This window comes from Telopea speciosissima, chromosome 11 (genome assembly GCF_018873765.1).
Source record: "Telopea speciosissima isolate NSW1024214 ecotype Mountain lineage chromosome 11, Tspe_v1, whole genome shotgun sequence".
Lineage (NCBI taxonomy): Eukaryota > Viridiplantae > Streptophyta > Magnoliopsida > Proteales > Proteaceae > Telopea > Telopea speciosissima.
The window spans coordinates 34,861,225-35,005,403 of NC_057926.1; the positions used below are offsets into that span (position 1 = coordinate 34,861,225).

At 38.7% G+C, this 144,179-nt stretch overlaps 7 protein-coding genes and 2 long non-coding RNA genes across 17 annotated transcripts; 4 read left to right on the top strand and 5 right to left on the bottom strand.

Annotated features, from left to right (window-relative positions):
- The first annotated feature begins 5,824 nt into the window (after positions 1-5,824).
- LOC122646807 (pentatricopeptide repeat-containing protein At1g31920) lies at positions 5,825-7,928 on the top strand. Its single transcript, XM_043840409.1, has one exon. It carries the CDS (start codon positions 6,061-6,063, stop codon positions 7,873-7,875), a length of 1,815 nt encoding a protein of 604 aa, XP_043696344.1. The 5' UTR covers positions 5,825-6,060; the 3' UTR covers positions 7,876-7,928.
- A 973-nt stretch (positions 7,929-8,901) lies between these two features.
- Positions 8,902-35,278, bottom strand: LOC122646109 (phosphomevalonate kinase, peroxisomal-like). Of its 4 annotated transcripts, XM_043839590.1 has the most exons (11): positions 35,256-35,278; positions 34,944-35,094; positions 29,557-29,654; positions 29,205-29,317; positions 29,061-29,113; positions 19,809-20,195; positions 17,678-17,782; positions 17,315-17,542; positions 10,369-10,491; positions 8,975-9,280; positions 8,902-8,936 (listed from the first exon to the last, which is right to left on the bottom strand). In XM_043839590.1, exons 1-10 carry the CDS (start codon positions 35,261-35,263, stop codon positions 9,014-9,016), a joined length of 1,533 nt encoding a protein of 510 aa, XP_043695525.1. In that variant the 5' UTR covers positions 35,264-35,278; the 3' UTR covers positions 8,902-8,936; positions 8,975-9,013. The 4 variants fall into 4 exon arrangements, with proteins under 4 accessions (XP_043695525.1, XP_043695524.1, XP_043695526.1 ...); XM_043839589.1 differs by lacking the exon at positions 8,902-8,936 and having other exon boundaries at positions 8,937-9,280; XM_043839591.1 differs by lacking the exons at positions 8,902-8,936; positions 10,369-10,491 and having other exon boundaries at positions 8,937-9,280.
- On the top strand, positions 26,151-61,601 carry LOC122646112. The gene is made up of 4 exons (XR_006330563.1): positions 26,151-26,160; positions 28,132-28,138; positions 42,315-42,558; positions 61,484-61,601. It is a non-coding gene; the product is annotated as an uncharacterized LOC122646112 (long non-coding RNA).
- On the bottom strand, positions 46,947-72,518 carry LOC122646113. Its single transcript, XR_006330564.1, has 3 exons — positions 72,428-72,518; positions 61,200-61,204; positions 46,947-46,958 (listed from the first exon to the last, which is right to left on the bottom strand). It is a non-coding gene; the product is annotated as an uncharacterized LOC122646113 (long non-coding RNA).
- Positions 61,473-66,385, bottom strand: LOC122646110 (zinc finger-containing ubiquitin peptidase 1). 6 transcript variants are annotated; one of them, XM_043839594.1, is made up of 8 exons: positions 66,256-66,385; positions 66,048-66,147; positions 65,905-65,946; positions 65,657-65,713; positions 63,488-64,407; positions 63,265-63,382; positions 61,677-61,772; positions 61,473-61,604 (listed from the first exon to the last, which is right to left on the bottom strand). In XM_043839594.1, the coding sequence occupies exons 1-8, from the start codon at positions 66,309-66,311 to the stop codon at positions 61,521-61,523; spliced, it is 1,473 nt and encodes a 490-aa protein (XP_043695529.1). In that variant the 5' UTR covers positions 66,312-66,385; the 3' UTR covers positions 61,473-61,520. The 6 variants fall into 6 exon arrangements, with proteins under 6 accessions (XP_043695529.1, XP_043695531.1, XP_043695532.1 ...); XM_043839596.1 differs by having other exon boundaries at positions 65,678-65,713; positions 66,256-66,384; XM_043839597.1 differs by lacking the exon at positions 65,657-65,713 and having other exon boundaries at positions 65,848-65,922.
- Positions 72,519-77,692: 5,174 nt separating the features above from the next.
- LOC122645007 (protein FAR1-RELATED SEQUENCE 5-like) lies at positions 77,693-79,809 on the top strand. The gene is made up of 3 exons (XM_043838362.1): positions 77,693-79,471; positions 79,608-79,682; positions 79,792-79,809. The coding sequence occupies exons 1-3, from the start codon at positions 77,693-77,695 to the stop codon at positions 79,807-79,809; spliced, it is 1,872 nt and encodes a 623-aa protein (XP_043694297.1).
- Positions 79,810-96,660: 16,851 nt separating this feature from the next.
- LOC122645008 lies at positions 96,661-99,013 on the bottom strand. The gene is made up of 2 exons (XM_043838363.1): positions 98,851-99,013; positions 96,661-97,409 (listed from the first exon to the last, which is right to left on the bottom strand). The coding sequence occupies exons 1-2, from the start codon at positions 99,011-99,013 to the stop codon at positions 96,661-96,663; spliced, it is 912 nt and encodes a 303-aa protein (XP_043694298.1).
- A 3,323-nt stretch (positions 99,014-102,336) lies between these two features.
- On the top strand, positions 102,337-102,852 carry LOC122645010. The gene has a single exon (XM_043838364.1). The coding sequence runs from the start codon at positions 102,337-102,339 to the stop codon at positions 102,850-102,852; it is 516 nt and encodes a 171-aa protein (XP_043694299.1).
- A 3,338-nt stretch (positions 102,853-106,190) lies between these two features.
- On the bottom strand, positions 106,191-135,474 carry LOC122644589 (protein AE7). Its single transcript, XM_043837969.1, has 6 exons — positions 135,350-135,474; positions 133,877-134,014; positions 128,144-128,249; positions 127,932-128,031; positions 106,873-106,918; positions 106,191-106,515 (listed from the first exon to the last, which is right to left on the bottom strand). Exons 2-6 carry the CDS (start codon positions 133,998-134,000, stop codon positions 106,415-106,417), a joined length of 477 nt encoding a protein of 158 aa, XP_043693904.1. The 5' UTR covers positions 134,001-134,014; positions 135,350-135,474; the 3' UTR covers positions 106,191-106,414.
- Positions 135,475-144,179: the final 8,705 nt, after the last annotated feature.

A 144,179-nucleotide genomic window follows, 5' to 3' on the forward strand; every position in this document is an offset into this window, starting at 1 on the left:
AGAGTCCTAGGCCGGAACCACACCGGTTCTCCTTTGTCACCCCAAGGCCTTTTGCAGGTTACAGCACTTGAAGGACCACTGAGCGATTTCTCGATGCAACAATTCTCATTGCCAACGTCACCATCACCATCATCGAGCACCGCCATCGCCATTCCCCTTGGACTCCGACATGGCTAGTCTCCCTCTGCGGGTTTGAACAACTCACCTACTTGAATCGACATGGCTAATATTCCTCAACTCTCCTAAAGTTGTAAAGTTATGTTGCTACCAATTGGGATTGAAGGTAAGCTTTTTGCCATTGATTTCATTTGCTATTTGACATCAATTTGAATTCTAGGGTTGTTTAACTGATTTTTTATTTTCGTTCCCTAACTGAGACATCAATTTGAGTTCTAGGGTTGTCTAAAATCAGTTTTTCCCCTTTCCTTGCTTGGAGAACCACCGGCCCTTTTCAACTATATATGTAGAGCAATAATGCAATAAGGAAACTACCAAAAGCTTCAAGCTTTCACTCCTAACCTTGACCAACAAGGTTGGCCTGCAACACGGGGATTATGCGCATAAGCATGTTGTTGCAAGAAAACCCTTGTGATACCTTATTCTTCTTTCTGATCATCTATATAAATAAGCCACTGCCCAAATTTTTTTCATGTGCGGTTCCCTGACCGGTGCGGTTCCCTAGTGCCTCTCACAAGAGGAGGGTGGGCCCCACCCGGGCAGACTGTTGGGTTAGGTGTCCTGGGTGGGTCCCACCCCCTCTTGTGAGTGGCACTAGGGAACCGCACCGGTGGTCAGGGAACCGTAGACGATGTGAACTCCCAATGCACCCTTCCTCCATACATGTTGTTATCTATTATATTATTACTGCTTTTCATCTCTCTCTCTCTCTCTCTCTCTCTCTCATGATTTTTCTTCTTGACATTAATGTTTCTCTAATCAAGTAATATTTAATGTGAGTAGTTTACCATACATTAGATCAACATTAACTTGATTGCATCTCCCTTTTGTATTGTCATATATGAAGCACCATGAAATTAATATGCAAAATCAAGTTTAATAGGCAAGGTAAATCTACACAGAAGATGATAGATCCAGACATGTATAGTTACCTGGACATGGTCTGTGACATCTACAACACAGTGTTAAGAGAAGAATCGGTTTGTAATACACTCAATTTTAAAGTAAAGTATATCTTCCCAACTGGAACAATGCAAGAGTTGAATGATTTTGGTTCGATTTCAATTTCCACATGAATGCCGAAAAACTGAAGTAGAACCAAATGACCAATCGGCCAAAAAACTGGGTTTTCTTTTGAGATAGGTAAAATTAATATTTTGTTGAGAGTGGGATTTGAAGTTTTGAACCGACGCCCTTTCGGACCAAAACCTTAATCTGGCGCATTAGACCAACTCGGCCATCTCAACCATAATATTTTTTTAAGATCAATCTTGATCTTGATTAAATTTTTTAATGGAAAGTAAAGAAAGAAAATTTCACCAATAGTGAAAGCAATATAGAAGAATAGAGGATTCTCCTTCTTAACTAAATTGTTTGAAGAAAAGATTTCCCTTGCTTTCAGTTCCTTTGCATCAACCTAACATTGTATCAGCCTATATTAGGAATTTATGCCTTCATAACTGAGACTTGGCAAATCATCTGGGGACCAAGTTTTACCCGCACGTATGCCAAGCCTCCCTAACTAAGGTGTCAAAATTCAATACAAATGGAGTTCTCTATGTTTTATGGTAAAAATTGGAAATTTTGTTGAAGACAAGACCAAATTTTTATATTGGAAATGCAAACCAAAGAATCCAATAGAAGGTGAGCCATATAATATATTGGAGCCCTAAAATTTGTGAAGTGGTCAATCGATCCCTTCATTACATTCAATGGTTGAGATTGACCACATCAGCCCTTCTTATGGTCAAAATGAAGCCTGATACAAAGACTGAGTAATATGGAGTATCCTAAAGCTCCTGATCATGATGGTGTATCGGCCATATAATATTCAAATGCTCTACTTTTTGGTACAACTCATACTCAAATAAGCATACTCTTATCTATGATTCTTCAAAAAACGACAGCAAACTGTATTGTGGATTTCATTTCCCCTTTTAAAGGTTGCCAAATTGTAGATAATATAAGGGCTGATGTTCTCTGAGCTGCAGCGCAGCCTGTGCCCAGATACATAGGCCTGTCATTCAAGGGGGCAGGATGGTTATTTTGCCCACCCCCATGTGTCTGGGCGCAGCCTGTGCCCCCGGCATAGAAAACATTCTCCCATAATATAATTATTAATTATTAATATTTAATTTAATATATATATATATATATATATATATATATATATAGGTTAAAGAGGATGGGTGGCATTTAAATGTAACCTGATATATCTAAAGCATATGATCGTTTCACCAAAAACCGTCTAGAATGGGATTTTTTCAACGCATCTTTGAGTTTTTTATTTTTTTGCTAAAGATCAACAAAGAAGTTTTATTAATAAAAACGAATGAAATAATTACATAACGAAAAATCAGGTTAACATAGTCAAACAAAAAAATATATAAAATTTAGATCACAGCCTCCATCTTCGGCATTTCCATCAGCAGAAGAAGACGCAGTCCAAATCAAGAGAAACTCTATAAATTGAGAAAAGGTTCAACTAAATTGGTAGCCAAGTCTTTCTTAAGCATCCCAAGAAACATCATATGTAATAAAACGAGGAGCCATGTCCCAAACGAAAGAGTCTCTAGTGGCAGCTGCATGCATGCTTTGCTAAAGAGTCCACAACAAAATTTATCTATTTGAAACAATGAGTGACTCACCAAGAGATCCTGTCTATAAACCTCTTCAAGGCCGGCTAACCGAACCTAACTAAAAGACCTAGGGATTGTTCCCTTTGTAATATTATTCACAACCGAGTTTGAATCACATTCAATCCAAACCAGATTAATATGAAGAGCTTTGGCAATTTTAATCCCTTCAACAAAAGCTGCAAATTCTATTTCAAAGTTTGATGTATGTGGATATACCCACATAGGTAGACAAAACATCTTATAGGACTTTGTTTCATGGTATGAAGTTGAATAAGTTCTAGCCTAAAATTACTCAATTTATTATTTGTTGATGACACATTTGTTTTGTGTAGAGCTAATGGATATGATATCTCAACTTTAAAAGTGATTCTTGCTTTATTTCAAGATCTATCTGGCCGGCTCTCTAATTGTGAAGTTTTATTTGGGGGCTTCTAATTAACCTCGTCCAACTCCCTCTAGGCTAAAGAGCTTCGGGTTAGTGGGGGGGATCTTTCAACAAATAACCTTTTGGAATCAACATCTTATGGATCCTGGTTTTTTAAACCCAATGGCTCTTGGGTTTGGAATGGTATTATGAAAATGATAACTATTTCACATAAGATTATTTGTTAGAAGATTGGGGGTGAAAAATTAATCTCTATTTGGAAAGACCCATGGATACCTTCTTTGAATGTGTTAATTATGAATGAGTCTATTGTTCCACATCCATTGTATAACAAGTTTCATGGTCTTATTATGGGTGGGGATATGGAACCATAGTTTAGTTCATTCTTTATATGCTATTCTGATCTTTCTAACATGTCTTCATATGATTGCCTTTTCTCTCCTATCTAAGAAAGGGTTTCTCACTACTAAAATGGCTGTGAATTTCTTAGCTGAGTCTCATTATCATACTGTGAATCATAGTCATTTCAATAAAGTTTGGAAGACTCTTTGGCAATTGAAAGTTCATCCAAAATTTAAAATTTTCTAATGGAAGGTTTTAGTTTTGGGTATTTTGACTCGAAAGAAATTAGCTTCTTTTGTTAATATCAATGTAACTTGTGTTCTTTGTAATAGAAGCCGTTGTCTGAGTGGGACGCAAGGGTCACGCCAACCAATGAGAGAGCGTGCAACAGCACAATGGTTGGCATATCTTACTTTCTTATAGATTTTCTAAGCATGTGTAGTTTGCATGGCCATTGGGTGTGAGGACTGAAACTTTTCATGCACATTCTATCTTGCATCTTTTTCACTCTTATGTTTCTAATAACATATTTCTTATCAGACTTCATTAGCTAGTTATTGATGTTTTAAGTTATTCATTCTCATCCTCTAAAAAACACACGGCAAGAGTTTTTGTATACGGTCGTGTATGGTACACGACTGTATCATCAACTGTGTACTATACACGGTCATGCCCATTCAATGGTTAAAAGTACAACTATGTATCATACACGACCATGTATAAAAATTCCCCCAAAAATTAATTAAAAAAGAACTTTGAACTATGATTCTATTTGAATTTATTCGAAGAAATATTTTGAGCCACAAAAAAGAACCGGGAACTGGATTGGAATTAACCCACTGAAAATTGGAATTGATCCACCCATTCAGTTATTGGAGCAGTTCTGGGTCTGAATTTTGGAATCGAGCAGTAAATGGGAAGGATCAGTTCTAGGACGGGCCTCTCAACGGTTCCAGAACTGAAAGACTAATTTAGAACTGACTAGAATCGGAATGGCCAAGACCCATTTAAAACTTGTATTTAATAATATGTTTGGTGTTGGTGATGTGGATGTTTTAATTTTTTAGATTTATTGGTTTGCTATAATGGAGATTTCTTTTCAAATATTTTATTTTTGAATTTTTATCACTTGCGGGTCTCCTGCTCGGTACGGTTCCTTAGTGCCTCTAATAAAAGGGGGGTAGACTCCACTCGGGCAATGTGTTTGGTCAGGGGGTGGAATGGCCATTTCAACCCCTCTATGATCGAGAGGAACCGCACAACTATACCGGTCAGTGAACCTCAGGGGGAATCCTCTCTTTGTTTTCTATTTTTATTTGTATGTTTAAGAATGGATACTTGGTTATTTGATGTTTAGAAATAAATATTTAATTATTTGTATGCTTAGGAATGCATATTTGGTTATATATGCTTAAATTAAAACATTTTGAAATTTTTGACACTGATAGAGCATAGAACCGATTAGGAACCAAAACCGACTCACCTATTAATAAACAATTCTAGGTCTTAAGATTGGAACCAATTAGATAAACGGATCCATTCTGGCTCTGATCCCTTAGGATCGGAACTAGACCGATTTACACCCTTGGATAAATTGATAATTCTCAATGCTTGGAACGAGGGACGAGTTCAAAGCATGGTTTGAGGTATGGGTATTGGATTGCCTGATATGGCCGATACTATATGATTTTGAAGGTGACCGATATCGATACCTGGCTGATACCATATCGGTGGAACGGTATGGACAAGGGGTAAAATAGTCAAGAAAATTTACACCCAAAAAAATAGTCAAGAAAACACATTTTTAAGGAAATTGATGGTAAACTTGTCCGATACTGCCGATCTATGCCAATACTGTATTGATATCGTATTGATTTTAAAGATGACCGATACCCATTCCAATACCGTGCACTAAAACCATGGTTGAGAGAGAGAGAATAATGGTCCAATCGTGGCTTTATGAAGGAGTAGGACCAACTAATTAGTGTAACCTATGATCAAACTTGGCTGGGCCAAACCATTCATCGGTTAATATCTGCCGTCAGATTGGTATTAACCCCATCTCCATGGATGTTTTTGTGCACCTTTATTAGACATCTGGTGTCAATTCTCCATTGGCCATTTAATTTGGTGTCATCACAAAGCAATCTTTGAAGATAGAATGCTCGATTCCCACTTTGTTGTCTTCTTCTTACATTTCTTATCCAATCTTTCACAAAATCTGAAGAGATTTTTTCTGGCTGGGTTTGTTTTTCCATCACATGGATGAGATTCAAAATTCTTTTGCAACTCACTCTTTCAAACTGTTTCTGACCTCACAATTGAACTTCCTCTTCCTCTACCTGATTCCAATCTTTACTAATTCAGATCAAACAATTTTCTGCAATCCCACTATACTCTTCACTCTTCTACCCACTTGAATCATTCCCATCTTCTCTAACTCATCAAAACCTGGGTGAATGATGAGCAGTATCAGTTGTCATCAACAAGATTTTCAATCATGGTGCTGATGACAGGATGATTAGAACACCAATCCTGCAACAGACCCATTTCTTGATAGCACAAGAGGATCCTTTGCAGAGCCCAGATTTATTGAGGTTAAAGGAGAAAGAATGCCTTTCTATGTTGCAGAGATGCAAGAGTAGTGAAGAATTCAAGCAGGCTCACGCTCAATTCCTCAAGTTGGGTTTAGATGGTGACCCTCGCCGGTCAGGCAGCCTTGTCGCCGCCTGTGCTTTATCAGATTGGGGCAACATGGACTATGCCTGTTCAATCTTCCGGCGAATTGAAGAACCGGGTATATTCGAATACAACACCATTATTAGAGGTCATGTAAAGGATATGGATTCTCAAGCAGCCCTTCTCTTGTATAGGAAAATGCTTGAAAGAGGTATAGAACCAGACAATTTCACATATCCATCTCTTCTCAAGGCCTGTTCTTATTTATCAGCACAAGAAGAAGGAATTCAGATCCATGGGCATGTTTTTAAGTTTGGATTTGAATCTGATTTGTTTGTGCAGAACAGCTTAATCAATATGTATGGGAAGTGTGGAGAGGTGAAGCATTCTATTAGAGTTTTTAAGAAGATGGATGGAAGAAGTGAGGCTTCTTGGAGTTCTCTTATTGCTTCTCATTCTAGATTGGGGTTGTGGAGTGAGTGCTTAAGGCTGTTTGGAGACATGAGCAGTGAGGGTTGTTGGAGGGCTAATGAGAGCACATTAGTCAGTGTACTATCTTCATGTACTCATTTAGGTGCTTTAGATCTAGGGAGGTGCACACATGTGTCTCTGTTGAGGAACATAAGTAGACTTAATGTTATACTAGAAACATCCTTGATAGACATGTATGTTAAATGTGGATCTCTGGAGAAGGGTTTCTCTATCTTCCACAAGATGCACAACAAGAATCAGTTGTCTTATAGTGTTATGATCTCAGGGCTTGCCATACACGGGCGCGGTAAGGAGGCTCTCAGTGTCTTCTCGGATATGCTCGAAGAAGGATTAGAACCAGATGCTGTCATCTATGTGAGTTTGCTTAGTGCATGCAGTCATGCTGGTCTTGTGTCCGAAGGTCGCGAATGTTTCACAAGGATGAGACTCGAGCATCACATTGAACCAACAATTCAGCATTATGGATGCATGATCGACCTTTTGGGTCGCGCAGGGCTGCTCAATGAAGCATATGAACTGATCAAGAGCATGCCAATGGAGCCAAATGATGTTGTGTGGCGTTGCTTGCTTAGTGCCTGTAGAGTTCATCAGAACCTTGAATTAGCAGAAATTGCAGGTGAGAAGCTTTTCCAGTTAGACCCACATAATGCTAGTGATTATGTGCTTCTATCAAACATCTATGCAAAGGCTCACCAGTGGGAAGACATGGCAAGGATGAGGAAAGACCTGGCTCAGAAGGCCTTGGCGCAGACGCCAGGGTTTAGCACTGTCGAGGTGAAGAGAAAGGTGCACAAGTTTGTGTCACAGGACAAGTCGCACCCAGACTGTGATGCCGTGTATGAGATGATTCACCAGATGCAGTGGCAGCTACGGTTTGAAGGTTACATCCCAGACACTTCACAAGTTCTTTTAGATGTTAATGAAGAAGAGAAGCAGCAACGACTAAGTGTTCACAGTCAAAAGCTGGCTATTGCCTTTGCTCTTATACATAAAAGCCAAGGATCCACAATTAGAATTGTTAAAAACCTCCGGATGTGTAGTGATTGTCACACATATACTAAATTGATTTCCAAGATCTTTGAGAGAAAGATTATTGTTAGAGATAGAAATCGCTTCCACCATTTTCAAGATGGAAATTGTTCTTGTAGAGACTACTGGTAAATGATCTGTTATAACCTCCATTTCAGAGGAGCAAATGATTTTTTGCTTATACTCGATGGGTGATTTTCACATATCCTTGCTTCCATAGTAAACAACTTTTATTAAGGGAAATAGTTTTCTGTCAAGGAGTGTGGCCTACAGTAGCACTCCCATGAGTCTATCTCTCTCATCCTCAAAACAAGGGGCAAAGCTATCTTTTCATATGAGAAGAGAGAGATAGACTCATGGGAGTGCTGGCATAGGCCACACTCTCGGACGGAGTTCTTCCCTATTAGTTCTTATCCTAAAAAAGATACTGGTTCAAATGGATTCTCAAGGCCCACATGATAGCCAAACTAATGGTGTAAGAAGTCCACAACCACATCTTTCTTGATCTACAATATCATATAAAGGGAATCTAGTTTTACAGTTCATATGTAGACCAAAGAGAATCACCCTATAGAAGGTGGATATTGAGGGCCAAATGCAGCTCTCTTAAAACCCCAAATCTGAAGCCCCTCTATGAAAGCCAAAAAAATCACTTTGATATCCCCAAATCTGAAGCCCTTCTAAAAAAAAAAAAACAGATAAAAACCGTCCTTCATGAATCCTAAAAGAAAACTACCAGCAAAACACCAACCCAGATGTGAAGTTCAAACAGGGAGTTGAGTTCACACTATTCAACCAAGATAACAAGATTTCAATCCAGACTGTTACAGAGATCTACAACCTCACAAGTATTACAATTTGCAAGAGATAACTATGACCTTTCATGTAGCAAATCACTACTGTATTGAGCCAACAAGGGAAACAAAAACAAAATATAATTTTACACAAGGTCTTGGGCTGGAGCATTGGCTGGAGAGAATAGCAGGATCCGTGGTATGAAGTTGACAGGTAAAAACCAAGCCAATCGATGTTGTGAGCACTCAGATATGATCAACTTAGGAGAGAGAATATCGAACGGAAAGAATCGCTTTGTATTGCGCAATAGTTAAAAAGAACACATCAACTAAACAGCCCATTTGTCTTGTTGTTCGGTGTCGCCTTAATTTCACCCATTGAATCATTTCTTTATTTTGATCTTGCCTAAGAAAAAAATAATCACTTCTGTTTTAATATCAGGACCTATCTGATACATGCAAGAGGCAAAAATATATTATGCAATATGAATGGAAGAAATGCCTGATGAGATTTCCTTGGCTCGTGGATCTCCACTTTCTAAAGAGACACCACGGGGATCTTCTTTCACTAGCAGTGATAGCACACCAAGTGAAGTCCACAATTTGGAGACACAGCTGCTGGATTCACCTAAAGTTACAGCAAAAATTGCATCAAATCCACCTGCTCCAGGAACTCCAGCCAACAGAACCCCTTCCATATTCATGGTGGTATCCAGAAGCTGAGTTTGTGATTTGGGCTCTATCTGTAAATTTAGAAGAACATAACAAATTAATAACAATGAAGAACCACTGGATGTGCACATACATTTACATATTCAAACAAATTAGAATCTGTAACATGGAACATAGAGAAATTTCTATCTTATACACTGAAAATCACAATTTGGAAATCATTTATGCCAGGCTAAGAATAGACCATCCAAACAATGATCCAACACTACAATTGCACCAATATGATTAAATTCAGAATAATAGGACCTCAGGTTTCTCCTTCTAGATGGTTGACCATTTTTTTAATTTATTCTTTTTTATAAGAAGATGATTTAGATCTATTGACACGGTGGGGGTTGTTTACATATATGTGAAACAGATAAAGCATCATGCTGGGATGTCTCCAAGGACCCACATCCATATCCCCAGGCATTTTGTAGGTTAACATAAATTACTGTACCATTTGCATGGAAAATTTAAGCCTTTCCTGAACCAAGCAACACTAGAACCTAATTCAAAGTATTCTTCATGCCTGAAATTACAGTCTTCACTCTGAAACTTAGTTTGATGCTTTTAGATTGCATTCATGCTCTTAGTAGAGTTCTCTTTCTAATTTCAAGGAACCGGATTGTACTGATAAAACATATAACCTTTTTTTCTTGACATTTTAATTTCATTTATTTATTTTGGATAAGAAAGGAACACCTATTCAAAATTCAAACTGCTACTGGATACAGCCTAGAACTTGGTATTAGAACAACACAGTATACAAACTACTGACAGAAAATCATCAACAAATATTATCAGGACATGAGGACGTGAAGTAGAAATATTCCCGCCTGCTATACAAATAGCATGTGTGGAAAGGATTGGATCCATATGATGATGTCTCAAAACAAGAAGATGCCATGGCAACCAGATACAATGAGTAAGATACTAAGATCATTTGATCAGATAGCTTTTTACATAGACGATCTACTAGTCCAAAACTTAAAATATTTTTATGTGGCCCGAAAGATGTGCCACATGTTTAGCAGATGCATGGAAAAATTTGTTTTCTTTGTTTTTATTCCCAATCTTTCAATCTTGATACTCATTATTTCAAAGAGGAAATACCTACCGGAACACCTGCAGCCTCGCCCATATGACGCATATGCAATCTGATATCAAGAACAGCATCTCTTGCTCCTAACAAAGCGTTAACAATTGCTTGTCCACATGGATCAGTGGCTTGCTCCATCCACTGTTCAGGTGATGCAGTTTGTCAGATCTTAAAGAGCATAAAACTACAAAAATAGAAGAGAAGAGATAGTGAAGGGAGAAAATCAGCCTTAAACCACCCAAAAAAAAAAAAGGGGGGAATGATCATCTTCCTAATAGGGTGTACTAATGAGCTGAGAGTTCACCCTCGACATGCCATGAGCAGGAACTGACCCAAGCTTAGAAGCAAGTAAAACCAAGACAGAGTCTCAAAGCATACACAAAATAAAATCTTTGCCCAACTCTGAGGATGCCTGGTTTTCCATTTGACATCGGCATCATAGTATAACCAGCCACATCATGCATATGTTATAGGTTGGACACAAGCTGACTCACCAATCCCACCATAGACTTCACAAGCCTATGCAATGGTGAGACCAAGGTTTAATATTTCGCGATATCTCGGTATCTCAGGCCTACCGAGATATCCGAGATACCCGAAATATCGCGAAATATGACCGAAATATTGCATTTTTTCTGCAATATTTCGGGGGTCCATCTCGGAGGGTATTTGGCCATATCTAGGCCTGAAACTTCATGGACAGCCTTATTTAAGCTTAATAAACACATTTAAACCATAAAATTTGCAAAAATATGAATTCAAATTGGTGTTTTGGGCTTGCACCCTTGATTGACATACGGTCGCCGACCCTAATGTATAAATAGTTAAATACACATAGAGTCATAGATTAGGCAGTTAATATTTAATAATAGTATTTAACTTCATCACATATCAAGTTAAAGCCAATACACATTGATGAGTACCATGATTCTCATAAACTTCATAATATTCAATAACTCAAAACTCAATAGCTCAAATGCTTAAAGCCTTAAAGGTAATACACTAAGTGTCAAAGTCACAAGACTCGCAAGTCACAACTCACAAGTTCATAGATCAATGAAATCACAACTTAAGTTACAAATTACAAGTGCTAAACTACTAATAGTAGTTGCTGTGCCTCCCTGGATCAATCCCACTCATGCCTCGCTAGAGTCGACGTCCATTGCTCTCTGTTTGAAGGACATATGTGGACCACGGTATAGAATCGGAGAAGAAACGAGTGTAGTCATCCACAAGTGTCACGTAAATGGAATCATCAATATATCGTAGGTAACCTATCCTAGGATATAAGCTAGGGTTACCAATCGATCCAATCGTGAAGAAGATGATCCACTGTGATATGATGTTGGCGCCGGCGCAAGAGGCGATGGCATTGGCTGCATGTATGGCTGGTGAGGTTGGTAGCTAGGTCTGCTAGGGTATGCAAAGATGTTAGCTACAAAAGATGATCCAGTATGTCCCTGGGACTGGGACTGGGACTGGTAGTCATAGTCCCCTACCCCACTAAACTGCCCATATGATGATGATCCATATCCATATCCACCGTAAGGTTGTGATGCACTATAATCCGATGCCAATGGAGTGGTATGTGCGTCAAAAGATGGGGCACGCCAATGTCCAGTCGGTCCTCCCTCCCTATCACCCATACTCAAACCACCAACAGAGCTAGATAGGTTATCAATGTCCATGTGATCAGGTTGCAACTGTGTTTGTCGACCCCCACGCTTCCTGTTGTATGTATGTAGAGGGCCCCTTGAGGGTGGGGGTGCGGGGGCACGTGCTCCGTGGTCCGTATCTTATGTGGCATGATCAAACTATGTCTCTCCAGTGAATCGGAGTGGCTCTACAGGTGCCATATCCTGGGCCTCCTGGCCTACCACATAACGCTCTCGCATGCCGTCAAATTCTTCACCAGCATCACCACCACCAACATCACCACCACCAGCATTACCACCACCAGCATCACCATCACCACCACCAGCATCACCATCATCACCATCATCATCATTTGAGGACTTAGACCAGTCTTCATCATCAGCAACATTGCCACCAATGGGCTGGAATGGTATGGGTGAGGCTTCCCTTGCATGTATTTGACCCTCGTCAGCCATATACTCGTCCACATCAGCACCAATCTTAGAAGCTATCATGGGGTCGGGCCTACCTCCCTCCTCATCCAACACTGGCTCACCTCTATCCCTCACCCAATCCACAATAGGGTCCTCATCGTCTGAGTCAACTTGAAAGATGTCAACTAAATCAATGGTGTCCCTCATGTCCCATGCGTATGTGTTGCAGTTTCAGCCTCAAGTTGCAGTGCGCATACACCACGTCAGATAAACGTTGACACCCCAATCTGTTGCGCCTCTTGGAGTGGATGAGTGCAAAGGTACTCCAGTTCCTCTCACAACCAGATGCAGAACATGTTTGGGCAAGGACTTTAATTGCTATTCTTCTTAAGTTTTCAGCCGATTCCCCATACAACATCGTTGCTTGTGCTTCCCTCCCATTTGCAGTCTTGGAACCCTTCCATTCAAACCACTCCTCAGAAGCAAACATGCTTCTCAGCCCGGCCTTCTTTGTCTCAATGCTTTTGAGGGCAATGTAGTTGGTGGCAAATCTTGTGATGCCAGGCCTAACCAAGTCACCCCCACATTTTTCCCTCAATAGATTGAGTGCATAGGAGTGGTTGTATAAAAAGTTGGTGACTTGTCTTGCACTTTCAACCACAGTCTTCACCAACTTTAACTTTCCCATATCTTTTAGCATTAAGTCAATGCAATGGGTTGCACAAGGAGTCCAAAAGAGCCGGTACTTACTATTGTTCATCATCTTCTCACCGCCACTTAAGTTACTTCCATTGTCCGTTACAATCTGGACAACATTCTCAATACCCACATCTTTTTCCACTACTTCCTTTAACAATCTGTAAATATATTTTGCATCCTTTGTCTCTTTGGATGCATCCACAGATTTGAGGAACATTGTCCTCCCATCACAATAAACCATGAAATTGATGATGGACTTTCTTGTAGGCCAAGTCCATCCATCTGCCATTATAGTCACCCCATATGTCTCCCACATATTCCTCATCTCACTAATGTACTCATCAATCTCACTCTTTTGTTGAGGTAGATAAACATTCATTACCTCATATGGGGTGGGGCCCTTGAATCCTAGGCCAGCCTCTGCAATGGTATCTATCATGGTATCATAATGGGGGCCTTGTGCAGTGTTTGCTGGGATGGTATGGTATAGCATCCACTTAGCTATTGATTCTTTAACCAATCATTTCATCCCCTTCCATGCTCCTTTGATTCTAGGTTGACTGCTTCCTTTCTTCTTATGCAATTTAGGATCAGATGTTTATGGTGGTACTGGTACTGGTAGAGGTGTTGGGGCTGCCCTCACACTTTGTGATCTTTTAAAAGGATTCAAAGTTCTAGGACCTCCAGAATCGCCGCTCCTCCACTACCTCCTACTCTTTGTCTCTGTGAGCATCTTGAAAACTTACTCTACTCCTGAAACAGTCCGCCTAAAATCCCTAGCCTCCTCTGCTCTTTGTATGTCATCAGGTACTGCAATGTCATCATCAGAGGAGGAGGAGGAGGAATCATCATCATCATTGTATCGTCTTCCTCCTCCCATCGAACTCCTCACTGTATCCTCAAGTTGTTCTCTTATCCTTTGCTTGTCAGCCTTCCTCTTCTTCTTTCCCCTCAAACTATCACCAATCTCCCTGGCTACTTCAGTAGGGACTATATGACAACCTACAACATCTTTAGATCCTCCAGTCGGATGTTGTTTAAGTCTACTGGACCCACCTCCCATAAATTGCATGGACAATAGTTACATATAGATTTTCTCTTATCCCCATCAATGGGAGTACCAAGTAACCATGCAATGTCACCCCTATGCTGGCTGGCTGGTCTCTTTTGTTCCCTCTGTTCTCTTTGTTCCCTCCGTCCCCTTTGTTGACTACTTCCCCCCACCTTTTGCTTGCCCTTCGCACGTTGTCTATCACGATCCGCCATAATGATACTTGTTTACTGCAATGTAAGTAACACAAATAATTAAAAAACTTAATGTAGTCATGTAGATGCACTTCAATTGACACTTTTAGATTACTAATACACTTGTATAGTTATTTAGTATTTTTCCCCTAACCCTTATATTTTTCACATAATTAAAACCAATTTTTTATATATAATGTTAATATAAGTATTGACCTAACACAACAAAACCAAAAATTAGTAAACATAATATACATATAATGCATTTCAAAACATATAGAAATATCTTTCATATTTTTTCATTATTTTTTAAACTTAAAACTCATATTTTTCCTTATTTATTTCTGTTTTTTTAATTTTTTATATATTTTTCTTAATTTTCAAAAATTAAAATAATTATTTAAGAGCAGAAAAATAAATCCGACACTGTGAAGCCGTAGATCGGCCATTGGTATCTAACATATATTTAATTCATTACCATCTAAGTCATATTACCCCTAATTATTTCCTATTTTAGTTGTAGGAAAATGAATTTTAAAACCAAAAAATAAAAAAAAAAAAATACATATGGGAAAAAAATTTCGACACCGTGAGGCTGTAGATCGGCCTCCGGTGTCTAACATATATTAATATCATCAACATCCAACAATATTTGTACAAAATATTTTAAAAAAAAATAGTTTTAGAGAAATAGAATTTACCTTAAATAATGAAAATAGGCTGGGATGATGAGCTTAGATGACCCTCCGACGTCTTCCCAGCGACAAGGAGCTTCAACAATGCTTGGATGAGGCTTGGAAGGGAGGAAGAAGAGAGAAAAATAGAGTTTCAGCAGCTCTCGGTCGAAATATCGACCAAGAGCTGCGAAATATGGTATAAAATGGCCCCTCACGTGACACTATTTGTCACTTTTTCAATATCTCGCGATATATCGTGAGATCCACGATATATCGTCGATATCTCACGATATATCGACGAAATATTGTATTTTTTGGTTTCGGATTGGTTTCGTATCTCGGACATGTCGAGATATACGAAATTTGGCGATACATCGCCGAAATTTCGCGAGCTTTTAAACCATGGGTGAGACAGAGGCCAACATCTAACATTTGTCGCAAGTGAAAAGCCTGAGAAAAGACAACTTAATTAGCTCCCAATAGATCAAAATAATTCCCTGCTCAATTTCCTCGTGGTACTTTCAATGGACTATATCCATAATTTAAGCCAATAAAATGAACCCGATTGGTGCTCCCTAACTGATCTATCGCAATCTTGTATTTGATTTATATATGTACTATCTTCATAGCCAGGAGGAAATGGTAAAGTCTGAAAGATCCAATGACAATCAGATCAATCATTCAAATATTCTATAAGAGCCTTTCAGAGGACCCAATCCCATCATGAGTGTCATATTTATAACATAGTTGGGGACAATGGTTATCAAACTAGACTATCATGAAGTTTACATTCAAAAATTCACTGAGAAGAACTACTGGAGCTTCAATGCTTCCATAGCTCCATGTGCTATATTTTGAGCCATTTCTTCGTTCAGAATCCTTAGGAACCATATCTTTGGTGAACAACAAAGAAAGAAGGCTATGATGGTAGCAAATGGATTAACATAGTCTGTATCCAAGGTATGAAACAACTGTAGTCCACACCACATGGATAATTTGTTATCCAAAATGAACCCCCCACAGATATATGCCCATCCAATCATTCATTTTTCCCCAGAAAGATTTTTATTTATATAGGCGAAGGTTTTCAGAACAACCCAAATATCTGTGCCATATGGCAGATTGGATGGGGTCCAAATTTTATAGTGAGGTAGATCTCAAGGTCCCCTACTTACATGTCAAGTTTCAGCCCAAACAAAGATCACCAAGTGGCAAAACAAAGCTTTAAAATCTAGGGACTATGGGAGTGTGCATGGGCATACACAGGCACCTGAAATATACAAGGATGCATACCAATACACAGGAGGGTCTTTGATTGAATTAGGTCCTAAAATTTGACATGTAGCTAATCCAAACCTAGACCTATCCATTCAAAGGTCAGAATCGACACAGCATCCTGCCAAGTGGTTCAAATAGTGGACCATTAAGAGAAGTTTATCTCAATGGGACCATGTACAAAATTATACCAGTCTTTTTAAATTGTCCAAGTACAATTAACTAACTAGACTTGATACTCCAATATAGTCAACCCTCAAGTTGGGTAATCTCATAGGACCAATGGAGGCTAACATGACCTTTCGTGTGCCCAAGGTTCGAAATTTTGGTGTCGACCACGAAATATTTTGCAAAACGACCAAAACCTGGCTAAAATCCTGCATGTTTCAGCTGATGGTTTCGATAGAGTATTTTATTAGTCAAAAACGGCCATAAATACCAAATCTGGGGTCTGTTAGGAGTTTTCTCCCTCTAACAAGTTAAGCCACTCGAAAGTCGAAACTCATGAAGTGGGTAGAAATTTCAGTGAAAACAGCACTTTTATCTGCACTGTTATTGTACCGAAACTGAGTTGAAACCGAAATTTCAGCTGAAATGCCGAAATTTCGGTCAAAACCTTGCATTCCTACTGAGTCACACCCAGTTTTGTTTCGACCTTTGTCAAAACCGAAATATTTCGCGAAATCTTGGTGGTTTTGACCAAGATGCGTGTCACACATTTAACAGTAGCCATAGTCAATCATTCCTCTGATCTACCATACAGCCTCTTGCTAGTTGCTACCTATGACCATGAAATTAAGCCAATTTTAGGAAGAAGTGTATAAGTGAGAAACTAATAAATCAAAAAAAGGAGAAAAAATTATTGCTTTCACTCCTACAAAATGCTAAAATATTCATAGGCATCAGCTTTAGAGTTCCCAATTCAAAGAAAATATACTCTATTTCTAGATTAAATACCACTTCTTTTGGGAGCAAGAGTACTATGATCTCAAGAATTACCTGCCCACACTTATGCTTACTGCACTTGTTGGTGACATATTTGTAGGTGTCCCACTGCTCTTCTGCCAATTTACTCAACATACTGAGTTGTAGTTCAAGTTCTAAGTTCCCTTCTGCTAACCTTCTCCATGTATCTTGGGCCTTTTGAGGTTCAGATATTTGCCACTTTTTAACAGCACCTACCATTGATGGTGTTGATGATCCTCCTGTTCCTGGCTCACCTAAGAGCTGCAAAAACGTCCCCATCAATAAGTGCAACTTAAACAAAACATATACCACTAGTAAGGAAAAAAAGAACTCTTTAACAAGGACAAGAGTGAAAACCAAGCACAGATATGAAATGGAAAATTATGATATACTCACAAGATTCATCAATGGTGGTAAGGAGAACTTAGTCTTCTGGTGATCCCAATTTCCTTTTATTACATCAGTGATGACCTCTTGCAATGGCTTTCCTTTGACAGCATCCTGTAACTCTAAAAGTGAGTGTTTAACATAATTTGCAATGTTAAATTCAAGGAGAAAATTACAAAATAAATGGAATCTTATCATTTATTCAGATTAAAGTGTTCTGTCTTTACATTATCGTTCATAGAGGAACATCATCAATTGATATTCTTTGGATAAAAATTTCATAAATGTGGTCTACTAGTAGAGACTGATTGCAGACACACACACACACAAAGAGTATTGAGCCAAAAGCATGGTTGAATGCAATCCTTTTTCAGGGACCAAAAGAAGGCTTAAAGGCCTATAGCAGTGAAGATGAATCTGTTATTAATTTCCTTAAGAGTTTTAGTTGTTAGCAAGCAGTTTTGTTAAATATTGTGTTATTTGCAATTGTTAGTTTGTGTTACACCGAGAAACTTGCATCTGAAGTCATATATCCTTTTTTTTTTTTCAATAGTAAGAGGATTCAGAGCTACTCTCCTTAGAGAGAGTAGAGTAAAACATATATATACAGCATGGGGATGATATTAATTGCTACTTCAAGTTTATAGTGACCACCTTGTCAAATTTAATTGGTTAACTAGCAAACAACACCCACAACCCAACCATCGACTACATCAATAGCTATATAAAAATGACTAGTCTTTTCCAGGTTATATGAAAATTCCTAGTTAATCCACACAAAGTTCTTAACTACGCTGTCAAGCCTACCCTCTATTCTTAGGTGGTTCATCAAATAATATGGTCACACTGTCCCGCCGAACACATTTTTTATTATATGTTCCCGTATGCAGTTGTCAAGGCGGCGGAGGGGTGTCTAAGCGCTTAGGCGACCAAGGTGCCCAAGTGTTATTTTTTATTTCCCCTCTTTTCTAACATTATTTAGAATGCTACAATATATATCTTATATCATAAAAAATCAACCTTAAGCCACATCAAGTCATCAAAAATCAACGTTAAGTCACATCAAGTCATCCTAAATCAATATTAAGCCACATCAAGTCATCAAAAATCAACATAAAAATAGAAGACAGTAGAAATGAAGAAGCAAGCTATTAGAAGTTTGAAACAATCAAAACACACATTTGGTTTATATGTTCTAGGAATTGGTCAATTTCGGGTATACCTAGTCTCACATTCGGTTTATGTTGTTCTTAGAAAATATGATCTTATCAATAAGTAATTACCTTGCTCTCGATTTACAGGTAATGTTCTTGTTCTCTAAGAAATTTGATTGATCAATTGATTTTATTTTTACATGAGACTTTTTCTTTTAGGAAGAGCACAAAATCAGTTTTCCAACAAATCTAAGATTGCTTAAATCTGATTTATATTGAAGGAGTTATGTTTCGGTCAAACTTATTTGGTGTGCACGAATGCTGTCAAAATCGCTTTGAATGAAAATATTTTTTTAAATATCAAAACAAATGAATATTTTACCATATTTTGGTTTTTAGCAATGTTCTACTATATTAAGCTTTATGGAATTTTTAGATTTGAGAAAAACCTCAGCATTAGAAAGTTGAAATTTTCACCTACCGCCAAAAATCCAATTTTTGTTCTTGAACTGGGGGGTTGACTTTTTATCCTTTTGGAATTTTATTTTTTAACTATTTTTATTGGACTGAGATAGGGGGTGTTTGCTTATTTATGACTAATATCTTAACTAATGAAATAACCATTTACTTAAATGATATTTGGCACAGATAAGTGCCAGAACTAGACTCGAGACCAATTAAACCAGTGCAAGGCAGCCTACAATAAGGCGGCAGCCGCCTAGGCACCTACAAATCTGCCTGGAGGCGACGCCTTGACAACTATGGTTGTCATACTGGACACTCTAGAAATATGGTACCTTCAATCTCCAACATAAACTCCATTTGAATCTTCCACACACAAACATGCATATACACGTGCGCACACACACACTCACACACACCCACAAAAAAAAAAAAAAAAAAAAAAAAAAAAACAGTGATAAAAATACCATTACAGCCACCAACATATATGCAGCATACATCTAAGAGAGAGAGAGAGAGAGAACCTGAGCAGAAGAAAGCACTGCTGGTGAAAAACGAACATAGCGCTGACTGCCATAGACTGCAGCACTGACATCAAACCCACTGCCAACCTTCCCTTGTGCAATACAATGAGCACTCTGGGCTACAACATGCACCAAATCAAGATCCTCGCTTTCAATGTTTCCTTGGTGTAGAGTATTAGTTTGAAGTGGAAGATTAACAACTCCGAGGTATTGAAGCAAAGCTGCAACCACTGCAGTTGTCATTGCTGCAGATGATCCCAACCCTGTTTTAGCAACTTCAGGCTTAAACTTCTCCCCATTTAAACCCTCTACATTAGAAGTAATTGCTGAAAAGGGTGGAAGGGAGGCCAATGATTCAGGTGTCAAAGGGAGTCCGTGTGCCTCAATCTAACAAGAAAAAGTGAATGATATTAAAGTATTTAATTTTTCAACATGCAGTGACAACAGATGTGTAACTGAAAACTCAATTAACAGGGTGAAAAATGCAATACTAAAACAACTATTGCAAAACAAATTTCTCCTTGTGAAAAAATGAAGAGATCATCATCATACTTTCTTTTGGTTCAAACACACAGTAAATTGTATTCAAGAAAGTAAATACCATCAGATAAAGCTCATGAAATCAATGAACTAACATAAGTAACAACAACAACTCAACCTTATCCCAACTAAATGGGGTCGGCTACATGGATCCTTACAAACAAAGATTTGATCTGAAGTAATAGGCTCACAAACATCAGCAACTGAAAACATCTTCCAATAAACACAATCAATTCTAATACCACCCCTATAACACATAGAATGGGAAAACATATAATATCAATAAAATAAATAAAGGGTAATAAAAAATACTACACACTAACATGCACAGGTGGTGCACAAAAGTCCCAAACAAGTGGAGTAAGCATTCTTTAATGCAGCTAAATCCCTAAATGGGCTTATTTGATTAGATATAAGCATTGGGTTGGGTTATGTATGCGTTGAGGCTTTGATCCCATGTGTTTTCATTGTATTGGGCCACTTTAATGGGCCTATAACATAGTTGTCACGGCGTCTAGGCAACCCAAGGCGTTGAAGAGGGTCCAAAAATCAAGGTGACACCAACTAGGCGACCAAGGTGCCCAAGTCGACCAAGGCGCCTGGGACGCCTAGGCGACGCCTTGACAACTATGCCCTATAATATGGGTAGAGGCTAGGAATACTATGGATTAGTTAAGTAAGTGTTTTTATTCTTTATTTTAATTGTTATTAAGTGTTTTAGTTAGGCTAGATTAGGAGTTTATAAGTTCAGTCCTTTTTTTAGTCAGTTTCTTTTATTATGTCAGTTTATGTTACCTACTTAGTTAAAGATTGGGTTAGGCCTTTCCTTTTTAGTTTTTAGTTTGTTTTTGAGTCTTCTATAAAAGTTTGTCAGGAGGTACAGCGTTGGACACGAACTTCGATTGATGAGAAGCTTTGTCTTTGCTGCCCACCGTGGTATGCTCTTCCTTGTGTGAATCAAGGTGTGATTGGTGTGAATCCAGTCAAAGCATTGCGGTAGAAACCCGGGTGCCATTGCTCTTGCTCTTGCTCTTGCTCTTGCTCTTGCTCTATTCTACTTTAAGGAATTGTTCTGCAATTCTATTGTCTGGTATTCTGTTCAGATTTGGTTCCTGTGATATAGAAATCCTACCCTCACTAGGATTGTTAATTTGCTGGTGTTCTGATGTGCCAATTTCCATTCTGATTTCATAAACCTTCTATCGGTATTGCACTTTTTTCAAAATATGTTTTCAGTTTTCAGTTCTGCTGGTTATTTCACACAGTTCTACTCCAAGTAGGAATGATCCTTGTGATCTTTAAAGGCTGAAATCGACATAGACAATTTACCCTTCTGTTAGTTCTGAAAGTAATAACCCATATAGATACTCTGCTAGCTCATTATGATCTGCAATCTCATCTTTGATCCGACTTTAAGTTTGAAAGTTCTACGCGTCCTAGTGGTACTAGCTGAACTTTTCAGCAAAGTTAATACCCCTTTAAAGAGGAACTCAACCAGGTTTTCAGCCTGATCCTAGTTAGTGTTTAAGCATGGATCGATACAAGTATTATGGCAGATTTACAGCAAGGGAAGAAGAGAAGGGTTGGAAGAGAATCATGAGTCAGAGAGGAAACTCTCGTAACTCCTATATTTACTTCACTAATAACTTCTTAGGAATTACATAGGACTCCCTAAGGAGTTAAAAGACAAAAAGAGAATAAAATGTAAAATTACAACTCTATGGCTTATAATAGAAATAGAGACAAATATACCCCTAACACACAAACTCTAACACTCCCCCTCAAGCTGGAGAATAAATGTCATACATTCCCAGCTTGCATAGAAGAGTACTGAACTGGTTAGGGATAAGGCCTTTAGTGAAGATGTCTGCCAGTTGATCACAGTTTGCACAAATAGAGTACAGATGCAACCTAAATCCAACTTCTCTTTGATGAAGCCTATCAACGTCAATGTGCTTTTGGTTCGATCATGTTGAGCAGGGTTATGAGCAATACTTATAGCAGCCTTGTTATCACAGTAGAGCTGCGTAGGTCCCTCACAATCAAATCCCAATTCTTGAACCAATCGCCCCAACCATATAAGTTCACACACCCCATGAGCCATGGCTCTAAATTCAGCCTCTGCACTAGATCTAACTACAACTAGTTCTTTCTTACTCCTCCATGTAACAAGGTTACCACCCACAAGGGTACAGTAACCGGAAGTAGATCGTCTATCAGAAATAGAACCAGCCTAATCTGCATTAGTGTGGCCCTCTATCCTCAAGTGACTATGTCTAGCATATAGAAGGCCTTTTCCTGGAGAAGATTTTAGGTACCTAATGATGCGCTAGGCAGCATCAAGGTGTTCACTTTTGGGAGCATGCATGAACTGACTCACTACTTCAACTGCATAACTAGTGTCTAGCCGAGTCAAGGAGAGGTAGATCAATTTCCCATCCCAATCTACAAGAGGAGAACCACAATCTTCACTAAGTTTGTGATTCTGATCAATGGGGGAGTTGGCTGGTTTACATCCCAACATTCCTATCTCTTTCAATAGGTCCAGAACAAACTTCCGCTGGCAAATATTGATGCCCTTCCTTGATCTTGATACTTCAATCCCCAAGAAATATTTCAAAAGTCCAAGATCCTTGATTTCAAACTGTTTAGCCAGGTAAGATTTTAACCTCTTCATCTCATCTTCGTCATTCCCAGTGACAACAATATCATCAACGTAACCAATAAGAGCAGTGACTGTACCATTACCTCTCCGGATAAACAAGTGTGGTCAGCCTGACTCTAGGAATATCCATTCCTTAGAATGGCCTGTCGAAACTTCTCAAACCAAGCTTTAGGTGACTGTTTGAGACCATAAAGTGCCTTCTTGAGGCGACCACTTTCCCTTCTGCTGAAGGAGACTTGAAACCAGGTGGAGGTCGCATATACACCTCCTCTTCTAAATCACCATGAAGAAAAACATTCTTCACATCTAACTGATACAATGGCCATTCTTTGTTAGTTGCCACTAATAGAAGGACTCTGATTGAGTTGTGCTTGGCTACAAGAGCAAAAGTCTCTTGGTAATCGATACCATAAACTTGACTGTACCCCTTGGCTACCAACCAAGCCTTGTATCTGTCCACTGTACCATCTGATCAGTACTTAATTGTATAGACCCACCTGCATCCAACTAGAACTCTCCCTCTGGGGAGATCAACAAGAGTCCATATACCATTCTTCTCAAGAGCACTCATTTCCTCAGACATAGCCTTCTTCCATTTTGGGTCAGATATGGCCTCAGTGAGATTTTTGGGAATAGTTGCAGAGGAGAGAGCAGTGGTAAAAGCAAGACTTGTGGGGGAGATAGCATCATAGGAAACAAACTGGGCAATAGGATTAGTGCAAGCTCTTTTGCCCTTTCTAGTGGCAATTGGGAGATCTAAATCAAAGGGAGGATCACCTGACTGAGGAGGATGAAGCTCAGGATCTAGACCCAAAGAGGGATCTTGGCAGGTCTTCTTTCCTTTACTCTTCAAGCATTCACCTTTTTAGTAGTAAAGGTGGTAATCCTTCTCATGACCAGAACCACTTACAACAACAGCCCCTTCTGTAGATTTACCAATGTCAAACAGAAATGGGGAAGTAGACATAGGTGGGAAGAAGGGATATCAACATCCTCTTCATTCCCTCTATTCTCCCCCTTAAGAGGATGCTGATGAGAAGGAGTGAAGAAGTGTATAGACTCAAAGAAAGTGACATCTTTGGAGAGGAAGCGCTTTCGGGAAGCAGAACGATAGCATTTATACCCCTTGGTAGAAGAGAAATAACCAAGGAAGAGGCACTTGAGAGCCTTGGGATCAAGCTTTGTCCTAGCCGATTTATTGACATGGGCATAGCAGACACACTCAAATACCTTAGGAGGAAGAGGAAAGGCAGATGTCTGAGGAAGCAGAGTTCCCAGAGGGGATTTGGAGCCAAGTAGCAAAGTTGGCATCCAATTGATGAGAAAGGCAGCAACAAGGAGTGCATCAGCCCAAAAAGTCTTGGGAACATGCATACTAAAAAGAAGACTTCTAGTGAAAGAAGACTTCTAGTGACCTCCATCAGATGGCGGTTTTTCCTTTCAGCCACTCCATTCTGTTGAGGTGTATCAACAAAAGCAATTTGGTGAATAATATCATGATCAATAAAGTACTGTTGGAGCCCCCCCATACATGTACTCCCCCCCCCCTTTATCAGAGCGTACTATCTGGATGCGGGTACCAAATTGAGTATAAATTAACTGATAGAAATTCTTGAAAGCATAAAAAACATCACTCTTTTGTTTCATTAAAAGGTCCAAGTGGTTCGAGAGTAGTCATCAACAAATGAAACAAAATAACAGTATCCAGACAAAGAGGTAGTGGGAGCAGGTCCCCAAACATCAAAATGCACAATATGAAAAGGAACAGTGGATCTATTAGGGATAAAAAGTACAGCAGTGTTTAGCAAAAATACATGGTTCACACTGAAAAACATGAGAAGAAGAAAAAGAAGTAAACAAGGCAACTGTTTCCTCATAACAACAAAAGATGGGTGGCCTAAACATTGATTCCAAACCACCATATAATCCACAATATTCCTATCAGTTTGGCCACAAACATAGGACTGAGCAGCAGGTAAAACAGATGGTTGGAGCTTAACAAGGAAGAGTCATTTCTCCTCACGTCCACTGCCAATAACCCTCTTCGTCACCAAATCCTGAAAGACACAATGAGAAGGAAAGAAAGTGACACAACAGTTCAAAGACTTGGTTAAATGACTGACAGACAACAGGTTAGTGGCAAAACTGGGCACATGAAGTACAGAATCAAGAGAAAGGGAAGAAGTAACTCGAACATTGCCCTTACCAGAGATAGAGGAAAGAGAACCATCGGCAACTCTAACCTTATCTTTACCGGAGCAAATAGAATAAGAGTCATAACACTGAGACATACCAGTCATAACATCTGAGGCACCAGAGTCAACTACCCAAGTGAGGGCAGTGGAGGGGGCAGATGTAGAGGCTTACAAAGCTGAGGTTGAGTCTGACGTTGTAGGAGCAATAGAAGAATGGCCGAATCAGGACATCATCCGACGTAGAGCTACAATATCCTCTCTGGAAAGAGAATCAGGATCAGTCTATGGTCCAGGTAACTCAGTATCAGCTGTCACAGAGTGGGCTCTAGCTCCCCCAGTCCTACCTCCTCGGTACCAGGTGATCCACCACGTCTACTAGGGGGATGCCCATGAAGAGCCCAACACCTGTCCTAAGTGTGCCCCAACTTTCCACAATGATCGCATTTAAATCTGTCTCGACCTCTCCCTCCATCTTTCTGATCGCAGTGGGAACTAGAAACGAGAGCAGCTCTCTCCAGTGAGGGTGCAATGTCCATGGATCCTCTTCTAGTCTCCTTACTCTGCAAGTAGCTACACACTTCATCCAATGATGGAAGAGGAGACCTCTATAACATCCGCAAACGAAGTGGCTCAAACTCTAGGTTAAGACCACCAAGTAGAATAAGAATCCTTTCCTGTTCTTCTTTCCTGTGAACCTTGGCCTCATCCTCAGAATTGGATAGTCGGAGATTACCGTTGTGATCATATTCCTCCCACAAGCTAATAACAGTGTTATAGTAGTCAGATATGCTCCGATCACCCTTTTTCATATGGATGATTTTTTGCAGGATTTGATACACCTTGGCTGAATCACCAACTCTATCATAAACTCTGGAAGCACCGTCCCAAATATCCTTCGCAATTTCCTTACTCATAAACCTCCTGCCGATCTCAGGTTTCATGGAGAATATCAGTCAAGTCATAACAGTGGAGTTCTCAGTCTCCCACTTTAGATAATCTGCATCAGTAGGAGCAGACGCCTTGATGGAGCCAGTAATATACCCCAACTTTCCCTTACTGCGCAGGGACAACTTCACCGAACAAGACCAATCCAAGTAATTGGTACTGTCAAGTTTTACAATAGAAAGTTGGGTGTTTGGGTTATCAAAGACAGCCATGGTGCGGAGAGTTCCACTTGAGCTGCCACTAGTAGCTCCCAACGGCCCACTAACTTCGTAGTCATTTCCGGTCATGGTGGAAGAAAATGCAGAAAAACAAACTCAATATAGTCTTACACAAGTGGGGAGCAACCTCAACCCAACCTCAAGAAAACAATCCAGCAAACAAATAATGGGGAATAAAAAACTCTACCCAATCACAAGGAAGCAGTCAAGTAAACAGTCCAGCCAACAACCGAAAGTGAATCCTTGAAGAAAAAACTCATAATCAACACTCACAAAGCATTTCGGTTCCACTCCATATTAGTCAAGTGCATTTAAATAGGTGATACTACCAAGCAATAGGAACCATTCCTCCCATTGCAGTCAAGCAAAGACTCAATAAGCATAAAAAACAGATTCTGCCGATACCTGGGAAGCACCAAAGGACCGAGCTATGTTCCTCAATCGAAGAGATTCATCAATAAGGCTGTTGGGGGTCTGAAGTAGGACTCTTAGGCGATCCAAATGGCTCAGGTCTCATTCCAAGTGGTGGAGAGATGACAGAGAGATGGGCAGAATGCTCTACAGGTAGCGAAATGCTCTGTTCTGCTGCTAGGGCTTCAAATACACTCCACGGGCTAGATATCTCCCTCCATTGCTGTTGGGTTGAAGGAAATCACTTCAAAGAATGTAGTATATTTGCTGTTTCACATAATACAGCCTCTAATGGAACCCTCTACCTTACTAGGGTTCCAAAAAGAGGTGAAGAAGAACAATCTAGCCTTAGTCGACTCTCAAACCAGTGAAGAATAGGCTCTGATACCAAGTTAGTGTTTAAGCATGGATCGATACAAGTATTATGGCAGATTTACAGCAAGGGAAGAAGAAGAGAAGGGTTTGGAGAGAATCGTGAGTTAGAGAGGAAACTCTCCTAACTCCTATATTTACTTCACTAATAACTTCTTAGGAATTACATAGGACTCCCTAAGGACTAAGGAGTTAAAAGATAAAAAGAGAATAAAATGTAAAATTACAACTCTATGGCTTATTATAGAAATAGAGACAAACATACCCCTAACACATAAACTCTAACAGATCCGACCATCTGATTTGAATCTATTGATTTTCTCCCTAATCTGGAATTTGATATCTCTGTTTTCGATTCTGTTTTAGTACTGTTTTAACTCTTTAAATAAGTATTACATCACTCTCCCCCTCCCACTTCTTGCTCTCTTTCCCTTTGACACACAAAAAACCACAAATAAGACATCTCAAATCATAGTAAACCAGATTAGCAACAATCAATCAAACACTAAAAGGTGTAAATTGTATGAGCAAGCTCATATTCACAACCAAGTTTCGAAGTTTCAGTTTCAAGCCAGGTTTCAACCTAGCTCAAAAACAAAATATTTTGCAAACCAATGAAGACCGAACCTAGTAAGTTTCCGCTGCAGGTTTTGACTGTTGGTTTTAAGGCCCAAATGGTTTTAAGTTCCAAAACTTCTTGTAAACCTTATTTTTAGACCCTCTAAACATAATTGAACCCTTCGACTGTAAAAAACACACTCAAAACGGTAGTTTGACTTCGGAGTTTGGACCCTAAGTTCGTAGTATACGCTGTATTTTGTCATATACTTTCTCTAAAATAACCGATTTTACACAAAATCTAGTACTAGAACACACATAATTTAATTAGAACAACAAAAATATACATTAACAATGAATAAAATAAAATTAGAAACCATTTCATAATTATCAATTGTTGTACATGGTTCATTACAAAGATTGGGAGTAGTCAAAAATACGAAAAGTGAGGCTTTCTAGGAAGTTTCCTCTTTGGAATCAAAGCTTCCAAAACTAGAGAAACGCTACTCAAACCTGAAACAGGGTTTAAATGTCACCGAAACTATGACATTTCGATCGAAAACATGCATTTTATACAAGGGGTTTGACCAAAACCCGAAATATTGTCAAAATTTCTCCGAAACTGCAAAACTTCAACCAAAATTTGGCAAGAAGAAGGTATCGCACATGCTTTCATTTCGACCTTTGTCAAAACAGAGAATTTCACAAATTTTTTTGTTATTTCAACCGAAATTTCAAACATTGTTTACAACACAATTCATCAACTAATGATTTATTGATTCAAGTAATTAGCATGACTTGGGTGCACATGCATTCTAACTCCTGAGGTAAAATTTTCCATTGCATCTTGACCAAAATTGACATTTTCATTGCACTTCCTTCTGGTTGCAAGAATGCAAGTAAGGGAAATGAAAGGAAGTGAAATTAAATTTAAAAAAAATAAAATAAAAACTAAGTTAAAATCTTATCAAATATGGTAATTAACTTTTAAGTGGATTCTTTACTTTCCTATTCAAATCCAAGAAAATTTCATTGAAAAGTATAAACTTCAAATATGAGATACGAAAGTTTTCGAGTTATTTAAAACATCATTGTTGGTAATAATAGAAAAGTTCCCATTATATTTTTTGTCTTAATTCATTTCCTTTCCCTTCCCTTCACTTAATTTCACTTTTAACCAGTCTCAAGCTCAAGGATTTTAGTAATTTGTAAAATAAAGTAGAGTGAACAAAAGAATACATCTGCCTCCATATTTTAATTTCAAGGTTATTTCTATTAGGGGGGGAAAAAAAAAAAAAAAAAAAAAAAAAGATCTTAACAAACAACCTCATCACTATGAGAAGAATACCTGATTACGGTATGAATAGAAATCATTGCAACCTAAGATTGTAATATCAAGACCTGCATCGCTAATCCAATTAAGAATTTAGATTCATGGAGTTCTATTTCTATATAAATTAAGCAAGATGAGTGCATAAAATACAAACTTTACCTCGCAAGAGTAGATTACATAGCACTTCCTTCTTACTCTTGTCAGCAAATATTGCATGTGCAGTTGCCACAGTGTATTGTACTGCTTGTTCCACAAAAGGGTTGCTCAACTCCCTGAGATCTTAAACCAATTAAGTGTTATTCCTATGAACAATGGTCTGTTTCCATTTCAACCTAGAAACCCTCACAACTAGACAGTTTGCATCCAAGCATGAAGGATACAGTAACTTCAAATCCATAGGTTGTGCGTGATTGATCCCGCACTCTGTTTTAAGCCATGCGTTCAATTATATTCCATACATACAGGCACATATAACAGTCCATAGTACAAACCAAAACAGGTATGAACTTGCCTCGAAGAGGGACACTGAAGGGTCAAGTGCTTTAGAGATATTTTGTACATGCTTTCTGTACAGAGTTGAGGAGATGTCAATTTCACATCTATCCATGCCTGAAAGATGCCAAAGAACCAACAAAATCAGGAAGAATTAAAATAAAGCTACTCAGTCTTAATAATGTTATGATTGCTTTCATATTTAAAATTAGCTAGTAGAACTAACACAACCAAATATTCCAATTCATTCACAAACCAGCCCCCCCCCCCCCACCCTTTGATGTAGATCAAAGGAGGAAGAAGGGGAAAAGGGTCCAGTCCCTAGGCCGCAAAGTGCCAGCCAAGAAACCCCATCGAGCCAACAGGTTCAGTCACGTATGATTTATTACTAGACCCAATTAATGGGCCAGGTTTGGGCCCATTAAGGACCCCTCTTTATAACCAATTAACCATAGTTTGAGGTTTCGCCAAGACCTCAATATTTTTCTTGGTTTTTCAAGCCACCGAAACAAAAAACGAAATTTCGGCTGAAATGGTACATTCCATACATCATATATACCCTGTTTCGACGAGCTGGGTCGAAATTTCGACCAATATCGCATGTTTCGTCTTGTTTTGCCCTGGATTCTCAAAATTTCCAAAAATAGCCCTAATTTATGCCAAATACCATTTAAGTAAATGATTACTTAAGATATTATTCATAAATAAGCAAATATCCCCTTATTTGAGTCCAATAAAAATAGCTAAAATCAAATTCCAACAGGATAAAAAGTAAACCGCCCAGTTCAAGAACAAGAACTGAACTTTCGATTGTAGGGGCGGTTTTCAATTTTCAAATGTTGGGGTTTTCTAAAATCTAAAAATTCCATAAATCTTATCATGATAGAACATCACTGAAAATCAAAAGAACGGCAAAATAATCTTTTGTTTTGATATCTAAAAATTTATTCATTCAAAACGACTTTAATAGCATCTGCTCACCAAATAGGGTTTGACCAAAACATAATTCTGTTAATATAAATCATACTTAAGCTGTCTTAGACTTGTTGGAAAGTTGGTTTTGTGCTCTACATAATACAAAATGTCTCATTCCTACTGCTTATTTAAGTTGATTTATTTGAATTATATGTGTTTTAATACTAACGATTGTGTGAAATAGGTCATATCAGTGTATATATACAGCATAGTGTACCAACGTAGGGTCCGAAGTCAAACTACTAGTTTGGGTGTGATTTTTAAAAATCTAAGGGTTCCACTAAGTTTATAGGACCTAAATTAGGCTGTCCTTCAAGTTTCATGACCAAATTAGGTCATATGGCCCCTGACACCCAAGTTCAAAATGTTAAAAAAAAAAAAAAACAAGTTTAGGCAGAAATCTTGGTTTTGGTCAAGCCAGAAACCATTCTCGAAACCAAAACCTTGAACATTGTTTATGACTGGCATAGGAGACTATTAGAAGATGTTTAGTTATCTGTTTCTATTGCTCTTTTCAGTAGTTTAATGTAAACAAGATCCACTACATGTGTGGACCTTTTATTTCGAAGTCTCTATTTTCTTTCTTTCCTTTTAGAAGTAGGATACTGCTCTATATACTTGTAAGAGAGCCTTAGGATCTGTATGGTAACCTTCCAAAAAATAGATTCTGGTATTTTTCTGATTCTAAGGGCAGAATTGAAACAGATTATGTATGGGTTGTCCGGTCCATTTCTGTGATTTTTTGAAACGGACCGTATGATATAATAGATTCTGGCAAGCTTTTGAGAAACACCAAAATAGTGTTTCTCACATTTTAGAATTGATTCTACCAATTTTTCGGTGAAAAAACGTGGACTTAAGTGAATCAGGGGCATTGATGGAATTTACCATTAAATCATAGCATTGCATCAAACGTCTAACCCAAACCCAATTTTCGCCGGTGCTTCACCCTTCGTTACCAGTCCGTCCAGCAATTTCTCTGGTTCTTCTTCTGCAGGTACCCACCCCTACTACACTTTTCTGTATCCCTCTCCCTCTCTATTTCTCTGTCTTTGTGTAAAGTTTTAGTGATCGTGATTTTGAGAATTTAAGAATGACTCAATTTTGGAATTGCTGGAGAAATTTAAGATGGTTGGTCAATGGAGCAAAGTGCTAATGACCCATTAACAGGAATCAACAAACTTTTCGAGTGCATTAATCGGTTTGCTTCTTTTTCTCATTTTCTTCTCTTTTCTTTCATGTATCAACTGTTTCTTTAGCATTTAGGTTTTCTTTCTTTTGGTTTTGGGTTGTTTTGTAGGTGTATAACTCTGTTGTTCTTAGTATGATTCAGAGATGATTCTGCTTTGAAAGATGGGGAATTAGAACAGCATGACGGAAATGAGATGAAATATGATAATCTTGATGATTTGGATCGTTCACCTTGCTCGATTTGTTTCGATGATTCTATCCGTCGGAGGAGTCCTACTCCTATGTGTCTTCTTGTATTTTCCCCTTTTCTTCTTGTATTTTTATTCTATTTCAGATTTGAAAAGCTTACCCCTTTTCAAGCTCCATCGATCTCTGCAACTCATCCCCCAACTCAGAATTTTTAAATGGAAAGCTTATCCCTTTGAAGAACTACCCCCTTTTGCTTTGATTCCTTCAAACCTCAGCCCAAACCCTTTACTCTGTAATAGCGGAATCAATTTTTTACTAGGTTTACCATACAGTATTTGTTGGTACAGAATTACTCCAAAAATCCAGAAACAGAAAAAATCGATTCTGACTCAGAACCAATTTTTGAAACAGAATGGTTGCCATGCATACCCTTAGTGTTCACACATGATTTGGATGAATGAAAAGAATTTGATTCTAAACCCATGGTTCTGAGATGCAGTGAAGTGAGGTGAGAGACCACAAGCAGTGAGAGGCTCACCAAGGCCATAGGAGAGAGGCCTTGGTCATATCCTCCCTCCCCATTTTCTTCCTCATCTTCTTCCCATCAATTTCCCTTGTTTCCAATTTCATCATCCTGCAATAAATCCATGTCTGAGAAGAAATCGTAGGACTTTTTTCCCTCCATTGAAGTTGTTAAATCAGAAGAGGGTTGCTCTTGTTTCTCCATTGAATTCTGGTTGAAGTTGGTGATTGGTCAGATATTTACAGTGTTGTTTTCTTCAGTGGCTATCTACCATCCCAGGGTTCTGTTGAGTATGGTTGAGACTTTAAGGGGTTACATCACCCTGCTGTTCACCTACAGTTAGGTGCTTTCTTTTATTTTCTACTGCTGGAAGCCTGGAACTGGAGACCCATTGTACTGTTGATAATGTTGGAAGATCCTATTGTAGGTAAGGTTAATATGCCTAACTAAGACCTAGCCTTTACATTACCCTTCAGTAAGAATGAAATTGAATTCAAGAAGAAAGCAAATTTAAGTTTCTAGTTACAGGAACAATAAACATTATAAAATTCCTATATATTCTTTTAGGATATGATACTAGATTACTAGTTTATGGTAACAAAATAAGAGTCCATTAGTACAAGCTTGTGCAAAAATCAATGGGTGCTTTAAAATCCTCTCCCTCCCAGTAGTTAGGATTAGAAGTATTACCAGCAAAATTAGCAGTAAAAAGAGTCAAGGTAGTAACAATGACAAAACTTACGAAACTATTATAGTAAAGTACCAAAACTTATAAAAACTATGTATCGTGAAGGTGAGCACCAGAACCCAAGAAGCATAATTTCTGGTCTAAATATGAAATATTTGCATTGCTGTGCTTGTGAAAGCCGCTTTGGGATTCTCAAAACCAATTCTACCCTGTTTTCAAGATTCTACCATTGGATAAAAATCAGCAGTGAACTTGATGTAGATAAGTCACTTGGGGCTTATTTTAGTGGAAATAAGCTTTGGGTTGGGTCATATATGTATTGGGACTTTAATCCCATTGGTTTATTTTGTAATTGGCCAATTTAATGGACCTAAAATATGGGTAGAAATAGGAAAATGGGATTTACTTCCTTAGTTTAGTTAGAGTCCTATTTTGAGTTTGTTTTCTTTATTATTTCATTTTCTTAATCAATTTAGGTTACCTTATTAGTTAAAGATAGGGTTAGGCCTTTCCTTTTTAGTATCTAAATCTATTTTTGTATCTTCTATATAAGTTTGTAAGAGAGGCCAGCATTGAACACGAATTTGATTAATGACATATTGGCTTTAGCCTTTTTAAAATCCTGGGATAGGTTGGGTGAGATGCCCATTCCCTTCCCCATCCCCTTGCATCGGTTATTGAATCCAAACCCTAATTTTGTTCAAATCGAGTTCAAGAGTGCTACAAGCTGATGGGATTTCTTTCAACTGATTGTCACATTGATTTCTTGAAGATCATTACATCAAGATCATTGTTGCTTCAACAAGTTACAAATTTGTGGTTTTTTTATTTGTTACTTCAACCAAGGAAATTGTTTCCTCATTTGAGTTTCCATTGTTCTCTTGTTTCCCTTATTCTTACTTCCCATTGTTCTCTTGGTTCCCTCATATGATTTTTGTTTCCATTGCTCTCTTTCTTGTTCTTTGGAGATTTACTTTTTGATCCTGCCTGGGATTAGACCTATTCTGGTCTAGTCTTACATTAGAACTAGTAATAATATTTTCAAACATTAGAAACACTGTAGGATAATACTTTTCATATAGATGTTTTCCCTTGGTAAACCAAAAAAAAAATCAACAGTTATTAGTTATAGTGAGAATGCTGGGGCACTTCCATGCAAACAATTTCTTCTCAACTTTTCCTATCTGAAAACCTAGGAATTTTTTTTTTCCTTAACTAGTGCAGAGGGTTTAGATTCACTCTCGGCTTTCACTACAACCATTAATGTGCTTCAAGAAGCCCAAGAGAAAGACTTCTTTCAAGATCATCACCCATAGCAATAGTAGTTCAGGTATGTGAAAGAGCACGAGGTAGAAAAGTAAAGAAGAGATATTGGTACAGGGCCTAATAGCTGAGTTGGATGAAGTATTACCACATCTACATAAAAAACCATTTCCCCTCACAAAAAGATAAAGATATAATTCCGCAATGGTCATTTCTTGCATTGGGTAACTTCTAATTATTGTATTAGACTAAGGTATATTCAGCTATCATTCCACACTTCAGTTTCCTGACTTGTAAACCCTGATTGTCACTACAGTGACCACATTACAGAACCCATGAATGAAAAATAAGCAAGCAGATTGGAGAGGACAAAGTGGTGATCCCCATGCATTTCGGATTCCAAACTGAAGACATCCAACTCGAGTTTCGGACTGTATAACCTATGGGGTACCAAATCTAACTTCACTTGTTTTGGTAAACATTCCTCAGAGGCTTCAAAATATAGATGAACTCAAAACACCAAATATGAAACTCAGGTAAATATTCAAAATAGGTACAAATCATACGAAACACGCACCCACGACCAGCTGTTAGGACTAACAGATTCATAAATTGGCTTCACGATTGCATAGAAACGAGCGTTAGTACTGAGGACAAGGCCAGCATTTGGTCTCTCCAAGATAAGGTAGCCCCCAGTCATCAAAACCTTCCCAGGAGCGGATGCAACTCTGGAAGAACAGCAACAATAACACCAATACAAACAACCCAATTCAGATGATACTGTCTTCTATTTAAAAACCCAAACAGAAACAAACCAAAGAAACCAAAAATCGTTAGATACAGCAAAGCAAGAGAAAACAAAATGTTCGCAAGCTGAAATTGAGCTTACACTGCCATTTGCTCCACTCTGTATGATCACTGCTCAATCAATCTGACTCCGAACCACTTCAGTACTCCCCAGGGGCACCTAAAACTCAATAAATTACTGCAAATAATTCGAAGACGGAAGCAGAAAACCAATTAGATCCGTGAGATCACAAAAAGGTGAAATTTTTGTAATATTTCGTTTTAATTGTTGGTTGCAGATTTTACTGAAGTATTCTTCACTAGTTCAATCTGCTTATATGTTCGGAAAAAACAATGTAATAGAGAAGCAAATCAACTTAAAGTTGAATAGAATTTACTTAGTCTCTCTTTGTTTGGATTTAGATTTCGATTCTAGATTGATTTCTTAAAATAATTCAACGAATTTTTTTTTTTCAAGAAATTGCAATTGTTTGGTTGCATTTTTCTCAAATTTGATAGAACATTGCAGAAAAAGGGGTGGGGTTGGGGCGAGGTTGCAAAAACCAAAATGGTCATCCTCCATTTTCAGACCTTCAAAGCTCTGTACGTCATTTTTTTTCCCAGTAAGCAGGACCACCATAGACAGAGCATCAAAGCTCTGCAAATCATGGTTCCTAAAGGCAGCGGGGAAGAAAATGAAAAAATAACCACTTTCCAAGTTCAAGTTTAGCTGCATCATGGGACAGCTTTGCTGTTCAAGACTCAAAAGAGGCAGCGTGGAAGAAAATGCAAAATGGCCACTTTCCAAGTTCGAGTTTTAGCTGCATCATGGGGAGCTTTGCTGTTCAAGACTCAAAAGGGCCAATGTCGAATTAAACCATAAAATGACCACTCAGGAGTGAGAACGACATGCCTGTAATGGAACCGTTCAAGACTCAAAAGAAGGTTAGAAAATGGAAAATTGTGATCTGATAAGAGGGGAATTTTTACCTTTGCTCGCAAGTGTCGTCGAAATACTTCTCAGAGAAATCTGGAAGAAAATATTGGCAAATGTGATCCCACCTTTGTTTGTTGGAACTCTAACGGCAACGAGAAGAGGGAGGAAAAAAACAAGAAAGTTTTGTTCGATTTCGGCAAGAACCTTCAGGGGAAAAAGAAAAAACAAACAAAAAAAATGGTGATCAGAAATGAAATACGGAATCCTTTTCAACTTCGAGTGCAAACGAGACTAGCTTTCGATCTTCAAGAGAGAAATCGGGAAGAAATACAGGGAAGAAGACTAAGAGGCAGAGAGAAAAGACAGAGTACCTTGAATAGAGGAGAGAATACAGGAGTGTACAGAAGGGGGTCGGGCGGGGCAGCACAAAGAAATGGAGAAGGAGAGATTCGTGAGAGGAGAGAGTCAAGTGGGGAGGTAGACAGATCGGATTCGGATCGGATGTGATCGGATCCCGATATTCTCTGGTCGAATATGGATATTTCTAAACGGATTTGGATGTGGATCGGATTTAGACTTTTGATCATCCGTTTATATCTGTGCCTTATGTAATCTGGGCCTTCCTCCTTTTAGTGGATACAATTCACTCTCAGTCCATATCTTTTAGATCGTGGTTCTCTTTTCATCATATTCTAGAACCTATTGAATCTTCAAAAAGACTCAAAATTATTATTTACTTAATTTTTTATTATTAAATATTCGGATTTTTTTTCGGACGGATTTTTATCAGAGTATTTGAATTTTTTTCCTGATATCTCTAAACAAATACGAATGTCCCTAACCGGATGCAGATTCGGATTCGGATTTTGGTTATCCATTTATATCCCTAGTCCCAAAATTAGTGAGCGGACTAGTATCATGGTTCGAGAATTTCTGTATCGGATAGCTATCGAGATCTATCTCGATATAATATTTTTTTAGAATCCTGATATCATTTAGAATCAAGTAGATTTCGATGTATTTATCTTTGTTTTTAAATAAACAAAAAAAGGTCGGGCGAAATAACCACCCTGCCCCCCTGAATAGCAGGCTCATGTGTCTAGGCGCAAGTTGCGCTACGGCACAATCAATTTTTAGTACTTTTTTTTTTTGGAATTGGAGGTGGCCAAAGGCTAATTCCCCCAGGGCTCGTACACAACTCCACAACACACTCTCTCAGGTGGATGGTCCCAAGGGGAGAGACGGAGTCGAACTCAGGACCTTCAACTTCCTTAGGCCTCGTCCCTTGCCAACTATGCTGCCCCTTGGGGTTAATTTTTAGTACTTTTTAACTATTGACTATTCAAATGGATCGGTAATAGATCCGATCCGTTATGGCTGATATCGATCCAATTGGGCCAATTCGATATCGTCAAATGACTAAAAAGGGTAGGATATTTTTTACTTTGTCAATAGAGGTGGAAGTCAGTCCCATGGGTTAAGAAGGATTCTTCTTCATCACCATTGAAGCAAAACCTTTGCTTGGCGAATCAGAAATCTCGAAATAGTTGGATCCAAATGTTTTCTATTTCTAATAAATATAATATAAATTATCAAATATTCTTATAAGTTTAAAATTTTCGTATGGATGGTGCTTGTAATATTTTTCCAATATACTATTTTATCATCCGCAAATTCGAATTGGACTGGAACTTGATAGGTGTATAAGAGGTGAGGATCAAACTCTAAACAAAATTTCATCCCACCTTAACTAGCAATTAAGGAAATGACCGTGAACTATTACATATTTTTCGCCACTTGGGAGCTTAATTGGCTCAACTTAGTGGATATCTCATTCAAGTTGTAGGTAGTAGGTTAGAGCATAAATACAAAATGCTATGTTGTGAAATAAAACTTCGGATACTAGAGATAAGTAAAAATACATGGTGGATCATATTATTGAGATTCAAGTTAAATCGTTAAAATTGAAATGAATTTAACCAAAAAAAGGAAAGAGCTCCAAGGCCACATTGATCCGTCTCCAGTAGTTCAAAAACTTCATCACCTCACTAGAATTAGTTCTTATCTCAAGATTCTGGATTACCAAAGCCATCACTCTATGCAGGCCTTGAAGTAGGCCCTAAACTATTGCTTTCATATTGTCGCCTACACCAATAAAATTAAGAAGAAGATTTCGAGTGAAGGGAAGGACAACAAAATGCTCCTAGTAGGAAACAGATAATAAAGATAAAGACAAACCTGCTTAAAGAAGATCTTTTGAGTTGTTCTTTGCTTGCAATTATGTGACACATTGTACTTGTGATTATAGTCAGAAAGACTCCCCCATCCTTGGGATTGATTTTTATTTAGCTCAACAGTTGTTTGAGGAATTGCCTTCTCCACCTATTGTAGATGGAAAATAATCCTCTCTAATTCCTAGTGATATCATGAACTTTGAAGAGAAGGTAAGCTCTTTATCAGCCTAAGTTAAGGACTAGGGGGGGGGGGGGGGGGATTCCCTACACATTTGACCTTGGCTCATTATTGACGAGATAATGGCCTACTTCACATCCATAGCAATGCATTCAGTTACTGATAGAAAAAAAGCACCTCTCACCCCCTCCCCCTTCCCCCCCTCCCCCTTCCCCCCCTAGTTGTAGATTGTGGGCTTGTCTTAGCCTTTCCCTTAGCTTGTAGTTGGCCTAAGGGCCCTTGAGTAGGATAGTCCCAAAAAAAAAAAAAAAAAAAAGGTTATTGATAGAGAGATGAATCATGGTATACACTATTGTGGACTAGTTAAAGCGTTACGTATGCGCAATGAAGATTGTATACACTTCGGTCTTTTTCAATAAAATCATCACATAGTAAATCTCACTTGATATAGGAAAGCCACACTTTCAAACCCTATTCATTTTTTCCCCTTTTCTAATTTTATTTTTGTTAATAATAGAGATAATTTAAGTTGTTGAAGCACATCCCGGGCAGTTAGCACCCTTAAGAAAACATTTTTTCGGGCTCAAAACCATGCTTAACTGAATGATTCACACATAACCCCTCCTACAGATTTGGGAGAGGATCAATTAAATCAATTAAAGGAGGATTAAGGATGTGATTGTAAGTCTGGCTCAAACTATACTCAATTCCATCCTATAGCAGCTGCCCACGTCCTTAGTGGTATAATTTTTTTTAGAGTCCTTCTAGGTATCACTATGCCTAGTAAAGTATAACGTTTCACTATTAGCCACTTGACAGTACATAGGTTAGTGCATAGGTTAGTCCATGTGATAGGACCGCACATAAATCTCAATGATCAAATTTTAGTCCAAAGTAAGCAACGAAAACCATTCAAACTCTGATTCAAAGTTTTAGTAAATTACTAAAATAACATCGAATGGAGATAAATATAAAATACAAAATTGCATCTTGTGTAATTTTACCTACTTCCTCTACTCGTTTTAAGCTGAAATTGTACCAATAAGATGCTTGCCTGATCCTCTATCACATGGACTAACCCATGTATTGTCATATGGAAAATAGTGAAGCTTTACACTTCACTAAGCATAGTGACAAGGAAGGAAAAAACAACACAGCCTTATCCCAACAGAAAATTTTCTCCTCCAGTTCCCTGCTCGGCCAAGTTCCCCAGTGCCTCTAATAAGGGAGTGGTGGACCCTACCCGGGCAGGGGTAGGGTGGTCATTGCCCCCCCCCTAGTTAAAAAGGCACTGGGGAACTGGGCTAGGCTGGAAACTGGATGCAATAAAGATCCTTATCCCAACTAAATAGGGTTGCTTACATGGATACTCGTAAGACAGACTTAAAAAATAATAATTATAAAGAGAAAGAACACACTAACATCCGTAGAAAACACAAAAAGCAACCTAAAAGGGGTCGACAACACGTATCTTGATCCTCCATACATATTTATTCGATGCCATGCTAGAGAGGAGGCCCAAACTACGCAAGTCTTTCCTCACTACTCCTAGGATCACTTTAGGTCTGTCCCTAGCTCTTTTAAATCCTTCAATTTGAATCAAGCCATTCCTCCGAACTGGAGCATTCAGAGGCCTCTATAGAACATGACCGTGCCACCTCAAACCACTCTCTCATAGCTTCTCATGACAAGAAAGAAAACCCTAACAATAATCAGAAGTCTGAACCATTCAGTTGACCAGCAGCTACATACATCCTCCTACAATGAGGCTAAAGGTTGGTAGACCACTGATGAAACCAGATGATTTTATGTTATATTACTTAACAAACCAAATCTGCTGTGAGACTAAAACATTTGAAGATTAATTACAAAAAATACAAGTACATCATTGACATTATTCAATAAATCCCAGTCACCTAGAATATTTTGTTCTCAAATCAAATTGCCATTGTAATAATCTGTTCTCTTGCTTTCTTTATTAACAATCTATAGCATGCTTAGAAGTAAAAATTGTACAACAAGCTTAATCTGTTAACAAATACAAACAGAGGGCATTGGAAAATCACAAAATAAAATGAAGCACCTGAGATAGAATTACTGCTCTAGTTACAGGGAGGATACGAGAAATGAGAACTCAAGAAAATTCTCTCCCCCCCCCCCCCCAAAGTAAATACTGTTCATTAGAAGTATCACTTGTAGACTTGTAGTGGCAAGCTGAGATTGCAAACAAAGTCACAAAGATGGCATGGTCAATTATTATGCTGAAAACATCTGAAATAAAATAAAAAATAAATTACCTGCCAATTGTAATGACATTATCTCTTCAGGGGGAAAAACAATAAATTGAACTTTGCACACACAGATGTATTCATTTGAAAAGCTAGTTGACTGCGCCTCTTTATCATTTGAGGATGAACTGAAAGATTTATAATTGGTTTTCGTTTTAGAAGGCATTTTGAAATAATTATGTTGAGAAAATGTTCTTCATTACTTGCACTTTGCAAGGCTATTGTCTTTATTTTAAATTTGTATTGTAGAAAGAATCTAACCTGTCCAAAGAAAACAACAAATCAGGACAGTCTTGATGGTTAAAAGGGGTCTGAATTTTTCACATTTGCACAAGGGTCCTTATTCCTTAATTGATTTCCCACTTCCAACTGCTGTCAAAAATTCAGAAGCAAGAAGAGCAATAGAAACTTTAAAAGGCAGCTCATAGTTTTGGGTCACCTAGAAATTGTCAAATTACTCAAACTGAAAAGCACATAAATTGATAGCATAAAAAAAGAGATGAAATTCACGAAAACAATTCCCCTATGGCTGATACAAATGCCATAATAATAATACAATAAAGAAATGCACTCGGTATGGAATATTTATTTATTACAAGAGTGAATTAGAAAGAGGGGGGGTTGAATTCTTGTATATTTCACACATTGTTTAAACTTACTATGTCAACAATTTATTTTCTATGCCAATTGAAAATTTTGGAGAAAGTTTGCAAAAAAATACAAAAATATTAGTAGCTTATTCACCAAAAAGTAGATTGTCACACTCACACCTCACAGCTACACCAAGTAGATAAGCAAACCTTAAAATAAGAGTAAGATACTATATCAGAGAAATTCTGGGGAAACAGTGAAGAAGACAAAGGCATCACAGATGCATTCTCTAAGATTTTTACCAATAAACCCCAGGAGGTTAAAAAAATTATGGATTAAATAAGCAAAAAAACAAATTGTTTCCCATCTTTTAGAAGTCTTTTACACAGTACTAAGAAAGGCCTAGCAACACATCTATTAGCTGTAAAATTCTTTTCATGACCAATTGAGAATGGGAAAAGGCCAGCAATTCCATGGACTTTTTTTTTTTGACAATTTGTTTATCTCATGAACTTCTTGCAAAGAAGAAACAACAATGAGGGACACCAATGTGATGGCAACAGTTTGTATCTCATCATGTTTGCAAATCACTCTGGTGAACAGCTCAGCAGAGGGGTTTGGGAGGGATTCTTCGTTCAAAGCAAATATATCACCATTCAATGAATCACCCTCTCGAAGACAGGCATTGGCAGGATAATGGCAGCTTCCTGCTCACACCAACCATCTCTGACACAAGCCACTCTAAACCCAGTGCAGGCTGCAAAGACAGCATTCAGGATCTTCAGGCACCAGACTCCATGGCATGGTAACTCGTAAGGTAAAGCACTATTGTTAAAGCCCTCAATTAGTTAGCCTTCTTATAGCCACTTACTGGTAACAGTCAGAGGACTCAAAGAGGACAAGATTTTTTTTGAGTGGATCAATAGAAAGCAAGCTGTGACTTACATTACATGTCCTTTGCATACCGATCTATATTGACAAGTTGATTCTTCAAGAATTTCCCCCTCCAATCACAGCAGGAAAGGTGCCTTAATGGGGGTGGAAGTGGGTGCCGAAAGAGTGCTGCCATTTCCTTCATTGCAACATAGTATGATGCATCAAAAGGATTGCTGCTCGATCCTTTCCTTTTAAGTGCTCTTTTTTCCTTTTCATTTCAACAGGTGAGGACTGTACCAGCTGTATCAATGATGAAAAAGAATAAGGGGTGATCCTGGGAACAAATATTATGGTTTAGAAAAAAAGAATATGCTAATTAGACAACACCTATATGTGAATAAGGTAGCCAATAAAATGAAGCATAGCATCCCATATGCAAATCAATGATGCCTAAGTACATCTCCGCACACACACATTTGTGAGCTACACTAGTACATAATTATATGCTTTAGTGTGTTTGTATTCCTTCCAGCCCTGTTTGGTTGCAAGGGAATTTATTTTCCTGGGAAATAAAATATATTTTACAGGAAAAGTCATTTTTTGTTTGGTTGCAAGGGAAATGCAAATATTTCCCTAGGAAGTGAAATCTATTTTACAGGAAATGCAAATATTCCCTTCACTTCCCCGTTACCCTACTTCCCTTACAACCAAATTATCACACCCCAAAACCTAGGCAGGAACCAAAGCTATAAACTATAACAGAAAGCATGAAACTTGATTAAATCATCCACAACCACCCAAGATCAAACAAACCCACCTAGGGCTAGTTTAAGTCATACAATTATCCACTGTTGTAATATGGGTACAAGGGTAGAACTGTCATAGGGGTATTTTGGTCTTGTACTCTATTCTATTATAAATAAAGCTGGCCTGTGTCACTTTGACACAAGTCATTCCCTCCCAATTTCCGAGATTTCATCATGGTATCCAGAGCCAAGAAAAATTCTAGGGATTCGCACCATGTTTGAAACAGCCGCCTCTCATATCGCCGCAGCAGCACCACCACCACTGTAGCTCCACCACCACTTCTGCCCTCTCCCTTCCATCTCGCCTCTCTCCTTTTTTCCGCGAGACTACAGCCCCTCTTTCTCGCCTCCCTCTTCTCGTTTTTGCCCCCTTCTTTTTTTCCGCCTCACTTCTCTCTTCCCGCCACACCAAACCAGCAGCCGCAGGTTTTTTTTTCCTGCTCTCCTTTTTCCACCTCCCTTGGTGGTGAGTTTATCCCACCAAGGGCTTGCTACTTCATCTGAATGAGATAAATCCCCTTCTTTCGTGGGATTTTTTTATGAGTTGCTTCATTGAGTGAAGCCTCGGAATTAATTTTTTTTCTTTGTGGCAATGTCGGACGAAGAAAATTCTGCTATTTCTTCTGGACAAGGGGGAACCTCTGTGCATCGTGAGAAGGATTTCCCTAGTTTCCAGATGAACTCTGTCAAACTGGACGGCAATAATTACCTCATGTGGTCGAGGTCTGTTTCGCTTGCCGTTGGTTCCCGTGGTTTGAAAGGCCATCTGACGGGTACCGCTATTCGTCCAATTGCTGCAGGGAAGGCCCAGGATAAATGAGGTCTTGATGAGTGCCTGGTGATGTCGTTTCTACTTAGCTCTATTGATCCTGCGATTTCTCAGAGTTATCTTTTGTTGGAGACTACTGCCGATGTCTAGAGTGTTGCCAAAGAAACCCATTCTAAGGTTGGTAATGCTGCCCAGTACTACGAACTCCATCGGAAGATACATAAGATGGAACAGAAGGATCTTACTCTTAGCCAGTACTACAATGCCGTGAGAGGTATCTGGTAAACCTTGGAATTCTACGGGAAGTTTACTGCTACGTGCCAGGCTGACACTGTTGCTTACTGTCAATGGGAAGAAAAGCTTTGGGTGTATGATTTTTTGGCCGGCTTGAACATGGAATATGATCCCATTCGTGCCCATGTCTTGAATAGGGATCCTTTTCCAACCCTTGCCCAGGCATATGCTATTGTTGCCTCTGAAGAAAGTCGACGTGAGGCTATGGTCCACCATCCTACCGTAGAGCATGCTGCTCTCTATACAACTCTCTCTAAAGGAGCTTTGCCTCTCGCTACAGCTTCTTCTATTGTTCAGAACCGTGGTCCCGCTGCCCCATCTGGGCGACCTTCTATCAAGTGTGACTACTGTGGGAAAGAGCATCACACTAAGGATCGTTGTTGGAAGCTTCTTAGCCGTCTACCTGAGTCTCGTGTGCATGGTCAGCCAAAATCTGGAGGAAGTACTGCCCATCAATCCGTCTCTGGGGATGATTATTCCAGTACCACCAATACACCTCTCTCTACCGATGAGATGACCCACCTGCGGAGTTTGATGTCAAGGCTGGAATCTACTACTTCAGCACCTTCGACCAATGCTAGTGTTGCCTCTGCCACTATTGCTCCTTCCTCTGCCAGTCCTTCTACAGGTATTTCGTTTTGTGGTCAGAGCTCCTCTGTCAAATCCACTTCTTGGATTATTGACTCTGGCGCTACCGATCACATGACAAGTTCTCCAAAGCATTTTTCCCAGTATTATCCATTAGCTGGTAATAATAAAGTTCGAGTTGCTAATGGATCCTTTTCTCCTATATCTGGCAAGGGAGTTATAAATTGTTCACCTTCCCTTTCTTTATCTTTTGTTCTTCATGTCCCACATTTTTCATTATAAAGTGACTTTCTTTCCTTCTCACTGTGTATTTCAGGACTTGGAAACGGGCAGTACGATTGCATGTGGTAAGATGGAAGGTGGCCTATACCTGTTAGAGCAGCCCCCTACTGCACTATCTATCGTGGCTTCTCTCCCAGGATCTGGATCTAAAGCAGTTGCTGATTTACATACGTGGCATCGTCGATTAGGACACCCACCGCTAAGAACTCTTACTAGCTTATTTCCTAGTTTTTCTAAAGATTGTAATTTGAACAATTTTCATTGTGATGCTTGCATTTTTACAAAGCAAACCAGATCTACCTACCCAGTGTCGGATAATCGGAGTTTAATTCCTTTTAGTTTAATTCATTCTGATGTCTGGGCCCTGCTCATGTGGTTTCTTCTTCTGGTTTTCGATGGTTTGTGACTTTTATTGATTGTTTTAGTCGTACAACTTAGGTTTATTTATTGCACCAGAAAAGTGATGTTTTTTTCTATTTTCCAGCACTTTCATAACATGGTTTCAACATAGTTTGATGCTAAAATCAAAATCTTACGGTCTGATACTGGCACTGAATATTCGGTTAGGGCATTTCAGTCTTATTTTTCTGCCCATGGGATTATTCACCAGACTTCCTGTGTTGATACTCCACCTCAAAATGGAGCGGCAGAGAGGAAGAACTGACATCTCCTTGAAGTTGCTTGGTCTTTAATGTTTGTAATGAATGTCCCTGTTTGGTTTTGGGGAGATGCTGTCACCACGGGAGCCTTTCTCATTAATAGGATGCCATCTCATGTGCTAAATAATAAGAGCCCCATTGAGACTCTTCTAGGTAGTGTCACTTTCCTTGTTTCACCTAAGGTTTTTGGCTGTGTTGCTTTTGTTCGGAATCATCATGTGCATGGAAAATTAGACCCTAGGGGTATTCGGTGTATTTTTTTGGGATACTCAGCTACCCAAAAAGGGCATAAATGTTACCATCCTTCTCGAAAAATTTTTGTTTCCATGGATGTTATTTTTCAGGAACATGTTCCCTTTTACCATGTCCCTCTTCAGGAGGAGTCTGTTCACCATGAAGAGGTCCTTCAAATTCCCATAGATCTGCCTTGGGAAGAAGAGGATGTTCTTGAGGAGGGGTTACTAGTCAGGAACAGCAAGGTGAGATTTCTGTTCAGGGGGAGTCTCCTACTGTACCTCAGCCAAATAATCAGCCAGGTAATGGGAAAAAGGTTCAGGGAGATAAGTCACTACTGACATATGGCAGGAAGGAAAATCTCGACCAGAATAGGCCTACTACCATCTTTCCACTAAAATTGACTGCAGAGGTTCCAAGTTCTACTAACTCTGAACTCTCTGGTAAGCTTCCATCTGTTCCTCCTAATTATGATCCTACTCTTGACCTTCCTATTGCTACTAGGAAAGGTAAACATAGTTGTACTCAGCATCTAATTTCAAATTTTGTTTCTTATGACTCATTATCTCCCACTTTTCAAACCTTTCTTGCTTCCATGTCTTCTATGTCTCTTCCTAACTCTTGGCAGGAGGCTGTGGCACACTTGGATTGGAAAGAAGCTATGAAGGAAGAGATGAGAGCCCTTGATAAAAATAACACGTGGGATTTGGTTCAACTTCCACCGAGAAAGAGAGCTGTAGGGTGTAAATAGGTATTTGCAGTTAAACATAAGGCTGATGGGAGCATTGAACGATATAAAGCCAGGCTGGTTGCTAGAGCTTTCACCCAGACATATGGAATTGACTATCAGGAGACGTTTGCTCCAGTGGCCAAGATGAACACTGTGAGGGTTTTCCTGTCTTATGCAGTAAATCAAGGATGGAACTTATTTCAACTTGATGTAAAAGATGCATTTTTGCATGGTGAGTTGACTGAGGAGGTCTACATGGATATTTCACCAGGATTTGATTCTCCAAAGACATAGGGAAAGGTGTGTAAGCTCAATCGAGCTCTTTATGGGTTGAAGCAGTCTCCCCGGGCATGGTTTGGTATGTTTCATAAAGCAATGATCTCCATTGGTTTCAAGCAGAGCAATGCAGATCACACGCTATTTATTAGGAGGACTACCAAACATGTGACTATGTTGATTGTGTATGTTGATGTTATAGTCATCACTGGAAGCTGCCAGGAGGAGATTGATTCTTTGAAAAAATTTCTGGGCACTGAGTTTGTAATTAAAGACCTGGGGATGCTTAGGTATTTCTTGGGTATTGAGGTTGCCTACTCTAACAAAGAAATCTCATTATCTCAAAGAAAGTACACATTGGATCTATTGTCTGAGATAGGTATGTTGGGATGTACGCCAGCAGACACCCCTATTGAACCTAATTATCACCTTCGGTTAAAGGGAGGAGAACCTGTGAATAAGGAGTAGTACCAGCGACTGGTAGGACGTTTGATTTACTTGTCTCACACTCGTCCAGACATTGCCTTTACAGTAAGTCTGGTTAGCCAGTACATGCATGACCCTTATTCTACACACTTGGATGCTGTTTACAGAATTTTGAGGTATTTGAAAGCTGCTCCAGGAAAAGGAATTTCTATTTCTCCCTATGGTCACATGAAAATTGAAACATATACAGATGCAGACTGGGCTGGATCACCTGATGATAGGCATTCTACTTTTGGCTACTACAGTTATGTTGGGGGGGAATCTTATCACCTAGAGAAGCAAGAAGCAAATTGTTGTGGCTCATTCTAGTGCCAAGGCCGAGTTTCGGGCTATGGCCCAAGGTATATGTGAGGTCCTTTGGCTCCAAGGTTTATTGCAAGATCTTGGAATTGAGGTTGAGATGCCTATGCGGTTGTACTTTGATAGCAAATCCGCAATCAACATAACTCATAATCCTGTTCATCATGATTGAACAAAACATGTGGAGAAAGATCATCACTTTATCAAGGAGAAACTTGATAGTGGTCAGATGTGCATTACATTCACTCCTTTAGATGATCAGCTTACAGATGTTCTTACCAAAGGATTGAGTCCTAGGTTATTTGTTTCTACTGTGAGCAAGTTGGGCATGATAGATATATATGCTCCAACTTGAGGGGGAGTGTTGTAATATGGGTAGAAGGGTAGAACTGTCATAGGGGTATTTTGGTCTTGTACTCTATTCTGGAATGTTCCTCTATTCTATTATAAATAAAGCCGGCCTGTGTCACTTTGACACAAGTCATTCTCTCCCAATTTCCGAGATTTCATCATCCACCAAGCATATAAAAGTACAATACCTTCAAAATATATACCAAATATTTCCTTCCAAATATTGAACTTCTTTTACGCCTCTCTCCAAAATATCACCCCCCAAAAGAAATCTCAACAATGCTTCAATCTGAAAAATGGGAGGTGAGCAATACTAGCAAAGTAAATAGCTAATCACGTACCATAGAATAACATAATCATCAATATATTACAAAATCATAAGAGGGAGGTTTTATCCAAAGTTCAAAGATTCAATTCCAATGGATGATTCTGAACTTAAGAGTTTTAAAGAGGGGACAAATCTAAAACCTGTTCTCATATACGCATATTTCCAAAGATTCATTCCATATACAAATACTCATTTTGCACGAGAAAGATGATTCAAAGCAAGCTACATAAATCCAAAAGTTCACATCATTAACAAATACCTAATCACCATTCATTTACAAATACCCAACAAGGAAAAATGTTCAATTATTAATTATATATTTTCAAAGGGTCCACATCATTTCTAAAAACCAATTCCAGTGAGGGAAAAAGTTCAATATAAAAAATACATTTCCCATGGATCCACATCATTTCCAAATACCAATTCCAAGAAGGGAAAAGGTACATGTCATATACATATTTATTTCTTTCCATAGATTCAATCCATTCGGAAACACTCAATGAGGTTCAAATAATCCCTACTGACGAATCAAATGAGGGCCAGGACTCCTCTAGAGGCTCATCCCACTGCAGAAGGGGGCCCGAGTCCCACACCCCAGAGACAAGTTAGACAGGACCAAATATAACATCTGCCAAGATGCACAAATATATACCCACAACCGACGTCTCAAATTAAGTTCAAAATCAATATGTACATCTATATACACATAACCGACCTCTCGGATGGGGCTCAGTGTATAATCATAATCGACGTCTCAGAAGGTGCTCAACATATACCCACAACCGGAGTCTTGGATGGGGCTCTATACATACCCATAAACGACATCTCAACAAGATCCAATTCCACATTGAGCTTTTCCAAATTCAAAGTACACAGGTTCATGATTCCAAAGCCATTAGAATATACAGAGTTATGATTCTAGTAGTCACAATGTACCAATTCATGCAAAACATACAAACCATTAAAATATTTACTTATTCAGTATTATGATTCCAGCGACTATCAAGTACAGATTCATGAAGGGAAAATCATATCTTTCCAGAGAGAGCAAGTATGTTTTTCTAATGGTTTTTGTCAAATGCCCCCCTCAAAATGCCCATTTGTCCAAATACACCCTTACAACTTTACAATTTGCACATGCCCCCCTACTTTCAAAACATTGAAACACTTTAGTCCAGTCCGTTAGACGTTAGTTTCAGGGAATCTAATGACCAAAATGCCCTTGTGACAAAAACCCACCAAAATTAAAGAGTAAAGTGACCAAATTGCCATCATCTTCCCCAAATGCTTTAGGGTTTGATTTTCAGTTTCAAACCCTAAACGATTTGGGGAAGATGAACCCTAAAATCAATGAATCTATCCTGGCTCTTGCCATGTTGATCTCCTGGAGGTCACATCAAAGAGTCAAGGGGTTCTATACTGGAGATGAAATGTTAAGAAAGGTGCATTCTCTCCGTTGTTAACTCCAGGAGAATTTGTTTCAGACTAATTGCTATCTTTTTTTTGATCTGATGATATTCGATTCAATATTTTGCAACTGCTTAGAATGCACAAATATGTATTGAGTTTCCACTGTTTTAGCTAATACCCTTATGGCAAATAAGTTCCTTCCATAAAATTTATATTTACCCAACAAATACTTAACTAGAATCAATATACTATCCAGATGACAGGGTAAAGCAGAGGACCAAAGATTCAGACACACGGTACTCAAGTTTGATATCAGTGATAAGAATTGAGAAGGTACATCAACAAAATCTGAAATGCCACCTGAGATCCGAGCTCTCGTCACCAACACCAACAACAAATTCTACTTCTTCTATGGCCACCGCAAACCATCTCAGAATCGACCAACTGTCCGTGGTGGGATCTTCTCCAATCACAAAACCTCAAACCCTAATAGTTTTGATCATTCTAAAACCCTTAACCCTAAACACGAATCAAATTCCTCTTCTACCTCATTCGAACTACAAAAATGGGACACCAATTCTCCTCATTGATTTTCGGGTTCATCTTCCTCAAATAATTTAGGGTTTGATTTTCAGTTTCAAACCCTAAACAATTTGGGGAAATGAGGGCAATTTGGTCATTTTACTGTTTAATTTTGGTGGGTTTGTCACAAGGGCATTTTGGTCATTAGATTCCCTGAAACTAACGTCTAACGTCCCAGACTAACGGACTGGACTAAAGTGTTACAATGTTTTGAAAGTAGGGGGGCACGTGTAAATTGTAAAGTTGTAAGGGTGCATTTGGACAAATGGGCATTTTGAGGGGGGCATTTGACAAAAACCCTTTTCTAATTTAAGTGCAGTTTAATTTTCAAAAGGCAAAGTCATATTTTTCCAGAGCAATATAGATCGATTATGAGGCTCAGTATTCCAGAACAAAGATTCTTTATTACACAAATTTTCTAATATGAAGTGGGTCATAAATGTTGGGTCCTTACACAAATGGAACCTACAGTACTTCTGTACTCACTACAGCACATTGAAAAAAATTGCATTTGGGGATCTGTTGGATTTGAATAGCTAAGAAGATGAGTAGCACTTTTCTTATGGACAACAACAAAAGTAAACAAATATCCAACCTATCTACTCAAATGTACACATAGTTCGAGAACTCGCGAGATCTCGCCGAGTTTCTTGGTTTTTCGAAATCCCGAGATGAGATGGGGTTCGAGTCTCAAAAGTACAATATCTCTCCGAGATCTTGTTTTGACATAGGAAAATGCCCATCTAGGTCCTTTATATGAGTGCCAGATCTCGAGATCTTGCTGGAAAATCTTGGTATACAGACACCTATCTATGCCAGGAACCAAGGCAGACACTTATTTATGCCTAATATCATTTAAGTAAATGTTCATTTACTTAAGATATTATTCATAAATAAGCAAATACCCCCCTATTTGAATCCAATAAAAATAGTTAAAAAATCAAATTCCAAAAGGAAAAAAAGTCAACCCCCCAGTTCAAGAACAAAAACTGGATTTTCGACGGTAGGTGCAATTTTCAACTTTCTAATGTTGGGGTTGTTCTCAAATCTAAAAATTCCATAAATCTTATTATGGTAAAACATTGCTAAAAATCAAAAGTGCGGTAAAATATTCATTTGTTTTGATGTCCAAAAACTATTTTCATTGAGCGATTTTGTGACATTTAGCACGAATTAAGTTTGCCGGTACATAACTCTTTGATATAAATCAGATTTTAGCAATCTTGGACTTGTTGGAAAGCTTTGTGTTGAAAGCTTTCCAACAAGTCCAAGATTTCTTAAATCTGATTTATATTGAAGGAGTTATGTATCGGTCAAACTTAATTCGAAAGCGCTAATGTCACAAAATCACTCAATGAAAATAGTTTTTTGACATCAAAACAAATGAATATTTTACCGCACTTTTGGTTTTTAGCAATGTTTTACCATAATAAGATTTACGGAATTTTTAGATTTGAGAAAACCCCAAAGATTAGAAAGTTGAAAATTGCACCTACCGCCGAATATCCAGTTTTTGTTCTTGAATCGCAGTGATTTTTTCCTTTTGGAATTTGATTTTTTAACTATTTTTATTGGATTCAAATAGAGGAGTATTTGCTTATTTATGAATAATATCTTAAGTAAATGAAATACAAATACAAAAGCATTTACTTAAATGATATTAGGCATAAATAAGAGTGTTTGTCCTGTGTTTGTCCTGGTTTCTAGCATAAGTGTCTGTCCTGCTTTCCCACTAAGTGAAACTCCTATTTGGACTTTGTTTTTGCAAAATCTGATAGTGCCATTGTGTTTAAATGGCCTAAAATAGGCCAAATACCAAGTTTCAGACCCAAACTAGGTCTAAAACCCACCGAGATGAGGCTTTGAGTCGAGAAAAAAAAAAGTGCACCAACTCGGCGAGATCTCGACTCGACTCGGTTTTTCAAGGATCCGAGTTAGCACCGAGACCCGAGTTTTCACACCTTGGATGTATATATCTCCATTAGATGCCATACACTGAGGTATTATGGCTAGCCACTACATTTGTGGCTTAACTCGAGCCAAGTCTGCAAAGGGATCATTTCACTATACTGCTGCCCATCATGAGCTTGTAACTCTTCCTTCAGATTCCCCAGCCAAAATTAAAAGCATCACTTCATTTTCTCACGACTATTACAAAAGCGAGAAAGCCAAGCTAGCTCTTAGAAAAAAGAAGAATTTTGAGGAGAGGAGGGTTGAGAGAATGTATTGGCTTGTCAAAGTGACAGAGACTACCTCTTTATTTATAGATATGAAAAAGTAATTACAAATAAGGCATGCTAGCTAGGGCTGACTCATAGGCCTTATCTAGCATGCAAATACATTGAATCTAGACATTACATAGAAATGGACCAACCACATAGAACTAGTTATGATTCGAACCAATTTCAACACTCCCCCTCAAGTTGGTGCATAGATATCTCACGTGCCCAACTTGGAAATAATCGTATGAAAGGACATAGCAGATAGGCCCTGGGTAAAAACATCAGCCAGCTAGTTCTCTGTGCTGACAGGAGGTGTATAGATCAGGCCATCTTTGATCTTTTCTTTTATGAAGTCCCGATCAATTTCAACTAAACATGATTATAGGTTATACTGATTGCAGCCTTGTTGTAGCAGTAGAGCCTCATAGGTCCCTCACGAGTCAACTTTAGATCACTGAGAAGTTTTTTCAGCCAAATGAGCTCACATACTCCTTGTGCCATTGATCTGTATTCGGCCTCGGCACTAAATCTGGAGACTACAGGTTGTTTCTTGCTTCTCCAGGTAATAAGATTCCCCCCCCCCCCCAAGGACAGTGCAGTAACCAGAGGTGGAACATCTATCATCAATGGAACCGGCCCAGTCAAACTTCTGTAAAGGATTCTAACTTCAAGCTTCCATTGTTTGATAACAACATACCCTTTCCTGGTGCTGATTGTAAGTATCATAGAATTCTCTACACTGCTTCAAGGTGAACAGTCCTTAGGTCATGAAGGAAACAACTGATATATGAGTCTTCCTACAAGATGTTGATATCGTTCCTTCTCTATAGAATCACCTGCTGTTGAGTTAGTGACTAAAATGGGAGATTCAACGGGTTTGCAACTAAGCATCCCAGTCTCTTCAAGAAGGTCTAGGGCATACTTTCTTTGAGAGATAAAGATCCCTTTGTTGGATCAGGCTACTTCAATTCCCAAGAAGCATTTTAGATGTCCTATATCCTTAGTCTCAAGCTCACTTGCCAGTTGAATACTTGAATATTTAGGAGAGAGATTTCTGCCTCATCATCACCGATGATCATTATATTATCCACATCGACAATAAGGATTGTGATCTTGCCTTCCATATGTTTGACAAATAGAGTGTGATCCATTTTACTATGTTTGAACCCAAACTTCAGCATAACTCTCCGAAACCTACCAAACCACGCACGAGGAGATTGTTTCAAACCATAAAGAGATTTCTGGAGCCTGCACACCTTGCCAGCTGTAGTAGATGTGTCAAAGTCAGGAGGAATATCCATGTAGACTTCTTCCTCAAGATCACCATTCCGAAAGGCATTCTTCACGTTCAACTGCAGATTCCACCCAAGGTTGGTTGCACATGATAACAGAGCTTGAATAGAATTCATTTTAGCAATTGGGGCTTGAAAGTACTATTGAAGGAACAGATCAAGGATGGCATTACGCCCTCAAAATCTGAGATGGAACTACTGGACAGATCTGGAGCTTTGTGGACTCGAAGTTATTGCAGTATGGAGACAAAACAGTAGTGTCGCAGGATTGGAATGTGGCTTCAATGTCAGATTCTGCTGGTGGATCGATGGTGTACTTCTTCAATCAATAGAACAGCAGCACAAGGATAGATTTCAGGCTCGATTCCTCACTATGGGACTTAGTTGTAGACGTGATAAAATAGTAATCTAAAAGAAAAAGGATAGAAGAGAAGGGGGGAAGGAGAAGGGGGCCACGACCAAGGCCTCTCACCTATGGCCTTGGTCAGTCTCTCACTAACCTCATAGGCATTTCACCTTTCAGTCATTCACTGCATCTCACAACATCCATGGCTAAACAACCAAGCTTTTTTTCATTCCTCTAAATCGTGGGTGAGCACTAAAGACTCTTACAAATATATAGAGTGCTTGAAGTACTAACACACTAGGAAAGGCTAAAAGAAAGTGTCCCACACATAATGGAACCTTGTACCACACATAAAGGGAAGTAAAATAATTAAATCTAAGTAATATCTAATAACAACTCACAGTGGCAACTAAATATATTATAAGATAGAAGCTAGTTGTTCCCCCACGCAAGAACCTATTAGGTGATAATTTAATGGGGTAGAACTTAGGCCCATGACTGGACTAAACTCCACCCAAAGGACCGGCTCGATACTGAATCACCTGGTTGGGCTTGATGGGCCTTCTTCCTTCTCTCCTCCTTCGAGCTATACATCAACTCACCCTGAATTGAAAGAAACTCAACCTCGAGTTTTAGAAAGTTGAGGGACCACTTTTGTATGATGGTTGTCTTGTTTCAAACCATAGCAATATCCTGGTAGCTCACGGACGTTTGGAATATAATCTTGCCAAAGTGGAGTTCGCTCTTCAAAGTACTTGGGTGAAGTAACGAACTCAATGTGCTCAATGCCACTATCATCATCAAGAGTAAAAGATGTTCCCAAAGGGTCTTTTGCCACCATATCAACTTCTTCATTGGTGTTCTCATTAATCTCCGTCAATGGGTCAGGCATAAAACATGAACACCAAGAGTGTCCCCACCGCCATCACTTCCAACATCTCCAATGTCAACACCATAGGGCTCTCTATCAATAGCTGCATTGTCAATTGTGTTGTATTCTTGGGATGCACAAAACTGTGTCTTTACTAGCCTCAATAGCTGCCATGATAAAATTACCTTTCTAACGTTGCAGACAGAATCTAGCCAAGAGCCCATAACCATTGCAACGGTAGCACTTGATCTCTCCTCCATTAGAAATAGGTCTTTTAACCTTATCCACGACTGTAGGAGTAGTACAGTTTGTGAAACCAACAGGTTTGGTAGTAGAAAGTTTTGTCTACCCTCCTTGAGTTGAGAATTGAATCTCCGGGCTGACATCTTCACTAATTCTTCTGCTAGAACTTCTCACAACAGTCTTGCAAACTTGTGATTCTTGTCACCACAATCTTATTACGAATATCAGGCCTCAATCGCAATCTAAAACAAGAGATTAGCTGGTCATCTCTTCATCCAAACCAGTGCGAGAGACTAGAGTATCAAATCGGTGTATGTACTTTCATCGAAAGAGAGATTTGACGTAGAGTGTTTAACTTGTCATGCAAACTTCGTTGGAAAGTTTGAGGAAGATATTTTACTTTGAGCTCTTCCTTCATCTCCACCCATGTAGTAGGTTCTCTTCCACGATGAGTCAACTTTATCTGATGATTGCGCCACCACTCACGTGCTGTTCCGACAAGGTTAGAGCATGCAAACTTTAGTTTTCGGGTCTTCAACAAATTGTACCAGTCAAAATAGTTATCAAGGGAACACATCCAATCATGGAATAGCTGTAGGTTGTGTCGACCATAAAATTCTTAAAGTTCCACCTTCATCTTGTGAGTATCATCATGCTGCCTTGATGGTACACCTCAATCAAAATAAGATTGAAAATGATGATCTTCAAAAGTAGCTTGTGGAGGAGGTGATCTTTGTGATGGCCTGTTGGATTTGGACTGTTGTTGCTGTCCAACAGTTTGAGGTGATATGGAATCACCATTGCTCCATCGTGGTCATACAGTAGGTCAACTGTTTTAGCAACTCAACAATTTGCACATTAATGTCAAAGGACTGGTTTGGGGTGCTAGAATTCCCCTCTTCCATGGCTCTGATACCAAATATGATGGGACTAAGTCCACTAGCAAGTAAGACTCCCAACCCCATGGTAGGGTCGAACGTTCTGTAGTACAAGTTAACCCTTCTAAAACAAGCCTAAAACTTATGCCAATAGTAGGGATCGACACTGGTATTAAGGTCACAGAATATAGTCATAACCCCAGGGGCAAGATTGGAACCCACAGTAGACTTACTATGTGTGGCAGCTTGCTGCCAGAAATAGACACTAAGCAAAACCTGTGAACCCTAGATTAGAACACCTTTAAATTATCACCAACAGTAGATAAGGTTTACAATAAGAAGCCCTGAAATATCTCACAACTAATTTTTACAACTGAAGTTACAGCACAGTTCCCAAATTAGAAACTAAACAACAACCAGCAATAGCAGCCGATGGCCTCCTCAGATGGGACTCAAAGTACTGTTGAAAGTAGAGTGTAAGGTCTCCTCTTAATCACTTCAAAAGATCAGCCTCAGATAATGGTTGGATAGGTTAATGGATCAAGCACAAAATCAGTAACTCTCGGGAGAAAAATGAAAACTAATAGCCATAGGTTTAACCAAGGTTTAGTATCGGTATCGCATATCATATCGGTTGAGTGATTTTAAGAGACGTATTGTATTATAGATACATATCGAACGCTACAAATATGCATGGAAATGGTCAAGATATACATGGAATGATGGAAATTCACTTAAAATTCTAGATGCGAAAATATGCGGAATTCACCAATGAAAGGGTATAAGATATAACTATATAAGAATAGGTGGAAATCAATATGCTTATGCTAAAAAAAGAAACAGGGGCCAATGAGATAGAAATAATGAATCATAAATAGAGATCAAGTTCGAATTCCATAGATAATATAGATGGGATTCTCTATAATGATAGAGAAATGAAAGACTTCCTTATGATTCTTATTTTATGTACTTGATACTACTTGAATCTTATTTTACCTACTTGATTGGAACAAAAAAAAAAAAGGGAAAATTACGCATACACACCCTGTACTTTGCCTAAAGTAATAATAAACCCAAAGTTTCAAAAAACGCACTTGTATACCCCCTCTATTTTTCAAAAAATACAAAATTAACAGTCCGTTAGCCAGTAAATGTTAAGTGATGACGTGGGCTTTAAACAGGACATGAAATGACTGTTGTACCCTTTCAAAACAAAACCCTTACCAAACCATTTCTGCGAAGAAGAGGCGAATCAGTGATTTAGGGTTCTCTGTCTTCCCATAAACACAAAATCAAACTGGTTCATCAGTGTTCTCTGTACGTAAGCAACAGTGCAATATTATATGATTAATGTTGGTTAGTTTAATACTTTGCAGTGAATTTATCTATATATATATATATATATATATAATGCTGTTTAAGTTTCATTTTCTTTTAGAAATTACTGGAATGGCTCTCTTCAAAAACCCTGTATCGAGACTTTTCTGATCTATTGGGGAAAGGTTAGGTGAATGTGTTCATCTGGAGGAGACAAATGTTTAGGGTTTGGGTTAGAAATAGGGTTAGGATAGAACAGAGAATAGCTTTGGGGAAGACATGGGTATAAGAGTCATTTAAAGTCCAAGTTATATCCCACGTCAACACTTAACAGCCAATTCCTAACGGACTGTTAATTTTGTGTTTTTTTCTAAATCGAGGGGGTGTACAAGGTGGTTATTGGAAACCTCGGGTTAATTAATGTTGGGTTAAATACACTTACCCCCCTAAAATGTACCCAATATTCCTCATGCACCCCTAAGGTTCTAATAATTCCACACGCACCCCTTGAAAATTCCACGTACACCCCCTACTTTTCAACTTAAAGCCATTTAAGTCCACACTGTTAATTTCAGGCGTTAAATGCTAACGGGTCTGAAATTGAAGAATGTAATGTGCATTTATACCCCTATTATGGCATAATTACCAAAATGCCCTCATCTTCCCCAAATCGTTAGTCGAACTAAAAGATTGCTCTGGTTGTCGTTCTTTTCGATGTTCCTACAACAGAAAAGAATGACAAGAAAAGAAAAAAATAACGAAATGTTTCGCATTTCCTTCTCTATTCTTTCGTTTTAGATCCTGCAAATCGTTAGTCGAACTAAAAGCTTGCTCTATAGTTTCTTCATCCTTGGTGATCTATACATCAATCTCTGTGATTTTGATCAAATCTTTCTTTCCATCTTTTTTTTTTTTTTTTGGTTGAATGCTTCTCTCTCTCTCTCTCTCTTTTCTGTTATAGAGGAAAGTAGAAAGACGGTTTCTTTTCATTCCACTCACAAATTTCTTTCTTTTTCTTCTGGTGTTTCCCATCTGAAATCTGCAAATCGAGAACTTAACATTTTTCTCTTTCATGGACAAGGTAGAAAACCTAGAACTGTTTTCTAATCCTCTTCAGAGTCCTCTCTGTTCGTGATTTTGAACCAGAGAAAGAAAGTACAGTGAAGAGTGTTTTTCTGCAGCAGTTAATTAGTACATTTAATGATTTTCAGAAAAAAATTAGTTGTGAACATTTACTACAACCGCCACCGACTCTTAAAACCTTTATTTCATTCATCGACTCCTCAGTTGCTTCTTCAACAATCCCATTTGAATTCTGTAGAGCATAAACAGCTCGATCAACTAGCCCTAATTCTTTGCACATATGGAAACCCTTATAGAAAGCGTAGATATTCCCTAGATTTCCTCCGGGAACAATAACCCAATCGGGTACTTCCCACTCGAATTGTTGCAGTATCTCAATTGCAACGGTCTTCTGGCCTTCAAGCCTCAGACTGTTCAAATAGTTTGCAAGATAGATGGGTAGCTCCGCAGTTACCTCTCGAATCATCCTGATTCCCATCTCGAACAGTGTAAGAGAAGATCCATTAATGGATTGGAGTGGATTTGCAGGTTTGGGGAAGATGAGTGTTGGGCAAAAAGGTCTTTTCAAATTACAGGGGTGGTTAGAAGAAAGGGTAGTTTGGCAAATAAAAAAAATTTAACATCTAACACCAGAAATTAACGGCGTGGACTTAAATGGCTTTAGGTTGAAAAGTAGGGGGTGTACATGGAATTTTTAAGGGCTGCATGTGGAATTGTCAGAACCTTAGGGGTGCATGAGGAATATTGGGTACATTTTAGGGGGGTATTTGTATTTAACCCATTAATGTTTTAGGCAAAGTACAGGGCATGACACGTAATTTTCGCAAAAAAAAATATATAAATAAGCAATATATAACAAGTACCATGTATATGATGGAGAATAATGTATAACCAGACAAGTGCATTAAGTTGAAATTGTTATAAAAGATGAGGTTTCTTACATGTTGTAATAGTCTATAGCCATGAAGAGTGTTGGATGATGTTGTAGCACTCTGCACTCCATGATTTGTTTTTTAGTCTAAATGTGTGAAAAATCAAGAGTAAATGCAAGGTTTTAGACTCTCAGTTCAGAGTTTTCCTTCATTTTTCTGCCAAAACAAACAGTTGCATCCAGTCTATGAATGATAAGGGCTTTTTTATGGAATGTATTGATGGTATCGGTATGTATCGAGCCGTATCGGCCGATACATATCAATACGTATTGATACGTATTAATGCACCAACAAATCCATTTATCAATCGTATCGATTGTATCATATCGGCCCATATCGGCTGATAAAATCCAATACGGTTCGATACAGTATGTTTTTTTCTTAAAAAAGAAAAAGAAAAGAGAGACGTATCAAACTGTATCGTATCAGTACCAACTGATACCGATATGTATCGGCCAATACGATGCAATACAGACCGATACTTTAAACCCTGGGTTTAACCAGCCAATGGATGGGCTTGAAAGTACTATTGAACAGATCAAAGATGGAATTACCCCGTCAAAATCTGAGATGAAACTACAGGACAGATCTGGAGTTTTGTGGACATGAAGTTATTGGAGTAACGAGACCAAACAGAGTGATTACTGGCTCGATTCCTTAGATTCTGCTGGTGGATCGATGGTGTATTTCTTCAATCAATAAAACAGCAGCACAACAAGGAGAGATTGTTGGCTCGATTCCTTACTGTAGATGTAACAAAACAGTAATCTAGAATAAAAAGGATAGAAGAGAAGGGGGATATGACGAAGGCCCTTCACCTATGCCTTGGTCTGTCTCTCACTAACTTAATAGGCATCTCACAGAATCCATGGCTAAACAACTTGTTTCACTCATCTAAATCATGGGTGAGCATTAAAGGCCCTTACAAATAGAATGCTTGTAGCACTAACACAAAATAGGCAAAATGAAAAGAAAGAGTTCCACCTATAGTGGAACCTTGTACAGCAAGCTACTTACTTTAAGAGTAAAGAAAATAATTTAATCTAAGCATTGTCTAATAACAACTCAAAATAGCAACTAAATAAGATAGAAGCTTACTGTACCCCCACACAAGAACTTATTAGGTGATAACATAATAGGCTGGAAGTTAGGCATATGACTGGACTAAACTCCACCCAAAGGGCTGGCTCAATACTGTATGGTCTGGCTGTGCTTGATGAGCCTTTCTTCTTTCTCTCCTCCTTCGAGCTACATCACCTTCAGCAACTTAATTAGAGGCAGTATCTGCTGAGGAGAATGACGGAGCTTCTGAAACTAATATCATTAAGGTGTCAATGGAATACATGCCTTACTAAGCAATTATTCTTATGAATATGATGCATCTGTAGGGGAAAGGATATGCCAGCTTTCAGGAGGACAAAAAACAGAGAATAGCTAGCTAGCTCATTAAGGAGACCTAAATTTTTGCTGCTACATGAAGCAACATGCACACCAAATGCAAAGAATGAGACTATGAGAAGCAAGAATAAGTGATTTGGGATTAATGAACCTGAAACAACTCCATCGGTTTTTTTATCCAGAACCACAGAGAACAAAGTTGCACATAGACCTCGTATAGTAAGGACTGCAGTGGTAAAGGATGAGGAGTGGAATTGGGTTTTCACTCAGGCTTGGTACAAAGGTTTTTCATCTTCAAATATTTAATATTTTACTGAACTTGTTCTTTCATGAAGACTATGAGTTTGACCAAGCAATCTTAAAGTCCAGATATCCACACATGTACACATCGAAGAATACTAAAATCAGAAAGCCAGAGAGTGTGACAGCTTTTCCTGATCAACAATTAAGGGAAATAGGTAAATGACCACTTTCTAATATGATCAAAGAAGATTATAGCAATCTCAGCCCTCAAATAAAATATTGAACCGAAGTCTGATAAATACCTCAGAGAATTGTAGAATTCGCAGTGTTGACAGAATAATCTTCTAAGATTCAAAATATATACTATCTATGGTCTTGAGCTGCTCCATCTCCTCCACTTGTGCAATCCCAGGATCAACAAAACATAGCTAAAACAAAAAACAATGAATAAGACCTAAAAAAGGAAATAAAATTAAAAGCTAAGTCTTCATGAGTGTAACCTGGTACTGGGGCTTCTTCAGTGTGTGTACCCCTCTTTTTATAAATCTTTGCCAGCCAACATTTTTCTTAAGTGAACTTTCTAACTCCACTGTTCTCTGCAAGTCCCAACACAATGTTGTGAAGAGATTTGTGATTAGTGAATCAGATGATAAAAGCGCTAGAATGTTGTACCAGGCCAACTGAGAAGAATTACAGAATTGATAATTAAAATTCAAAATAAAATTAATTAGATTTATTAACAATTCCTACCAGGAGATTGAAAGCACTGGATAAAGCACGACTTCGGCCAAGTCCTAACCGGATTCGCAAACCTAATCAAAATTTTAATTGACCTTGGGTTGAAAACACAGGGAACCCAACCAAAGTGAGTTATATATGGTGTACATGATAGCGTAATGGTATTTTTCCCCCAAGCACTATATTCCTAAGTAGCTCATAGTAACATCATAACCCAAGAATTATTATCTGATCCAACCTGAAGGATAAGTAAAACACTTGCAGGTCATGCATGGGGATGATCATCCCTCATTATTATTGTTTGTGCCTAGGTTAGCTCCAACCTGCCAGAATTGCACTCTTGGCAATTACTAGTGATGGAAGGTTGGACCAACAGAAAATGAATCCAACAATCATAAAATATACTTGTGAAATAAGATATGTGCTAGAAAAGGCAACTAGCAACATCTGATATTCCTCATATTATTTTGGGGATAATCAGAACAATCCATCTGCATCAGAAACAAGGTCATAGACATGCTTACTAGGCAGATCATTTTGATTCACATGTATCCAGTGAATCTGGCAAGCAGACAGACAAAGGATGACCCAAATATGGAATCCTTCACATGTCCATATGAGCATATAATTATGCATTACATTATCAAGAAAAATAACTGTTAAGAAGACAAGAAAAGGCCATACATTTTAAAATTGATCCTATCCAACTTTTGTACAAAGGATAAAAAATTAATTTTTGCAAACTCATAACTCAGAAATCTGACCAAAGTTAAGCAATGTGCAACATTCAAGCATCGGTTTAGCTAGAAGTACCTGAGGTTAAAAACTGGCATCCTAAGAAACTAGGAAGAACAGGGGATTACAAGTGTTAGTGTGTTACACCTAGTCTAAAATTCAAAGGTGTTGAGCTTATCTTTGCCTCCCTTTCCGTCCGCCCTTTCTGCTTCTAATGATGATTCAAAAGTCGTGAGCTTTACAGTGTGAAGAAATATGATCATATTCTATGTCCAAGTAGACACGAATAAGAAAAACGAAATATGAATATCCCAACACCCACCCACCCCCCCACCCCCAAAAAAAAGAGTAGACAACAGTATACAGTAAGCAAAATAATAATCATCCACATGTTTCAAGTTTCTCTTATGTGTTCTGTTATCCTATAGCGCAAATAAATCATACAGGTGGATTCAGTTTATGTCGTAAACTGCGATCATGATAACTGCATCTGTTTGCTACTGAATCAATGAGGTTTAGTCATGAAAATAGAAGGAAGAAAGAAAAGGGTAGGGGAAAAGGGAGGATGAGCTGTTAATGTGGCATTAATGAAGTTACAGGAACAAAGTTACTTACATGACCAGGATCTAAAACTATGAGGAAGTATCGTTCTGGAATCCCAGGACGCTGTCTTTGGACTTGAATCCCAACAACTGTTCTTGAATGGCCAAAATGCTGGAAGTACAATGGCCTGCTCATTGGTGTTCTCAACAAAGTAGAGCACTATCAAAAAAACATATTCTGAAAAATATAAAAGAACAGATGTGAGGAGTATAGATAAGATACAATCATCACTCACGTTTTATCACTGATAATAACACGTTGAGGAATTCCCATCTTGTTGGACTTCTCAGAAAAATATTTCCATACCCAATCAACAAGAACTTGATGACCTTTAGTCATGCCCATCAGATGGGTACCAAGCTCATCATGATCTGGCACGTTATCATTGATTACCATGAGGGAAGCGTCCAATTCATTCTCACTCCCATTCTGAACACTAGAAGTTTTACCGTCCTCATGCTTGATGATTCTTGCTTTTGGACCATCATGGTGTCTGTTAAGTAGAAACTTGTCCATTGGTCCATAAACAAGTTCTACTTTCCTCTTATCTCTACCATTGGTTTGCACAAACTCTGTCCTTGGAATTTCCTTCCTACCGAAATCTACTATGCGTGCCCGAAGCCCAAAAGAACGGAAGAGGGTAGCACATTCAGTGGTTCCAATCCATTTTCTTGTGCCATAAATTTTTTGGTTAAATGTATTTGAGCCAACTGCATCAAAACCTTTTTTCCAAGCAATCTCAAGCCATCTCTGAAGTGATGGGATATCCGGAACAAATCCTGAACCGCCAAAAATTATTTTCCTTACTTCCTGCCTTTGTGTTATCAAATGAGAGCTCAGCATTTGAATATTACGCCATCCACAACCCCAGCCAGAATCCTCTGATTTAATGCTCTGAAAATGATCAACATGCCCAGATAAAATAGTGGTGGAACGTCCATTTTCCAGTTCCAAACACTTCTTCAACAAGTCCATGAGACCACCTTCAACTTTGTGAAAAGTGCTTCTAATCTGCAGTTTTACCAAGCAAGACACATGTTCTTCAATACAGCTTTCACCAGGATCAGTTGTGTTGCCACTAGAAGTCGAGGTAGTAGCTTCCAGAGTCTCTCCAGAAACAGAAGATAATGGTTTTTCTCCATTCATATGTTCATCCTATAAATAAGTTATTGGGGACGAGAGAAACAAATTTTAACAGATGCATTTGAAAAGCAATATAAATTAATGCAAAGAACTAAACGACCATCTAATCATTGGGTAAAAGTTTCTATAGGTCAGATAACAATACAGTCTACCTCTAGTTACAAGTAAAATGAAGGAAAGTGAGATAATTTAAGAAGAAACGGAAGCTTTTGTAATTATGATTGTGAAACTAACTTAAAATTTACAAAATATGATAATTAAACTTTTAAAATATATTCTTTAACCCGTTAATCTCATCATATTTCCCAATTCAAATCCAGGTAATATTGTTAGAACTGTAATGAAAATTTCAAATATATTCCTTAACCCCTTAATCCCATCATATGTCCCTATTCAATCCAAGTAATTTTGTTAGAAGTGAAGTAAAATTTAACTACAATATCTAATAAGTTTTCTAGTTAGTCACACCATCATTGTTGATAATGATTAGAAATGTTTTCCCTAATTTTTGTTTTGGTTTCATTTCCCTTCACTTCACTCTATAGCAACCGGCCAAAACGACAAGGTGATGATACTAAAGGAGGTGGAAGGGTGCCTGGGCAACAAGGTGCCCTGGTGTTTTTTCCTCTTATCCCATACATCTACTATAGACACATCATAGACATTAGAAAATAAATTAACAACCAATTAAAGAAACCAGTAGTTAAAACCATTAGTTAAACACAAATTAGCATCCATTGTAAGACTTGACCGATTGTTCACAACAAACTAGCAGTTAAATACTAATTAAACAAAGAAGATATTTCAGTGCTTCAATTAAATGAAACATATCACATAAGATCAGAACTGATTCTAGTAGAGGATTAGCAATTAAGTATAACAGTCTAACCATATATAACAGTATTGCAATGTTTAAAATTCAATGGCTCCATGTATTGCAAACATTATAATCAAGTACACTGCCAAATAAATATTAGGAAAAGAATACATGTTATATAAAAAAAAGAAACCACAAAACAGCATAAGGCACCGCCCAGCCACCTAGGCAATGCCAACGCCTAGGTGACCAAGGCAGTCACCTTACCTACATCCAATAAGGCAAGGCATCAACTTGTCATCCTGAAGGCACTGGACGCCTAGGTGACGACTTGACAACTATGATAGCAACTGGACAAACCACAAGGTGATGATTGATAAATGTATAAAAACAAATGCAAACAAGCTAGAAGCAATGGAAACAAGAAAGAACAGAAACATATACAGTGATTCTAGGAGAACTATCTTCAGGGGCTAATGCCATCAGTTGGGCCAACTCCATGTCCCTCGCAAGCTCATCCTGCGAAAGGCATTATAAGAAGCTCAGCAAGTAATTGCAAATCATTAAGTATAAGATACGAAATAATGGGAAGAACCCAGTTGAAAGAAAAAAAATGAAAGAACAAAAGCACATACAGGGAAGCTAGCAGGGCTTTCTTCAGGAGCAAAGGCAATGAGTTTGGCTAACTCCATGTCCCTCGCAAGCTCATCCTGCAAAAGGTGGGTTTTCACATTCTACGAAGCACAACATATAATTGCAAATCATTAAGCATAAGATACGAAATAATGGGAACAACCCATTTGAAAGGAAAACATGAAAGAACAAAAGTACATACAGCGAGGCTAGAAGGGCTTTCTTCAGGGGCTAAGGCAATGAGTTTAGCTAACTCCATGTCCCTTGAAAGCTCCTCCTCTACGAAATGATTGTTGGCATGCCTGTAAATTCACCATAATTCCCCCAATAATCACGCCTTTAAGGGACCGTATTCTTAGAGAAAAAATCAGACAGAAACAGAAATGAAGATCGACGGATTGATTGATTACCATTCGAGTTCTGGTAAGGGAATGGTTTGATTACAGAAGGGACATGATGAAAACATTATATGGTTGCTTGCTTGTTCTTAGATGATGAAAAATACAGAGAAATCTTCTCCTCTTCTTTCTGAAATACACTAACCTACATTACAGCAATGCAGCAATTTTGATACAATATAAAAATCATAAATTATACAAAAGAGGGGGAAATCCCATTCACATTTCACAGTTGTGGTTGCTTCTCCTTGCTTCTCCTTCCCGACTGGTTTTCGGACCCTTTCAAAACGTTTCATCCATCGAACTCTTTTGATGGCGTTTAAACTTCGAAGTTCTCGAGAGTCAAGGCCCACTCAAGTTCCCAACCATTAGATTGCATTCACTGAAACGATTTTTAAACCGTTCGATTTTTTTCTTGGAACATTTAAAATTCCTCATTATAAAATTACTGAAATACAACGGATTTTTATCTGCTCCATTATTGACATGTTCCATTTTGCTCAATTTATCCCTTAGGATATTAACACTTGTCTTATATTAATCTGACGGTCAGATTTCAATCCCCAAATTTCACCCACCCAACCCTAACCTAACTTGAGTTAATTGTTTCTCTCTCCTCTCTCACTCCTCCCCCTCTCTCTGCAAAACCACCCCCTTCCCTCCTCCCACCTTCCAGCTGAACTCTTGCACCGCCGCCTGTAAATATAGAGATTGAACGAGTTTGTCTTCCTCAATCTTAGAGGTTAGAAGTGTATCATATTTATAATTGTGTTTTACAAAATTCAAACTCACCAAGAGATAGAGTTTGATTACAGAAAGACTCTCCTATCTATAAGGAAGAGATATGAAGTTGACCTAGTATTACGTTGAGTTCACAATAGTTTGAACTCTAACGTTTTATAATTCAAGATTCAAAATTCAAAAATTCAAAAGAGTTTGAACTAGAATCATATTCCTTAACAGCCCCCCTCAAGTGGGAGATGGTTGCTTGCAAATCTTCAACTTGTCAAGCAGAAATAGGAACCGGATTGTAGATAATGGCTTTGTAAGAATATCCGCAATCTGGTCCTTTGTGGATATGAACTTACCGTTAGAAGACCCTCCTGAGTCACAAGATGGTGAACAAAATGAAAGTCCACATCTATATGCTTTGTTCATGCATGAAAGAGAGGATTTGCTGTTAAGTAAGTAGCTCCCAAGTTATCACACCATAACACCAGTGATTCTTTTTGAGGAACATGAAGTTCTTGCAAGAGAGATGTGATCCAAATAAGTTAGGTTGTGGCATTTGCAATGGCACGGTACTCAGACTCTGTAGAGGAGCGTGCAATTGTTGGTTGTTTGCGAGCAGACCAAGATATTAGGTTTTCACCCATGTAAACTGCAAAACCACCAGTGGACCTTCTATCATCTACACATCAGGCCTAGTCTGCATCTGAAAAGGCCATGAGCTGTCTTGAGGAAGCCCTTGATATAAGCAGCCCATGTGTGATGGTAGATTTAAGATAATGCAAAATGCATTTCACTACCTGCCAATGTGTCTCTGTCGGAGCATGAAGATATTGACACGCTTTGTTCACTGAGTATGAAATGTCAGGCCGGGTGACGTGCAATGCCCCAACTGTGCTACGATATAAAGTGCAATCTAACATAGGATCCCCATTAAACTTGGACAGCCTAGTTGAAGAGGCCATCGGAGTTTGAACTGGTTTGGCAACCTCCATGCCAGTACGGACTAACAAGTCATGAATGTACTTTTGTTGTGACAATATTATGCCCCTGGGGTGAGATAGCACTTCCATGCCTAAGAAGTAATGAAGAGACCCTAAGTCCCATATTGCAAATTCTGCACGAAGAGAATCAATAACCTGTTGGATCAATGCATCGGTAGAACCAGTAATGATCAGGTCATCGACATATACCAAGATATAGAGACACTTATCACCAGTCTTGGAGATAAATAATGATGTATATGTCTTGGATCCCTCAAAGCCAATAGTGAGTAAGAAAGAATTTAACCGTTGAAACCAAGCACTTGGAGCTTGTTTCAACCCATATAGGGATTTGTGTAGCTTGCAGACATGGTGTGGCCTTTCTGGATCTATGAAACCTATTGGCTGGGACATATATATGTCTTCATTTAGTGTGCCATGAAGAAAGGCATTACTAATGTCTAACTAACGCAGAGGCCAATTGTGAGTTGTGGCCAAAGAGAGCACTGTACGTATAGTAGTAGGCTTCACAACTGGACTGAATGTCTCGGTATAGTAAATACCAGCCTGCTGGTTATACCCCTTGGCCACCAAATGGGCCTTATAGCTTTCAATTGTTCCATCAGCCTTTCGCTTGATGCGAAAAACCCACTTGGACCCAACCACATTTTGTTTGGGTGAGGGAGGGACTAGGCTCCATGTACCATTACACAGCAATGCATTAAATTCCTGCAACATTGCATCAGACCAGTTCGGATATTTGGCAGCTTCTGTGTAACATGTAGGTTCCCTTTCAGTTGTGCTTTGGGTGAGGAAGGCAGATGGCAATGGGTAACGGCTAGATGGCTTTGGGTTAGAACGAAGTTGCATTGGATGAGTTCTTTGTGGAGGTTGGATAATAGGAACATATGTGGAAGGTGCTGTTGGTTTGGCCACAACTGGTTCAGTATTGGAATGACTAGGATGTGATGATGATGGGGCTGGTACTACGGTTTGGGGAGAGGGTGATGGGGAAGTAGGTGATGGGGAATTAGGTAATGGGGAAGTAGGTAATGGATGAGAATGCAATGGGGAGGGGGGTAAGGTACCTGTGATAGGGGCGGCTGCAGCAATAGACCCGTCAGATGGATTGTATGATGAGGAAATTGTCATCCATGGTGAATCTGTAGAACTTGGTGATGCATGATGTTTTGACAAGGTGGCATATTGGAAAATAGATTCTATGAAATTCACATGACGAGCAATATACATCCAGTTCGTTGAGGGGTCAAGACACCTATAACCTATATGCTTAGGACTATATCCTAAAAACACACATGGAGTGGAACAAAAAGAAAATTTATGTGTGTTATAAGGACGTAGTAATGGATATGCAGCACAACCAAATACCTTAAGAATCTTGTAATCAGGTTTATGCCCAATTAATTTTTCCAAAGGTGAAATATTTTTTATGATGGGTATGGGTAGCCGATTAATCAAAAAGACAACTGTCTCATAAGCGAAGTGCCAAAATTTTAAAGGAAGGGAGGCATGTGCCAAAAGAGTGAGTCCATTGTCTACAATATGACGTATTTTACGCTTTGCAGCCCCATTTTGCTCATGCGTATGAGGGCAGGCAACACGATGTATAATACCGTATTGAGTCAATATTGTATTCAATTTTCTATATCCCCCCCCCAATCAGACTGTAAAGCCTTGATTGATTTAGAGAATTGACGTTCTACCATGGTTTTAAATTGAATAAACAAAGAAGGAACTTCAGAACGTTTTGACATAGGATAAAATCATGTGAATTTAGAGAAATCATCAATGAAAATAAGGAAATAAAGATGATTAGTAGTTGAAGAAATAGGAGCAGGACCCCATACATCAGTAAATATTAAATCCAATGGTTTAGTACTTATACTTCTAGTTTGTGGTAAGAAAAATTTGTGTGACTTTTCCATAAAACAAGAAGAATAAGTGTTGGAAATTGTAGAAGAACAAGGTAATGTATGGGACCTAATGACACTGCAAACAACAAGATTGTTGGGATGACCTAGGCGAGCATGCCATGCATCAATGGGGACCTGTTCATTGATGTTAGCTTCTTTGGGGGGAGGTGAAAGGAGACTGGTGAGGCGATACAATCCATCTTTAAGGGTTCCTTGAAGCAGCGGCACCTTCGTCACCTGATCCTTCACAATAAAATGATAGGGGTGAAATTCAAAGAAGCATGAATTATTTTTTGTAAAGTGATGAACAAACAAAAGGTTTTTAGTAATGGTAGGGACATGGAGAAGATTAGAGAAATGAAAATTCTTATTGGAAGGGGAACTAAAGGTGGAAGAGCTAACATTGGTGATGGGTAAACCCACCCCATTGCCGACTCTAAGAGTATCATTACCAGAGTCACCAGAAGACTGCTGCAGTAGGGAGAGATTTGGTGTAATGTGATTTGTTGCTGCCGTATCAGGGTACCAGTCCTTCATCGAAGCAGCTGGACTGAGGTTGACCATGTTTGCTGCACGTTGCGGTGCTAACATAGAGGAGGTAGAGTAGCAAAAATAGCACCTATTGGCAGTATGGTTATACTTCCACAGATCTGACAGTGGTCCCTCCTCTTGTTGCGCTAACCCTGATTGCAAGTCCCCTGATTGGTATTGCTGGTCTGCAGGGGTTGATGGCCTTGTTGTGGGGTAGGAAGCAGCCCTTGTTGTGATGAAGGAAGAGGTAAAAGGGGCTGCTGGGATGCACCCTTTGCTGGTCCGGTTGAAGCATGAGAAAGATTGGCTTCAATAATGGTCTGCGGTGTCTGCATACGTAGCTCATGACTAATCAGCAGTCGGTGAAGCTCATGGAAAGGAGTTGGATCAGATTTGATAGCAAGAGCCGCTACCACCTCTTTAAAATCTTCACCTATATTATGAAAGATAATCACATTGAGTTCTGCAGTGGAGATGGGCTTATTTGCAGTAGAAAGCTGATAGCAAATGTACTTTACTTTGCGCAAGTAAGTAGAGATAGATTTCTCGCCCTTGGTATTGTTCTGCAGTTGCATATGAAGTTGGAGTATGCTGGTATGAGAGAGGGTACCAAACGCGGTTTGGAGGGCATCCCAAACTTCGGCTGCTGTTGTGAGACCCACCACGTATGGTAGTACTTCAGGTGTGAGAGAAGCTAGGAGCCAACTCATAACCAGTTGGTCCTTTCTTATCCATTCAGCATGGGCCGGATTAGCAACAAGAGGTGGTGACATGTTGGCTGAAGGTTCAGAGGTTGCACCAGTGCCTTCGGAATTTGGAGTTGCAGTCTCATCCGAAGTTATGAAGGCTGGTGGAGAGGGCTTGGTCCCATCAACAAAACCGAGAAAGTCATAGCTACGTAGTAAGGGAAAAAACTATGTTTTCCATAGAAGATAATTATCTGTTGATAATTTTGGGGTGATATGGTGTTGAAAGTTGGGAATTGGAAAAGGAGAAGGAGAGGAAGAAGCAGCGGAAGACGAAGACATCTTTTGTTTTTGGTTACTTAGTGATCAAGTGGTCATCGTATACCATGTAAAGATAGAGATTGAATGAGTTTGTCTTCCTCAATCCTAGAGGTTAGGCATGTATCATATTTATAATTGTGATTTACAAAATTCAAACTCACCAAGAGATAGAGTTTGATTAGAGAAAGACTCTCCAATCTATAAGGAAGAGATAAGAAATTGACCTAGTATTACGTTGAGTTCACAACAGTTTGAACTCTAACGTTTTATAATTCAAGATTCAAAATTCAAAAATTCAAAAGAGTTTGAACTGGAATCATATTCCTCAACACCGCCAACTCCATATTCCCTCCCACCGTCAAGATGGGTTTGCTTCTCTCAACTGGGTCTCCTCAGTTTTTATCGATATAGGTGCTTAGCAACATGGGTCCCAGAAGCGAGCTTGTAGCCCTGGATCTGAGTTACAATCAACGGGGTTTTTGCCAGCATTCATGGCGGTGATGCGAAAGTTCATAGGAAAAATGAGAGGAAAAAGCTGCAATTCAGAAAAAAGAAGCAAGAAACCATTCTACTACATCATTCATTTCGCTCCACTTCACATGTTCACAAAGATTAACAGGAAATTTTTTTTAAAAAAAACCCCCTCGTTTTCTTCTTTACATCTTGATCTCATTCTACGATTTGTTTTTTCTCTTCATTGGAATTTGGAAAGCAACCCAACACATAAAAAGATAGATTTGCTCTCCAAATCTCTGTTTATTGTTTTGGTTAAAGACAAACAGTGTCTTGGTCCTCAAAACAAACACATGGGACACTAAGAAAAATCAGGTCCTTGCAGTTTAGATTAAAGTTGAAAACATGTGAGAACCACCGGAAGCAATTTCAGCAACAGTGTCTTGGTCCTCAAAACAAACACATGGGACAATAAGAAAAACCAGCTCCTTGCAGTTTAGATTAAAGTTGAAAACATGTGAGAACCACCGGAAGCAATTTCAGCAACATGCTAAAGGATATGGGAAAAAACCAGCTATATTCCACTTTGCCCAAGTAATCGTCGATTTCAGATGGAGTCAAAACTCTAAAATTTCCAAACTCCGACGGGTAAGTTGAAGAGCAGAGGAGGCTGGTTGGGGGAGAGCAAGTTGCAGATCAGGGGAGGTGAGGAGGGGTGGGGGACTACTGGCCGACGAGAGAGAAGAGAGGTTGCCACCACTGGAGAGAGAGGAGGGTTGGGTTTGAAAACCATGGTTAAGCTTGGGAAAGGAGTCTTTATTACCAATCGTCAGATTAATACAAGACTGGTGTCAACATCCTAAGGGGTAAATGGAGCAAAATGGAGCATGTCAGTAATGGAGCAGATAAAAATCCAAATACAACCCCCATCAAAGAAATTTTACATTTGCACTTTAAGTCAAGTTTTCATCAATTATTTGATTCAAAGTTGTTTCAGATGATGGCTATTGGATGAAATTCGTTAAAGAAATACTTATATATATATTTTTTGGGTAAAGAAATACTTATATGAGGTGGTGAAATAATAGCCTTTCAAGAAGCATGTATTAGTTCTTCTTTCTATAGTTAAAGGGGTGGCCAAAAATGTGTTTAAAACATTGTCCCCGTTTTTTAGTATTTTAAACACGTCTTGTGAAACTCTTCTTAGATGAACGAAAAGAATCGCATACTTTTGCCTTCCGCATTATAAACGCACACGTTTGTTTGAAACTAAAGAAAAACATCATGTGTAACTTAGATAGTGACTCAACAAAAATGGCGTCATTAAGAAGTGAAGTTCCCAATTCAAAATGGATTCCACACCAACGTCAGTTCTCGAGAATCCTATGTGAGGAAGGCCTACCTATTGATCATACCTTTACCTTTGAAGCCCTTCGGTATGCCTTGGTTCTAGCAAACGGATCACAATTACAGGTACCTAAGAGCATTTTGATGGAATGAACAGAATACGAACAGTTAACATAATCTAGTTTTTCCCTATTCAAAACAGATTATAACTATAATAATATTATTTTTCTAATAATTTTTTTATATTTAAGAAGTAAGAGAATGTGAACAAAAAATTCTTAAAGAAGTTCACATGTGTAGAGTATATATCGATAACGGAGCATAAAACTCCTAATTTCATTTAACATGAGTCTATCAAATCAGTTGCTTATGCTGAAACAATTCCCTATGCAAAAACTACAATTCCTTTCATTTCACATTATTCTTTACTATTATTTTTTCTTGAAACTTATGATGGATTGTGGAATATATAGGATCCACATGGATCCTCTACTTCCGTTATTGTACTTCCATCCGACTTCCCTTGCCCCTCAACATGACACGTGTCTTTTTTACAATCCAACGGATTTGAATGAATAAGTTCAAATTTTTTGAAATTTTGAATGACCCATGTCTTAACCACATTAAACCCAAATTTAAACCAACCCAACCTGCTTTTGTTTATCAAACCGAACCAAAAGTAACATAATAAACCCTAACAATCCATAACTCTTTCTTCCCAAACGAAAAAAAAAAATCCGCCGCTTGCTGCTCTCTTCTCCCATGAGAGACGGAAGTCGCCTGAGGTCATAGACGTGCGCCGCTTGCTGCTCTCTTCTCCCATGAGAGATGAAAGTCACCTGAGATCATGGAAATGCGTCGCTTACTGCTCTCTTCACCCATGAAAAAATCCGCTGCTTGCTGCTCTCTTCTCCCATGAAAAACAGTTGCTTGAGGTCATGGAGGTGCGCAGTAGTTGACCATAACACAGAGCTTGAAGCCATCTCCAAAAGATACTCTTCTCCGGATTTCATGACTTCCTATATCACTCATCACTTAATGCATCCATGATTAAGTGCACTAAAGGTTTAACAACATCACTCTTAGATATTCTTTTCCCGGCTGATTCCGTGAAACATGTGAGTCCATTATTGTTTTTGCAATCGATCACTCTGTGATATATGAAGATGAAGATCTTCGTTGCTTTCCCCACATAAAACAATCAATTTTCCCTCTGTATAAATGACTACTTCAAGACCAAATATTGATTCAAATTTGGACTATGTGATCCAGTTGTCATCACACAGGTTATTTTATTTTATGTAGCTAATCAATTTCTCCTCTATATAAATGACTACTTCAAGCACCAAATCTTGAGTCAAACTTGGACTATGTGATGCAACCTAGGGTTTTGCAAACGCTAATTACAAGTGTAAATGCAAACTAGCACCAGGTGTAAATGCCAAAAAAAATTACAGAGGACTTTTCTGAAATGTTTAAATTTAACGCTATGCAAACCAGAACATATTACAGAACAAGAGGGATTTTCGAGAATTAACATATAATCAGTCAAGTGTAAATGTGAAAGTTCTATCTTCCACCTCCAAATAGATGACAGTACCCTATTCAAATCAATAGAACTTCTTCTGTGTTCATCCAAATCACATGAAATCTGTGACTAAAAGGCTAATCTGAGACACTCTTAAATTCTATCAGTTACGGATCAAATCAATAGCTAATAAAAAGATTAGAGTCCATCAAACCAGTCTTGGGGGAGATGGAAAGTTTTAGGTTTGCCAACTAGCTTGCTTTTCACAGGAGAGATGGTGTTTCAAGATGGGACTCTAAGTTGAGAGTCGCCTGTAAACAAAAAAAATTATACACATCACTTTTGAAACTCAGTAAAAGTTGAGAGATTTAACTATTTTTGAATGAAGTTAAAGATGTATGATGAGCACATTTATGTGTGAAATCTTAGGGCATAAAGCATACATTTTACCACATTGGACAGAGTTACTCGGTGCTTTCTTGTGCTTTTCAGGTTTTAGGTGAATTCTTGTGAAAATGGAGGAGATGATGCTAAGGAACTATTTTTAATCTGTTTAGAGGTGTTGATGGCTTGGATGCATAGCCCATCGAGTCAGCTTCGCAACGGTTCAAACGGCACATGATTTCTAGTTGAAACGAAGAAGTTACGGCCGTTTCCGTAACGAAGCACGAAAATGGTCTATAGAGGTTTATTTACAATTATTGACAGTCGGCCGGAGACAAAATGAAGCAAAATTTTGGATTCTAGGGGCCTTAACGCAATAATCAGAAGTTATATTTCCTGTACCCAAAAGATTCCATTTGGAGGGCTCTGGACAGTCCAACTTCAACTTGAGATATCTTGGGCTCCCGAACTCCAAATTGGACGAAATTTGGGTCTATTTTGGGTGATTTTTCGCAAGGAACACAATGGTGAGGCCTATATAAGCACCACATGCTCCACATTTTCTGAAGGACAGAATGGGTATTTTATTTATTCTTGAAGGAATCCTAGTCATCTCCCTTACTCTCTCTCTTCTCCAACTTCTCAAGGGCACTTCTGAAATTCTACTTAGGATAGATTTATTTTGAAAGATATTTTCTCATTTATGGAGGGTTGAAAAATCAAAGCATCTTTGATTTTATTGCTTGGAGAAGATATTTACAAAGAAAAAGAAGCACTTGTTAGAATTGGAAGTTTGCTTTCTGTAAATGTAGCCTATGTAAACAATCTTCTTCTTCTTCTTTCTATTTTTTCCTTTTTCTTAGGATTCAAGGCATTGTAAAAGAGGAAGGAGAAGAGAATATTCTCTTTTCTTATGGAATATTTCTCCTACACTTCCCTCTTCTCTCTTCCCCTTTCCTCCCCCTATAAATACCCCTTGCCCTCTGGGTTGTAAGAAGTTAGTTTTTTTAGTTAGTTTCTAGTTCAATTTTAATTCAGTTTTTAGTTAGTTTCTAGTTCAATTTTAATTCAGTTTTTAGTTAGTTTCTAGTTCAATTTTAATTCAGTTTTTAGTGTAATTTTTAGTTCATTCACTTAGTAAAATTTCTTTTCTTTTTCTCCTTCTAAGTTGTGATTTTTTGCTTTTCTAAGTTCTAGTTTGCTTTTTGATTTTCATTTAATGGTTGTAATAGGTTTAGTTTATGCTTTAATTCAATTTAAGTCTTCAATTGGGTTGTAATTTCTTAATTCTAGTTTAGGGTTTAAGCCTTCTAGTCTAAGTTCTTAAGTTGATGACAAGACTTGAAGATTTAGAAGAGGAGGCCATGGTAAGTTTATGTAAATATTCAAGCATTTCAATTACATTCATGCAAGCACATCCAAGTTTTACTATCTAAACTCTCAATCTCATTCTCCCTCTCCTCTATCTCTCTCTATCTTCTTCTTCTTCTCCCTCTATTTCTTTTATTTTTTTTTTTTGATTGTGGTATGTGGATGCACTTTTATTCCCTTATTTCTTTTTATGTGATTATGAAGTGTGGCTGCATTTTTGTTATTCCTTCCAATTTACGATAGTTTGATAGGGTAGATGCTCATGTGTTAGGACGCCAACTTAATCCCTTAATTTTGTTAGATGCTTATGAGTTAGGATGCATTAATTTTCATTAGTTTCATTAGTTTAATTTAACACTTTAATTTGGTTCACTTTGCATTACTTTTAAGTTAGTTAAATAGAGTGGCGTATATCTCCTCGTGTTCGACCCGTAGCTACGACTGACCCGTACGCTTGCGGTATAATTTTTAAACTCAAACAATGTATAACATATGTTTCAACAGATTAATTATGATGACATTTGGAGCAAAGGGATTTACCCCAAGGTTTTCTAGTTGTGGGTACAAACATACCCTCTCATTTATATTATATAATATAAAGGCAAGGTTAAATGTGTCTGATCTGCTGGTCCTTAACATTTTGTTTCTTTACATCAGAAATATCTAGACATTCCCTAGAAATATAACACTGTATAGTTGTAAGCATATGTTTGTACCTATCATCCTTATAATTTTGATATGTAGTTACTCTTGTTTCTCATGTCTATGAATTGCAGTAGGTCCTATGTCCAACCCAGTGCTTTCACTGGTTGATAATAATGTTGAAGATGTGTATGTCCAGGACATACCTTGGATTGGCATGACTTTCGAATCTGAAAATACTGCATATGAGTTTTTTAATCAGTATGGTAGAAAGGTTGGTTTTAGTATTATTAGGAGAGATCATGCACATAGGAGCAAGGAAGATCCGACAATCATTAAACAGAGGAGATTTGTATATAATAAACACAGACATCGAAAAAAGGATAAGAGAGATATGCTCACGAAGGAACCTCGTGCAGAAATTAGAACTAATTGTCTTGCAAGATTGTGTATATCTAGGTTGAAAGATGGTTAATATGAATGTAAAGATTTTTTGATGACCACAACCATGATTTGCATACACCAGCTACTTCTCATTTGATGCGGTCTCAACGCCAAATCTCAAATATAGTTGCCCATGGAATAGATTTGGCTGATGATTCTGATATCAGGCCCAATGCCACTTTTGATTTAATGGGCATGCAAGTAGGTGGTAGTAAAAACTTAGGTTGCACTAGGAAAGATCTTAATAATTGCCTTCGAACCAAACGTCAGCGTGATCTAGCTTTCGGTGAATGTGAGAGTTTGCTAGCATATTTTGAAAACCAGACAAAGAACAACCCATCATTTACATACTCTTTACAACTGGATAATGGAGAACAGATAACAAACATATTTTGGACAAATCCGAGGATGCTTATTGATTATGCACTGTTTGGTGATGTTGTTATCTTTGACACTACGTTTTGCATAAACAAGGAGTACATACCGTTTGAAATTTTTGCGAGATTCAACCATCATAGGGGTGTGACCATATTTGAAGTTGCATTACTATATGATGAGATGATTCCTTCCTTCAAATGGTTGTTTGAGACATTCTTGGAGACTCATGGACAAAAGAAGCCCATAACCATTTTTACTGATCAAGATGCTGCAATGGCAAGGACAATAGGTGAGGTTTTACCTGAAACATGGCATAGATTGTGTACCTGGCATATAATGCAGAATGGGATAAAACATCTTGGTAATCTGATGAAGCATGAATCATCTTTTCTTAAGGAATTGAATAAATGCATATTCCAATATGAAAATGAAGAGGAATTTGAGAATGCATGGAAAGTTTTGTTGGATCATTATCAACTTAAGAATAATTCATGGTTAGCTCAGATTTACAGTATTAAACATAAATGGGCATGCTGTTATATGAAATATACTTTCACACTTGGTGTGAGGAGCACACAGCTTAGTGAAAGTATTAACAATGATTTAAAAAATTATTTGAGACCCACATTGGATCTTGTACGATTTTTAAAGCAATTTGAACGGGTTGTGGAGGATAAACGTACTAATGAATTGAAGGCTGAGTTTGAAGCAAGAAATACACTTCCTAGGACCATGGGTTGCAACGCACCAGTGCTGAGACAAGCAGGAAAAGTTTATACCCCTTATATATTTAATGAATGTAGGAGGAAACATGACCTGTTTCTTGATTGCTCTGTAAAAGATCATACTATAAATGATGTCTTCCACCAGTACATTATTGGAATGGTTGATGAGGAAGGTGACTTTGTGGAAGGAGAAATTGCAGTCTTGTACAAGACACATGAGCAGGTTTTAGAATGTAGTTGGAGGGAATTTGAGACTTATGGTATCCTATGTTGTCATATCTTGAAAGTCTTAGATGTGCTCGAGATAAAGTATATTCCTAAAAAATATATTTTGAGGAGATGGACACGAGCAACAAAAGATATATTGGTGGAGGACAGTAAGGGAAAAGAAGTGATGGAAGATGTCCAGCTGAGTCGCACACAGCATTTTAGGTATCTTATGCCTAAATATGTTAAGCTAATAAACCAAGCATCTAATACAGATGCTGGCTTTGAGATGACCAACATTAATGCTGATATTCTGGGTAAAGAGATTGCAACACTGATTATAGCATGTTCTACTACAAAAGATTCAGTTCAATGCTCTGAAGCTTACAGGGATTTGGTGCTAAAAAAAAAGAAGGTAGGAAAGGTAGTGGCAAAAGACATAAGGCCTTCATTGAAACTACGGGGAAGCAGAAGAAAACTAATAAAACAGTTAAAAGCCAAACCTCAATTAGCATGGAAACACCAAAAGAACCATCTCAAAGCCTTGCTACATCAGGTGTTCATGGTATATCTCAATATACAAAGAACCGGCCTTTCACATCACTTTTATTGGTATAATCAAATAAACCTATATTAAATAAGAATGTATGATACTAATATTCTTAATATTAATTCTAGTTTGCACTTTTTGCATTGTGCAGGCAATAGGTTCTTTGCAAGGTTCAACAACAACAGTTGGAGTTGATCTATCTCCAGGACAAGAAATAGGTGAAGCTGTGACATTGATAATAAGCTGCTAAATTATTTTTTTAATTTTAATCTAATGACTGTGATAATAAGTTTTTCACTTATTTTTTTGATTATTTTTTGTATTCATTGTTGCAGCATGGAGACCGTTTCTAAGAAGCTTGGATAATGAAGAATAGTGTTACGAAAAATAGCTTGTTTTGAAGTACAATGTAATTTGGATTTGTGTTGAATAGTGTAAGATTGTACTCTTTTGCTTGAAAAACAACCAAATAGATGGATAATGTGTTTACAGATTGGTGCATGGCCTCTTCATGACAAGAATTTGATTTTAAGAGACTTGAAGTTTTAGGAGGCTTTGATTTTAGGAGAAATTTGATTTTCTAAAATATATTGTGTTATTTCAGACAACCAGTTTTAGGAGGCTTTGATTTTAGGAGGTTCCTTCTTGCTGAGTAGGAACCTGTAACCTGTTGAAAGGATAATCCTACTCCACCATCTATTCTCCCTGCAGCACTCCTGTTTTTTATTTGGATACAATCAACTTCTTATATTACTCTTCAGTTATTGTATTGATTTAGCTATAAACTGAGAAATAAAGTTCTGTCTATTCAACTCTCTGAAGTCTTGTTATTAGTTCTGCAAAATGCTGATCGATCTTAGAGTTCTGGTTCTGCTACCTGAAATCCTAGTACCACTAGGACTTCTCAATCAATCCATATTTTTTAAGCAAATGTTCTTCAAATTCTATAGGCTGGTTCTGTTAATAAAATAGACCAATCGATTAAAATTTGGTTCTATTCTGAATTGTCTCTTAAGTAATAAAGTTCGTCTTAAATCTGGTTGTTTCCTGTTCTGTAATCCTGTTCTAGAATAGTTTCTGCTAGACTATCCTTGTCTGAAAACTGGTTTACATTACCTGCTAATGAGTACTAAGTAACATCTAGTATTCTAGTTTAACCTATAAACAATGTCATCGATTTGATTGTTTATGGATGATCAATAGTTAGTTGAGGGCCATTAGCATAGACAGCATCCAAGACAAAAGTGGGCAGACTATTCAAGTGCATAATAGTCCCTATGGGAATTCCAGTTTTTCGTCTCCTTAAACATTACATAAGCTGAATATAGCAACAAATTTTTGCAAGAAGCTTGTGAGAAAGAGAGACACTCCTAACCTTATAGGTCACATTTTAATTTTTTGCTCCCTTCAGCATCAAGAGGGTTCCTAGAACACAATTGATGCGATTGAAAACCAAAATTCTGTCTATTCATAGCATTAGAAGAAGAGCAAGCAGTAGCATTTAAAGGGTGGAAAAATTCAATAAATCTTTTTAACCAAGAAATATTTTCACATTGATTGACAACCCTAGAGATACTTAACCAACACATACGACCAATAACAATTTGATAGGGGGATAATGTTTTCAACTTCCATAATACAAAAGAAGTTTAACCCCGAAATAAAAAATACATAATTGCAACAGAAACACATATACGCCATAGGACTATTAAATCCATTTTCCTAATATCGCACACCATATAGTTTTGACTATCGTCCCAATGTGCTTGATATCTTGGTGCACGAGCATGGACAATATCATGATCAGGAGTAGATGATGAAGATTCGTCGGGCTTGTAATAGCTCACCCACATGAAGGAATTTTGATGATCCTCATTTGCAGGGTATTTATAGAACCATCTACCATAGTTTCGTTGAGTATACGCTTTCTTCAATACCATATCACCTTGTCCACAGGAACACTTAGGTTTTATAGAGTTCATTGTCCTTGCAAAATTAAAAAAGTTGGATTAGATATCATACTAATGAATCACTTGTTCTTAACACTTCTGAGGGCAAGTACACAACCGATACAAATGGTAAGAAAGCTCCCCACTAAACCCCAAGTTTTTCCATTTTTATTTTTAGTATGTAGTTTCTAAGGATTTAACATAACTAGTATACATTGAACAACAGCATGTATAAACCCTCTCTGTTCACATATCCAATAGTGTTTCCACCAACCGAAGTCTTTATCTAGAAAAGAACTAAATATATCCATACCCAAAGGGAGAAAATACATCTCTAAATTGAACCTCCATAAAAGATTTAAAATAAAGAAATTGCATTGCACGACCCCATCTAACTAAATAGAAAATGATAGGTACCTTCAAAGGTACAAATAATTTCAAAATTTGGAGTAACATCTTCTGGCAAAGTACAATTCAAGACTACAGAAATTTCCATTAATCCACATTACACCTCAAACATCATTAAAAACGATGTGTGTAACTCTTCACACCATTAACTAAGATTGTAATGGGGCCTTCAGAAATCCCCAATACCTTGGTGTACCTTGCTGACTTGAGGGTGGAGCTTTTTTCTCATTTTTAGGGTAAGAATGGGGTTGGGAGGGTGAGGTTGGACAAGAAACAGGGATGGCTGGGATATCATGCAAGCCAAAGACTTACCATTGCATCACCTTTTTTATTTTTCCATCACACAAATTCAGATTTTCTGTTTCTTTTTATTTATTTTATGAATGAGTTCCGAAAGATCACTAATTCCAAACACTAATTAAATTGCAGATTATATTGAAACGTGTAATACTTCATTTTGATGAAAGAAACCCATGAAAGCTCAAACTTTTTACATATAACATTTGAGTTAGATATCCATGCTCTTCTCTGATTAGAACATTAAGTTTAGAAATGAAAGTCAGCTACAATGAGTGTAACAGGATTCCAAAAACAATGGTAGATGGTTTTGAGATTTTGTTTCAATCAATGCCCAAGCTTGTAAAGGGTTCATAGGTACCCTGACAATCAGTTAAAAAAAATTCCAACATGAAGCTATTCCCACAGACACTGATTTATAAAATGCCCAAGCTTCTATTCTAACTGAAAAGAAACAAATTAGAAGCTAAATTTTGGAGTAGGAGCAGTTGGATTGGTGGTAAATCCTAAGTTCTATAAATGGATTAGGGGAACAAAACCATGTTCAATGAATCAAGTATTTTACAGGTGACAAAGGGGGGGGGGGGGAGAAGAATACCTTTCGGAGTTGGAAATGGCTCTGTGTTCTTCGTTGTTTTTGGAGGTTTCAACTTCTCTTGGTTCCTCTTTCGTCTCCAATGGTGCAATCCAAAAGCCCAGCCGGTACCTTGAACAGAAACTAGTCCTCTTCCAAAATCTTGGTTCCTCTTTCGTTTCCGATGGTGCAACCTAAAATCCAAAATCTTAGTTCCTCTTTCGTCTCCCGTAGTCTCCTTTTACTCACCCTAAACCTTACTACAACGAAACAGAAACAATCCCAGTTTGGGTTTACCCAATTTTTTCTTTAACCCAAAAGAAGAAAAAAACTGGAAGATGTGTTATGTGGGGAAAGCAACGAAGATCTTCATGGGAAAGAGAGCAGCTCTTGGCTGCGGATTTTTTCATGGGAGAAGAAAGCAGCAAGCGACGGATTTTTTCATGGGATAAGAGAGAAGCAAGCGGTGGATTTTTTTTTTTTTTCATTTGGGAAGAAAGGGTGATGGATTGTTAGGGTTTATTGTGTTATTTTTTGTTCGATTTGATAAATAAAAGCCGGTTGGGTTGGTTTAAGTTTGGGTTTACTGTGGTTAAGACATGGGTCATTCAAAATTCAAAAAAAATTGAATTTATTCGTTCAAGTCCGTTGGATTGTTAAAAGGACACGTATCATGTTGAGGGGCGAAGGAAGTAGGATGGAAGTACTACTAGAGGAAGTAGAGGATGTGAATCTGGAATATATATGCATTGATGTTGGATGTTATAGCTATTTTGAACATTGGATGCAGGTATTCAGGTAATAATTTCTCAATTTATATGACTATATTGTCATTTTTTTGGTCCCCTTTTTTGAAATCTACACTCTTGAAACTTGTATTGTCTGTTTCCATTTTTTTTCTCGTTCACTTTTTTTTTACCATACCATTTGAAGTTTTGCGCCGTTTAAAACCCATACTGTCTATTTTTTTTTTTCATCCCCGTTTTTGCTAATTAAAGTCCCAACTATTACACTCTAAGGGGTGTAGAAGGCCTTTGTTCTTGTCCAATAGGGTTGATTAAGAATTTCTCCTAGGTAAAGAACTAAAAATACAAAATTTCTCATACCAACAATATACAGAAAGGTTGATAAAAGCATATCAATGGTATTTCAATCTATAATTATGTTCTAAATTGAAAATTTTTCAATTTGATCTCTGATCAAATGGGCCTTGAACCATAAACATGTATCTATCTATGATCATGGTTTTTTGTATTGTTAAGATTAGGGCATCAAATATTATTTGAAAATGATTCACCATTTTGTCATTTTCAAGAATTGTATTTGGTAGGAATTAATAATGCAACAAAACAACAATTTGCAAAAAAAAAACGAAAAAAAGGAAATCACACACACACAACATAAATTTATGCAATTCACCCAAAGTGGGCTACATCCACGGTCGAGCGATAACCAAAACTTCCACTATTTTGATGAAGAAATTACAAAACTCTCACATCCATCTCCTTACGAGATAACCCCTATATATAGTATTTTGCACAGTACAATATAAAGAAATTCTAATCCCTAAAAGTACAAAATTGTCCCTAGTATACACAACTCCCAAAAAATTTGGACCGTCAATATTAAGGAAGAATCACCGATACTTCTTGGATTAAGTTGAGATCATGCTTCACCAATAACAACATTGTGACGTATATTTTTTGAGTACACATGTGAAATGACATAGGCAAAAGAAAATAGTAAACTAAAGAGGACAAAAAAATAAAAAGATTACAAATTATTTGACATCTTAAAGGGTATCAATATGAAAATCCTAGTAACTTATCTAAGTCTGGTATTTATTTTACTGTATTCCATCTATGATTAAGGCTTCTACTAAAAAAAATTGAGATTTGAAGTTACAAGCCCAAATGGTATTAATATTGTACTCGAAAAATAGTATTAATATGGCCCAAATGGTATTAATAAGGCGCAAAATTGTTTATTTCTACCTCGTTTCAGGAATTATAGTTTTCTAATATATTTTTTTAGTCAAGCAAGTCGTAATGTATTAATAAAATCTATATTATATTTTATGTCATCTTATTTTATGTCTTGCTTTCTTTTTGCATGTAAAACTTGCAGGACTTTAGACTCCATATGTACCCATTTTTAATGAGGAGATGTAGAACCTAATAAGATACCATCTAATATATTGGTCTTGAATACGTCAAATTAATATCTGAAAAGACCTTTGGGTCCCCAACCTTCAGGGGTATAAGATTCTTCAAATAGTGTACTTCACCCTCAATAGTTGTATGGTGGATTCTCTTATTAATAATAAAAGCTGGGATTGCCAAGTTATCTATAGTATTTTCCTTATCATTTAATATATAATTGTTGTACGAATTCTTTTTAGTTAAAACCTGTGTAATGATCACTGGATTTCACTGCCATTCTAAAATACTAAAAAAAGAAAAACTTACTACTCAATTAGCTATATCATGTCTAACACAAAACATAACTACCACCCATTTTATTCAAACACCCAGAATTTGAAAAATTTTATGGGAACTTCAAATACACCCTCAATTTATATTCTTTCTTCTGGAAGATTCTTAATAATGATCTTTTTAATAAAACAAGACTGAGTCAATTCTATGCATTAGATACTTCTTCTCCTTTTTGTAACCCATGAACAAGAAATTTTGTGGCATATTCTTTTATCATGTCCTTTATTTAAAAAAAAAATAGGCAATATGACCATTAGGATTAAGAACAAAGAATATACAAGTTTCTAACTTTTTTTGTCTTTATCAGAAAGCTTGTCAACCATCAAGCTTTAGATAAAATTTATTTGAATACTTTCTTATCCATTTTTTCTATTACTACTTACTTCCTTTGACATGCTAGAAATTCTGTGATTTTTAAAGCACAAATAACAAACTCTAATATTATTATGTACAACATATCTAGATGGATTTCTGATATTGATTTCTATCTTTATCCCATCCCAAGCCTTCCACATCCGATTTAACAGTTTCATTCCAAATTATGCTTATTGGGTTATAGTCCAATGATCTTCCAACTATTATCTCTGATGATAACTTTAACCTTGTGTTTAAAGAAGTTGAATGGACTTATGTCATCTTCTATAAGAACCAATCAATTCTTGTCAATAAGTCCAGAAGAAGTCGAAACAAGAGGAGTTCAACAAAAAATTTAAAAGGGTAGTGTCGCTGGGAAACTAGAACTAGTCCATAGGGATATGGATAGATTTCGGCAAATCTGTTGAAGTTTTGATACATATTTAGTATTAAAATGCTTTAAGGATGTTAAACTATTGAAACAAGACTGGTGTTATGTTATTTTAGCTTAAAAGTTGGTTAAATATACTGGAACTAGTAAATTTAGGAGTAGTTCCTAAACATAATTTAGAATTCTTTATGTAACTTTCTTTGTGCTTTCTTTATATTCGTGTTATAAAAAAGGCTGGGCATGCCGCTAGGGTGCCCAACATGTGTCATCCTCTCTCCTGCCCCTTTGGAAGATGGATTCGCTATAGAGGATCCTATGTATGCTGATGTAGCCTTTATGTCATGTCAGCATCAAGTCAAGTAATAGTATCTTATTTGGATACACATCCCATTTTGAAAACACTACTAACCGTTTAGTAGTGGGGACGCACTCCTCTAAGATGACATCCTTGATGGGAGGAGTTATCTAAGTGAGAATCTTAACACGATTAGACTCCTTGATTTTAAGAGTATATAATGCACAACTTATCCATCTGGGTAGTGCAATTAAGTAAGAGACTTTTGAGAAACCAAAAGAAGTTCAAGTGTACTGGAACTACGACCCTTCATCAAAGTTTATGATAAGGCAAATCAAAGAACGATTGGATAAGGAATGACAAACATTGATCCTAACGATAGAGATAAGTTTCGTGTACTCCACCTTTATTGATTAAACCTCACAGATGGTATTAGAGTAGGAGATTGCGTTTCTTATCCATCGAATCCTTTAGAGTAGGAGATTGTGTTTCTTATCCATCGAATCCTTTAGAGTAGGAGATTGTGTTTCTTATCCATTGAATCCTTTGTATGTTAATGGTTTCACAACCGTGATGGTTAGTATAGATTCACCAATAATGTGTCATCCTCTCTCCTCCCCCTTTGCAAAAGGTATTCGCTACAAAGGATCCATGTAAACTGATATAGCCTCTATGCCACATCAACATCAAGTTAAGTGGTACCATCTTATTTGGATATGGATATTCTATTTTGAAAACACTACTAACCGTTTAGTAGGGATGCACTCCACTAAGATATGTCCTTGATGGGAGGAATTATCTAAGAGGGAGTCTTAAGGAGATTGGACTCCTTGGTTTTAAGAATATATAACACACAATTTATCCATCTGGGTAGTGTAATTAAATGAGAGACTTCTAAAAAATCAAAAGAAATTTAAGTGTACTGGAATTGTAAGTCTTCATCAAATTCGCGATAAGACAATCCAAAGAACGATTGGATAAGGAATGACAAATGTCAGTTCTAATGGTGGAGGTAAATTTTGTGTACTCCACTTTTATTGATTAAATCTCTCAGATGGTATCAGAGCTGGAGATTTTATCTCCTATCCATTGAATCCTTTGCATGTTAATGCTTTCATGACCGTGATGGTCGGTTTAAATTTACCAACAATGTGTCATCCTCTCTCTTCCCCTTTGGAAAAAGGGATTTGCTATAGAGGATATCCCATGTAAGCGGATGTGACCTCTATGACACTCTAGCATCATGTAAAGTGATAGTATCTTATTTGGATACGCATATCCCATTTTAAAAACACTACTAACCATTTAGTAGTGGGGACATGCTCAACTAAGATAACATCCTTAATGGGAGGAGTGTTGGAAAATGTTCATCTTCTCTCATTCTCTTCATATAGGTGTTTTGATGATAACATACACATGGAGATTACTAATCTTTGTCTGAGTATTTAAAATAGGCAGAACTGCCAAGTCTCTAAAGTAAGAAGAGCTCAAGGAATGACTTGAAGAAGTAAAAGAACATTTATACAAGGACTTGAAGGATCATTTTTCATAAAGTTCTAAAAGAATGAAGGTCGAAGAACATTTATTGAAGAACTTAGTATCAGTACTCTCAAAGCAAAGAACACTTGAAGATGTTCATGTGAACTTATGACACAAATTCATAATGTACTTGCGTATCATAAGACATATACGTACTCTCCAAAGACCTTAGGAGGCTCTCATGATCCCTTACTTGACCTTAGTATAGGTTGGAAAAAAGTTAGAAAAAAAAATCCCAAAAGAACACTTTATTGTGAGCATGGTTCGTAATCTCAAATCCGATCGATCGATATCGGCCAGATCGGATCAGATCGGTATTTGCCGTGACCGATCGCGGGATATGACCGATCCTGTCTAGGTATTGTGAATCGCTATTTGGATCAGAAAACCATTTCAGATTGGGCGATCCGATCCGATCCGATACACGCATGACTCAAAACCTACTTTTTTTTCCTTTGTTCTTTTAGCCTTTAAATCGTGATTCACAGATTTGGTAGCCTAAAATCCGAAAGAAAAAAGTGAGGATCTTACCGTTTTGACTGAGAAATTGATTAAGGGAATATTTTATTCCATTTAAACATTTATCTTCTTAAGGTGGTTAGGATTTTAAAATCCAGATTTTCCAATTTTTCTTCTTCCTAAGCTTTTCACACTGTGATTTAGATTATTGGGAACCTTAAATCCGCGAGATAAAAGGAAGGGGTCTTATCATGTTTTTCAATAGGAATTAAATGTGGAGTTTTTTTTAGCTAATAACGGTAGTGGATGAGGTTGAGGAGGCGGACAAGGTAAGCTCAACATAAAAGTAGGGATTAGATAAGCTCAAATTTAGGGATTAGGCGTGATTACCATTTTTTCACATTTTTTTTTATTTTCTTAATAATTTAATATTTTTCTAACCGATACTGACCGATTCTAGGACCTTTCAAACAAAATATTGCTTTGATTGAGTGAACCACTATGCTTGGCTGCTTATGGTGCAACAAAATACCTATGAATGTCAACTTCACTCTAAAGGAGGCACTGGTACGCTGCTCGCCAATATCTCCACTCGTTTCTTTTATATGAGTTGTTTTGAAAATTTTGAATGATTCAGACCGATTTAGACCGCTCTAGATCGGTATCGGATCTATTTCGGCCTTGACCGATCCCGGGATTAAGAACCTTGATTATGAGTGAAAAGTCAATCCCTGTTCTCCATCACTTTTGAATCAAGAAGTCATTATCAAGTCATCTCAAGGTGGACTCAAGCATTCAAGACCTCTCACTCCTTAAAGCTTACATCATCTAGAGGAGTTGTAAAAGAAGGTCTTCATTGAGCTTTCTATTGTAATTTTTATTGGTTGCTCTTAAGTTGGTTGAACTCTAGATGACCCAGGTTTTTGCATTAGCCTAAACTGAACTTATGTAGTGTAAATGATTCTCTTATCCTAAAAATAGATAGGATACTCTTATCCTGGTAAAAAAAAATTTGTAAAGGTGTTTTCCACCTATTGTACTAAAAGAGAAAACTAGTGGAATTTTCTCAAGGTTGAGAGGAGTGGATTTAGACTCTTAGAGTCGAATCATTATAAAATCCTGTGTCTTTTTCTTTTGTGTACATTTAATATTTATGTTGTTTATTGTTTCATATTGATCAATTTAAGCACAATCAAAATAATTTTAAAAAGGAAAGTGTTCCACTAATGATAACCTATTCACCCCTCTAGGTTATCTTACAAGGAGTTTTCTAAGTGAGAGTCTTAAGGAGATTAGACTCTTTGGTTTTAAGAATATATACATAACTTATCCATCTGGGTGGTACAATTAAGTGAGAGACTTTTGAGAAACCAGAAGTAATTCAATTGTATTGAAACTGTGACTCTTCACCAGAGTTCATGATAAGTCAAACCAGAGAACGATTAGATCAGGAATGACGAATGTCGGTCCTAAAGGTGGAGGTAAGTACCGTGTACTCCACTTCCATTGATTAAATCTCACAGATGGTTTCAAAGTAGGAGATTATGTCTCATATCCATCAAATCCTTTGCATATTAATGGTTTCAGGACCATGATGGTTAGTTTAGATTTACCATTGTTGATATAGCAGTCTTCATACGATTTTATGTTATTTTGTGTCTGTAAGTCACTGAACCAGTCGGGTAATAACTTTTATGCATTTGAGTTACATATAAATGGTGTTTTTGGTTTGAAATCATGAACCTATGACATCAGTGGGTTGTTCTTCCCACATTAAGGCATAAAATAAAGGAAAATTAACGTCTACCACCCCTGGGGTTTCAAACAATTACATCTACCACCCTTGGAATTTCATCTATTTCATAAACTTCCCCTGTATTTTGAAAGATTCTTACAACGTACCCCTATCGTTAGATGAGAACAATTATGTGATGATGTCATTGCCCAAATATTAACTAAATGCCCATAATACCCTTAATGTAGGTGTTTTTACCTTACCCCCAGCCCCAACCTATTAATTTCTCTCTCCTCTCTCACTCCTTTCTCTCGCTGCTACAGTGCCCTATTATTGCCAGAGTAGCTGGACAACGATCAAGTATAAACCCTATTCCATTAATTTCGTTGGATTGAAAAGCTTAGATGGTGGGTTGAAATTTCTCCCTTTTTCTCAAATGTAAAGTTATAGCCTTATGGTTTTCTGGGTAGATTACCAAATAGTTATTATTGGGCTTTCATGGATGGATTTGTATATATATCCTATCAAGGGTTGTAATTAATCATTCACAATAGAGGAACTAGAGAAGAAGTCTCTGATCTACTATTAATGGAGCTCTAATACTTCCTTACATACTCAGTAGAAGAAACAACAACGATGGTGTGATAATTTATTTGGGTAACTTGAAATGGCTTGTGGAGTAGCCGACTGGGTTTGGTGTTCCTGGTTCTACATAGATACAACAACAAATTGTCTCAAAAACAGGGAGGGTTGCAGTTGTAGAGATGGCTAAGCTATTAACTAGATTCAATGATAAAAAATTAGCAAACAAAGGAAGTAATTGAAGCTCAACCTTGGCCAGATTTACACTTTGATTAACACAAAAGAGGAAAAAATCCCAACTGAAGAAAACAACCGCCATCAAGGAAGCCATATCAACAGAGAGAACTAGGGTTTCAACAGGAGCTCAAATGAGTTACAGGTCAAGGTCGATCTGAGTATTGTACTGAAACAAAACCTTGCTGAAGAATAATTGCAATTTTCCCTTTGCTTGTGTTGAGCAATACTTGCAAGGCTGCAATTTCTACTAATATCGATTTCTTTAATTACTCTAGATTTGATATTTGGTTTTGACTGATTGTTTGGGGCTTTTATAAAGCTGGTTGAAGAGGTCCTTAGACCCAAATTTTGGCCTATTCTGAGCCCTTGAGTTGCTGAAATTTGAGATCTCCACCAAGTCCCCTACTATTGTCAGAGTAGCAGATGGTTGTGGTAGTGCAAGCTGAATAGTGATGCAAGCAGGGCAATGGTTGGGTTGGGTGATTTCATCAATGGGTTGGGGCTGGGATGATGTGAACAAGGTTTGGGTGCGGTGCAGGGTGTGGCTTGGTGTTCAAAGGTTAGGAATGGGGTGTTGTAAGAGGAAGAAGAAGAAGGGCAAAAGAGTAAAAGGGTAAAATTGTCATTTCTTTCCAAAACTAATAGAGTTAGTACTCAGGAGCTCAAACGAGTTACAGGTCAAGGTCGATCTGAGTATTGTACTGAAACAAAACCTTGCTGAAGAATAATTGCAATTTTCCCTTTGCTTGTGCTGATCAATACCTGCAACTCCTGCAAGGCTGCAACTTCTACTAATATTGATTTCTTTAATTACTCTAGATCTGATATTTGGTTTTGACTGATTGTTTGGGGCTTTTATAAAACTGGTTGAAGAAGTCCTTCGACCCAAATTTGGCCTATTCTGAGCCCTTGAGTTGCTGAAATTTGAAATCTCCACTGAGTCTCCTACTATTGTCAGAGTAGCAGATGGTTGTGGTAGTGCAAGCTGAATAGTGATGCAAGCAGGGCAGTGGTTGGGTTGGGTGATTTCATCAATGGGTTGGGGTTGGGATGATGGGAACAAGGTTTGGGTGCGGTGCAGGGTGTGGCTTGGTGTTCAAAGGTTAAGAATGGGGTGTTGCAAGAGGAAGAAGAAGAAGGGCAAAAGAGTAAAAGGGTAAAATTGTTCTTTCTTTCTTTTTTGTTTTTTTTTGATAAATTGTTATTTCTTTTCCAAAACTAACAGAATTAGTACTCAGGGTTACGAAAATAATTTTTGAATTTCCAAAAGTGGTAGACATAATTGTTTGAATTCCCAAAGGTGATAGACGTAAATTTCCTTAAAATAAATTAATCAAGTTGTAGGCGTCACTGGTCTTTATCGGTGACCAGGCAATGTTGGATAAAAGGGGGCTGGCCACCGATTTTTACCGGAGATGGAGGCATATAGGCCCTAGGCCATCGGTGAGCAGGGCGATAATGAGAGAAATTCTGTCTATGATTTCTGAAACAAATAAAAGGCCTAGGCCACCGGATACTACCAGCGGCCATCTGCGATCGATGACTATAGTGGGTGAAACCTGCTGCGGCTTTTGCCGTCGAATGTGAGATGGTTGTGGCAGGAGAGTTTTTCTCTTTGCAGTTTCAGCAAACAAAAACAATTTTTTTTTCACCGACCTTCACCGGCGACGGTTTATGGAGACTCACCGACATCCATGGAGGCCAGCCCTCTGGTTCGGTCATGAGGTGAAGAAGATGGGGTATATCCCCATCATTTCTTGATTTATTGAGGACCTTTTGGTCCTTTGATTTATGTTTTAAAAATTTTGACCAAAAAAAAAAAAAAGATTTATGTTTTAAAAATAAAATCGAAAACATAGGCAGCCCAATCAAGGCGCTGCTAACGTGCGCCAACCTGGAAAATCGACCCATTTTTTACCCAACCTGACCCTGTTTGACCGGTTCAGTCTATGTTCGACTGGTTCTGGCTAGCTTGTTTCAGTTTGGCCGATCTGTATTTGGCTTGGTTTGGTTCATAATAAAGTTTGGTTCTTTCGAATTGTTGGTTCATTTTGGTTTATAAATTGCTTACAGAAACTGTTTTGGTTGCTTTTGTTTATAATAATTAATTATGATAGAAACATTTTCTATAAAGTACTTCTGTAAAATGTTTCTGCCAGAAATATTTTTGAAAAACATATTCATAGAAACAGTTTTTCTGACTTCATTTTAAGCTGTTTTTTGACCAAATTTGAACCAATTTTTGGAGGGTACTTTGGAATAATGGGAGTATACATTATGGTCCTTTTGAAGTGTAATTAGTGCTCCATAATATGATATGAACACATTAAATTAAACTCAAAATGAAGGACATTAGGGTATGTTTGGTTGCATTAGGACTACATTTATAAATAATTGGTGAATCTTTGCTTTATTTTAATGTTATGAGCATGCTAATTTATATTGTTATATTATATTAAGAACCGAATCTAATTAAGAACCTCATAAGTAATGCAAACTCATAACATTATTATTGTCTAGTCTTGTAATTATAAAGTTACCATTAAGGGGATTTGTATGCCGCATACTCTATTACTTGATTGCATAGAGATATTTAGGTAATTTTATAAATATGAAAGACATTAAAAATTTGCAATTTATGTACAACTATTTTAGTGCATGCAAGTTGGGATAGGATAAGAACTATTCATCGTTAAGACAGTTGATGCCTACAGGTAAGGTTGTCTGATGAGATATATTTTTTGTCTTATCATTTAGTTATAGACTATAGTTAGTTGCAACTGATGCCCATAGGTAAATTGTGACTGACATAAGTCTTATCATTGAGAATAAAATCTTATTATTTTTCAGTATAATGGTTGGAACTCTTTATATGCTACCTCAGAGCCATCTCTAATTTCCTCCATCATTGTAGGTGAAGCCACAGTTATTCGATCAGGCAATCTACAGGCTATTGAGGAGAATTATAATCATCTTGTGATTGAATCGGATAATAGGGTTCTAATCAACAATCTAAACGACGACTCGGTGAGCACCCCTCTCCTCCAACATCAATGGTTCATATTGAGGAGAATTAGAGTCTTTCTCTTTTATTTTTGTTCCAAGGGAGGGAAACACTTTGGTTGCAGATTTCCTTGCCAAGGCCCAGTCAACAATATGTAGGACTTATTGGCCCCTTTCCACTCCATGTTTCTTGAAGCTTGTAATCCAGATTCCATGTGTAACACACGTTATCAACAACAAAGTTACATTTACCCGGAAAAAAAAATCTTTCTGCTTATTAATTATATTGTTTCCTATTAATGGCTTGGCATGTAAGATATTAATACAAGCGGGCAACAAATAGATCCCTCTCCCAAAAGAAAAAAGAGGAAATTTAACCAAGAAATATGCATGAAAATATCTTAAGTATGTTCCCCCATTGTAACTTACACATTGTTAGTGTATGTAGGGGGGGACCCCAAGATGTTATCAAGCCAAAGCCGAAATCTATGGATCGTTATCAAATTTTTTGGGTAAAATACACGTACCCCCTATAATGCACCCAATATTCCTCATGCCCGCCTAAGGTTTTGACAAATCCACATGCACCCCTTGAAAATTCCACGTTCCACCCCTACTTTTCACCTAAAGCCACTTAAGTCCATTTTAGGCATTAAATGCTAAAAACTGACCAAACTACCCTTTCTTCTATCTTTTCCAAAATTTGAAAAGACCTAATTGCCTTGACCTATTTGTTCATTATTTGGAAAGACCTTTTTGCCCTAACCCAATTTGAAAATACCCTTTTCCCCTTTCCCTTTCGCGATTGAACTCCCTCAACCCTAATTGCCCTTTCCCTTTTTGATCCGATCTTCAACCCCTCTGGCAACCATTCTTTTACTGTGAACTCTAAATTTATGTTGAATTTGACCGAAGGCCTTACGATCCAGATGAAATCCCCTGAGAGTGAAGCTCCCTCATCATCCTATCCTGCAAATTTCAGCAACCCAAGAAGCAATTAAGCCCATTGAAATTTATTGAATCGAAACATCAGAGAAAAATGAAAAAAATTCTATTAGAATGCAGTGAACAAGAACAATATCAAAAGGGGTGGGAAAAGCTTTCAAAACAGAAAAAAACCAGGAAAAAAAACTAAAAAATAAGGGAAGCTGAAACAAACCATGAGAAAGTTCCAAGGCATTGTAGGCAAAAGCTCATTGAACAACTAGTTAAGACCCAAATTGTCGACCACCCAATTATCGCTATCACAGTCGATAATCGTCTTGTCAAAATCGAAAACCACCACAATTCCAGCCATTGTTGAATACAAGAAAATGATTACAGGAAGAATATCCAAAGAGTCACATAGTATTATCTTATGGAATTGGAGATTGAAGAGAATGGGTATTTATAATGGGAGAGATAAGAGGCAGAGACATCAAGTAGGAGGGAAAAAGAGAAGGTTTCGTAGTTTGATTCCAAAGGAATATTACCCAAGTAGTTGTGCTTTGAACTGAATCTCTTTAGCATTTCTTCCTGATTTTTTGTGCCATTAATACAATTCATGGTGGAAGTTTGGATTTCTATCACCATCAGGATCAGGTCCACCATTATTGTGTACATCTCTTTCAATTACTACAATCCACAAGGTCATGCATTTTATGATCAATTTGCAGGATAAGATGATGAGGGAGCTTCACTCTCAGGGAATTTTATCTGAGTCGTAAGGCCTCTGATCGAATTTGGCATAAATTTAGATTTCACAGCAGAAGAATGGTTGCCGAAGGGGTTTGAAGATCGGATCATAAAGGGAAAGGGCAATTAGGGTTGAGGGAGTTCTATCGCGAAAGGGAAAGGGGAAAATGGTATTTTCAAATTAGGTTAGGGCAAAAAAGTCTTTCCAAATAATGAACAAATAGGTCAGGGCAATTAGAGAAGAAAGGGTAGTTTGGTCAGTTTTTAGCATCCAATGCCTAAAATGAACTTAAGTGGCTTTAGGTTGACAAGTAAGGGTGTTACGTGGAATTTTTAGGAGGTGCGTGTGGACTTGTTAGAACCTTAGGGAGGCATGAGGAATATTGGGTGCATTATAGGGGGTACGTGTATTTTACCCTTTTTTTTTTTCTTTGAATAAAAGAGGGAGGGGGTTTGGATCCCAGCACCTATAAGGTCAAGGTATCTACAAGTCCGGTTATGTTCTGCTGCACATACGCTCGAAATTGGACACATGTCCCACGTATTCCTCAGAGGAAAAAAAAACATGTATCCAACACTGAGCATACATGGAGGGAGCCCCTCTCAGTCTCTAACACTTCAAGTCAAATAATGTTCAAATTAAGTGAACATATTTCCTTGTGGTCATCTAGCAATGGGTTAATTTTCAATTAAATTAAACTTTGCCAAAGGTTAATATAATGCTTTGAAAATGATTTAAAATTTTCTTTCTTGTTTAGAATTGACAAGGGAAAGCTTCCTCTACTTGGTGGATCATATTGGTAAGATGGCTCATGACCTGTCACAATATTCTATTCCCATGTGGAAAAAATAGGGTGCCATATCTTTTTTTCATTTCATTATTGCAAATTATGTTCGAAGTTCATTTTTGTGTGGGAAGGGTGAGAAAAGGAAATTTCCATCAAATTATTATAAAAGAAACAAAAATAAATAAATAAATATATAAATACAAAGAGAAATCTCCACAACAAAATCAACGGCTTATTCCTATAGTCGAATCAAGCTGAAAGGAAAATCCGAAGAGAATACAAAAGGACCGAAGGCAGCCCAAAACAGCCAGTCTAAACAAGAAGACATTTTATATATCAAAGTTGCAAAATTCACTTCTTCATGAATGAAAAAGTAACAAAGAGAACATCATCATCAACTGGCCACAGCTTGGGGTTAGGAGGATTAAGGGATATCTAGAAGACCTTTCCCTACAGAATTTGCCCCCCATAAGGACACTGTCTCAACTGCCTTAGCAAGTATCTTAGGGACACGTACCTTACTTTCAAGCTCTTTAGCTTTTTTCAATTTATCTTCTTTCAACTCAAAAGCCTTCTTGCTAAAAATGCTTGAAATGGTGAGGTATCTTTGGATCTCTTCATCAAATTGTTTCAATTTAGCTCTCTCAGCTTCTCTCTTCATCTTCACCTCTAAAAGAATCTCAGCTGCAGCAATATTATAAGTAACTTCCTCTACACGTTGCCTTAACCAACCAACCTCCCATCCACTCTTCTCTGCATCCACCACTTCTTCTTGCCACTTCTTTACTGTCTTTCTGTCCAAGCTATTATAACCTATTTTGTTCATCTCAAGGACTACTTTGCAGATAAGAGAAAATATGGCTGAACGAAACTGTAGTGATTGAAGGGCACTATTGACTCCAATGTCTCCATAACTATCCCATATAGCTTTTGCTGTGTCCATTAGGGCAGGTGCAACTTTGTAGGGCATTGTAGCAGATGCAGATGGATGAGTAGATGTTGCTGCAAGTGAGGTATCTCCAGTATCACCTAAGATATCCCATTCGATAAAGGGATGTTCGATGTTTGATACTGAATGATGCAATGGCGAACGGCGTCTTTGTGGTTCATTTGGATTAGTTCCTTGTTCAAGGAGAGGTGATGAGGCTTGGGTGACCTGTTTTTCCTCCATTTCTGCAAGGAAGTATAATATTGAAATTAAGATCTTAATTCTATAATAATTGGGAAAATCTTGTGCTCACCAAGGTTGGTTACAACAAGATTGTAATCCCATTCACCGGAGAGGGGGGGAGAGGGTGGGAAAGGGTATCGGGAGGGTATTTTGGAACATACAAAACCCTTCTCTATTGGTGGAGGGAAACTTTGTCCTTGCTTTTTAAGACAATGATTAAGTTTCAACTTGTATTAAAAGCCCCCTTTTACCCTTGCTTTTAATAATTTTTTGGAATAAAATAAAGGCAAAAAAAAAAAAAAAAAAAAAACAGAGTAAGGTTACAACTTCTTGATTCACCTATATGATGATAACAAGATCCACCCATCATAATTTATTAGTGTTTTAAAACGTGAAAAATCATTTAGACTAATTAAGTGGATACCCATGCAGCCGGAGTGGAATACCCGGACCGTTTAGGGTTATAATTTTGTGGGAGAGGTTTTCCCTTGTTACCAGTGTGAGAAGGAATTTACACGCCATACCCAATTAATGTTCTAGAAAAAGCATGGTACATGTGGAGTCCACTTTTTCAAAAGAGATAAAAATAAGGGAAAGAAATCGACAATAGCCCTCTAGAGCCGTTACATGCACTATGGCCAATAGGAGCATGCACAAGAAAAGCCTTGGGCAGGATTTCTGCCTTTTCCATGGGGGCAGCGTGGTAATTTCATGCCCTTCTGGGTCTAGGTGCAAGATCCGCGCGGACCACGTTACTAGGTAGCATTCTTTTCCCCTAAAATAAATAAAAATAAACCTACATGTGTGGAACCCTCACTTTTTATGAGAGTGTTAAAAATGTAAGTAAAGTTCTACTTTGCTGTTTTGGTTAAATGAGGTTTGATTCGACTATTTCCAACTGATCTCTAGCTAGTCGGAAATCATATCTGGATAATAAAAATAAGGGAAAGAAGGCTGTTTGGTTGCACCTCCCTACGCCCAGACACATGGGTGGCGAAATGACCACCCAATCCCCCATATTTGATGCTTGGGCATGTGCTCCCATTGGTTCCCGCATTGGCATAGGAGCCACACGATCAAGTAGCATTCTCTAAAGGAAATAAATGAGGACGGAGAATCAATCAGGTGGTGATAGATCAAAAACCAATCCCAAATGGGTAATTAAGTTGATCTGATCACCAAATTCTCGATCTCAGGCACTCATTTCTGATACTTAATTTATAGGAGAAATGCTCTGTGTGGGACACAAGGGCCATACCCAGACACATGGGGTTGCAAAAATGACTGGCACGCCTCCATTAATGGCAGAAATTCCATCCCCAATGTGCCAGTGTGTGGGCTCTCATTGGCTATTGTGTATGGCATGGCCCCTACGTCCCACGTACAGAACACTCTTCCTAATTTATATTAGCACCAATTCAAAAAGATTAGAAGAACACTCACCATTTTCCTTATGCTCAAATTGATATTGTAGTACTGTTTCATCGTTATTGATTGAATTCCCTTGGGGAACATTTGGTGGATCTCTGTCTGCTATCGGCCCATTAGCTTTACTTGAATATTCTTCAAGGGGCGGTAGCGGCTCAGCTGGCGGTGGCTCTTCCATCGATCTTGATCTTCACAGTGGTGGGATGGATATGGAGCTCCTAGGAATGCATATTTTCCTGTGTTGTCTCAGAACTTGAACAAACAATTGCTAAAGCCAGTGATGGAGTTTGGAACTTAACCTTTCCAACTGAAGCTATATACCAAATTCCATCTAGGTAGCAGTAGTTGATTCAATTCATCTACTCAAGCCATGAAGGGGGAAAAAAGGCATTAAAAGGACAATTTTCAGGTCAACTTTCAATACATGCTCTATGTTGGTCACCCCAGTCCCAAGCATGCTGGTGCATATCTTCATGGAAAATGGCTTCTGCTTGCTATAGAGTTAGACATTTGACCCACTGTCATTAATTTAATAGATCACTCTATTCTTGTTTTATTTACAATTAATATTTGTTACTAGAAACAATGGACAAGGAAGTTGTTAATGTTTGACTTTACATTGCATGAATGGAGTTGTCAGTTCTTATCATAGAAATCAATATAGATAATTATCATCTCAATCTTTACCATAAAGAAATTGAAATAAAGAATATTCCTTAATTTCATTAGATTAGAATTAAGCTAAAATTAATTAAGATTTGTTCCTTAAAGGGAGAAAGAACGCCACCCGGTCGCACCAGACATGCTGCCCTACACCTTGACACAGGGGTGCACGAAATGACCACCACACCCTAGTCATTTCCGGGGTTCTAAGGAGTGCGGCGGTCATTTCGTGCTCCCCTATGCCAAGGAGCAGGGGCAGCATGCGTTCCGTAACCTGTTGGTGTTCTCTTTCCTATTTTTCCCCGGCTTCTCTCTCTCTCTCTCTTATATAGGGAAGAAGAATGCTACCCGATCATGTGGCCCCTGCATCAACATGGGGGCCAATGAAGGGTGTGCAGGGGCATTGACTAGGGGGATTTTTTTATTTTGAAAAAAAGATGGGGTAGTCATTTTAGAGGGATTGTGTCTAGGCGCACGCTGCAAGCGACCAAGCAACATTCTTTTTCCTATATATAATAAAGCTACTAGGGAAGTCGTGTAGTAAAAAATATAATAAAAAAATTATCTAATCGTCTCTTGTGCACATTATATAATTGTTTAAAATTGTTTTACAATAACATTTTGTAAAGGGAACAACTTCTTGTCACTAAAGTGGTGAATTAACAAGTCGTAACCTTCTTTTAATTGCCCCTTGTTCTATTCACAAATGTTACTTAATGCACGGGTAGGGAAGAGTTTTCAAAAGTTGAAAATCATTCAGCATTAATGAACTTTTTTATATGAAATGACAAGTTTAATCCTCATTGGAGAAAAAAAATGTATACCAAGTACATACCGAACGTCGTGCTGCATGCAACTCCCAGGTCTCCATCTCAGCATAGATGTCCATCTAATGGTTGGACATCGAGCCCGATTCAAATTTGAATTTTGAGCGATATTTTTAAGGAGCTTGATGGCCAACCATTGGATGGACATCTATACTGAGGTGGCGACCTGGGAGTTGCATGCAGCACGATGGCGGCACAACTCCAAGCCACAGAGGATCTAAATCCCCTTTTACACCATTGTTGTAACTCATTTATTGAAGTAGGATTCGGCCAAAGGAGATTGAAAAGACCAAGAAATTAAAGCTTGCCAAATATTCGTTGAGGAGTTACAACTCAAGAATATGAGTGAAGCTCTCCTCCTCTTTTAAACACGGAGAGCATTACGAGGCTACCAAATGCCATATGACTAAATGAGTGAAGCTTGCCAAACCCATGGTGGCTTTGTCTCCTCCTTTCGAAGTACTTCTCAAGCAGATTTAACTGTGAATGCTCCTGATTGAGAAAGCTACCAAATGCCATATTTACCATAATTAGGGAATATGTAATACAAAAAAAATAAAAAAATAAAATTTTTGCATATTTGCTATATTTTCTGAATGTGAATATGAAATGTGATATTAATCACTTTTTAACATGTCCATGTATGTGAAAATCATCTTATGATTTTTTATGTATTTGTTTGATATATTTCATTACTTTCCATAATTAGGGAGTATGTGTTTTAATGCACATATTATAATGTGTTTAGGTTAAGGAGTTACATTACTTTGTATATGTGATGTAGATCATTAAGAATTACCCAAAAACAAAAAAAAAATGTACATCATTAAGACATATCATAGTGTATATTCTATAAGAGTTTGTGCAGAAAGTACATTTTTACCCTTCAAGGTTATTTTGGTCATTTCACTAAGTGTAAGGCAAAACTGTTTTTTCAGCATCAAAACTTTGCATATATTCACTATATGTATTAGGATGTTTAACATCATTTTCAAAGTTTTTTTTTGGGATTTCAAAGTGCATGTTTTGACACATTTACCATTTTACCCTTTTGGGGTAATTTGGTCATTTTCCACAATGTCAGGCCCTAGAGTCAAACTCTATTTTGTATGTGGATTTCAATACATTTCCAAATTGAATCCTAAGTATTTGGTTACATGTACACCCATTTTGGAAAATTTCAATGCATTATCATTCATTTTTCATAAATTAGGGCACAATTCTTGGGAGGGATTTTGTCACTCTATTTTCCTGTTTTAAGTTTTAACATTTATAAATATGTTTCAAACATAAAAATTGCAAAGAGGATGGTTCTGAATGGAGGATCTTGGAGGTAGCAGCAGGGTGATTCAATTTGTGAAGTAATAATTTAATTAAATGAAGAACAAGTAGAGGGGTAATTTGGGTCCGGTTCCTCTCTAGGGCGATCAGCGTCCAGGGAGTACTTAGGGGGCATCCAAGGGTTGGGCTGTGCCACACACATCTCGGTGCACGCCTAGGGATGTGTACAGCATAGTCCAATGGCTGGATACCTCCTGGGCATGCTGGGGTCCCTAGAGAGGAGCTAAATCCGGGTAATTTAGCTAATTAATAACAAATAACCACACACATTAAAACATGATAAAGATAGATTAAGTTACATAAAAGAATAATATTACAGTTATATATTTCCTCTTGAACCAACTAACAAAGCTTATAAGGGAAACTGATTTTAAAGTATTAGAAAAAAAAAAAAAAAACAGAAGAAAAAATTAAATTTTCTTAAAGAATAGTAGATTATGTAAAGTCTTTATGAAAAACAATTGAATATTTATGGTACTTAAGAAATTAATCTGATATTAAATAAATAAAAACTTACAAATACTTATTAATAAGTTAACTTCTAACAGTAAATTTGAGTAGTATAAATTTGTTATCAAGGTAAAGGTAATTCATCCTAAGCAATACCCATTCCATTAGGAAAAAAAATTAAAAGAAAAAGGTAAATCTTCGCGTAAATTAAGCAATTAAGATGGCGAATTTCATGAATAGTCTTTCTGTGTTGATACTAATGTTCGTATTAATCTTCGAGTGCATGTTAATTGTACCTGGAGTAGTTTCAACACCAGCTCCAACACAAGAAATAATAGACATTACTAATCTTCCACCTCAAAGTGTTGAAGTAGCTTATCTTGAATCACCAGATTCAGAAATAGCTCCTGATGAGGCTCAACCAGGGTATTTTGAATACCTAGATAATTGCACAAAACAGATACCTGAAGAATGTGGTACAAATATAATTGGTGGGTTGTTTGGAGATGTTGTTGTTAGTAAATATTGTTGCATAAATCTTGTAGAAATGGGTCAAGATTGCCATTTTGCATTGGTGAAAGAATTTGGTAAGTTGAAGGTTGACAAGAAAGAACCATATTATAAGAAAATAGAGTATTTTAAGTATTTTCTTCCAAAGACTGGACCAGGAGTGTGGAACCATTGTGTTAAAATTGTCAAAGGGATTGATGTAGCACCTTCTCCATCTCTTTTCTAATTCTCCTCTCAGATGTTATTTACTTTACAGATGATGAGTTTCTAGATCAATAATAATAAAAAGGGAGATATTATATGGAACCAATTGCTTGTACTTGATCTTCCACTATTAAAGAAAAAAAATGTTTCTTGTTTTTAACTTAACAGTTAAAGTAATAAAAATACAATTTTAAAATTTTATTCAATTATTAATTTCGTGGGTAATACAAAATTAATTCACCTATATCTCTCCATACCCCTCTCCATCAATGTGCTCTGGTAGCTTCTTGTAGAAAAAATGAAGAAGTTTATATGAGACGACTTATCTATTGTACTAACATGGTAAAATAGTGTATCGAAGTGTAGTTGACGTTTCAAGATGTTGATGTAGGCTGAGACGTGCCATTTGACACTCTCCTAATTAAAGTCAATATTTGGTGCATCTAGGCTTGAATGCAAAACTGATTCCAAATAGCATAGTTTTTGCTTTTTGGCAGTAAACATGCACTCATCTGATTCGCTCTTTCGAGTATGTCGGAATTGTGCTAAAGCGACACAAGATGCAAATGAAAAGTTCAATCGGCAAAACATTGTTCTGGTTTTAATGGGGCAACACAACAATATGTAATTAGTGAGAGAGAGAGAGAGAGAGAGAGAGAGAGAGAGACGAAAGTGAATAAAAAATCAATTCGTTTTGAGGATTGTCTTCATCTAATTTATAGAGGTAGATGCATCTCTTCAAGATACCCCATGGAATGAGTATGTCCTTTGATTCAAACAGATTGAATTAAAATATTCCAATCCAAGTGCTAGGATGTCAGTTTCCCTTGAGCTACTCCATGGTATGGGTGTGACTTTTGGTTCCAATAGATTGGATTAAAAGATCCCAATCTGAGCGTTATGATTGCACCTTTACAAATGGATGTCTCTATAAATAGACATGTACATTACATAAATGCACCTAGACATATACAAATATATGTATCTATGTACGTATAGGCTTGTTTTTCACCAGTGATAATTCCTTGCCACATGGGCCCGAGTCCAAGCCCACTATGGTCCAAAAGATTACTATATAAACAAGTCCAATAAACTGGCCCAATAGTGAACCAAAAAACAGTTTAGGCTGGGCCATCACACCTCCGCTCGTCTCAGCTCAACAAGCGCGAGTGTGTGAAAAAAGCCATGGAACCCACCCTGGCACATGGGAGGAAGGATACTACTTCCCTTCATGACCTATTTATTGTAGTTTATAATTCACATAACTATGTATATACTCCCAAAAGCAAAACACATGAAGCGTGTGGGAGGAAAATCAAATTTTCAAAAGAAAAAGAGTAGATATTTTGAAACTCATTTATTAACAACTTTAATACAACACTTCTTCAAAGACTAAAGATCTCAGCCTCTGAAAAGGCCTATGATCATTTTGGATATCTGTAAGGTAATGGCCATTGCATTTTCTCCAAGCTGTTTTCAGCTTATTGTGCTCGTTGCAACAACTTTAATACAACATTTTAATTTCCTGAGCTCTGATAACAAAGATACAAACCTCATGCAAAAACTTGTTCTCAAAAATCCTCATAAGAGTACCAGGAACGAAGACCATATCAACTCACAATAAATCCCATTTGTAACCGATGTGGGATCAGCCCCTCATATGCCTGATATGGGATCGTAAAACTTTTGTTGCTCCCACATTGACGTTCTCTCATGGATTCGGACCCACAAAACCGCCTTTAACATTGTTTATTCTCCAACAATGTCATGTGGGATCCCTAGCAGTGCTTTCACAACTAAATAACAGGGATGGATGTGAAACGATTAGCTAGTGCTTAAGAGGGATTCTAGTCCTGCATTCTTCACCTACTCGTAGAGGGGGAGGCAGTGGTGGAGAGGAGAGGGGAGAGAGGTTGGGGAGGAAGTGGCCGGATAGGGGTGAGTGACTCGACGACTAGAGAAGGATATGGAGGGGGATCCGGCTCCTCTGCCATGAGCCCATTAGGGGAGTACCCAATGAGGCATCCAACGGCTGGACCTGCAAAATTGATACGATATGGTATTGATGACCGGTACTATACCCGATATGGTATCGGTCTGAATCGACTATATCGGACAAAAGTACCCCTGAATTTCCTTAAAAATTAATTTTCTGACCATTTTATCCTTTGCCCGAACCGTGCTATCGATACAGTATCAACATGGTATCGCTATCGATGACTAGCAAAATCGATACATATCGTCCTATACAGGTGATAAAATACGTATACTTAGAACCATGGGTTGTATATTTGGTGTTAGAAATTTTTACTTAAAAGGTCTGCACCTGCACAAGAACCAAGAAGAGAGGAAATCATGACCTCTTAGTTGTGAGCAAGGTATGTAATCTCGGTATCGGATAGGCTTGGCTGGATTGGATTGGGATCACCCAAACCGGACAACCACACTTCTGCCCCTGTTTTTTTTTTTTTTTTTTAAGATCCAATTTTTTGACCTTTTTACCCTTATCCATACAGTGGATCGGATCGATACCAGCCGTTACCGATCCAGCCAAAATCGAATCCGAGATTACGAACCTTGATTGTGAGGCATGGTCTTTGCCAATTGAGCTACCCCTTGGATATTTAGGTTCTTTTGATTTCTGATAGATCTAATTTGAGAAAATCTAAATTTGAGTAGGGTAAACCAAGAGAGGTCTTTAGGTTTTGATTGAAAGAGAGATTTTCACGATGATAGGATGAAATGATCGAGTTGAAACCAATGTCTTTGAGGAAACAAATTTGAAGCCGAACCTTATAGGTAGGGGTGTCAAACAATCGGTTCGGTCTGGTTTCAATTGATTTGAATCAGTTTTATGTATTTATTGGTTTAAACGGAGTCGAACAATTAAGGTGAGTGTCGGGTTCAGATTTTTATCAGGTTTCCTTAACGGGATCTTAACAGAGAGTTACCAGTTTGATTTTGATTTTCAATGTATACTATTTTGGTTGGTCCGGTTGGTTTCGATAACGACCAATAAGGGAATTGATTAGACTCAATTTTCAGACGATTCCAATCGGTCCAACTGGTTCGGATTAATTTTTCACACCCCTAATTTTAGGTAAAAATATGGGGGGGGGGGGGCCTGAATCTAATCCTCCGGTCGAGAGGTCGAAATGGTTTGATGTTCACACCTCAAGTTAATGTCTCCCAAGGATTTCAGATTTCTATTACAAGAAAATTGTATTACCTTTTGTACTATTTCAGATTCCCAGTTTACTAATTTTGATTTACAATTTTTATGACATAGTATACTTTATATTTACAAACTATATGAATAAATGGAAAAATAATGACTTAGACCAACATATCAATTGAAATAATTTGTTCCACCAAAAAAAAAAAAAAAAAACAAATTACTTGTCAGAGTGGAAGCAATATAATAGTAAAACAGAAGAAAGAATTAGCTAATAAAGAACAGGAGTTCTTATTGTGGGCTCTTGGAGATGGATTTTCTGGCTGCAGAAATGAATTTGCTGATACAATGTTGTTGCTTTTGTCTTACACTTCTTGAAACAGGAAAGGGATTCTTGGATGCTGTTTGGTCAAGCATAAGTAGGAGCCAAACATTCATCAACCATATTTAAGAGGTTAGGGTTTTCTAGGGCTGCTGCCACCCGTTCTTTATCGTTCAACTGCTTATTTACTGCAAGTTGAGAACAACATCAGCAACATATTACAAAAATGAAATGTGTGATCACAATATAAAGAAGAGGAAAACAAGGATAGTAGTGACTTTCATAAGCAAAATATGTATCAAGAACAATCATGACATTAGATCATAAAGAGCTAGGAGTTGCCATACTTTTCTGCAACTTTCTCATCACATATAAGCTCTCCATAAGTGTAGATTTTAGAAGATAACTAAGGGTGAATCAGACCCTGTCTAATCATGAATATTAAAAACTAAGTTTCGAAGTGAATAAATAACACATATACTGGAAGACAAATTTACTTTTTCATATACTGCTACTTAAGAGAAGTGCACATCAACCATAAATACCTGCAGCTTCAGTCGCATGTGTTCCCGGTGCTACCCTGATATCCACCTAATTAAGCAAAAGGAAAGATCAGCCAAAAGAGAACTGAGGAGATTAACATTAGAGTTAACCAAAAAACAGAAACATTAGAGAATTCCAAATTGAAGCAGCATATGTCAGGTTTTACATCTTGGAACAACAGCTGCCAGCTAGAAGACAACAAAGCTAAACACCACAGCCCTTGGAAAAAGAATTAGGCACCACCATGAAATTAAATAAATACCAATACATTTTCCAGCAAGTCCCTGTAAAATACATTCATACGCCCCCTTGGGGGAGGGGATTCAACAAAAACACATTTCTTTCACAGTGCGGTAAAAATATTGCAGTCAACATTGTCTTGAAGTTGGTATTAGCAAAGAAGACATGAATTACCTTTCCAGTACGGTCATTTGAGCTGGAAACTTTTGAAGGTTTTCCTGTGATTATTTCAACATTGTTTTTATGCAAATCAATCCATTTTAACAACAATTTTTCAAGTGGTTTGAAAAGAAGAACTTAGCATAAAAAAGAAACCAATTCATTTTCAACATTTGGTCATTACCATTCTAGGTTGTTTAGAAGACTCAAAAGCCAAAGAACAAAACGAGATTCAAGGTGCATTTTTCTAGTTGAAAAAGTAATCCAAGGATTTTGTTGAAGCTGCAAGTATCAACAGTGATGAGTTTTGATCAGGAAGTGTGTTTGTTCAGAAGATGATTATACAAAGACCCGACAATGACATTCTTCCAACTGAAGTGAATAAAATTTTCCTTACCAAGTCGATAAGGCGTTAGATCAAGTTTTGGGTTCATCAAGATAGTCGGAAAACCCTTCTGTCGAGCTTTCCATTCTTGGCTCTCCTGACGCTGACGCTGCTGCAGCTTCGTTGCCGCTGAACTCCATGGAAACCAGCCCTTTGGCGTTTTGTGCTGGTACCTCGTCTGCTCCCCAGGCTTCATCTGCGACTGATGCTTGCGTGACTGTAGCTCTGAATGTGGATTTGGTTTCAAATCCCTTTTGTCCTCTTTCCGTGGACCCTACCACCTCCTCTTCTCATGTGGTCCCCTCGAGTTCCCTTGTCTCGCCTGGCCTGGCCTCTTTTGACCCAGGGCTGGACCTCCCTTCACTTAAACACACTTTTCCTATTTTGGGTTTTCGGGTCTCAAACCCACCCACATCTCTTAACCCGGCTGGCGACCATCCTCCTTCACCCGAAAATTCTTCTATTCTCTCTTCTTTCCCTCGCAAATCCTCCTCCAACCTGTCCAACTTGGCTACACCCTTTGGTTGTTCTTACCATAGGTGCTATCGCAGTGAAACACGCTCCAAGTCTGTTATGTCTAGGCTCTCCGAGCCTTTGTTGCCTCTTCCCTCTCCTTTCCAATGATCCAAGGGTTCATTTGGAACACCAGGGGCTTGAATTCCCCCTCCAAGCAAGCTGTTGTGCGCTCTCGGCTTCGCTCATCTCGAGCCAATTTTTGCTGCCTCTTAGAAACCCACATTAAAGATCCTAACTCTGGAAAAATCTTAAATTCTCTTGTCCCCGGCTGGTCTCTTCTCTCCAATTACCTCCACCATCCCAATGGCCGAATTTGGCTTCTTTGGGACCCCAGCAAAATCTCCATTTCTCTCTGTTCCTCTTCTTTCCAATACCTTCACCTTTCCTTCTCTGACTGCCTGGGCCACTTCTCTTTCTTTTTCATTGTGGTTTATGCCCACAATTGTCAGTCTCAAAGAATTCCCCTATGGTCTGATCTTATATCCATTGCTAGCCATATTGGGCTTCACCCTTGGGGTTTGGAAGTGACTTCAATGTCATCAGATACAGGTATGAAAAACAAGGAGGAGACCACTTGGATTTGGAAGCAATAAATTCTTTCAATGAATGTATTGAAGATATTGGAGTGAATGACCCGAGGTGGTCTGGATTCCCCCTTACTTGGAACAACAAAAGGGCTAGAATTCATCAAATCTCCTGCAAGCTGAATAGAGTGTTGGTCAATGAGGATTGGCTCTCAGCTTTTCCCTCTTCCCATGCTTCCTTTGACAATCCTGACATATCCAACCATTCTCCCATCTCTCTGGCTATTCAGCCTTTCACCTCTTTTGGCCCTAAACCCTTCAAATTTTTTGACATGTGGTCCTCTCACCCCCTCCTCCTTACCCACTGTTCAAGAAGCTTGGAACAAACCTGTTTTTGCTTTCACTCCCCCCCTTATAGCCCTATCCAAAAAGCTTAGAAATGTTAAGGCTGCCCTAAAAGATTGGAACATCAACACTTTTGGCAACATTCCCCAGCAGGTTCTGGATTGCAAGGCAAAGCCTGCCTCTATTCGGCTTCGGTTGCAGACTGACAACTTCAATAGCGCTTTAGCTGTAGAGGAAAAAGAGATTTCTGTTGAGCTCTCTTCCTTGCTTTCCCGTGAAGAAAGTTTCCTCAAGCAGAAATCTAGAATCAAGTGGTTAGACCTGGGAGACTCCAATATTGCTTACTTCCATCGTTCTTTGAAAGCCAGAGTCAATTACAACTCAATTGTTAAGCTCACAACCCAAGATGGTTCTTCTGCTTCAACAGTTAAAGACATAAAAGACTTGGCAGTTCAGCACTTTAAGGGTCTCTTCAGCTACCCTCAGATGGCCTCCTCTCCTATCCCGAATGACTTGCTCAACAAGTTCGTTCCCTTGGCTTCCCTTGAATCTTTGAGCTCCATTCCCAAAGAAGATGAGATAGTGGCAGTCATCCATTCTCTCAAGGTGTCGGGTGCTTTGGGTCCGGATGGATTTAGTATGGGATTTTCCTTAGCTACTTGGGACATCATCAAGCAAGACCTTATTGCAGCCATTGAAAGTTTTTTCTTTAATCCTAACCAGGTCAAGGGCATCAATCACACATTTCTTTGCCTCATCCCCAAAAAGGCGGGGGCAGTTGCTATGAATGACTTCAGACCCATTGCTCTTTGTTATCTGCTATACAAGTTCATCGCCAAGATTCTTGCTCGAAGGCTCATAAGTATAGTGGATCTTCTTGTCAGTGACAACCAATCAGCCTTCATCCCAGGAAGAAACATCTCGGACAACATTTTGCTATGCCATGACATTGTCAGAGGGTTTGATAGGAAAAATCACTCTCCCTCTATTCTCTTGAAGATTGACATCCATAAGGCTTTTGATTCTCTAGGGTGGGATTTCATTACTCAAGTGATGACCTTGATGGGATTTCCGGCGAATTTTGTCAACTGGATTCAGGCCTGCATCTCCTCCCCAAGATTCTCAGTGTTAGTCAATGGCAGTCCGGCGGGGTACTTTGATGCTTCTGTGGGGATTCGTCAAGGCTGCCCCCTCTCTCCCTACTTGTTCACTTTGGCTTTAGAAGTCCTCTCCAAGAAAATCCAAATTAGTACAGATCAGCAGCTCATTTCTCCTTTGCCAAAGTGTAAAGCTCTCAAGCTAACTCATTTGGCGTTTGCAGACGACCTGATGATTTTCTCTAAGGCTTCCATTGCTTCTCTTGAATCTGCTTTGCTCTGTCTTCAGCATTTCCATGAGTTATTAGGCCTACGCATCAACCCTTCAAAGTCTTTGCTGTTCTTTGCTGGGGTTTCGGATTTGGACAAAGTGGCTTTCATTGAGAGATCTGGTATCCAAGAGGGACACCTTCCTGTCAAGTACTTGGGGCTCCCTTTAATTCCAGCCCGGCTATCCGCTCATCACTGTTCCCCGATGCTTGATATCATTTGCAAAAGGCTTCAGTTGTAGAAAGGCAGACTACTCTCTTATGCAGGCAGGTTGGTGCTTATTAGATCAGTTTTGAAATCATGTTATATCTACTGGTCTGGCTGCTATGGTCTCCCTCAAGTTACTATCAGTCCTTGGAAACTCTTTTGGCTTCCTTTCTCTAGAAGGGTAATGATTCTTTAAGGTTCCTCCACCCTATCAGTTGGGCTGTTGTGTGTCTTCCTAAGAAGGAAGGTGGCTTGGGTATTAGAAGAATCAAAGAAGTGAATTGTTGGAATCATCAAGCTCATTTGGAAGATTGCCTCCTAAGCAGAAAAGCATCTAGGTTGTTTGGATTTACTCGGGCCTTCTTCATCAAAACTCCATACTGGACGGCTTGACTTCTGCGATTCTTCTTGGAGTGCAGGCGCAAGATCTTAGACTCCCGCCATCTAGTCCTTCACAACATTCACTCTCAAATTGGTGATGGGCTCTCGTCCTACCTTTGGCTCGATCGCTAGCACCAAAGGGGATCCTCATCCGGCTCGATAACTCACACGAATCATTTACGCCACGGTCTACACGAGGCTCTCCTTGGTAGGCGACATCCTTGATCGAGAATGGTTGGTCCCCTCCACCTACCTCCTCTCCGAAGCTTAATCTCATCTGGGCAGAGCTTCCCTCCATTTCCAGAAGGCTTTTGGGTAGAGGTGACTATATTACTTGGTTGGCAAGCAATTCCAATTCATTCTCCTCCAAATCGGCTTGAGATCTTATTCGTCGAGAATTGATTGGTTCCTTGGAGAAAGCTTCTTTGGTTCAAGCATCATATCCTCAAAACCTTTGCTTCTTTGCTTGGAGGATCTTCTCCAACTACCTTCCAACCCAGGCCTTCCTCCGTCAATTTGCTGCCACATTCGAGTTTCGCCCCTCTTGCTGTCTCTGCTTTGGAACAATGTGGAAGATTCTAATAATCTCTTCTTTGATTGCCCTACTACGAAGCAATTTGGAATGGTATCTTGTCTAAATGCTGGCCTACCCCTAGAAGAATCCTTCCCTTCTCCCATGAATGGATTTGGATCGACATGACTTTTGGGTTCCTCTATCTTCGACATGGTCGGAAAGCTTACTTTTGTGCTACTCTTAACCACATTTGGATGGAGCGTAATATCGGAAAATGGACCACCAACTCTAGGTCTTATCAACAGATTTGGGATTCCATTTCTTTTAAAATTAAGGCAAAATTATCGTCTGCTCATCCTACGTCTTGTCTTGACACCTAAGGAGCAGGCTCATTGTTGTCTCCAGGGTCTTTCTTGTCTCTCGTGTTGGTCCCACCCTCATTTGTGAGGGTTTGGTTCTTGATTCTTTGTTTTGTTGCTCCCCTTTGGAGCCTGTAATTTTCCTCTTTGGTAATGAATTTCTTATTCACCCAAAAAAAAAAAGATAGTATTTGGTGGGGTAACCAAAAACAAGAGGGGGCAATGGGAATACTAAGAGACCCAGGTTGGTACTTGGTAAAGATTGATCTTGCGTTATTTCTTTTCCATAAGCTAGAATCATGGATAGTCATGAATGGGGTCATTTTAAGAAGTGATGCTGATTCCAAGTGGTCAATGCAATTAGTGGACTTGATAAACCTTCTTGGTTGGTTGATCTTTGTTGGAGTTTATAGTTGTGTTGAAGTCTATAGTGGAAAGTTATTGTCTATAGTCTATGAACTGTTGTCTTTATGTGTAGTCACGGAGAAATACACTAGTGTTTTACTACCGGTCCCAAACCAGGATAGAGGAGGGTTGGTGCGTCAAATCAGCAGCGGCACCAAAAAAACTTTAGACAAACGCTGTTTGCATGGATCCTAGAACCTCATATTTTAGACCTTATGTAAGGGCATCCCTCGAAACCGATGCGCTACATTTTGACCCCAGGTAGTGAATAGTAAGCAAAGATTAGCTAAGGGGTCCCTCGTAAGCGGCGCTTACCGCTCGATGCGGGATGCGGTGACAAGTAGGCAAGGGTTCTCACACCATGGATGAACTTTCCTTAGCCTCATCCAGGGGATAAAGTAATAGATATGGAGTAGGTATAGTTGTGGATAAAGATTTAAAAAATGATGTGGTGATAAGATTATACCCATTAAACTTGCGTTGGAGACAGAGGTTGTGAGAGATCGTGAGGCAATTAAGGAGTACATGAAGGATGGTTTTGGAGAGTGGGACTTTCCTTGAAAAAAAAGATGGCGCTACCTCTCTTCTTGATTTTAGACCTATCTCCCTCTGCAACCTCCTCTACAAATTCATTGCAAAAATTCTGGCTAACGGGATCCGACTTGTCATTCCCTCCCTGGTCAGCCCCAATCAATCTACCTTCATTGCGGGCAAGAGCATAGCGGATAACATCATCCTTTGCTCTGAAATTGTCCGTGTCTTTGACTGAAAAGCCCATTCCCCCGCTGCTCTTATGAAGATTGACCTCCACAAGGCTTTTGATTCCCTACGATGGGACTTCATCTGCAATGTGCTCTCTCAGATGGGCTTTCCCCCTCCTTTCATTCGTTGGATTTTTGCCTGCATTTCCACTCCCTCCTTTTCGGTTATTGTCAACGGCTCTCCTGCCGGTTTCTTCCACTCCAAAGTCGGAATCCGCCAGGGCTGTCTGCTCTCCCCCTTCCTCTTCTCCCTAGCTTTGGAAGTCCTTTCTAGAAGCATCCAAGCCAAAATTGGCCTTCACCTTATCTCCCCCCTCCCCAAGTGTAAACAACTCAACCTCACCCACCTCGCCTTTGCGGACGATCTTATGATCTTTTCCAAAGCCTCCCCCTCTTCCATCTCCGCCATCATGTCCTTCCTCCACCTCTTCGAGAGTCTCTCTGGACTCCGTATTAATCTCCTCAAATCCAAACTCTTCCTCTCTGGAGTCTCGGACCTTGAGAAAGACCCCCTTCTCCGTCTCACTGGCTTCTCTCTAGGCTCCCTCCCAGTGAAATACATGGGCCTCCCTCTCATCCCTGCCAAGCTCTCCCCCTACCACTGCTGCCCCATGCTTGACATGATTCGCAAGCGCCTCCAACTCTGGAAGGGCAGACTTCTCTCCTACGCAAACAGGCTTGAATGCATTAGATCCGTGCTCCAATCCTCTTACATTTATTGGTGCGGCATCTTTGTTATTCCTAAAACCACCACCAAAGCCATGGAGTCCCTTTTTGCTGCTTTCCTCTGGAAAGGGAAGGAGTCCTCCAGATTTCTTCACCCGATCAGTTGGAAATCGATCTGCCTTCCCAAAGCCGAGGGGGGTCTTAGCATTCGCCGCATCCAAGACTCTAACACTGCAGGAATCCTGAAGCTTATTTGGAAAATCTCCACTAAGCATGACTCCATTTGGGTTCAGTGGGTCTACTCTCACCTCCTCAAACATGACTCCATCTGGACTGCCTCCATCCTTAAGGATTCCTCCTGATCTGGCGCAAAATTCTCCATCTTCGGCCTCTGGCTCTCTCAGCCATCTCCTGCACCATCAGGGATGGTTCTTCCACCTCCCTCTGGCTCGTCCCCTGGCACCCCTGAGGAGTCCTCTACAACCACTTTGGTCCTAGAGTAATCTACTCCTCCAGAATCCCAAAATCTGCACCTCTTTCTTCCATCATCTCTCATGGCAATTGGTCCCTCCACTCCCCCCCTTCCCCCCCCCTCTCCCTAATCTGGGCCTCTCTCCCCCCCCCCCTTCCCCCCCTGGGCTTGTGGACAAGGTTTGCTGGCTACCCTCCAACAATGGCATCTTTAGCTTTAAATCTGCCTGGAATCTAGTTAGGCACCATGCCCCTTCAGTCCGTTGGCACAACCTAGTCTGGTTTAAAGGCCACATCCCACGTCACAGCTTCCTTGCTTGGAGAACCCTCAACCTTTGCCTTCCAACCCAAGCCTTCCTCTCCCACAGAAGAATTCCTGCCCCCCCCCTTCTTGCATTTTCTGTGGAAACGGCATTGAGGACGTTAACCACCTCTTTTTCGCCTACCCTTTCACCTCCACCATTTGGAAAAAAGCCATGTCGTTCATTTGGCCTCGCCGCAGGAGAATCCTTCCTTTCGACCGAGAGTGGCTTTGGATGGTCATGACTTTCACCAGCGGCACTATAGTACTAAATCTCACAAAATCTCGGTCGAGATTTCGAATATTTCAAAAATCTCGACTAGGGTGAAACAAAATGGTACCTCGAATCAAAAAAATACCAAATCTCGGTCGAGATTTCGATTATCTCGTGATATCTCGAGATATTGGTACATATCTCGCGAGATATCGAGATTTTCTTTTCAAAACACCTAGTACAAAAGGCAGAAACTCATTAGTCTCGATCGAAATTTCGACCGAGAGTAACAAGGCTGCTCTTTTGTGGTTTGTTTCTTCTGTTTTCTTCATTCTTCAAACTCTTTTTGCTGATTTGTGTACCAACCTTCAAATCTACGCCGGAACCACTTGGAGAACACAAGATTCAAACTTCTTAAGTTGTTAACTTGTTAGTGACTTAATGCACTAAATATTATGACTTAAGTTATGACTTATGAGTCATTCACTTTATGTTTCCAACTTTCAAGTCAATTTACTTGTTTAAATTGCTTATTAATCATTAATTTATTATGTCCTCTAGAACTTAAAGTCTTAAACAATGTGTATGTGTAATAAACTAAGTTATACATTAGGGTTCGACCATACATTGCCAACAATGGTCCAAAACACCACTTTGGGTGACTATTTTTGCAATTTGAACATTTAAATGTGTTTATATAGCCTAAAATAGGGTTTCCATGAAGTTTAAGGCCTTAACTTGGCCTAAAACCCACCAAAATGACCTACCGAAACATACCAGAAAAATGCAATATTTCGGTCAGCCCGAAACACCGAAACGAAATGAGTTTTCGAACTATGAGCGGCACTACCTGCGACACCATAGGCAAGCTTGTATTCGGCTCTACCCTCTACCACATTTGGATGGAGAGGAACCTTAGGAGATGGACTTCCAACTCTCGCTCCTTAGGCCTGATTTGGAAAGCCATCTCTTGGGAGGTTTCCTCTAAGCATCGTCTTTTGCCCCTTAAGGCCTTTTTTGACTCCCCAAGGAACAGGCACATTGTTGTTTCCTGGGGCCTAGACAGTTCTCTGCTGCGCCCCCGCTAGTGGGGCCCGGAGCTCCCCACCCCCCCCCCCCCCCCGTTTTAGCTTCCCCCTTGTATTTTCCCCTCCCCCGCTTTCCTTCTCGCCCACCTCGGGCTTTGGTAATATATTTTTTATTCACCAAAAAAAAAATATTCTAGAGGCATAAAACTAATGAGTCATATTATGAAATTATGGGAGAGAGTTAATGAAACTCGCCTAAGACACCCCCCCCCCCAAAACAAAAAAAAAAACCTACTATTACAAAGAACCAATTTGGTTCTACACCATAAAGATCCACAACATAAGCTATTTACTCACATAGGCCCTGTTTGTTTAGAGGGGACTTAGGTGTGGTGGGAAAATGCTGACGTGACACTTCAGCATCCCACCCCAACCTTGTTTGGTTAATTTGGGTTGGTGAACTTACAAAAGTGTCAGGAAACATCATTAATTGCTTTGTCTGTTGATGTGGCATTTCAAAATCCCACCCCTTTGCTAACCAAAGTCCCACCAAATTGGTGGGACTTTGGATAAAAGTAACTTTACCTCAAGATTTCCACCCCAACAAAACCCCACAAACATGTGGGTCCCATCTTCCCAACAATCCCACCCCACCTTCCCCTCTAAACAAACGAGGTCTTAGGAGACTCATGGAAAGATTTAGAGATTACAAGAAGGATCTCAGGATCTCCATATAACATTTATTGACGTAGAGAAAGCTTATGGCAGAGCCCTTGGAGAATTAATTTCGCAAGTAACAGAGAAAAGAAGTGATTCAAGTATATATGTGGACACAGTTAAAGATAAGTCTAATAGTGCAGTGACTAGGGGTCAAGGTAGTAAATTCTCAATTACAAATGGGCTACATCAAGGATCAGCTTTAAGCCTTTATTTGTTGGTACTTATCATAGATGAATAAACCAATGTGATTTAAGATCAGGTCCATTGGTACATGACTTTTGCTGGTGATATTGTTTTGGTGGGAGGAAACAAAAGCAGGGATTAATGTCGAGTTGGAATTATGGAGATCAACCTTGATATCAAAAGGTTTTAAGATACGTAGAACAAAAACGGAGTATATGGTGTGTAACATTAGTTACAATAGGACTGATAAGGAGGTGGTGACAATTGATGAGAAGGAGATTTCACAAAGTGATTATTTTAGTTATCTAGGCTCAATCGTGAATAAAGAAAGAGAAACATAGGATGATGTTACACAGAGAATTAAAATCAGATGAATGAAGTGGAGAGATGCGTCTGAAGTATTGTGTGATCGGCGTATTCAAATCTAAAAGGAAAATTTTATAGGATAGTCTTACGACTGGCTATGATGTATGGTGTGGAATGTTGGATAATTAAAAAACATCATATAGATAAACTCACTATAGCTAAGATGAGGATGTTGAGATGGATGAGTGGTAAACTAGGAAGGATAAAGTAACGAATGAACAAATTAGAGATGATTTGGGAGTAGCTATGAGAAAGTTGTTTGAGGTGGCATGTCCATGTATAATGGAGGACAGAGGCAGATTGAAGAAGCTAAAAGAGTCGAGGGTAGACTTAAAATGGCCCGCGGAGAAGTGGTGAGGAAAGATATGCATATCTTAGGCATTGTATCAGGTATAGCTTTAAATAGAGCTGACTGGAGGGTAAGGATTAGCCAACCCCATTTAGTTGGGATAAAGCTTAAGTTGAGTAGGAGGGTAAGGATGCATGTGTCCGACCCCATTTAGTTGGCGTAAGGCTGAGTTGAGTTGTTGTAGTCTACTGCATAGTACTATATCTCGTGATATATCGGTATCTCGGCCTACCGAGATATCCGAAATATCCGAGATATCACGAATATGACCGAAATATTGCATTTTTTCTCGCAATATTTCGGGGTCCATCTCGGGGTATTTGGCCATATCTAGGCTCGAAACTTCATGGACAGCCTTATTTAAGCTTAATAAACACATTTAAACCATAAAATTGTAAAAATGTGAATTCAAATTGGTGTTTTGGGCTTGCACCCTTGATTGACATACGGTCGCCCGACCCTAATGTATAAATAGTTAAATACACATAGATTAATGAAATCACAACTTAAGTTACAAATTACAAGTGCTAAATCGCTAATAGTAGTTCTTTGTGCCTCCCTGGATCAATCCCACTCATGCCTCACGGAGTCGACGTCCATTGCTCTTTGTTTTAAGGACATATGTGGACCACGGTATAGAATCGGAGAAGAAAACGAGTGTAGTCATCCACAAGTGTCACGTAAATGGAATCATCAACATCTGTAGGTAACCTGTCCTAGGATATAAACTAGGGTTACCAATCGATCGATCCGGAAGAAGATGATCCTTGTGATATGATGTTGGCGCCGCAAGAGGCGATGGCATTGGCTGCGTATGTATGGTGGTGAGGTTGGTAGCTAGGTCCGCTAGGGTATGCAAAGATGTTATCTACAAAGATGATCAAGATGTCACCGGGACTGGGACCGTAGTCATAGTCCCCTACCCACTAAATCGCCCATATGATGATGATCCATATCATATCCCTTTGTAAGGTTGGAAGCACCATAATCCGATGCCAATGGAGTGGCATGTGCGCCAAAAGATGGGGCACGCCAATGTCCAATCGGTCCTCCTCCCTATCACCCATACTCAAACCACCAACAGAGCTAGATAGGTTATCAATGTCCATGTGATCAAGTTGCAATCTGTGTTTGTCGACCCCTACGCTTCTGTTGTATGTATGTAGGGGGCCTCTCGAGGGGGGGGTGCGGGGCACGTGCTCCGGGTCCATATCTTGTGTGGCATGATCAAACTGTGTCTCTCCAGGTGAATCGGAGTGGCTCTACAGCGCCGATCCTGGGCCTCCTGGTCTACACATAACGCTCTCGCGTCTTTGTCAAATTCTTCACCAAAGATCACCACCACCAACATCACCACCACCAAGATTACCACCACCAAAGATCACCATCACCACCACCACCACCACCACCAAAGATCACCATCATCACCATCATCATCATCATCATTCGAGGACTTAGACCAATCTTCATCATCGCAACATTGCCACCAGTGGTACGAATGGTATGGGTGAGGCTTCCTCGCATGTATCGACCCTCGTTAGCCATATACTCGCCCACATTAGCACCAATCTCGGAAGCTATCATGGGGTGGGGCCTACCTCCTCCTCATCCAACACTGGCTCACCTCTATCCTCACCCAATCCACAATAGGGTCCTCATCGTCTCGAGTCAACTTGAAGATGTCGCTAGATCAATGGTGCTCCTCTCGTCCCACATGTCCCATGCGTATGTGTCGAAGCCAGCCTTCAAGTCAGTGCGCATATACACCATGTCGATAAACGTTGAGACCCCAACTGCTGCGCCTCTTGGAGTGGATGAGCGCAAAGGTACTCCAGCCTCCTCACAACCGGATGCGAACATGTTTGGGCAAGGACTTTAATTGCTATTCTTCTTAAGTTTTCACCGATTCCCATACAACACCCACCATTCACCAGCATTACAAGTTTACAACAAAAAGACATGTGTCAAATGTCGCTTTCAACTTTCAACTTTCAAATTTCAATACGGATGTAATTTAAAACTTAAAAGAATTACCAAGATCACCACGTGCTCACCAGATCGCTGACCTCGGCCCAAAACTTCCCAATGCATCCCTAAATACCTTGATCTACACCCATGTGGAAAATTAGTAAGTACTTCTTCACTACTTATTTGAAAGCATGAATAAGTTGAGTTTCCAAATGAACTCACTTCATTGTTGCAAATTGCTTCAGAGCACCATCCGCTCCAACTTCTTCACTACTTGTTTCACAAAGATCAATAAGTCGAGTTTCCAACCCAAGCCTATGTTATATCGATACTTAGGGTTCAAGTAGTATCTGAAATATGACATATAAAATAGAGGTATTGTCAAATGCATAGGTAATTAGTAAATAATAATACTATGAATTAGTAAACATAAAACAAATTTACTCACCAAACTTTATGCAAATGATGCATAAGTTGATTCTCCCAAATGAGCATTTATGATATCTAAGAAGTGTTTCATATGCGAGGAGCCACACTATAGACACTATCTTTCATCAAGTCTATCAAAGATATAGGATGGCATGGTTGGGCCCTTCAGAGCGAGTCAAGAACGTGTAGAACTTTAACCATCGGCTCTAAAACTTTCACCACTTTGCTTAGTTTGGTCCGTAAGTCCTCGGATGACATCGTTGTTAGTGCTTCCCTCCCATTTGCAATCTTGGAACCCTTCCATTCAAACCACTCCTCGAAGCAAACATGCTTCTCAACCCGCCTTCTTTGCCTCAATGCTTTTGAGAGCAATGTAGTTAGTGGCAAATCTGTGATGCCAGCCTAACCAAGTCACCCCACATTTTCCCTCAATAGATTGAATGCATAGGAGTGGTTGTATACAAAGTTGGTGACTTGTCTTGCACTTTCAATCACACTTTCACCAACTTTAACTTTCCCATATCTTTTAGCATTAAGTCAATGCAATGGGCTGCACAAAGAGTCCAAGAGCCGTACTTACTATTGTTCATCATCTTCTCACCGGCCACTTGAAATTACTTCCATTGTCCGTTACAACTGACAACATTCTCAATACCCACATCTTTTTCCACTACTTCCTTTAACAATCAGAAATATATTTTGATCCTTTATCTCTTTGGATGCATCTGCATTGAGGAACACCGTCCTCCCACCACAATAAACCATGAAATTGATGATGGACTTTCTTGTAGGCCCAGTCCATCCATCTCGCCATTATAGTCACCCCATATGTCTCCCACATATTCCTCATCTCACTAATGTACTCATCAATCTCACTCTTTGCTGAGGTAGAAAAACATTCATTACCTACATATGGGGTGGGGCCCTCAATCCTGGGCCACCGTAATGGTATCTATCATGGTATCATAATGGGGGCCTTCAGGTGTTTCTTGGGATGGTATGGTATAGCATCCACTTAGCTATCGATTCTTTAACCAATCCCTTCATCCCCTTCCACGCTCCTTTCGATTCGGGTCGATCGCTTCCTTTCTTCTTATGCAATTTAGGATCGATGTTGATGGTGGTACTGCATCGGTAGAGGTGTTGGGGTTGCCCTCACACTTTGTAATCTTTTAAAAGGATTCAAAGTTCTAGACCTCCAGAATCGCACCTCCTCCACTACCCCCTACTCTTTGTCTCTCGCGATCATCTTGAAAACTTACTCGCTCCTCAAACAGTCCGCCTAAAATCCCTAGCCTCCTCTCGCTATTCAGTATGTCATCGCATCGCAATGTCATCATCGGAGGAGTCATCATCATCATCATCATCATCATTGTATCGCCTTCCTCCTCCCATCGAACTCCTCACCGTATCCTCAAGTTGTTCTCTTATCCATCGCTTGTTAGCCTTCCTCTTCTTTCTTCCCCTCAAACTATCACCAATCTCCTCGGCTACTTCAAGAGGGACCATATGACAACCTACAACATCTTTAGATCCTCCATTCGATGTTGTTTAAGTCTCCATCGGACCCACCTCCCATAAATTGCATGTGACAATAGTTACATATAGATTTTCTCTTATCCCCATCGCTGGGAGTACCATGTAACCATGCAATGTCACCCCTAGCCGGTCGGGTTGGTCTCTCTTGCTCCCTCTGCTTCTCTTTGTTCCCTCCGCCCCTTTGTTGACTACTTTCCCCCCTTTTGCTTGCCCTTCGCACGTTGTCTATCACGATCCGCCATAATGATACTTGTTTATCGTAATGTAAGTAACACAAATAATTAAAAAACTTAATGTAGATGCACTTCAATCGACACTTTTAGATTACTAATACACTTGTATAGTTATTTAATATTTTTCCCTAACCCTTATATTTTTCACATAATTAAAACCAATTTTTATATATAATGTTAATATAAGTATTGACCTAACACAACAAAACCAAAAATTAGTAAACATAATATACATGTAATGCATCTCAAAACATATAGAAATAACTTTCATATTTTTTCATTATTTTTTAAACTTAAAACTCATATTTTTCCTTATTTATTTCTGTTTTTTTAATTTTTATATATTTTTCTTAATTTTCGAAAATTAAAAGAATTATTTAAGAGCAGAAAAATAAACCGACATCGTGAAGCCGTAGATCGGCCATTGGTGTCTAACATATATTTAATTCATTACCATCTAAGTCATATTACCCCTAATTATTTCCTATTTTAGTTGTAGGAAAATGAATTTTTAAAACCAGAAAAAAAAAAAAATACATATGGGAAAAATTTCGACACCGTGAGGTCAGTAGATCGGCCTCCTGTCTAACATATATTAATATCATCAACATCCAACAACATTTGTACAAAACTTTTTAAAAAATAAGTTTTAGAGAAATAGAATTTACCTTAAATAATGAAAATAGGCTTGGATGATGAGCTTAGATGACCCTCCGACGCCTTCCCGTGACAAGGAGCTTCAACAATGCTTGGATGAGGCTTGGAAGGGAGGAAGAAGAGAGAAAATTTGAATTTCAGCAGCTCTCGGTCGAAATATCGACCAAAAGCTGCGAAATATAGAATTATAAGGCTCTTAATGTGACACTATTTGTCACTTTTACAATATCTCGCGATATATCGTGAGATTCGCGATATATCGTGAGATCTCGCGATATATCGTGAGATCCACGATATATCGCCGATATATCACGATATATCGTCGATATATCACGATATATCGACGAGATATTGTATTTTTATGTTTCGAAGTGTTTCGTGATCTCGGACATATCGAGATTCACGAAATATGGCGATATATCGCCGATATTTCGCGAGATTTTATACCATGGTCTACTGGAGGGTAGTTTTGGTCTATAGACTTTTCTTAATAGAGAAAGTATTGTGTTAGTGGAGTCCTTATCGAATTGTTTAAAGGCCTACTTTATCAATATAAATAAATAGTGTGGATCACGGTAAGGTGATTTGATTCCCAACCATATGCCTTCTTCTCCCAAGTCGATCTCTCTCTCTCTTTCTTCTCTTCTTTTCTTCTTTCTCCCTTGTCTTCTTCTCCATTGATTCTGATTGTTTTATCTGACTTTGTCAAAAGGTATTAAAACTATGAAGAAAAAGAAGAGAAGAAAAAAGGAGAAAAAAATATACCCTAGTTAATCCGATATGAAGAACTACAGTTTCTACTGTTTTGATGGTGCCTTGGTGTGCTGCTGTGATATATAAGTAGCTGCTTTTTGAAGAATGGGTTGTTTTTACCTATGAATGAAGTGTTCTTGTTGGATATGGTATCTCTTCATACTGCACAAGGAGTTCTCTACTGATATAAAGATTTCTGTTGACATGAAGTTTCCTGCACATGGAGTTTTGATTGCTGCTCTTCATATGGATCTGGTTTGATCCCTTTTTGGCATTATATTGAACCTTTCATACTTGTGGCATCTCTGTTTTCCTGGTAGTGTTATCTCTGGTTTCAATCATTGTTTTGATACAATAAGCTGGTGAGAGATTAACCCCCTGCAACACCATTTTTTGACTGTTATACTGTTCCTTGAGGTACCCTTGTTATGGAGTATTTTTCTACTACTCTTACCTCTAACGGAATCCTGTTTTTGGGTCTTATTTATCCTGGTTATGTTACTGGTACCTTGATCTCTTTATGGGCAGTACATTTGTAAAGGTACAATTCTCATAACTCTCCTAGTTTGCCGTTTTTACTGCTACCATCAGAACCCCAGTTTTGGGGAAGATTTCTGCTGCTGTTATACCTTGTGGCACACCTTTGTTTTGGGGGGCTTTTTGCTGCACCTGAATGTTGGATTGTGTTTTTAATCCAACCGTTGGATCATCAAGAAATTTTGGGGATCATCTCAACTACCAAGGTACTGTTATATAAAAAAAATTAGTCTTCCATCAGTGCTTTGGATTGGCCGCTACTGTTTTTCTTCCCTGTGGTTTCGGATTTGTTTGATCTGCTTGTCTGCGGCTGCACTTGCGGCTGTGTATTGATTGAATACTATTTCTTGGGTGTATTTGAGACTCCATATTGAATATACATGTGTTTCTTTGTGGCATATCACCTGCAGTTGGGTGATCTTGGTCTTCCCCTTGATCTATGACCTGTGACTCTCTCTATTTCTGCCTTGTGGTTTTCTGAGTAATTGTTGATTCATTATTTTTTTGATTGAATACTATTTCTTGGTTTCCTGACTAATTGTTGATTCAATATATTTGAGACTCCATATTGAATATACTTGTGCATTGATTGAATACTATATCTGAGTAATTGTTGATTCTATCCTCTATGGCTTGTGGATGATGGTATGATGTGTATATGGGAGACTATTTCTGGTTTTTTGGTCATCAGATCCATTTTTTTTTCTGCAATTCTTTATAACCTGCTAATTTGGTAAATGTGCCGTATATTGCTTCTATTTTTTAAGTTATACATGGTATACTACCCTCCCTTATTTGTCCATGTGTAGTGCTACATGAGACGGGGAGATTGGAGTTATCATGCGTTTACTGATATTTGAATATTACTATCATTATGTACTGTGTCATCAACATAGTGTCATCTGCATATTTGAAGATTATTGTTATTTGCTCAATTATGTTATGTAGTTGAGATTTTCCTGATTTTCTGGGCTATCCTCTTTCCTCTTACTTCCATTTTTCATTTTCCATTACTTACTTTTCTAATCCCATTTCTTCATTTTAATCTGCATTCCTCTTCATTCCTCTTACTTTGTTTTTGAAAGGATCCATGTAGCTGACCCCATTTAGCTGGGATAAAGCTGACTTGTTATTATCTACTAGCATAGTTGTCAAGGCGTCTAGGTGACCCTATGATGCAGAATTATCACCAAACTTGGCTTCTTTTATTAGAAATAAGTCTAGGGTTGGGATATATATATATATGTTGGGCCTTTGATCCCAAGGGTTTTCTATGTAATAAGCCACTTTAATGAGCCTAAACTAGGGGTATATAGGTTGCATATGGGATTAGCCTAATACTTAGTTTATTTTTATGTTTTTTAATTGAACCAGTTCAAATTGGTTGCATCCAATTGGTTCAATTTAAATGGTCATGTGATGTAAGTTGGGCTGGATTAGGACTCTATAAGTCCAACCATGTTTTGAGTCTATTTTCTTTAGTATTCTAGTTTCCTAGTCATTTTAAGTTACCTAATAGGTTAGGGATAGGGTTAGGCCTTTCCTTTTTAGAGTAGAAGTCTATTTTGAGTCTTTTATATAAGTTTGTAAGGGGGCAAAGCATTAAACACGAATTTGATTAATAAAAATTAGCTTTATGCTTACTGCCATTGCTGCTGCTCTTTGTGAGTGTATATCCTTGTGGATCTCAAGGTGGTTAGGGTGGGTGGACTCCTACGACTCCTTTTATCGTGAAGATCGGGAGGTTTCTTCAAGTTATCAAGCTGCTGCCATTGTCTCTCCAATCTAGTAAGTTTGAACCTGCAATTTGATTTCAAACCTTCTTCTTCTAATCTGTCCAGCCATTCCCCTTCATTAGACCTAATCCACACACACCCCTTCCATCCATCAAACCCTAACCTCCATTAAACCTGCAACTCCTACCCTAACTAGGACTCCCCCTCCTGTCCATCAGTTTCAAACCAAACTTCCAGCATACAACCCCCACACTTCTCCCTACACTCGATCCTAAACCCAGCCCATTACTCCCACTCTACCCTCTCCATTCCTTCACTCCATTAAAGCCCAAAACCTGCAACACAATTCTGTCTAGAATTGCAGAATTTTAAAACCTTCCCAAATCCTGTTATTTATATACGATAAAAGCACCCTAGACCTGCACATTAAAACCCCATAAACCCTATTACCATTGTCCAACCCTAACCCTAGTTTTGACCTAGATTTCTGAATCCTAACCCAATCGGCCAGCCCTTGTGTGTGACCCCATTACCCTGGCTCCTAGTGGGATTACCCCTACCTAGGACTACATTACCCTAGGTGTTGCCGCGTTGGAGGGAGCCTAGACACAAGGCGGCCCAAGGTGATCAAGGTGCCTGGACGGTTGCCTAGTCACTATGTTTGCTAGTGTCATCAACAACATGTTTTTTTTATGAAGATGGTTACTTGTGGTTTGCAACAAGATTGTTATTCGTATTATTGTGATTCCCAGCGACCTTATGATGTGTTTTTGTGGTTCCCAGCAACCTTATGATGTGTTATTGTGGCTCCCAGCAACCTTATATTCTGTTATGCGGTTCCAAACAACCTTATGCTGTGTTATGTGGTTCCCAGCAACCTTACGTTGTTATCGTGGTTCGCAGCAACCTATGTTGCTCTTTTATCCGTAGTTCTTAGCAACCTATGCTGCTCTTTTATTTGTGGTTTACAACAACCTAGGCTGATACTTTATCTGTCTTCTTTATGGAAATTACTACTTGCCTTCCTTGAAAAGGGCTTATGACGTTACTGCTGCCATGATATTTGGTGCGGTTGGTATTCTTTGCCGCTTATTTTGCTCATTGTTGTCTGGATTTAATAAACATGAAGATTTTTTCTCTACTAGTTGATGCAGGAACAGTTCCATAGGTCAGTCCGAACCCATTTTGGAACCCAGATCGAGACCCGGGTCCAAATCTGGGTTTTTAGTCTAGTATGATAATTAGATATTTATTTTCTTTAGGAAATATGCAATCTTTTAATTTTAGAAGTTTAACTACGTAGGCCATTTGGTTTCCCAGTTGTTCTTAGTTTCCTTGTTAATGTTTGTTCCTAGTTTAATAGGTTTCCTTTGGTAGTTAGATTTTCTCCTTTTAAATAGCTTGTATTAGGATGAAATTTCAGGTTTGAGAATTAATTGACGTTGAATTTGTATGGTATGAGCCTGTGTGGCAGTGCGAGCTCCCTCCCCCCATCCCCCTTTTTCTTCTTATGTGATTTCCTCTCTCCCCTGCAACTCTGTGAATCTATCTCAGATCTCTTCCTTCTCTAACCGGCCCTCCACCACTGGTACTACTGGTGATTGGGGTGCTTGTTTTGGTGTTGCAACCAGAAGGAAGTTCTCTCTATGATCTCTAGCGCCTACGACTGATATATATGTTCAAGACTGGTTTTATTGTTTATATCTGTTCTTGTTGTACCAAGTTGAAGCTTTGATATATATCCTCCAGCTTGAGGGGGAGCGTTAAAGTTTATAGTTGGAAGTTATTGTCTATAGTCTGTAAACTATTGTCTTTATGAGTAGTCAACTGGATGGTAGGTATGGTCTACAGTCTTTTCTTAATAGAGAAGTCTTTTGTTAGTGGAGTGCTTATTGTATTGTGTAACTGTAACTGCCCTACTTTATCAATATAAATAAATATTACGGCTGACGATAAGGTGATTTGATTCCTAACCATAAGGCTTCTTCTCCCTAGTCGATCTTTCTCTTTCTCTGTTATCTTCTTCTTCTTCTTCTTCACTGATTCTGGTTGTTTTATCTGATTTTGTCACAATTTTAATGGGAAATGTTTAGCATAGACCTGCAAAATCACAGTAAATATTTGTACAGGAAAGCAGCCAGGTTACTAAATAGCTTCACAATTTTGTTTGCAACATGGAGTAGAGTGGTACATTTACATCACATCAACAGTGGCCTGGGAAGACCAGGAGAGCTAAGTTGCTTGAAAAACTGGCATTTATCATCTTTGTATTTTCTACTTCTAACTTTTCTTCTTCCATGGTAAGCAGTATGATCTATAAGCGTGCCCCCACCCCGACCCACCCAGGGGAAATTCTGCATTATTTATCTTTCTGAGAGGATGGAATTCTTGTTTGTTGGCCCAGTTTCATCCCATCTACCTTGAATTCTTTTCTTCCTAATCAATAAAACTTTGGAAGAAGCATCCATTTCCCCCTTCCTTCCCTACACTTGCAGGGCAGAAGAAAGACAGACAATAATATTTATAAATAAAAAAACAAATATTTTGGCCCATTGGCCAAAGAAGAAGCTGGAATTCATAACCTGTGTGTGCCATTTGAACAACCCATATCTCAGGGCTATGTACAAAAAGAATAGCAAAAGAGAACTGAAGAACTCTTCAAGAGAGACTTGTAGCACTATAACAAATAATAAAACTCATATTAAATGCCTCTTCAGCTTCAGGTATCATGAGGGAATAGGGACACACCTTGTAACGAGAAGGTAGACTCCGCATAAGTTTCACCTGTAAACAAAGGCCAATCACTGTAGCCATACTGCAATGTTCAACCGTTGGAGTAAATGTGACCCTGTTATAAAAAAAATAAATTAATGACAGATCACAAAATCTGTAATAGATTTTTTTTATTTTGAAAAAATAAAGAGTATTTACAAACAAACAAAAAACAAAAGTGCACTTACCTGACACAATTATGCTGGTCATCCACTTCAATTGCATCTTCAGTAATTACTTTCAGTTCTTCCAAAGAATATGGATGCTCAGGATCTTTTATATCTCTAATATGATTTAAGATTGTCAAGGAAAAAGCATTCTCTTACCCTAGAGCAGACTAGGTAACAAAATGTTGGCTGCTAGTTGATAAAAAACACAACACATACTGCACAGAAAAGCCTCTGAAGAACCTGTCTATTTTTTTTTCCCTTTTCTTTTGCTTTTTAAGTCAAAGAAATTAATTAAGGGAGGTGAACCACCAAGACCGTAAAATGTAAAAAGGCAACTAAATCAGGGAATTAATTACTACACCAGAATAGCATGACACCTAAATTATACTAGTTGAATACTCGAAGATGCAAACTCTTTAAGATTTTTTTTTTTTTGGTTGGGGGGGGGGGGGTGAGAGGGTAAGCCAAACTCTTTAGATTGCAAAGCCCAAAAGACTACTAATTATTTGCCTAGCACCTACCGTATGCACAGTTTCTGAGTGTTGCTCAAAAACCCAGCTCCTCCTCTCTCCAAAAAGGCTATGATACTACAATTCATAGCAGGAAGCATAATTCCTTAGCCTTTAGAGGCCAAGTCGTTCGGTACCAATTTACAATTATTTGCATAAAGGGCACCCATCTGTTCCACCTTACACCCTATACTCTGTAAAGGTCAAGTACAATCAACCCCCCAAAAAAATGCTAAGGGAAAAAAATGGGAAGGATGTGCTGCATGAGTAGATGAAAACAGATTCAAAACAAAAGATTTACTTTAAGGAGTTTGATAGTGAACAAAGAGATATCACAAATATTTATAGTGTTTTTAGCATATATATATACATGAATACAGTTTTACTTCTTTGGATTTATGGGAGAGGATAGCCTTGGAGATTTCCTCATCAGAGGGGATGGCAATGAGAGAGTCAGCTAAGAGAGGGGGGGATAAACTTATCAATGAGATCAGGGGGAATAGGGGAGGGGGGGAGAGGGGGATTGAAAAGAGAAGAGAAAAAGGAAATGGTTTCCGACTTGATTTCGGGGACAGAGGAGAGAGTGGTCCCATCGAGAGAAAAAGGAAATGGTTTCTTAGCTATTGGGACTCCATCAAAGGTGAGCTTTTCAAAGCCATCCACAGCTTCTTCTTCAAGCCCAGCCAGCTTGCTCAGATCAATCAGACTTTCATCTGCCTCATCCCTAAAAAAGATGGGGCTACTTCTTTATCTGATTTTAGACCCATCTCCTTCTGCAATCTTATTTACAAGTTCATTGCAAAGATCCTTGCCAATAGGATCCAGGCGGTCATTCCCTCCCTTGTCAGCCCCAATCAATCGGCATTTATCTCAGGTCGCAGCATTGCGGACAACATCATCCCTTGCTCTGAGATTGTGAGAGGTTTCGACCGCAAATCCCACTCTCCGGCGGCCCTTTTAAAAATTGATCTTCACAAAGCTTTTGATTCCCTTCGCTGGGACTTCATTTGTGATGTGCTTTCCCAAATGGGCTTCCCCCCTACTTTTGTTCGCTAGATTTATGCTTGCATCTCTTCCCCCTCCTTCTCGGTCCTAGTCAATGGCTCCCTCGCCGGTTTCTTTCACTCCGAAGTCGGCATCCGCCAAGGTTGCCCCCTATCCCCTTTTCTTTTCTCCCTTGCCCTAGAAGTCCTCTCTCGAAGTCTCCAATCCAAAACTGATCTGCACCTCATCTCCCCTATTCCCAAATGCAAGCATATCAACCTCACCCATCTGGCCTTTGCAGATGACCTGATGATTTTCTCCAAGGCCACCCACTCCTCTATCTCTACCATTATGGATTCGCTCCATCTCTTTGAATCCCTCTCAGGTCTCCGCATCAATCTCCTCAAATCCAAAATTTTTCTCTTTGGCATCCCTAACTCTGATAAAGAGACTCTCCTCCATCTGACTAGCTTCTCAATTGGTTCTCTTCCTATTAAATATCTTGGCCTCCCTCTTATTCCTACCAGGCTTTTGAGCCATCACTGCACTCCCATGCTTGACGCATAAACGTCTCCAGCTTTGGAAAGGGAAGATTCTATCCTATGCTGGTAGACTGGAATGCATCCGTTCGGTCCTCCAAGCTTCCTACATCTATTGGACTGGTATCTTTAGTTTCCCTAAAGCCACCATCAAGGCTATGGAACGCATCTTCTATGCTTTCCTCTGGAAAGGGACTGACACATCTAAATTCCTCAACCTCATCAGTTGGAAGTCTATCTGTCTTACCAAATATGAAGGAGGTCTAGGCATTCGTCGCATTCGTGACTCTAATACTGCGGGCATTCTCAAGCTTATTTGGAAAATTTCTTCCTAGCAGGACTCCATCTGGGTCACCTGGGTCTATTCCCATCTCCTTAAGTCTGACTCCATCTGGAATATCTCTACCCCTGTTGATTCCCCTTGGATCTGGCGCAAGATTCTCTCCCTCCGCCCCCTCGCCCTTCGCGGCATTTCCTCCTCCATCGCTGATGGCTCCACCACTTCTCTCTGTCTTGACCCTTGGCACCCCTTGGGGGTCCTCTTTAACTTCTTTGACCCCAGATCGATTTACTCCTCTGGCTCCCAAAAGCTACCCCTCTCTCCTCCCTTATTTCATTTAGCTCTTGGACCCCCCATCCCTCTCTCAACCCTACTATCCTCTCTCAAATCTGGGCTACCCTTCCTTCTCTCCATCCTACCCACTCCCCTCATGCGGATAAGGTTATTTGGCTCCCTTCCCCCAATGGTCTTTTCTCCTCTAGTTCAGCCTGGAACCTCACCAGAGACCCTAGCCCCACTGTCCCTTGGCACAATCTTGTCTGGTTCAAAGGCCATATCCCTCGCCATAGCTTCACTGTTTGGAGAACCCTTAGACTTTGCCTACCCACCCAAGCCTTCCTCATCCATCGCAATATCCCTGTCCCCCCCCCTCTTGCAACCTTTGCTGGAACGGCCATGAAGACCTCCCTCACCTATTCTTTGCCTGCCCTTTCATCGATCTAGCCTCATAGCAGGAGAATCCTTGCCTTCAACCACGAATGGCTCTGGCTGATCAGGACTTTCCCAGGGACCTCTATTTGTGACACTATTGGGAAGCTTGTTTTTGGCGCTGCTATTCACCATATTTGGATGGAAAGGAACCTCAGGAGATGGACTTCCAACTCTCGATCTTTTGATTTGATTTGGAAAGCCATCTCCTTCGATGTGTCCTCCAAGCTTAACTGCATTCGTCATAGGCTCTTTTTGGATACCCCTATGAACAGGCATATTGTTGTTTCATGGGGTCTTGATTTACATCTTTTGCAGTCTTCCACCTCTGCGTAGGTCCTGTTGATTGCCCCCCTCTCTCCCCTTCCCCTTTCCTTTTCTTGTATGCTCTCTTTTCCCCTGCCCCCCCCCCCCCCTCCCCGGGGTTCAGTAATATATTTATTTACCAAAAAAAAATTTTGTAGGCCTAATTACTTAAGAAATCGTTTTGGGCTCCTCTGTCAGTTAATCTTACAAGAGAATAAGAACCACATACGAAACATGCGATTTCAATTAATTAAATAAGGACACACACACACACACACACGGAAAAAAAAAAAAGAGTAAGCAGTTTCAGTACAAGAACCTAATAGACAGAGAGCGATTTGAGGATATACACAACAAATACCAGAAATTCTGTCCAAATCCTAGTGCACAGAGCAGTAGCTACCTTCGATTGAAGCTGGATAGTGATCTACGGCTAGCAAGCGGCAGCAATGGCTACCTTCAATTGAAGCTGGATAGTGATTTAGGACAAACGGCGGCAGTGGCTACCTTCGATTGAAGTTGGATAGTGATTTAGGGCAAGCGGCAATGGCTACATTTGACATAATTACAGGGATGTGCTGCCTTTTCACTGAGATTGATTGAATAAGGGAAAGAACGAAGAACGAAACTCCTTGCACTGATTTTTTCCTGGTTCACAAATTCTCCAGAGAGTTGCAGGTTACTTCCTCACTGTAGTCGAACGAAAGAGGAACGAAACTCTCAAACTCGATTTTTTCCTCCAATAGATTCTAATTTATCCAAAAGGGTATTATGGTAAACTCCTATCGCCATAAGGGCATTTTGGCCTTCTACAAATTAATGGCCTGCTAACATCATCACTTAACAGGTTCACCCTAACGGAATGGATATTCCGTAAGTCCCAAGGGTTCTGAAAGTAAGGTTTTAAAAAGTAGGGGTGTACAAGTCAACGGGACAAACTTCAGGAGGTGTACAAGTAGTTTACTCTTTTTATAATTATATACATACACGCAACATAGAAGTCATATCAATGCAATGTGATAAGATTATGTTAGTAATGACCTAATACAAGAAAACCAACATATAATAAACAAAGTAAAGGATAAAATACAAGCATAGTTATCAAAAGAACAAAACCATAAACATAAATCAAAGGTAACTCGTGAGTGTAAACAAGGCGTGTTGTCGCCTTGCACCCAAGAAAGAACCACGACGCCTAGGTTGCACCAGGCAACGCCTTGACAACTATGCTAAGCCCATTAATTGATATCAGAGCTATGGCTAGCGCCGTCTGATATGGCTGGCCTAATGATGAGTTGAAAGATGAGTTGAAAAACAAGTATCTACCAGAAAATATCCAAAGGAAGCTCTCCGTTCTATAAGATTACTACCAAAGGTCTTCAAAGCAGAAGAGAACTTAAAGCAGCCATCTATGAAATTCAGTTCACAAATTTATGAGTGTTGGAATTTTGACACCAATAATGTTAAAGCACGGGCTGATATCAAATTTACACCTCCAAAGGAAAATAAGAGAGTAACAGTCAAAGGAAGATCGAGGCAGAAATTCTTTCGACCGAATCGACAAAGGAAGATCCAGTTACCCCCATCGACTATAGAGGAGTCAGTGACTCAAGGTGAAGATCAACCCTGTGCAAGATGGAAGGCTTTCCTTCCCTAGAGCCTACCGTGAAAGACAATGTACAAGAGGTCAAAGAGGATGAGGTTGAAGTTGTGGTGGAAGACGAGGCAAAGAGCAAGGACGAAGTCATAAACACTCCACAAGAAACCGTCAAGGTCCACTATGTTGTTCTTGAAGATATAGAGTTCGTATTACCGTCTTGTTTCTTTGATACAAAAGCTCCTATGGATGAAGATTATATTCTTAACATCTGTGATCTGCTAGATGTTGGATGTATATAACATGAAGTTCATTCCCCGACTTTACAAAACTCAATTCAGGAGTCCTACCCTCAGTAAGATTCCTTTGTAGATCCAAATCCAACCGTTGATCATAATCATCTTTTGAGGGATTGTTCCCTGCTATATTACAGACCTTCGACCAGAATACTCCCTGCATCTGAACTTCTGATCGTTAGATATCAAATTTCTCCTGAATCTGGTTATATATCATTCACTGCAATTCTGGTTTAAACTGAGTTTCTGAACCCTAATTTCCTTGTCTTCCAGAAACCCATCACATCTCCTAAATTAGACATATCAACTAATTAATGAACAACCATTTTGTTCTACAGCAGATCTCCTGAGATGCCTATTGCTTCAAATTTTCTATTGCCGGCCACTACAAGACTTATAAGAGATAGTAAGATACTAACTACCACCAGATACATGCCAAGCTAGCAAGTTATGATTTCTGAATATGGAAGAGATAAACAAAATTGAGGAACAACTAACACCACCAACAAATTTAATTGAAATGAAAGGATATCAAAAATTTCTTGTTGGTCAATAGGTTCAAGCACATATTCGTCAACCTCAGATGGTGCACTTCGGACTCGACGCTCTTTTCTCTCATACACCACAGGATTAGCATTAATTAGTGCAGAAACCATTTTCGGAGCTTCAGCTGCAGAAAAAGAAGTGAAACGATAGAAATTAAAGGTGACCCTTGTTATTGTTGAATTGGGTATCAATGTAGAAAATTGAAAAGACAATTTCATCATTAAAAATTTATAACAAAGAATTCACTGTAGAAACATTCCAACTATTCTCTCCCACATTATCGAATTTCTTTTATCTGAATCAACTTGATATCAGGAAATAAATTATCCAGTCAAAATCCTGTTTATTATGATTCTTTTACACCTTACTTTCCTTTTATAAATCTTAAATCAATTGGAATTGGAAAAAAAAAAACAAAAAACATGTTGGAGGGACAAGAGGTAAGAACATATCAGAAACCCAATAACGACAACCTGAGTTGGGATCTATATGCAATTTTCAATAGATGGTGCCACCCAGGTGTCTTCCTTTCATATCATATCTAGTCAATTAAAATATTTAGCGAGCATAATTTGTACATTAATATGTAGAAGAAAATTTTAAGCTAAAAACCAAGCTAGATTTAAAACAAAATCTAAAAAGAAAGAACCAACCAGACACGAAATATCTTCGTGAAGTTGTAACAGACTTGCTATGCCAGAACCCAATGAGAAGAGCCGAATGATAGATTACAACATAGATGCATAATCCAATACACATATAGATAACGTAAAACAAAGTTGCTCATTAAGAAAAGCAAAACTAAATTAAGAGGGAGAAAATAGAAAGAGGAGTCAATGCTCACGAACAAACAGAAGAACCAGTAAGGGAGAAATACAATATCTAATTCAACCATAATCATAAAATCACAGAGAGAAAACAGTAGGCATGGAAACAGCACGAAGAAGGGGGTGGGGAGAAAGCCCCCCAAAAAAAGGGGCATAAAAAATATGATTCAAATTACAAACAGAAAAATTGCAAATAATCAAAGAAAATTTCAATCATTACAAAGTTACCCAAGAACAGCTTGGCCGTAAGATAGCTGAAGTGCCTCACTCCTCCCCAACCCAAGTTCCCACCCAACCGAAGTCCCCCCCCCCCTATTTAGGGTTCTTTAAATGAATTCACTCCATTGAGAATTTGAGATTCGCTTAACCCGTAAACAGAACAGTTTAAAGAATATGTACTATAAATTTTGATAACCAAAATGAAAAACCCAATTACTTGGATTGTAAATTCGTGAAAGAAAGAATTTTCTTCCCGTGCAAATACTGTTCCTCGTAGAGTTGAAGGAAGTATTCTAAGAAAATAAATCCAATTAAAAAAATTTACGGCTGATTTCTTGTTGTGTTAGAAGATACATAAACATACACAGAGAAGCAAAGAAGGACAAGAAGAAGACAAAAAAAAATTAACCCACCTGTGATTAAAGCCAAGCTTGTCTTCTTCTGCTTCAAATCCTTTCTTTGATTAAGACTTGCAGATGCTGCGTTTGAGGAAGATGAAAGAAAAAGTGGTTGGAAGTTGGAACTTGGGAGGGAAGAAGAAAACAATTTATCGTCGGGTAAAACCGACAATGATTTACATTATAGGGGTAAAAATGAGAAAAAATTTAACAAAGGTCAAAATTAGCAAAAAAAAAAAAAATTTGCCGACAATGATTTTTTTTTTCTGGTAGAAACAATGATTCACAATATAATTTGGGTAAATTTCAAATACCTCTCCTGAGGTTTAACCTAATTACACCTTCACCCGTGAGGTATGGAAAATTTCTCATACTACCCCTAAGTTTCAAAACAAAAAAAACTCGGTCCATTAACTGGTGATGGAAAACATTATAATTGTGTTTTAATTGACCAAAATGCCCTCATCTTCCCCAAAACCTACCACTCATCTTCCCAAATCATACCAAAAAAAAAATTCTTCCCAAACCTACAAATCCACTTCAATGGATTCAGATTTAGGAAAAAAAACCATTCCTTTAACAGAAAAGGTTATAATTGTGTTTTAATTGATCAAAATGCCCTCATCTTCCCCAAATCATTTAGGGTTTGAAAAACCTGCAACTCATCCTCTCCAAATCATTTCCCCAAAACCTGCCACTCATCTTCCCCAAACCTGCAAATCCACTTCAATAGATTCAGATTTAGGAAAAAACAAAATTCAAATGAATTTTTCCAAGCCATAAAAGCAAAATGGTAAAATTGGAAAGAAAAAATACGAATTCACTTCAATCAAGAAAAGAAAAGAAAAACGAAACGTAGTCTTTTTAGACAGCTTTACAGAAGCAGACGCAAAGATTTACTGTATTTAGATATGTTCACACATTCCGTAAAAGAGTAACATTAGAACTCAGGGCCAGCAAAAATTATTTTTCGTAACGTGAAAACAATGGAAAATATCAAAATTTGAACGATATGAGGGAACCCAATCGAATACTTCGACTGCAAGTTCCAGACTCAAGAATTAGATTGACTTGGAAGAAAGCCAAAGCAGTTCGATGAAATAAAAAGGAGAAACTTTAACCTTTTTCAAGGGCAAATAAAAACCAATAGATATTTTTGGTGTTTGAGCGATGGAACTAATTAAATGATCAAAGTTAATTCGTTAACAAGTAAGAAAAGCTAGGGCACAAGAGAAAGCTTCCAGATGAAGCCGAGAACGAAAGAAAGAAGAGCAGCCGTTGCCTGACGGCCCTGACTAAGTTCTTCTTCTTCCCCTCCTCTGATTTTTTCTTCTTTTATTTCCGTTTGAAAAAGGAGGAGGATCTCTAGCGAAACAGCAGCTCAGAAAATTCTTTCGATCAAAAATTTCTTGAGAATTCTCAGAGAAACAGCTAAAGAAATAGCTTAAGATATCAATAAAACAACCATAGCCAATTAGATCTGTCTCGGACACCTCGGTTTGAAAAGGGCTAAGAAGAACAAAAAAGAACCCTAAAGATTGATTTGGGGAATGGTGGTGGTGGTGGTGGTGGTGGTAGTGGTATTGAGTATCTACAATTGTAGAAGAAGAAGAAGAAGAGGGCATTAGTGTCATTTTACCCCATCAAGGGTATATTGGTTATAACAGGACTTAAAAATTGCTACTGTTAGCAACTAACGTGTACAGTTAACAGACGGGTGTTTTTGTTACTTAGTTTGAACCTCAGGGGAGGTATGTAAAATTTTCCAAACCTCACGGGTGAAAGTGTAATTAGGTCAAACCTCAGGGGAGGTACGTGAAATTTACCTTTATAATTTTTGAATGAGTGGTAACAGCGCTGCCCTTCAACACCTAAATGCACCACTTAAATGCATCATTTAAGTCTAAACCATTGAATTTCTGAAATTGAATCTTAACCATTAAAAATATAACATGTTTATTTTAATTAGAGTAAGTAACTCCCCTCCTCGATTATGCCCGAATGTCAAACACCACCCCTGGGTATGGCGTAATAACTCTCGCCTCCCCTTAATTCAAAAGATTCTATCAACCATACTCATTCCGTGAAAAATTGTTGTTAAGTGTTAGAAGAAGACTATATTACCCCCTCCTCCTTCTTCTTAATCTTCTTCTTAATCTTCTTCTTCTTATTCCTCCTCCTGCAACTCCGTCCCCACCCTGCTGTTGAAGCAAAGGGTCTCCATGGTGAGGAAATGATAACTTAGACACACTCGTTCGTTATCTGGCCGTCCCCCAAGTATGAACTGATTGACAATCTTCAAGCTGTTGTAATTCCAGAGTCGGAAACACACCATTGCTGGCTGTCACTCAATTAGTTAAGAGAACTAAAAATGAAAAGAAGGGATGAAATATTCAAAATTACAGAAAACTAATGAGATGTTGGACTTATCATGATGCAGGCATTAAAGAGAACGCCCGCAGTCACTCAATTAGTTCAAGAATCAAGTCTTCTAGAACCAATCAATCAACCACCACAGAGTAGAGACTGGGGTTAAATGAACATTTTTTTAACACAGAAATTGGGAGAAGAAAAAGGGCAAAAAAAAGGGAATCTAACAGTATACCTCTTCAACCAAGGAAATCAATTTCCCTTTTCGTTTCTGCAATTGGTTGGTCTTTTGGGGCTCTTGCTTTGGTGGATCCGTTTGCTTTATTTCGAGGTTACAGAACTCGTTCAGAAGCTCTTGGGCAGGAACAAAGTACTTTGAGCTCGAAGTACTTCTATATTTAATGAAGATTGGCAACAACTTTTCCCAAAAACAGGGGTACTAGATCCTAAACAAGATCTGGAACTCAACTTCTCAAAAACCGTTCTCTGATATTGGATGGCTTTCTTGCTCTAGCGGTGGAGGCCACGGAGGTGGAGCCGCCGTGGAGGTGGAAGCGGCAGTGGTTATGGACTCGTGAGGGCGGCGGTGGTGGATACAGCCATGATGGTGACCGTGGCTACAAAAATGGTGGTGGCGGTGGTGACGGTGACCGTTACTCAAGCTGGAGAAACTGGGGTTTATAGAGATGTTTTTAGGGTTTTGATATGGTTAGGGGGTATTATCGGAATATCACAAACATAGGGCATTTTGGGGTTTAATTGAATATATTTAGGGTGATGTCATCACTTAACAACAATTTTTCACGGAATAGGTACGGTTGATAGAATCTTTTTGAATTCAGGGGAGGGGAGAGTTATTACTCAATACCCAAGGGTGGTGTTTGGCATTCAGGCATACTCGAGGGGAGGGGGAGTAACTTACTCTTTTAATTATTTCTGTTACTACCTCCCACAACCGGTTGGATTATTTTGAGGGTGAAACGTGAAAACCATAAGGCAGTGGAGAGCAGGGTTTCTCACCAGCACCGGCGGAGATCGAGAGCTCTCAAGTGCATCGATGTTGTTCATACCTCCATTTTCTTTGCCGAGGGTAACAGATGGGGAAGGGTTAGGAAATTGCAAGGATGGCGGAGGTGGGAGGAGGGAAGGGAGCGGTGTTGCAGACTTGCAGGTGGAGGTGGGGAGATATGATGAGGAAAACGAGATGCGATGGGGCAAGGTTGTGGTTTTCCTTCGTCAGTGGGTTGGGAGAGTTGCAGAGGGTGAGCAGTAGGGCTGCAAAAGGGTCGGGTTGGCCGAGCTTTTTAAAACCCTAGTCCAATTCTGAGTCCCCTTAGCTCGGCCCAGACCTGCCCTGACCCTGACTCAGGGCCTAAAAACCCTGACCCTGACCCTGACCCTGACCCTAACAGACTGTATGCTTTCAATGTACAAACAGACTATATCTATAAGCCATGACCACACATGCTTTCACACAAGCAGGTAGCACTCTCTTATTTTATTAGCCCAACAAAGAAACAAGAAACAGATTACTGGCCTCGAATGAAAAGGATACATGATTATTAACAAATAAGAACATTAAAACTAAATTCACTAAAAAAATGTTATTTCTTTTTCCTCTTTTGGTAAGGGAGCAATAGAAAAGGGGGGGGGGAATGGAAAAGATGAAAATGCTTCTCTCTTTAGATTCATTCTGGTATTGCACAAATTTGATAGAATCCTTCTCAGAAGTAAGCATTGAATCTATAAAAAAATTTCAACATCGATTCTGTAAACATGGAAAGACCAACAATAACAGATCCATTAACATTGTAGAAACTAAATAGAACAGAGAAAAGAAAATCCAGATTTCTCATGTAGTACATGGAAAACAAAATGCTGCCCAAGTTTCTCCAATGATTTTTCACCACCAATACTAACGTAAGAGACTAAAAAATCACTATCTCTACCTGAAATGAGATGAAAGAAGACCCTCAATCCGCTGAATCAGACACTAAACCCAGTTCAGTTTTCCTGTTAGAAGCTCAAAAAATTCGATCCAAGAAATCGAATTTCTATAACAACTAAACCAACCACAAATTACAATTTATAGCAAACCAAGGGATTCTTGCGCTTTCCCAAGGTACCCAACAGAAATCATATATTTTCCTGTAAAGAGAAGAAGAATTATCTCTTCCTATTGGACGATGTATGGACTAAAGAAGATATAAGGCTTTGAGGGAAAGCATAAAGGGAAAAGAGAGAGAGACTCACAGTTCAAATATAATCCGGAGAAGAAGAGGGCACGAGGGCAAGGGCTTGGACCGGTGGAGATTTCTGGCCGAACCGAGAGAAACTCCTGCCGCTGCAATCGTTTTCGATGTATTTCAGCAGTCAATCGGGTTTTTGGAAAAAAACCGGAGAAGAGGAAGGGAACATGGGGTATTGCTTCAAGCCTTCAAGCCTTCAACAGCCGCTGAACTTGTCTTGGAATGGAAACGGAGAAGAGGAAGGGAAAAGGGCTAGCTAGGGTTCCAACTTGCGGTTGAGCTGTTTAATTGTTTTAGGGAAAATTATGGTAACCTCCCCTAAGATATGACCTAAGTTACGGTTCCTGGGTGGTCGTCAGTGTTTGCCGGAGTGGTTACGGTGGTCGCCGGTCTGAATTCCTTTTTCGTCAGTAGTAGCCAGAGTGCTCTTGCAGGCAGGCAGCGGAGGTTGAACTGGTTGCAGGTCGGTGGTGAAGGGTTTTCGGTTGGGGAGGAAGAAGGTAACGACGGTTAGGATAATAAGAGAGCATGGGCAGTTTAGGTATTTCATTACACAGAAGGCTAGTTTCGAGTTTTTGAAAAATTAACTCCTTCCACGTCAACACTTCAGGGGAGCATACCTTGGGAGGGATTCGGCTCCTCTCCAGCGCACGGGTACACTGGAAATCGTCCAGCGCGGCACAGATATATGACACGTGGACTCGGCTATATCGGATGGTTTGAATTAATTAAACACAGGGAATCATTTTGGGCTGCGATGGAGAGAAATATTCTGCAAAAAATTGAATTCCTTCTCACAACCGAGCGCCAAACGAAATTGCTGAGACATTCACGACGAGTTCTCTCTCTTCGAATCGGCTCATCTCCACCAGCGAAGGCATCAAACCTTACCATTGTCGTTCCATATTCTCGCCCTCTTCGAATCAGCTCCTCTCTACCGGCGACAACATCGAAGCTTACCACCTACGAGCGATCTGCTGCACTATCTCCCCAAACGAAGTTCTCTCCTTCCCCAGTCTCGCCCTCTTCGAATCGGGCTCCTCTCGAAACGGTTTGGATTAATTAAGCACATGGAAACCATATGCTCTGCGATGGAGAGAATGAATCCTAAAATTTGAAATCGTCTTTTCCCTAAATCGTAGGTTTAAACGATGTTCTCCATTTTCCCTGGTCGCGCCCTCTTCGAATCCTCTCCACCTGTGACGGCTTCGAAGCCTCCCCTTGCGAGTGACTGTTTCCTCTGTGCTCCCTCTCCTATTTGATAAAAGGCTGCGATTTGGGGTTTTTTGATCTGTTTGGTTCCATTTTGAGATTGCTAACCTGCGATTTTGGGGTTATGATCTGTTTGGTTTTCAAATTTGAGGCTGCTAACTTGCGATTTGTACCCTGGTTTTGATCTATTTGGTTCTGGATTTGAGGCTGCTTATCACTGGACTTCCTCACTGTCAGGTAACTTCAATCCTCAGATTATGGTACAAAAATATATTGATCCATTACATGAATGCTATGACTTTCGTGTTTGGTCCAAATTTGTTTTGAGAATGCATTCCATGTTCTATGATCTATGAAGTGTGCAGTAGTTGCATTCTCCACATGCTAGTCTGTTCATCTGCAACTGTGTCCATGTGTGTGCATGATTTTTGTTTCGTTTCTTTATATTGGGGCTAAATTAACATGTTTTATCAAGGTATGTGCATCTTTAGCTCAACGGTAGAGCAATTGGGTTTCTCACCTAGTAGATGATGGTTCAAATCCATCAAGATTCCTTATGATAGAACGTCACAATACTATAGTGGATGTTGAACTGTAATGCTTCACAAAAATATGATGCAAAGAAACAATTCAGGTGGCCTAAAACTGTAAGGGTATTTATGTAATATCCCTTCATATGTTCTAATATAATCCTACTTGTATTAATACTCAGGCTGTGAGGGGCAATCTAGTAATTAGCTCAGCTGACCTAAATCCTAGTTTTCCTATAAATAATAGTTGGAGATAGCAGTTTGGGTATTCCAAACTAGATACTCAGGGTGTAATGCGTTAAACAACCTTGTGCTTAAACCCTAAACCCTAACAATCTTAAAGCATTAAGTTAATTTTGTTCTCTCCTCGATCGGCTTTAGGGTTTGTGTTCGTCTTAATCGTCGTTACCCATTAGGATCACAAATCTCGTTTTCTGCCTTTGAAGATCAAATTCACGATTTTGGTTTTCGGTGCGATCGTGGGTCATAGTTCTTATTAGAAAGAAAGCTTTGGAAAAGCATGCGATCGATTTGGATTTCAAATTCACGGCTATAGTTTATCGTGGAATCACTCTTCTTGCTTTTTAAGTTTTACTTTGAGAAACGGATCTACAGGTCATAAAGTCTTTTGTCTTCTAGCCTTTGATTTGACAAAGCATAATTTTGCTTGTTTGCTTACAAACAAAAGGACACAAGTTTGCAGAAATTTCCTCTTTGACCGTGAGCATTAATCAAGTTTGCAGGTTTTGTCCTTTGTCACCACCAAGTTTGGCACAACTTTCTGGATTTGAAAAAAAAAAAGAAGAAACCAAAAAGGTTAAAGAGACAAAAGAGTGAAGGCTAATTTGATTGCTTCACAAAGGAGTGAAATTTGCCTTTGACTGTGGTTGATTAAAGAATAAAAAAAAAAAAGAAGGAAGATCAGCCGAATTGGCTCGGCACTGCCAACGAATTTTTTTTTTTGGGTTCGGCCACTACCTGTGAGCAGCACACACCCGCGCCAACAGCCAACACTAGTGTGCACGCCACGAGTGTCAACGCCGCTGCACTGCCGCGATCCTTTCCTCCGCCATCTAAATCCAGGGTTCTCCATCTCAGGTGTGATTGTTCCTTTGAGAATTTATTTTTATTTGAATTTTTTCTTGGGCATATAAACAAATCACATAACAATGGAGAAACATGTTGTTCCAATTGAGATGATCAAATTGGAAAGCTTTAGTGGCTTTGAGTTCAGTTCTTGGAAAAGGAGGACTCAGTTTGGACTGCAGTACCTCAATATTTTTTATACCGTGGTAAATATTTTTTCTGATTGTATGGACCTAACTGAAGCCCAATGGAAAGTGATGAGGACTTTTGCAAAGACTACCTATTGAACTGCCTGTCATATAGGCTAGCAGAGACCTATAGTAAATATGAAACTGCAAAAGAGATTTGGGAAAACCTATAAGCCCAATTAAAAAAGGAGGAGGACCTATCAAAGACTCACTTGGTTGACAAGTTTATGGATTTCAAGTTTCAAGAAGACAAGGAAATACTTCCTCCAGTAACAGACTTTGAGAACTTGAGAATAAAACTGAACCAAGAAAATATCCCTGTTGTTAATGCATTCTTAATGAGTGCAATTATTTTGAAGTTACCCTCTAACTGACATTTCTTTAAAACTGAGATGCATAGGAAGAAAACACAAGTGGGGCTACATGACCTCAAACGGTTCATTAGAATAGAAGATGAGAACAAACCCAGGAATAACTTGGAGATGGTGAAACAACAACAGGCATCTGCCAACAATCCAAGAAAAATCCTAGGCAGTCTAAGCCACCTAAGAAAGAACCCCAATAGTTGGAGGCCAAAAAGACTAACTTTAAAAAGAATGGCAAGTGCCGCAACTATGGAAAGTGGGGTCACTATGCATATGAGTGTAGGGGTCCTAAGAAAAGGAACACTGACACACCACAGAAGGAAGTTCACATGTTGGTGGATAAGACTGAGCCTACTAACTTTGTTGCCATGGTTGGCAAGGATAAGGGGTTGGCCAGTACATCTTCAGATTGGTGGTTAGACTCTGGAGCGACTTGTCATGTTTGCAATAGCAAGAACCTGCTCACTGATGTTATTCAAGTAGCAGAGACTGTCACTGTTGCAAATGGAGACGTCATGGAAGTGATTCAACAAGGGACAGCAAACCCGGTTCTTTCATCAGGTAAAATACTTACTTTGAAAAATGTTAAAATCTTTCCTGATTTTGAAAAGAATTTAATTTCAATTGGAATTTTGCTTGATGCCGGCATGTCTATTACTTTTAGTAGTGGTAGAGTAACACTGTCTGTTAACTCTTTTTATTTTGGATGTGCTTATAATTTGAATGGTATGTTTAGGTTGAGTTTAGCTAATGAGACAATAAACCAGGTTAATCATATTTCATTTGATCCCAAAATACTATATTATAGGTTAGGACATGTGAACTATAGGAAAATGCTCAAACTA

Bases quoted from the DNA above. Each gene is read 5' to 3' on its own strand.
- LOC122646807 (XM_043840409.1), top strand. From the start codon at position 6,061: ATGATTAGAACACCAATCCTGCAACAGACCCATTTCTTGATAGCACAA.
- LOC122646109 (XM_043839590.1), bottom strand. The intron at 29,655-34,943 runs GTGCGTGTTTCG...GGCATCTTTCAG, and splicing joins GTCCTAACAGCTGGTCGTGG to GCATGGATAGATGTGAAATT. The intron at 29,114-29,204 runs GTAAAGTTTGTA...TTAGCGATGCAG, and splicing joins ATGTAATCTACTCTTGCGAG to GTCTTGATATTACAATCTTA.
- LOC122646110 (XM_043839594.1), bottom strand. From the start codon at position 66,311: ATGTTTTCATCATGTCCCTTCTGTAATCAAACCATTCCCTTACCAGAA. The intron at 66,148-66,255 runs GTAATCAATCAA...GTGAATTTACAG, and splicing joins CCCTTACCAGAACTCGAATG to GCATGCCAACAATCATTTCG. The intron at 64,408-65,656 runs GTATATGTTTCT...ACTTATTTATAG, and splicing joins ATAGTTCTCCTAGAATCACT to GATGAACATATGAATGGAGA.
- LOC122645007 (XM_043838362.1), top strand. From the start codon at position 77,693: ATGCGGTCTCAACGCCAAATCTCAAATATAGTTGCCCATGGAATAGAT. The intron at 79,472-79,607 runs GTATATCTCAAT...TGCATTGTGCAG, and splicing joins TGCTACATCAGGTGTTCATG to GCAATAGGTTCTTTGCAAGG.
- LOC122645008 (XM_043838363.1), bottom strand. From the start codon at position 99,013: ATGGAAGAGCCACCGCCAGCTGAGCCGCTACCGCCCCTTGAAGAATAT. The intron at 97,410-98,850 runs GTGAGTGTTCTT...ACTTCCTTGCAG, and splicing joins ATTTGAGCATAAGGAAAATG to AAATGGAGGAAAAACAGGTC.
- LOC122645010 (XM_043838364.1), top strand. From the start codon at position 102,337: ATGGCGAATTTCATGAATAGTCTTTCTGTGTTGATACTAATGTTCGTA.
- LOC122644589 (XM_043837969.1), bottom strand. From the start codon at position 134,000: ATGGTTTCTGCACTAATTAATGCTAATCCTGTGGTGTATGAGAGAAAA. The intron at 128,032-128,143 runs GTAAGTGCACTT...TTTTTATAACAG, and splicing joins GACCAGCATAATTGTGTCAG to GGTCACATTTACTCCAACGG. The intron at 106,919-127,931 runs GTGTGTCCCTAT...TTGCTTAATTAG, and splicing joins GTCTACCTTCTCGTTACAAG to GTGGATATCAGGGTAGCACC.